This window comes from Buteo buteo, chromosome 4 (assembly GCF_964188355.1).
Source record: "Buteo buteo chromosome 4, bButBut1.hap1.1, whole genome shotgun sequence".
Classification (NCBI taxonomy): Eukaryota; Metazoa; Chordata; class Aves; order Accipitriformes; family Accipitridae; genus Buteo; species Buteo buteo.
In genome coordinates, this window is record NC_134174.1 from 8,418,445 (window position 1) to 8,529,505 (window position 111,061).

The following is a 111,061-nucleotide window of genomic DNA, read 5'->3' on the forward strand; positions in this document are numbered from 1 at the left end:
CAAAAGAATAAATTTTACCTGGAATGAGTCAGTGGCAGTGATGTGAGTGGAAAACATGTCCCTGGAGTGCTCGTTTTACCCACCAGACACGGCTCTCTTGCAGGGACTCGTCCTCGCCGTGCTGCTCTACATCTTCATAACCACTGGGCTGGCATGTGAGCTGAATCTCTTATTCAGAACGCGGGGTTTAAAATGAACCAGAGTGCCTCACAGACTTTTAATTCAAAATATTTTCTTTCAAGTGAGATTGTAGGGAAAGGGGGCATTGGGGAAGACTTTGGGGAAAATGCGTCTTTGGGTAAGGCAATAAGTTAAGCAGCAGTTTAAAGAGGGGGAAAAATCAGACACCAAGAAAAGTGGTAAAGAGGAAAGCCAATCCATGAGGGAACAATTAATAAAGCATCCAAATTACATTTACAAGTATTCTACTTAGCTTAGTGCCACTTGAGCGCTGGTATGTTAATGCAGTAGGCTATTTATAGTGCAATATATCACTTCACCCCTTAAATTGCAAATTTACATTTGTGTATTTTGAAGGCTGTGGTGTGTTACCAAATTTAAAGTTGCTGACAGAGCAATCGGTATTTTGTGGAGCAAATCAAACTGAGGCTTTGTGTCAAAACAACATCATCCTGAGGGAGCTGGAGAAGTAAACATGTGCAGCCAGAGGTATATTCCCCGTTCAAGTACTGCCGTATCCCCTGGGAGTGAAACAGCTTATGCTCCTAAAGATGCCATAATACTCTTTAATCTATAGGACTCAGAGCATCTGCTTAAGAGACAATTCACCCTGAAAACACATGTGGAGTAACCAAGGCTGACTCTGAGGCATCTCCTGAAGGTGGGGACAGGGCTGCTGTGGGACATACACGTCTGCTCCCTCCTCCTGTGGAAAACCACGCAAAGCCCAGCCATCCTCCAGCTCTGTGTGTCCTTTCTCCCAGACGAGTGGGAAGGGGTGAAAGCCCCCAAACTGGGGGGCTGCTCCTCTGCTGGGTTTGGCCCCAAACCTCTCCCTTTCCCTGAAGATCAATAGAGCGAGCTGGGTTTAATGAGCGAAAAAGTGTGGGAGTTTCAGGAGAGGAAAGCTGGAAACTCAGCAAGACAGGCAAAGAGTTTATGCAATCTTTATTTGTGAGCATTCAGGCATCTGCCTGCGGCACCTGGATGGCTGCAGAAATTGTGTTCAGAAATTAAACATAACCGAGCCCAATGCACTGGGTAAATACTCTGTGACTCATACAGAGCTGAACTACAGAAAACCCAAAGGGCGACTGTCGCAGTGTTAGGACAAAATAACTTCTGAAATACGTGATGCATGTGACAGTTAGCTGTGCTCATCTAATTGCAATAACCGACAGAGTGAAGAGGTTGTTACGAAGGTTTTGCATTAGCGCACACGTTTGATGGTATTTATTGCTTCCAGGACTGGTGATGATGGAGGCAAAAGCCTCCCAGATGCTGAGCGCGCTGCTAACAGCACTGTGCATTTTAAGCTTTCCCTGTCATAGCTGCAAAACCATCTAACACCACATGCTCTGCTTTAACTTAACGTAGATCCTTACCCCCAGGAGCACACTTTCCCAGCATTAGGAGTCAGGTGCAACGTGCGTGGCTACAGCCTCCTCACAGCTGAAGCCCCACAAATATAGATGGGACTTGTAGGTCAGCCTGTCAGGGTAGATCAGGCTGCTTGGTCACAGCATCACCTTGGAGTCACCTTGAAAAGACCTGTTTCAGCCACGTGCTCGCATAGTGTCAGCGCAATTTCACACCCATCCATGTCAGATCGGAGTCAGTCTTCTCACATGATAAATTACATCTCTGCCTTCTACTAAGAGGACTTTGTTACAATCTCTGACATTTAGTTGGGTGCTTTTTATTTGGAAAAACTGCGTTTTGAAAGTTTACAAAGGCTCTCCCAGGAGCAGAAAATCAATACTGTTGTTAATACTGAGTTACAGTCGTTTGCTGCCATTGCGTGTGTCAACACTATCAGCAGTGTCAGCTCAATTAATTTTGCTGCCAACCGTAGCAACAATGTGGTAATAAAATATGTCATATCTACAAAAGTTCCTGTTTATCAAACAGGTGGGACTTTCAAAGCATTTTAATGTTGGCTCAATATGCCTCCCACCAATTTCCCTGGGACAGCCTGGCATTGCTTTCTTTGAAGCTTTTGAAGAGCGAGGAGATGTTGTCATTGATTCAGGGGAAGCAGAAGGACCTTTGAGAAGACCCTTGAAAATGCAGCCTTTTAATCACAAAAGCCTTCATCAAGATTAAGCTGGTCAATAGCAAATTTGAGCCCCTTTTCCTTCCAGGGGACACTATCATAGAATCATAGAATGGTTTGGACTGGAAGGGACCTTTAAAGGTCGTCTAGTCCAGCTACATGAAAGCCTTGTGACATTTTGATTTTTATTTTTCTGGAGAAGCAAGATGCTTCTGGTGGGGTGGGTGGGAGAGGGAGTTCTCTCCACCACACCGTGGGATAGTGGCCTCTGACATTGTGGTGACGGTGCAAGGGACAAATGGTGGCTGGAGAAGTTGGGTGATGTAGGGACCCTTTGGGCAGCGACACAGCACTGCGCGGAGGCCGCTCTGCTTTCTGCTTTTTCCCAGAGCCAAGGATGAGCAGCTGTAGAGCCCTCGCTAACCTACAGTGAAGATGATCAGCCTCGATATGCCTGGCATCGCTATAGAAATGAATACAGGATTAGCCCAAATAACCTTTCTTTACTGCAGAAAGCTATTTATTCAGTGTCATTCATCCTAACTTAGTTCACACATCAAATCAACACAGCCAGCTTGTATAGATTTTAGCTTTCTAATAGTTTGCACTTAGTGCTCTGTAAATAGAGCTATGTTACTTTTTCAGATTGCTCACCCAACCCCCCCAGATGGCGTGTCCTCTTAGGACATAACCATGTCACGATGGGTCCCTGAGAATCATCTAACGAGGCTCAGTTTTGCACGCAAAGTCAAGAGTATCATCATTACTCAACACACTCTTCCTACCCGAGAGCAGATAAATAGGTCTGCTGGGAAAAGGCATCTGTGGATGAATGGCTAAGAAACTCTAATAGCAACAGTAAAAGGCTTCGGATGTTGATCCTGCTGTCTATCTCCAGTTATCTGGGAAATATTTACCACTACTATTCCTCCTTGCTCAAAACAAACATGCTAACTGATTTTGATGCAGTGATCACCACTTTTTATTCTATACGCACTGGTGGGAAAAGTCACCCGGTATATACATTTTAAAACTGAAGGTGAATATTTTCCCCTTAGTCTAGAAAGCAAAGAAGGAGCTGTCAAATCATGTGGCTATCTCAAAAGCAGAGAAATTCTCCTCTTATGGCTGAATTTCTTGTGATTCAAATTCAAGCGAGGCAGCTTACCTCTCTAACCTCGCTTCTCCGGGTCTGTAGATTAAAATGGTGCAGGAGTGCTTTTGGTCTTTTATGTCTAACCTTTGCACAGCCAATATTAAATTGTATGTATTCAAGGAGCTCTTCTAGTGCCAAGCCATGAGCAAGATTTACAGGAAAATTCAACTAAAGTCACAGTGAGAGAAAGGATGAACAAAGAGATCACAACTGGAAGGCTCCCAGAGGTTTAAAGGGGATCCAAAAGATGAAGTTTGCTAGAAAAGCAAAATACAGGCACTCTAAACATCTCCAGGGAGGAGAGGTGAAAATAACAGCATTCAGGAACAAAGGTATTAAGAAAGGAGGGAAGGGGATAAATGCTGAATGTTACATATAGGAGTGAGAATTATGAAAAGGCAGTACAATCTGATCCTGGCTTTTCTCCAGGCAGAAAGCCTTCTTTCCAGGGTTTTGCAGGTGTGGGTTTACATAGGGAGGCTACGGCTACATGATGAAGCCTGCACAGCCACATCACGTAGCCCAGCAACCACGGTCCCAGGTCCATTTCACCGTGCTGTACTCTGGATGCAAATGGAGCTGTAGAGTGTAGTGTATATGCCAGTCAGACATGTACCGCTTAATACACACCTAAAGCTGGAGGACATGAACCTTGTCTCAAAAGGACTCTAGGCAGCAGAAAATTATCTAGGGTGGGCTTCATTTGACCATGTGTATGTATCCATATCTGAGCTACCTCTGAGGTTAATGGAGAGAAAAGATACTCTGGTATCTGATGTGTTTATAAATTCTCTTTTAGGAGAGGGTGAATGGTACTCCCAAAGTACCCCAAGCTGTGGCTGACAAACTTAGGTGAGATGAATCCCAGCATCGGACTCTTCCGTGGGCTACAGGAGAACCTCAGAGAGATCCCACTGCAAATGTTACCCATTTTTTATAGTGACTGCTTAGCCTCTGTCCTGACACGTCAGCTTTCTCAGCATGGTTCTCCAGACCATCCTAGGATGGACTCACGATGGTCTTTGAATGACTTGAAAGTAAAAGTGATGTCTAAGTAGGTCAGAGCTGAACCAGAAGCACAGGTATAGAATATTCTTCTACTATTGCTATGTGTCTTGAATTTCCAAAGAGCTTGAAGAGTTTGGAAATCCAAAAGTAAGAACATGTGCATGAACAAGAGCTTATTAAGGCTATCTTGAACTGCACTTAGCAAAGCACCAGGATGACATGACGTCTTGAAAGAGTGTTAATTTTTATCTCAGATAAAGTATACCCTCATGGAGGGTGCACAGATGGCCAAGTTATATGGGAAAATATATGGTCCATAAGAAAAAGGAGATGTCTGAGCAAAACACACTGTAGTAGAGCCCACAGATAGATGTGTCAGCAAATTAAAAGAACACGTTACCTTCTGTGGGAAAACTAGTTGCCCTTGTAGAGGGGTCACGTCATTTAACCACATGGAGAGTCACCAATGCTGGAAAATGAGTTCCAATGAAGAAACTCCATGACATTGCTTTATATTGGTTACCTTTTCCAAAAGCTGCAGTGAAATGAGAGTGCAGGCAAGGTTTTAAGGAGTTTTCATCAGACGCAGGCACAGCAAAAAAGGGTTAATAGTTTCATTTACCCTATGATGTATTCCCACACAAGCCAATGTCAGCCTACAGGCCTGACTAATCCCAAGTGTAGTTACTAATTGCTGTCATCCAAACAGTAGCTGGCAGCCATTTAATTTTCCCTTTCACTTGGTGTCATTAACATTAGCGACATATGGCTGCTTCCCTGCCACGGCTAAATGGCTAGTGGAGAAACCTATGGCTTGAGAGCCGCAAACGTGAAAGTCCCTGATTAACTTTAAGCATCTCACTGATGTCAGGAAGAACCGTTTACAAACCTGTATCCTGAATGCTTGAAAGCTGTTGGGTTTTTCTGGGCACAGCTTACAACAACAGTACAAAGGTACACTTTTTAAGAGCATCTTTAACTTACACCAGACTAATGGAGAGGCACAATAAAACACACGCCGTTCCGGAGATGTAGCTTGAGACACATCTCACAGTTGTTACAGTATAAATGATTACTTACTACTTAGCTTTCTTCCTTTCTTTTTCTTTGGTACTTTAATTTAGTAGAGCAGGGCAATTGTTTTTAACTCAGATTGCATGATTCTTCTGAATTACTGTTGTATCCCCCCACTCGACTCAAAATATTAGATCAAGATTTCAGATACAGGTCTCAAAACTCCCAGTTTCACTGCCTGCTATCTGCTTTTACTAGATTTAAAGATCCTTTAGCTCTGCTGCCTTATATACTTTTTTTTTTTGGTGTTAAAGTTACATGATGCTTCTCGAATCCAGCACTGCTTTCCTCCACCTCATTTGTTCATGTCTGTCTAAGCTGATTAATTTTTTAAGTAGTATACTTTTTCTTCTGCTGGCGTCATGCTTACTATGCACTGCAGATTTTTTGCCATGCTGCCTTCAGGTAAGATTTGCAGGATTTAATATCACAGGCATTTCAGATCCTGTTCAAATAGCACAGCAACCGAAGTGACAACATTGCTTTTAAAGCTTGAGAAATTTCTGGACCTTCTGTCATTTGGAAACTAAAGCAAGACAAAAAAAAATCTCAGATCTTAGTGATTTTTCTTGCTAGGAAGACAGCAAGTCCCACAGAGGACAGTGTGTAATTTTTGGTAACATACAGCGAGCGCTGAAGATGAGTATCTAGCCCTTTTATTTGCAAATTGAGTTCTTCCCTTTCTGAGTTTTAAAATTAAATAATTTACTGAAACAAAAGAACAAACAGAGCAGCTGACAAAGACCACTCTGGTACTCCCATTTCTCACCCATCCCTACACCATATGGGAATTCTGCTCACTTGAACTGACTCCTGCTGTTGCTGTATTAGTGGCCCCATCGCCTTCTTGAGAGTCCCTGGGAATCAGTAGCACTTTGGGGGCAGTAACCCTCGTACTGCAGAAAACAATTCTTCAAACAGCCCTTGCCAGGTCTGCTTCCCACCCTGAATTTTTATTCAAGGCCAACAACCGCAGCAAGAAGTGCGCTTTTCTGGAAGCTGACCTTATACCCATTTTCCTTGTATGAAAGACATGATGAATCCAACTGACATTATTTTTTTCCATGTATTTACAGGGTGAGTCTGTTGCTGCAGGTCTAGGAGTGCCTGCAGCTTTGTGTATTTTATTTTAGCAAATGTAAAAAGAACCACTGCTCCAGCTGAAATCAGTGTTCCTCAAACATGGGCTTTTATCCCATAGTTAAGGTGAGCAATGAATCCTTGGGACTGACTTTGTGATCTACTCGGTCCAAGAGCACAAAAGATAAAGCACTGTTCCAGTTTCTATCCTGTTCTCCACTTTTTCTGGAAAGATAATTTGACTTCTTCGTGTAACAGTTTACACAAGCTGCTTCATTTGGCACCCTGGTGAGGGATGGGGACCGTCAGCAGAAGAACTGATAACCCATTTTCCTTCCTCCAGCTGGAGCTAAAAGCAGAACAAGGCTTAGTATGAGAACAAAGAGAAATTTCAAACTTGTCTCCGTTAGCAGAGCATCACGGAGCTCCTTCCAGACTGCTCAAGCGAGGTCCTCAAATGACACAGAATGAGCAAATTAAACCATTTTTGTGTTAGCGTACAGTCACAGCGATGACACCAGCCAGGGATGGCGAGAGGGGTTACGTGATGGAGGCGAAGATCTGACTCTACCCTCAGACGACTCATCTCTTTTCAAGAGATGAATAAAGGCTGAGTCAAACCTGGACCACGGTGAGCAGGAGTTGCGGTAAAATTGCCAAAAAAAAAAAAAGTGTCACTCAACAAATTAGAAGTAAAGAAAAACAACGGGCTGTGTATTGGAGTTTGAAAAGGTGGATCAATAGGAGCGGGAACATAGTGTGCTAACGATGAGGAGCGCTGTGTCTGTGCTGGGTTTTGCTGGTTAGATAAGAGGAGGCAGAAAGGAGGGAAGAGGCAGGAGGGAGGTGGAAATTGGGGAGGTTTGGCGGAGATGCTGGGGGGGGCAGAGGGCTGCCAGTGCCCCCAGGCAGCGAAACGCTCCGTTAGGAAGGAGCAGCTGGGGAAAGGGAGACAAAACCCGGGCTGAAAGGCGACCGCTGGGGGAGAAGCCTGCCTAATTCTGGGCATCACAAGAATTTGGGTCAGGCCACCCATTGGCCGCCCCCCCCCCGGAGCAGGGTGGCTGTGGTGCCCTGGCGAGGAGGCGCTGCCGGGATCCCACCTTAGGAGGAGAGAAGGGGGGGACGGACGGACACACGGACAGCCCTGCCACCGGCATCCCGCAGGGGGGATTTCACCCCCCCCCCAGGACCGTTCCTACCCCCGCAGCCTGTTTTGGGGGCCGGGGATTTCCAACCGGGGGGGGGGGGGGGATATGCTGGCGTTCTCCCGCTTAGCCACGGCAGGGCTGGACGAGCCTCGGCAGCATGCGCCTGCGCTACCAGCCTTCCTCCTCCTCCTCCTCCTCCTCCTTCTCCTCCTCCTCCTCCCGGCCCCTCCTCCCGGCTTTAGCGGTGCCGGCCGGCGGGGCCGCTGCCGTCCGTGCCCCCCCCCGGGGTTATGCCTCCCGGCCGGGACAGGGAGAAGGTCTCCGGTAGGAGCAGGGGGCGGTGAGACCCCCCCCTAAACCCCCCCTCTAAACCCCCCCCCCGAGCCCTCCCACCCCCGGGTGCGGCGTGGGGAAGGGGTGCGCGGCCGGGGCGGAGGATGAGGAGGAGGATGAGGATGATGCTGCTGAGGATGCGGCGGGCCGGAGCGGAGCGGGGGTACCCGGGGAGAGCCTGGCTGTACTGCTGGCTGCTGGGCTGGCAGGCGACCGCCCTGCAGCTGCCTCCCTGCGAAGAGGTGAGATTTTTTTTTTTTTCCTCCTCCTCCTCCTCTTCCTCCTCCTCCTCCTCCTCTGGGGTTTTCTCTACCCGTGGCAGGGGGTTGGGGATGCGCGGGTGGGAGGGTGGCAGCCCGGGAATGGGGGGTGTGTGTGTGTGTGTGTTGCTGGTCGTTGTTGCTTCCCCCAGCGCTGTCCGTGGGGTCGGACCCACGGAGAAGGACCCTCCGCCGAGCATCCCCCCCTGCATCACGCGTGGAGCGGGCCCCTTAACCGTCGGTCGCGAAGCCCCCCCTTGGGTTGTTGCTGCTCCCTTCGGTGCGTGGAAATAGCAGAGCCCCCCTCCGAACGAGGGGGGGCTCGCTGCTTTTCTAAATCCCGTGTTAAAGCCGTGTAAAAGGAGACTAAGGGGGGGTGTGGGGGGGTGTGGAGGTGTCCCGACCTCCCTGTGTCAGGCCGGGGTGTCCTAGGCTGAGCCGAGCGTGTGACATGGGGAGAGAAACTTTCTGCCTCTCTCCTGCTATAAAAAACCCGAAACAGGAGGGACTCGGTGGTTTCGGAGCAGGGAACGCTCTGCGGGGCTGTGCGGGATGCGGGAGCCGAGGGTGCCGGACAGGGATGCTCAGCCCTGGGTGGCCCAGGAGCCCCGATGGAGGGGACCGAGGCTGAGCCTCTGCTCCAGGGTTTCCATCCACACTCCTACATGCAGGGAAATCCTCTCTGCTGCTTTTAAAGAGCAAGTGGGTCTTCCCCGTGTTTTAAATCGAGGTGTAGGGGTGAGGAGGCTGGGTACCACCTTCCCAAACAGGTCTCGGTGGCTGGGGCACTGCTCTAGCAAAGCAGAAACCTGTAAGTGGGTTGGCAGCGGTCAGTCCCCTTTCTCCCACCCCTCCGAGGATGCTCTGGAAACAGAGCTTCCTCACCTCTCCTACTGCAGTTGCGCTGTTTAGCAAGAACTGATTTGTATTTGCTCAGACTGGGTTGGGGGTGGGTGACTGCAGCCAGGTCGGAGCACTCGGCTGGCGAAGGGTCCTGATCCATTTTTGGGGGGCTATTGCAGTGTGGGACCTCCTCGGCTGGGGGTGCAGAAGCCCATGTCTCCTCCCTGTGGTGAAAGCGGGCATCCCCGACCCGGGGAATATTCCCTCTTTGCCTATTGAATCGACTTTTTGTCTTCCAAGTAGCAAAGCCTCAGTGGGAGAGCTCAGTGCTCGTCTAGCATGGGAAATCTTGCAGTAGGGGGACATGTGAGATACTCAAATCGGTGGCTGTTTTGGGCATGTTTCTCCTAAACGTTGGTCAGCCTCAGAGAGGGAGATTTAGGTAGCCACCTGCTTTGAATTACCTATCTCCCTTTTCAGCTAGTGAAGGGAAACAGGCCCTTCTAGAGCTGATCTCATCCTAAACTGTTTGCTTAAGAAAATGAACCTCTGCAGATGGTGAGAGGTGGCAGCTGAATCTAAGCAGAGGTACCAAAGGCACAGAGCTGGTATTTTGAGCATTACATATCGGGCTTTACGTGTGCAAATTCTCTCCCGTGCCCCACTTCTGTGCCCCTTTGGATCTGGACCCGAGTTCTTTTGCTTTCTTTTCAGAAGGATGGACATTGTTGTTTTACTTTAGTTTCACTTAAATACTCTTTGAGACAGGGACATCCCTCACTCACATGGTTAAAAAGCTGTACGTTACTTGTGCTGGTGTGTATGTGCAGCCATGCAATCGTATGTCCCAGGGAATATAATTCTAAACGTGTCTGGATGGAGAGGGAAAAGAAAAAAAGCTTGCAAAGAACCAGGGTAGCAGATCAGCTGATTTACAAAAAGGAAGAACAAAAGTTAATAGTTCATGTAAAACACGGCTAATACCTGGCTATTATGCATCAGTCTCAAAACTTTGCCGTTTGCCCTAATTCAGCCTAATTCGAGTGAACTGGGTTTATTGCCATTAAAATCATGACAGCTCCCGTTGTGATGGACTCTGGTTTGGGCAGACTCAGGCAGGGATGAAGTCGCGCAATGAGAAAGCACAGCCTGTTAGAGGGTATTGCAGCCCTTTGAAGACTTAGTAAAGGTCTTACTGTGTTATACCCAAAAGGCTTGGGAAGCACAAGGCTTAATGCACTGGCAGGTGGTTAATTTTGAATCTATAGGGGATCTTTCCTTTAGCTGCACTTTCCCCCCTCCCTTCCCTGACAGCTTGTTTTTCTGTTTCCTCACTGTTATGAGAAATACGGCTATCTGCCAGTTTCTGAGATTTCTGCACTGGTACAGCATTTGGAGCAGTGGGATCTCTGGCTATGCCTGAGGCTCCATGGTGCTCTGATAACATAGATAGTAAAAATAATAATGTATAGCAATGTCACTTTCCAGAAACCTTTTTGTCATTGGTTTCTTTCATCAGGGACTGTCGTAGTTCAGCACTTTAGGAAAGGTATGTTTGTGCTGCAAACCAAGTGTACGAGCAGCTCAAATGAGTATTCCCGTGGGTTTTGGGATTAAATTGATATAGCCATAAGCTTCTGGCATAATAGCATTCAGTCCAGGCTGTGGTGTCCATTACCATCATGAGCTTTCCCTGAGCTCTCTGATGCCAGCAGCTAGTTTGAAGGTGATTTAGGTTCATCTTCAAGAGATGGAGGCTTGGATGGCCGCGGTACCTCTGGGGTGCAGAAGCTGGGGACACCCACTGCTGTATCCTGTGCTTCTGGTGACTTGGTAACTTAAATTAGGACAGTGGTAGAAGAATAACTGCTTGGTGAACTCGTTCTGCTTATGCCAATGATGAGCGGGATACTAATGCAAATGTTTCATGTGTTGCATAAATTATGACTTCAAGTGGAGTTGATGACACCCGTGTTTTTCACTGCCATTAAATACACATTCAGCTATTACGATGGAAATGATGAGATGTTCATGCCCACCCCCCTGCCACTGCAGAGAGCATCTTTGCTACATCTTGTTTTCCAGTGTTTTATGCTTTTTCTAAACTTTCCAACTGAATGAATCTTCTTTGGCTTCCCCTTAGAATTGCCCAAATCTGAAAAGATTTTGCTTTTAGGACATTTTAACTGATACTCAGCCTAAATGGATCTTCTCTTTATTTCATCATTCCTTTCTCTCTGTTGTTTTTGCAACCATAAAAAAAAAATCACTGAGTGACTCTTCTCTTACTTCCCATTCAGCCAAATTGTTTGCAAAGAGAGTTATGGAGTATCTGAGCTGCTGGCAAAAATGTTTTCTTTCATACTCCCTGTTTGAGTCTCAGTCACTATGCAGATTGAGAGCAAACACATATGGTTCTGGTACAGATAATAAACGTGATTCTGCTACATTGGATGGTTTACCTGCCATTTCAGTAGGCAGGTAACCCAAATATAGGATTATAAAGTGACTAAGTGAATGGAAAGGGTAATGTTAAATGCCTTCTATAAGGGAAAGTATTTTTGTACATCTGCTGGAATACTTCTGGAGAAGATAAAAATGATAGAATAAATTTATTTGGACAATGAGAAAATCTTTTTTATAAAATCACTTGCAAGACAAAGCCAAGGAAGTCTTAAGGAGGGAGGGGAAGCATGAACTTGAAACTGGGCCAAGTACAGCGGATTAAGTATGTTGAATTTTGTCAATTTTCATGATGAGAAAAGGTTAAAAAAATGGGGTGGGTCTAATTTAAGTGTGAAGTATTTTAAGGTTATTAGTATCTTAAAGCAAGGTACTAGGTACTAATCTAAGCAGCCTGGGAAGCGAGGTGAAGTTCTGTCTCTCCATGTAAAGGATGGAGAGGAGATACCTGTCAGTCTTGGAAGGATGTTATGTGACAAAGCTAGATAAAAGTCAGCATGCTTGCCACCTGATATACGTGGCAGGAATAACAGGGATGTCTGCCGGAAGGAATCCGAGTATCTTATACGCTCTGATATTGTAAGTGAACTGTACCTGCTTGGGAAGAGGGTTGGGGTCATTGTGGATGGCTCTGTAGAGACAGCCCGTGTGCTCATGGTGAAATAAGTTGGGCGGATGATTAAAAAAAAAAGAACAAAACATGTAAGAGTATTTTTGTGCCTTATTAGCACTCAGGAACCATGAACGTTGTGTTTGTTCTTTGACTGGTTAATAAGCATATAGTGATCACAGCAGAGGGTGGTGCTGTCTAAGTAAGGAGGGAGTAACTTGAGGGAGGAAGAGAAAGAAGAACATGCATTAATGCATGGGGTAGAGAAAATTAATGAGATGCAAATCTGTAGGACAAGGTAGAAATAAAAAGGCTTTCTGTGCACTTGAAAGGGTAAATGTTATTACTCTTAAAAGGTAATACTTTTTTCTTTTCATGTCACTGTAAACAACCTCTTGATCTCTGGGATTCATTTAGTCTCTGTTTCTAGAGGCCTTAAAACCTCCGAAGGGATTAGCTCATTGCTAAACATTTAGGAAGGAATTCTCCTAAGTCTGTTCCCTCGCTGTCTCTTATTGGTACCCTTATCCCTCTCTCTGAAGCATCTGCACTGGCTATTTTGGCAACAAAGCAGGAGCTATCTATACCAGCTGCTGGGGTGATCCAGTGTTGTATTCCCTCATTTCTAAACACCCTGAAACACCTTAGACTCTTAATTTATGAACAGTTCATAGTCAGCAGAGGCAGCTGTGGAAAGAGTCCTAGACAGATCATATTATTTTTATCACCTCTTGCTATGCAGACTTGTGTCTTTGAGGTGAAAAGAGAAATGTACAGCTTCCATTTGCCACTGTGATGGATGGTCATAAAGATGAGGAAAGAAGAGCAAAAAACCATGCGATAAAACTGCTGACAATAAAGGCGATGGAGTGGAAACAGGTGCACAAAAGGTGAGAAGACAGATGCTGAGACACAGGTACCGCAGCAGAAAGCAGTGCCACCGCAGCAGGTAGGCAGACCAAGGTGGGAGGTGGGGGGAAGCACAGGAGGAACCGGTGAGGTGTCAGGATTGAAACCTGAGAAGGAGGACAGATGCTGGTATAAAAAATGGAAAGTGAGCCGTGGTCATAATGACTCAAGAATAAGAAAATTAGGCGCAGTGGAAACTGCTATAACAGACCATAAATTTGAAAGAGTGGTAGACATTAAGCCAACACAAGATTGCATTTCTTCCACTATCAAACACCACTTGATTGTTCAGGATGAGTATTTATCATCTATAAAAAAGCCCATGATTTTATTTTCTCCCCTTTGTTCCTCATAACTTGTGTAGATTTAGGGAGGGCGAGCTTGGACAGGAGCTCTGCTGGGGTTCCTGACACATCCATGCATGGTGCTGGTGGGGACCATCACTGAGCTGGGTGCCAGGATGGGTGTCTGCAGTGATTTGGGTTGTCAGCTGCCTCCTCCGGGCCACTTTTTCCACCGGGTGTTGGTTGGGAAGGCTTTAGCAGGACTGGGCATGGCTTTATGCTGGCTGATGACCTGGGTCAGAAACGCTGGGATCACTTGAAGGGAAAGCCTTGCCTGGAAGTGGGACCCCATGCTCAGCAAAGCAAACAGGGTTTGGGAACAGGTCCCACATGTCTCCCAGATGTCTCCAAGGTTTTTCTAGGTGCTGCTACTGTGAAGGTCCCGTGCTGGTATCCAGCATGGCTGTGTCATTCCTAACTCTTACACCTGCTTGGAAAAGAGTGTTCTTCCCACTCTCCCTTGGTTATATTTTAGCTCTTATCCTGGACTTGAAAAATCTGTTTAGGTTTTGGCTGCTTGTAGTGGAAACATTTTGGTTTTCAGCCTTTTGAAAGAGAAAATCTCTGGTTTTGAAGAAGAGGAATAGTTAAAATCCCTCTTTTTGTCAACGTCCTTTTTTAAAACAAACAAACAAACAAAAAACTTTCAATTGCAAAACATTAGCCAAATCTAATAACGACCTTGCTTCACAAACATGGTGATGCTCACTTTTATAAATAGTGCCGGACAGTAATTGCTGTGCACCTGGGACACAGGCTCACAGCTGATTTAAGATGATCTAAGATTTCACGTGCAGCTGAGCTGCTGGCTGCCCTGTGTTTCTACTGACGATCCTGTCTCTGTGTGCTGAGTCAGAGCAAACGTTGATTCAGCTGAAAACTAACCTGCTAAAAAAAAAAAATTAAAAAAAAAAAGGAGAAAAAAAAAAAGAAAAAGGTTAGTGTTTAGCTGGGTGTATGGCAGAGATGATTCAGTGTTTAGTCTCTGAGGGGCTACAAGTAGTGCAGGAAGCTTTGGGACCCACCAGGCACAAGGCTGGTCCCCTGTTATTTCTAGAACATAGAATTTTGGTTGGATAGAGCTAGCCTGGATTTACACTGAGATAATGGCAAGGGGATTCTATTTCCTGATATAAGAAGATGAAAATGAGAGATTTGTGTGTTAAAGGTGTGAAAGAACTGGGTTGTTGCTCTCTGTTGTGGAGGTCGGTGCTCTGGCTTCAAGAGATGCAAGTGCCATCTCTGTAAGGAAAGGTGGCTGCCTGTAAGATATGTTTTCAATGAAAAAAAAATAATTTCAGATGACAGGCTATTCCCAGCTAGAAAATTCCTTTGACAGAGAATTTTTACTGCTACAAAGAGGGCAAATCACTCATCCCATTTTCCCTTGCTGATATGGTATTAACCTCTCTTACCTGTTAGTGTTTTATGGTCAAGAAATGTAACACATAACAGAGATGGTTTATGGTGGTACTTGAAGATTATTGGAAAGTACCTACAAAAATGATAGGAACTGTGTTATTTGGTGGTGAAAATGCTGGGAAGCTCAGTTTTCATTTGTTTAGATTTCGTTCCACCTTAGAGGTGCAAATATTTTCCAGGGATAATCCACAGAAAAGTGGCTCAGGGTGTTTAGGATTGGTTAAAAGGATATGCCCATCCTACCGAGTACAGGAGCATCAGGAGAAGAAACTCATGTAAACAAGGTGAGCTGTTCCACAACACTGGACCTCTTCCAGTTACCAGGGTAGACACAGCCAAAAGAGCTATTTTTTATATAATAATTACCAATGTGGGTTACTAATGCTAATCTTATAATCCAATTTGATGAAAACCCCCTGCTTTGGGGAAAGGGTGAACTTTCCCTCTGAGGTTGGAACTGACCTGAACATGCTTAGAGGTATTTTTGATGTAATGAATATGGTCAGAAAATTGAAATGCATCAGATAACCATGCTAGAGGAGGAAGCGATAGGGAGTGCAAAACCTGAAGATTCCATTAACATAATTGCTGCTGGCTTGATAAAGTACACTATACATTTAACAGTAGAGAAATCAGTGTCTAAATTGATTGTACTGTCCCAGAAAACTAAAATGCACTGAGGTGGCAACTTTTAGCAGCAAACTCAAGGGTAAAGGCGAGCTAGACCTCAGCTGTTGACTCTTAAAGTGTTAATTTCCCATAGTGTTTCTTGTGGCAGGTGAAATCCTTCTGGTTTTGTACTTACTCTCTGAAGTTTCTCAAAGGAAGATCTTCACACAGGGCGGCCGTGTTTTATACACACGTAGGGGTGGTGCTGTGTCTTTTGAGAGACGTACGTCAGAAATGGATGACTTCTGATTTTTCCCAGCCTTTTATATCCATGGCTCCCTCCTGCTGGCAGGTCAACAGTGCTGATCAAATGCTGCTTGTTTCTGGTTAGCTGCTTTTTATCTCCAGCTCTGTGGCTCCTTAAAGCAAATGAAGAAAAAGAAAGATTTCCCAAGAAAGTTCTTTTCTTCGCTCTTTTGTTTGGTCTTATTTCATCCGATTTTTAAAAAATTCAGACTTCTCTTGAAAGGAAAGAAACAGAGGCCCTAACCAGACTCCTTTACAGCAGGATTTATGCTTGCACGGAGGGAATATGAGCTGACGTGCATCTCAGAGATGCTGGGGGGATGCTGCTCTGTAGAATTGGAGAGGATAAATGATTCAGCTCTTCACACCGCACCTTTATTGGCAAGCACCTGCCCTGCAGACCTGCTGATGAGCAGCTTGTCTTGCCTTGTGATGAATATCAAGTGTCCTGGTTAGTAAAGTAATGGCTGTCTCCCCTAGAGCTGCTCAAGTAATAGCTGAACCCAGGCCAACCGTGTCCTCTTCCAGAAGACCAGACAGGGTGACTCTGTCGATTAATGCCTGTTTTTGATGCTGAATATAGGATTCACCAGGACTCTGAATTCTCTTTTTTTTTTGGCTGGAAGCCCACTGTGCTCTGTGTTAGCCTCTGCATGGTGAAAGGCAGGGGATCCAGAGGCATTGCTCAATCCTGCACCAAAACAACATGTCCTGTTAGTGTCAAGGCATCCTTTAAGGGATGCACAGACCAGGTATCACAAATAGTTCAGCACTGAGACTTGCAATTCTACTGAAATAGCTGTGATCGATGATCAGAATCACACTTGACCTAGCTAAGAGGAGCCATAATATAAAAAAGAATCAATTCCCATATCTTTTTGTTTTGCAGTATTTTTAACTGCACTTAAAGTCAACCCTACTTAAATGTTTGCTGGCTTCTCTGAAGAGTCAACGCTTTTTAGTTCCAGCTTTTAAATTAAAAAAAAAAAAAAAAAAGCTGATTTGCAGCATTGCCCATTGCAATACTGACCTGCTAATCTCTTGAACTGCTTTGCTAAACAAGGGAAAAGATTTCCTTAAAGCCTCATCATGTGGTTATGCAGGAATCGCAGCTTTCATTTAATAAGGGGGAAAGGAAAAGGTAAGTCAGCCCCTCAGTATTGCAGAGAAGAGTTGGAGAATGTGAACCTTGTGAAGCGAAAACCTGGAGAATTAAATGAACTGGAGCCAAGTTGCATGGTGTTTTAAGGTCCTGTGGCACTTAAATAAGTCATATGAATTTGATGGGGTGGAAGCAACGATGCCTGACTCGAGGTTCTGGGAGGCTTTATGTGACTGTTACTGAAAGTACAATCTGATTAACAAACTTTGCCATTATTCAACTTTAGCATTTACGCTGTAGATAGTCTGATGGGGAGATCCAGAGGCACCTCATTGGGCACTGCACATGCTGGGAATAAAAGTAAATTATTGGGGCAAAATCCTGCTTTCACAGGCAGTCTCTAGCCTGCTAAACGTGATGGGCCCGAAGAGCTCTGGTCCTTGAACTGTCAAGATTGCCCCAAAGTTTGTTAATGTGCTCCCTGACGTGGATTTGCCCATGAAAGCCGGCACAGGATGGGACTTTGCGGTAGAAGCTGTGATGAAGTCCCCCAGTAGTCCTCCAGTTAGACAATAAAGATGAGTGGAGGCAGTTTTGTCATGGAATGACTATAACTGGGTACAGTTCACTGAATACCTATCATGTTAGGAGGGCATGTAGCACCCTCGTAGTTCTTCAGGACAGCAGAAAATAAGCGTGAACAGAAAACTTGCTCCAGTGATCCATGCATAGTCCAAGCATGAGATCCTAGTGTTGTGGAAGTAGCTGAGCACTGGGCAGAACCAGCATTTCATACCATGGAAAGGACTTATCTTGCTTTTAACTGTACAGCTTAGGCATCTAGTCTGACCTAAATGTCTAGTTGTCAAGACAGAGGCAATCACACTTCAAGACTAATTTTTCCCATCCTGAAAGGGTGCTGTGATTTTTCTGCTGAATGTGCCCATTTTCTTCCACTGACTACAGAGGGACTCTGGCATATGTCAGGTAGATGCTCAACTTCTAGTTATCTAAAGTAAAATTAATCTGGACCCATCAGGGGAATTAATCTCCACTGTAATTTAATTACCTTAGCTGTTACAGAAGCTGCAAGGTTGCTTTGCAGTGCTCTGTAAGCTGCAGGGGTGAAGGTGTTTTGATAAGGCTGGGGCATCGCAGTGGTGGAGCTAGGTCTCCGCAATGACCTGATTACACTGGAGAAGGGACCTAAATCTTTGCCTCTGAACTGCTGAATTAAAATGGAAGCACAGCAGGAGCACAGCCTTGGTCCTTAGTTCTGGAGAGCTGTTTGTGAGCAGAGAGTTTTATTGGTTTGCCTTGTAGCGGCTTCCTGCAAAAGGCACGTTATCACACAGCAGAGTCCCTTCCTATCCAGGGAATAATTAACATCAAGCTCGTGCCAGTGTAAATTTCTGTCTATGATATATGCAGGTTTAAACCTAACATGTAAGCTTCCTTGTAATGATCAGCTTGTAATTTATTGCAACTGTTTGTCAAATGGGCTAGACCTTGTATTTGGATTTAATTTCCCAGTGCAAAAAGGCGGGTGTTCAATTTATGATTGCTTACAATGTGCATGATTACAGGCTGACTGCATTACCCGGGCAGGAAAACCAGCTATGAATGCATTTCTTTCTTCATGTTGTAGACTGGGTCATATCTCGTGGGCGCAATCAATAGCAAGGGACAGCTCATGAATGCGTCTGAGCAAAACTCTGATCTCTTCCTTGTCCTGCCTTTCCCCAAAATCCGTGGGCTGATGAGTCACTGCTGATTGATTTGAACGATACAGCCCTTGCAATAACGCATTGCCCTGTCCCTTGAAGAGGGATTAATGGTGCCGCAGCCAAAGTTCTGCCTACTGCTGTCAGCCCCTGGCTGATACCTCGACCCAGCCTTAGTCCTACACAAGAGGGAAGCTTGTAGCTCCAGGCACCATCTAGCTGCTAGAAATGCTAACAAATTTGGATTTGCAGCTGCCTAAAGAGCTGCCTTAGCCCTATGGGTAAATCTGGACTTCGGAAGAAGTGTGCGCTGAGCAGGGCTTGGCTAGACCCTGCTACTGGACATCATTTGACTGGGGTTAGCAGGGTGAGTACAGAGAAGAATCTAGGAGCTGAAGGCAGCCGATGGCCGAGTTAAATCTAAGATGCATTTTCTCCATCATTTGCTTAGCTCAGGCTGCCTTGGGCTGCTAGCTTGTCCTTGGTTTTATTTATTAGTTATTCTTGCAGTGGAAATGGACTCTGTGGGCTTGGAGGCAACCCAAGAGGGCAATATTGGATGAGGCTTCCTCATAAGAATATCCAGTTACATATTTTTCTTGTCAGGCTGTGATTTAAGATCTTGCTTTGTTCAATGAACAGGGTTATTATTTCAGACACATAATACAATTAAGCACTCACAAAGGGCATGGTCCTATCCTGAGACAAGCGGTTGCGAGTCAGGCAGAAGTTCCTGAGCTAAACCTCCCAAACGTGACCCCCCTCTGATGTTACAGGCATCATCAGTCTCTTTTTTGTCATGTTTCCCCCCCCCCCCCCAATTCATAAAAAAATGCATCATTCCCAAAGTTGAGTATCGATGAAGGTTCAGCTAAAAATTGTAAAAAATGTCTTATTTGCTGTGGGTTGCTTTTTTTTTTTCCTGTTTGAAAATATTCAGCCATCTGGTCAGCAAACAAATAAAATGCTGCATGATATTGGCAGCAAAGCATACACTGAAAAACAGCTAATAGGAGAAGAAAACAGTTCAGAGTCTTTCTGTAGTCTGGTGGGTTTTGCAATTTTTTCCCTACTCACAAGACTCCTGAGATAAATTTGTGTTTGTAAAAAGCAGAATCTGGTCATGATCTTCATATAAATGCAGCTTTGGCAAATGCTAAAGTCAATAAAAATATTTCTATTTTTACTTCCCCCCAAGGATTAATTAGGGTCAGTGAAAGAAACACACCTTTCTTCATTATCAGAATCCTTACTTTGTAATCCTATATGTAACAATTAAAGTCCTGACTCTAAACACATTTTCTGTCAATGTGACCACTTCGGTTAAAGTCCTGTGTTGAGGAAATTATGTGAGTTCAAGTTCTAGAGCAAACCAGTTGTATTGACACAGAAGTGACTAATACCTGTAGCTCTTATCCCTCTTCTTTTGGGGATTACACATATTGGTAGAGGAGACTTTGTATTGGGGTAATATTAGGGTAATTCCTCCCACAATGAACGTTTATTTCGCTTTATCTCTCCCCGGCTGTACCTAAAATTCAGCCTCTGAGGAAGTCCAAGTCTGAAAGGGAAAAGCTGAGCATCGAACCGAGCCAGACCCCGTCCCTATGGCTTGAGTGAGGAACACGCCAAGAGCACACCGACCTGGGTCAACGGTGACGAGGAGATGAGGGACGGGCTTTTCAGGCTGTACCCTGCTCCTGCCAGGTGCAAGCCAAGAGCTAGCAGATATTTTTCCATATAGTAACATCTCTCGGGATAGAAAAGGAAATGTGGAGCAAGTGCTTTTGGTAGGAAATTGTAGAGGAGGTGACAGGGCAGAAAAATGATACAAGATCAGATGAGCGAGCATCACCCAGACTTCCTTCTAATAACAGCGTTGTTCCTTTTCTGGTATTTTTCTGCTGCCTAGTGCCCTATGAAAAACTCGCACACCTAATGGAAACTGATAACCGACAGCAGAGGGGCAGGAGCAGAAGCTTTGCGTGTGGCTGGTTTGAAGCACATGAATAATTCCACTGAAGTTTGAAAACCAATGCCTTATTTAAGATGAAGTTCATGCTTAAATACCGTGCTCGATTAAGGTCAGGGAATTCTGTGAATTGCAGAAAGTCAATACCCTGACATAACTGAGATATATTACTGAATTTAAACCTTTTACTCCAGTAAACTGAAGATTTTTCTTTAGGTGCAGTGTTGAAAAAAATGCATTGACTGGTGTTCTTTAAAAGTATTGAAACGTTAAATCAGTTTGGTGCTCATTTCATGCTGTCTTTTGTGGGTTTTCATAAAAATACTTCCTTTGTTCTGTATACATTCAGCGGACTTTTTAAGACTAACTGATGATGTCCTTTTATATGCTTTTTAAAATTTAATTGCGTAGCAGATTGGACAGGATGCTGCTGTGGGACTCTGCTACTGGAGAGGAAATGCAATGAAATGGGCCACATTGATTCCTCAGATGATTAAATCTGGCCATAGTTGAGGTCTTCGCTGGATTAAAGTGGACAACTTGTAAAACTGTATTACCTTTATAGTGCTCCACATGAACCTGCTGGGAGCCCTGCAAGGATGAGTCAGGCGGTTTGGTGATAGGTTGTGAACTGAATCCTTGAAGATGTATTTTCCCTGTGGATACTGTAACTGCAGAAGTTAAACTTGGTTCAGAGCGGTGGCTCAGTGAGGTAGTGGCCATACGGAAGGAGATGCACAGGCTCTAGGATGCACTTGCACATGCCCCACAATGTTTATTTTGCGCTAAATGGCTCACTCCGATTGGAGGAGCCTCGTAGATAAATATGCTATAATGGTTACTTTAACATTTGCTACATCTCTCTCATTTTTCTCAAGTACATAGATATATTTTTCCCACTGAAATTACCAGCTCAGGTCCTCGTCTGAGGTAAATTATTTTACGCTACTCAGCTGTTTTATGTCTAATGTAGTTCTAGTTTGTTGAATCTACACATCTCAGGAGCACACAAAGTGAGGTTTTTGCTGTGTCCTTTATTTTGAGAATATAAAAAAGGACACAAATCTATAATCTTGTCTTCCATCTGATAAAGGCCGTGACAAGGCATGACAAGAAGTGGGTTCACTTGGCTGGTGCTTAAGGAACTGCTGAAATTGGGCACCGCATTGGTGTAGGGGTTCAGAAGGAGGGCAAGGGGCAGAAATAAAAAGGAAAAAGTTGTCTTGGAGAGCTGACTGCCCCAGGGAAGCCTGGGAAAAGCTTGTACATCTGTTGAGTGGAGGCTGCCTGGGGCCAAGATCTGCTCGTTCACCTTGAAGCAGTTGCCTCATCTGGTTGCGGTCCATCTCAGGTCTGGAACCTCCTGATGGCCTTGACTCCTTCACAGCCGAAAGCTCAGCAGTTTTCCCCCTGGCTCTAATACATCTGTTGGGATGCTGCAGGTACCCTCGGTAATTGCCTTCTTGGGATTTGCTTCTGGGCTGTTAAATAATTATACCCTGAACTCTTTTTTGTGCAGATTGCCTTCTGAATAGGCAACAGCCAGCAACATCTATACTCAAAAAAATAAAAGTTTCTCTTTTCATTTACGAGTCTTCAGCCTTGAATAGCTGGGAATAAAACATCAAGGTCGAAAAGGAGGAGGAATGAATAAAATCCAGCATATTAAAAGTTATAATTAGAACTGTGATCAACTTTGATACTGTCAGGCCTTCTCAACTGTAATAACTGTGTAGCTCTGAATAAAAAGCCTAACCATATTTGCAGTGAAACATGAATCCTGTTCTTGGAGAACGTTTTGGCTTATTACACAGTGCCAGCGTGTGTGAATTAGAGTATGCTGTACTGAGATCTTGTGGGTGGCTTTATCTAGTGTCCATATGCACACAATGTTTGCATAAGACATACCGTATAGTTGACGTTTGTGAATAATAGACGCTCAGATTTACTTTCCTGACAGCAAACGCTGGTTTGTGTGCACGGAAGGGACCTTGCGCAAAGAGTTCTCTGCCGACGTGTCTGGAGGCTGCTCTGTTAGTGTGGCAGAGAGGAGGCGAGGGGCACCCGGCCAGCTGGGGACCGTCCACCCTGATGGCACCACAGCACACGGGGGGTACCGGGGCACCTGGCCTCTCGGAGCACTTTGGGGAACGTCTTCCAACGCTACCCAAAGCTTTCCTTGCCGTAGGGAAGACAGACGAGTGTCATCGTGTGCGTGGTGTTGGAAGAGCCTTCAGCCGTCAGCGTGGACATCACCCGCAGCTCTTGGCTGAAGCGGGATGTGGAAGCTCCTCGCAAATGTGGCACGTGGAGTCAATGTGTCATTGTTCCCTCTGCAAGGCTGCTTATTTGCTTTGTGCTCTGACTGTTGAATAGCAAACAACGAAACGTGAGGATTTAGTGAGTTTTCTCCTTTATAGTTTCGTAGGTAGAAATTTATGACAGTGGGGAAGGGAAAATACTATCAAATCAAAAGTGTGAGGCACTACACCTCTTTTTACCTTTTTTTGTTGATATAAAAGGGTGGATAAGGGATAGATTCCCAGTAGTTAACAAAGCAAGTACTTAAGCTGTGGATAGGATGCTTAAATATTGATAGTTAAAAAGCTGTAGCCCATTAATTCTCCTTTTGATGGGCCTGCATGGGATCGTGAATATTGGCATTAAACCTGACATTTTTTACTTAAGCCTAACATCTCTGTTAATGCTTCATCTTTCAAGCTAGTTGGCTTTAATATCACAGGTGTAAGCCCTGAGAGCCTACTTCAGCAAGGCGTTTAAGGGATTGGTCTTTCTGGCTTGAGGTGAAGATGTGCCCAGTAGTACTGCGACCCAGTTTTCCGCCGCAAACTTGCACATGCAGTGACCTGAAACCTCTTGTCACAAACAAGAACAAGTGAAAAAAATGTTATTTTAAAATACTTTTATTGAGTATTGAAATAGGGCTTCCTGCTTTGGAAGAGATAACCTCAAGGAAAAGGCATTATCATTGAAAAGGCTGGAAACAGTGGTTCTCATAACTCCTGGAAAAGCTGATTCTTGCTGTGTGGAAGCAAACTGATATGAGGCAGTGCGATGAATACTTGTAGGGTAGTGTAAAATAATCACCAATGTCTTGCCACAGATAGTGAAAGTATCACTGAAGAAGTTTAGCCACATAGCAAGTTGTGTGTGTGTTTAGTAAACTTAAAATATTATTACATGTGTGTTTCAATGCTTGTAGTGAGTGAGAATCTTAGAAAAAGAAAAAACAAATCCACAAAAACCAACCCGTCATGAATAACCCTTAAACTGTAAGATTTTCTTGTCATGAATAGTAAAGAACAGTTGTCATGTATAGATTGATAGTAATAAAAGTAATTCTCAGTTTGACAAAGTACATATATTTGTCTGTAAATATAAGAGGAAAATAATCAAAACTGATAGAAAGCTCATGGCAGTTAATATTTGCTTCATGGAACTGGATTAAAACTGTCCAAATATTACTGCTGGGTGACTAAAAGACTGGATGATTCAGCAACATTAGGACAATGAAGATAAATATATTTATGAACATCCTTTACCACCATGTGCTTCACTTCAATTTTCTCTTTAATTTGACTGTTTTTTTCAGAAGATTTAGGAGCTCACTGAAAAAAATACGGTTTTCTGATCACCCTTGTCTACAATCTTTCTGAGAAACAGTAGAGATTTGCAGGTGAATTTGTTAGGTTTTGAGACTGAAGGGTTAAAAACCCCACAACCCAAACTCCAAATTTCTGGGTTCATCAGAAATGTCCTCCTGGTTGCTGGGAGAGCCTGGCAGTCTGGAGGGACTCCTGGGTCAAAGGGGGGTTCTCCACCTTTCTGCTGATACCTGCCTTGATTTAAATCTTAATTTCTGCGTTAGACCTTTAAGTCTCTGCTACAGGCTGTGTAGGAAACTTAGGTGTCATAGGAGGGAAACACTGAGGAGTGGGGAAGTTTTGGGTCCTCCTTCCAAGCTGTGGAGCCCAACTGGGTAGATGTGCCTCACCACAGCCCTTTCTTCTGTAGGCTGGACCCAGGCGTGAACATGGATGTAATGTCACATTCAAACTTGCCCATTTTCTGGGCTCTGTTGTAACTTGCTAGTGGGAACCGTGGAGCTTTATACAGAGTAGCTCTTCAGGACAGTCTTAAGTTTTATTATCTCATTCAACAGTCTCACATCCCTCCTGCTCTTGTGAGAAAGGGACATGATGGCTATGGTGAAGAAAGGGGAGTGATGTGGTAGCAGGAATCATTAGGATTTTTGCTTTGGTTGTGGAGTTAACTTCAGCCTGCGTAAATGACACCGAAGAACTCCCTGAGAAGAAAGACTGGTCAATTGACATGAAACCACAATGTTATAGGGTAATTAAGGTGTGAAGCAAGCTTTCAAAGCAGTGTTTGAAAGGGTCAGCCACTTCTGCCTGTTCAGAATGTAATGGTCAGGTCTTCTGCTAAAGAAAACCCCAATCTGAATTAAGATGTGCAAACAGCACTTTTTTTTTTTTAGAATCTGAGTTGTTGGGCTTCTTTCAGTGTGTGAAATGGAGTGGGATTAATCTCTCTGAGTGATGCTTCTCAAGTGGGCAGCAGTGCCATCTCCAACCTGCATCCCACCCTGTCCTGTACCAAGTCCACCCTCCGCATGGGCTTGTTGACCACACAGAAGTCCCACCATGTAGATGGCTGAAATTGCATGACATGGATCCATCCCTCTTCTGCTTGTGTTCGCCCAGTAGCGATGGTGGATAGTGGCAGAGCTGGAGAGCTGGGGAACCTGTATCTTGGAGGTGTATAAAGGGTGTGATGTGTGGACACGGTGTGAATGCGTTCAAGAGCATGCTTTGACTCCTGGAGAGCTGAAACTGAGACTTGGTGCGGTGTGAATGGACGTGAGGCTTGCCCTCTGGCTCTGTCCTCTCCCGGGGTGGCAGAGTTGCCGTCCCATGTTGAAGGCTGTAATATTTGCTTTCCAAGAGCCCTGGTGCCAGGGAGTTTCACTGACACGCTCCTGGGAAGAAAATGGAGACGTGAGAGGGACTTAGCCTCAGCGAATTCATTTTCATAGAGGTTAATTTTCAAGAGGGAAGTCTCTGAACTCTCCTTTGGGCTCTTCTAATATTTGTAGAGCTTTATGAAGACAAAAGGCTGTGTAAGTGCTCGGTGTTACAGTTCACAGAGACGGCAGATGACATGCCGCTACCCTACAGTAAGCCAATGTGCCGCTGACAAGTCTATTACGAGTAAGGTCTGGCTGTGGCTTATTGCATTCAGCATCTTTTTACAAAGGGTAAAGTGTTTTAAAGAATTCTGTGGGAGAGCTGTGACAAAACGGTCACACCAATTTCTTTGCTCTGCACCAAAGACAATGCTCATGTCAAAGCAGCTGACCTCCTCCGAAACAGTTGTTATTTAAGGCCAGGAATGGTAAAATCTGGTCTTAAAATGAAATCCAATGTGGTATTTAGACTTCAAAACCCTTTGAGAAAGGTCCTGTGGATCACGAAGAGCCAGACCCCGAGTGGTTTAAGCATTATAACTGGATGAGTGTGTATCAGAAATACTTAGGGTTGGTGCTGGGAATCCTGAAAGGCAAATTGACACATCTCAGGTTAGCAAAATATTAGATGTATTCCAGGGACCAGAAAGAAGAATAATTAAATGTGTGCTGAAACACTGACAGGTGAGAACTGGGTACATCATGTCCTAGCAGGAGCAGGGGCTGTAGAGGGGTAGGAGGTGGGGGTGGTAATGCAGCTCATTGCAGCATTTGAACTGCTCCCTTGTCCTGGAGACTGGCTGGCTGGAGGTTGGCTGGGCTGGTTTTTGCACCAAAAGTATTTAAATTTATATTAGAAACTAAATTATATTACATAATATAATATAATATTATATATTCTCCTAACTAGGCAGCTCCTTATGTTTTCCTGCTCATAAAGTTTCTCTGAATTAATCCAACAAATGCTGCTGGATTTCAAGGCACTAATTATCGTAGAAAGGGTTGTGACAAGCTTGAGGCTTGCTAGCTGCAGCTGTACTGGCTGGAAAGGGCATCTCCATTTCTCTGCCAGCCCCTCTCCAAGCTGAGTTTAAAAATGTGTGAGAGCTGTGTTGGCTCCCTTTGAGTGATGCAGGTGAAGGAGGGATTACATGAGCTGGTCATCCTGGGGGTGGGAGAGGGGAGGACGGGGAGTGAGCTGGGGCGAGTAGGTGTGGAGAGTATAACCCTGTTTATTTACCACAGTGGCATCCAAAACGCAGTGTGTGATCATACTGTGTTTAGGAGCAGAAAGTCTTTGTCATTTATGCAAAAGGAGGATCCACATTATTGCTGCTGACCAATATTCATTAACTTGCAATCAAAATTAATTAAAAAAAAATCAATGGATTTTGGTGCTATTGGAGAAAAACCTTAAATGATTGTAGACTATGTGGGAAACCAGTTCTTGACTGTCTGTGGTACATACGTGGGGACCCCATCCTGCAATACTCCAATGCCTCACAGTAAGCTATACCTATTCTCTTGCAGTGGCTCTGTAGCAGAGCCGATATCTTCTAACCTCATTTTACAGATGAAAAATAATGGCAGATGTGACTGGTTTATGTGTATCCACTTACAGTTCAGAGAAGATTGTTCCCATCTGGTTCTAAAAAAGGGTCATTTGATCCCTCTGCATAATGATATTCCCATGCTCCTGGGCTGAGCTGGTGATACGTGTTACTACAGGGTCCCTGCTGGCAGCTGAGATCCTTGCCCATGCGATGGAGAGCATCACGAGCCCGGGTCACTCTCCTACTCCAGCCTGCAAAGCTGCATCTTCCCAGCACGTTGTTGGAACAAGGTTCGGAGTTTCCTCAGGACCTTTTATTTGGCTTGATTATGGTGGATTTCTTAATGATGGAAAAAAAATGACATCTTGAGTCCTAGGGAGATGGAAGGGGAAAGGGTTTTACAAAGGATTTGATGTTGGTCTGGTTTAGTTTCCATCGAAATGGGTGGAATTTCTGCTACTGATGACATGAGAGTGGACTTAGACTGGTCTCTCAAAGTCTTACCCTTGTTTTTTCATTTGTTGTCATGGTGTGTCTTTGAGGTTTCTAAAACTGTAGCGTGAACGTCTGCACCCAGGTGAGAGCCTGGGTTGGAGCCATGAAACCAGGCTTTAGAGTTGGGGTTCTTGGTGGTGACGTGACTGAGCACTGCATTCTCCAACGTATTGGAGCTGCCTGCAGTCAATGCGTGGTTGTAAGCCAAGAGGTACAGGCAAAGATGGTCAATTTTTGGCCTGTGGTCTAAACCAAGCATCTTAGGTCAAGTTTGCAATTTCACAAGACACTTGATTCCTGTTAAAATATTACTATGTTAGTTTTCATTTGGACAAAAACCTGAGCTACTTCTATCCTGATCCTGACTGTTTTTAGGACAAATCCAGAATTCTTTCAGAGTTTATCTATTTTTAATTCAAATCGATTTTAATTTTCACCTTCAGAGTGAGGAAAATAAACCTGACTGGAATTCCTAGGGAAATCATGAACAACCGAAGCTTCTTCAAAGCTTTGATTTTGGTTACCTTTCCCCACATAGTTGATTTTTAGCTCCAGCCATGCAAATATCCCCATGATTAACATTAACCTCTGTGCTGAGCCCTGATGGTTGGCATCTCCTCACTGCTCTCCCCACCACCCTGGGTGCTGTGCCATGGTTTTTGCCTGTCCAGAGATGTGTCGTGCCCCAGGCACCACCATCCCCTCTGAGCCGTGGAGGAACAGTTTTGTGCCAGTCCCCCTTGGTCCCCGAGGTTTGGGCAGCCCCATCACCGCATGGGAATGGTTAAGCAAAGCACGTGAGGGTTCATGTGCCTGGGGGCTACCAAAACACATTGCTTGGCTGGGAAGATGTTTGGAATATCTACCATAAAATAATCCTAGTGTTCCCTGAGCCCTCCAGCTAAGGGGATAGGTAGTAGCTTTGTACCTTGCACGTCCTCATTAGGGGATTAATTAGCTGTGCTTTTACAGCTATTTTGACAGTCTTGAGGTCTTCATCTGTAATTATTATGACCTCGCTGTTTTATCTCAAATGTTTCACCTCTGGAATTGGGCAGCATTTTCCTGCCTTTAGGCAATTTCAGTGTCAAAGCTGTTATTTTCACTCAATGTTATGGCCTGATATAATTTCTTCCTCTAATGCTACAAAAGAAGAAAATTGACATCTCAGTTTCTCAGCCTCCTACACAGAGTAGCACAGTATTTGCCTTTTATTCCCAGAGTAGCAGAGTTAGTTAGCAGTGGTAAAATCTGGTCCTGTTCTCTGTAACTGGAGAAGTAATAAAAATAAAATGATAGGGGAAATTGTTTGCTCGTTTGTTGTTATTTTGCCTTTAGGATTAGGTAATGTGGTACTGAAACTGGAGACTTAACGATGGCTTAGTCTCTCTCTGTTATTGGATGTTGCCTTTTGAATCAATCTCTAGGTCTTTGAGCTAATTATTTTGAGGAGGTATGATGGTGCACAGCCCATGCATTCCCCATGCTGGCAAGGCCTATGAGGAGGGAAAGGACTTACACAAAGTCCGATATAAATGCTGACCCTGTCTGAGTAAGTTAAGAAGGAGCTGGAATTACTGATAGGAGTGATGGACTCCATAATCCAAACAAGAATGAACATTCAGATAAGAAGTATTACTTAGGTGAATCCATAGTGAAATTTTAATTATGCCCTTTTGTGACTAAGCCTAAATTGCTGCCTTAACAGCTTTCCAATCAGTAAGGCTAGATGAAATGGTCTTAAATAACATTAGTGTTTTAACACTAACATTTCTTAGGAGCAAGGCTCTGCGTTAATTTTCCAAGAGAAGCACACTGTGTCGTTTTCCGCTTTGCTCCGGCTCCCTCTGATGCCATCGGGAAGGTGTTCGCTCACTGGAGTGGGAGCTGACTGTGCCGTGGGCAGGTGGCTGCAGCCACATTAGGCACATGAGCTGTCGTCGTGATTTTGAGAGCAGCGGGGTCGACTCAGACCGTCGGAGGTCCAGGGGAACCCATGCTCCCAACGCAATTGGGAGAATTGGGGTCTGCATCTGAGTTTTCTTATTATAGGAGCGTGGTTTATGTTTTGCAGCTATTTGCCTTCTCTGACTGTATAGGGTAATGGATGGGGATGAAACCTGCATTACTGTCTGGAAGTTAAGCAGCCTATAAATAATTGTGCCTTGCTTCTGAGTTTTCCACGTTTCCAACAGTGAGGCATAGCACAATATGCTGCAGCCCTTAACCGTGGGCATATTAGGACATTAACAAACCTATGTGTGCACATATTCTTGTAATACTTGTGTCCTGTGAAAAAGGGCTTTTAAAGAGTATGCTTTTAAGGTATTAGAGATGCAGAGATTGAAGTGGGAGGCCCAGTGGTTCTCTCAAAGCCACACAACAGCTCAAGCTGGTGGCAGAAGGGGGATCAGGAGCTGTAAGCCCTATTCCCAGTGCTTGCTCTAAATACTAATGAACATGCCTTTTTCTAATGCAAAGCCAAAGCCTAAAGTCTGTGTTGTCAAATATCCAAGAGAGTGAAAGTCAGGATGTTTATAAGCCAGTTATCTTCAACCCTCCCAGACATTTAATAGAGAGCCACAGTCCTGACTCACTCTTGTATACCATTATGAGTAATCAAGCTGGTGAAATGACGGAAATATCTCTGATTACTTATAGCAGTTCCTCGTGTTCAGGGGAAAACATACAACTAATGTACAACTTAAGGTGACTACCAAAACTACCTACGGCCCAAAGAGCAACAGGATTCATTCTTAGATGTACCTTTTCATTGTACTTACTTACCCCAGGACTCCTCAGGAAGAAAAAGAAAACCATACAATTGATTAGATGGGATATTGGAGAAAAGTGGGTGGAAAATGAGTCAGTGACTAGTTGTTATGGTACCTAGATGTGCACTACAGGTCTAGTAGTTTCATTTGGATACATACTCATGAGTAATTCCCTATTCCCTTCTGCCATGCAGAAAAGAGCATCTGCACCCTCATTTATTATTTATCTATGAGCAATGTTTTTCATTTAATTAGAAATGTCAAGGTAAAATGATCTTTTCTGGGAATAGAAATGGCTCTTGTACGCAAAGGGTAATGTGTGCTTGGAAAACGTTAATACATTTTAATTAGTGAATGTCATGTTAAAACTAGTGTACTGCACAAAACTTTGTAGAAATAATGTTTTGGAGGAGATGATAAAATTTGATAAAAACCCAGGTTATTTTTGGTCAAACTAAGCAGACATTTATTGGTAAATAAAGTGCATTCTTTCTATGTGTTATAATATCATCCCTGTATGTTATAAAGTTCTTTGATTGTGGATGCACATGAAGTGTAATGTGTAGGAAGAGATGCGCCGCTATATCGTGCCTATGCTTTGCACTTACCCCTGTTTCACATTTGGTCACTTCTCAGTTTGCTGTGTTGACTGCTATCCATAAGTAAATGCTCAGCAGCAAATTCAATTTCTGAATGGATGGGGGGTTGAACATGTTCCTCGTGTGTCATCTTGGATGGTATTGCAGCGAAAAGCAAGGCAGCGTGCAAAAATGTCAAGTATCTCTAGTAGGAGGAGTCGAGGAGGGAAGCATGGAGGGGGTAAGGATTAGTCCTGCCAGTCCTACAGACCTTAAGAAAAACACTCCTGAATTCATGGAAAAGGCATCTCTCTTTTTGGGATATGATCTCCATTCCCTTTCTCCAGGCAGCACAGCTCTGGGAGGGTGGATGCTGCAGATGCCAAATCTTTGGTTCCATGACAGAAGTACTGGAGCAGGGCACTAACAAAAGGGATGCTATTTTTAGCGTTAAATGTCATCTGGAGACCGTATCACTGAAGGAAGGATCTGCTCATTCATATTAACCTGGGGATGCTCAGACCCATTTGTGCTATAGACAGACCTTACCACGTGGCTTCCCATTCTTTTACATGACCAAAGGGGAGCCCACAGCCTTTAGGTTGTCAATCTTTGCTAGCTAACCCAGTTTCACCGTCAGTAAATCTTTTAACAATTTTTAAAAAGGAGCAGCCGTAGTAAGATTAATATGTTTGAAAGCATCAGTTGATGAGAAATGGTGTTTTTTGGCAACTCTGCCTCACAGGGGTAATTTCTCTGAAGTCAATGGGATGACTTGCTTGAGTAGAGCCCATTAGTCATTGCGTCTGGCTCTGTACATCCTTAATGAAGCGCGTGTCGCTACAGGAGGGTTGCTGCTTCTAAGAGGAAGGCACAGGTTCAGGCTTACTGAGTAGATGGTGTTGTGGGCAATCATCGCTGCTCAGCGGTTTCATCATTTTAGGAAACATGACTCAAAAATTGTTTCCGTCAAAAGTTCCCATTATATTTTTATTTGGATTAGGTTAGATGCTATTGGGTCAGCGGGGTGAGAGTCTCCGTTAGCCTAGAAGCTATGTGTGTTCTTGCCATGAATATTAATCTTTGCTGTATTCATTTGTATGCCAGTGACCAAGTCTTTGATGGATTTGATATCCTAACTCCACTGATTTCAGTGGTCATAATTTCTTCAGCAGGTTAAAATAATGCAGACAGATTGGAATATAGTGAAACCATTACCTACAGGTCACTAAAAGGAAAGCCAGGGCTAAGCAAGCTGCTCAGTTCGAATAATATTAATGTTTCCAAATTTTCCCAGACTGCTGCACATGAATTTTCTTGCAGTTGCAATGCATTTTCCATGGTGAGGTATAGGGTGGGAATGGCTGGAAAAGTCTGCAGCCTGATCTGTGCCACTTTTATCATTTAATGTTTTTAATCTGGTGGTCTGATTCAGTGGACTTTTTGACATGGGATGTTGTAACATGCAGTTCATAGCACTGAAAGGATGCAGCAAGACTTAGAAATTCTTCTTAAAAAAAAAAAAAAAGTTTGACCAAAGTGAAACTGGACTGCAGAACCTGACCCACTGATGATCCTGGTCATGATTTTGGTGGTACCTGAGCACAGCCGGAGTCCACTCCTGGGCTGATAATAGTGCTCTGGGTGCAGCGGTTTCGAGGGCAGAGCATCGGGGGTATCTCTACAGCATGCCTGTGCTCTTATTGGGACTGGGACTACTGGGGAGTAGCTGAAAAAATCCAGTGGTCGTAAAGGACGTAAGGTTTTTCTTAACATATTATGGACCAGCTAACCAGAGCTCTTCAGAAAAAGAAATAAAATAAATGGTATTATCAAAACAGTGGGGATAAAAATATCTGCACTGAGAAAGGTAAACAACCAGATGAAGATATAAAGAGGCACCTCTGACTAATACGGGAAAAATAGCAAACAAACCTGAAGAATTATATATATTATATAAAATAGGTGATGTTGGCCAAAATATATCAAGGGAATGGAGAGAGCTTTTAGACTCCTAGAGAAGAGAGAATAAGGTTTACTTTACACTAACGCCATTACTGATAATCTCTTAAGCATTTTATTATGAAGGGATACTCACCTGTGAAATACCTTTATGGAAAATAATTAGAAAGTGGTGAAGAGCCTGTACAATAATTAGAAGCATAATTTGAATCTAGAAAACAAATATTCAGTTAATGTATATAAAGAGTTTGGTACAATAATGAGTAATGGAAAATTGTGAGAAATGGAAAAAAATAATGCTGTACTGTTTTTCAAAAAAAGGCAGTCTTGGCTATTACTGGCCCATAAACCTGACTAAAACAGTGTAGCAAATAATGGAGGAGAGAAAATCATTATCTAGCAAATAGCAAAATCATGGATTTCACTGGAACAAATGATGTCAGACAAATTTCATTGCTTTTTCTGATAGAGACAAATCGGTAGATGAGGGTGACTACAGCTCTTGTTATTTATGTCTGTCCTGTGATAAAGCACTTGCTATCGTATTGCATTGAAACCTGCTCATAAAGCAAATTCAGCCTGTGCTTTGAATCCTATTGCAGGGATTGATAAGTGGCCAAGGAGCTATAAAGCAAGCAATGACATGTCCAGACAGAGATTCATAGCAGGGTAAGTAGTTCACAGAGCAAAAAGCATTTCTATTTAACGTTTCCTTTGCTAAGGGTAAGTTTCAACTACTCTCAGAAACTGTGTAGACGGTATTAAACTGGTAGGTATAGGAAACACTGAGGAAAAAGAATAATTAATGGTATGGAGATATTTGATTGCTAAATGTGTAACTTAGTAACACAGCGACCGATAAATTATTTTTACATCCTTAGTGTTTGCTTTATTTTTTGTTTAGGATTTTAGGTGTACACAAAGAAAAATTATGTGAAACTCTTCCTCATTTCTGTGCAAGAGAAAGAGTTGGCCATATGCAGTGAATCAACTGCATGTGTCTTAACACCAGAATTGCATTGCTTTAGTCAGAAGGAGACTGAGCCAATGTTGGCCAAATTTGCAATGGAAATCCGATTCTTTCTTCCATCCCTTTCAAAGGCTGTTCATGGACATTTAGACAGCTTTTTGTCCACATGCATATTTGATAATTTTAATTTTAAAAGTTCCATCTCTCCTGTAAAGGATCCGATACAACATGTACCAGGGCATGCAACTGGTAAGAAAGTATACAGATCCCAGCCCCCAATCCATCAGCCCCCTGCAGATGCATGCTTAGTTCTGAGGTTGGGTTGGATACTGGAAGAATACTCTATATTTTGGGTTTAAATAGGGGATATGGAAATGTTGACACATGCTGGAGTGTTCTGCCACATAACTGCAAGGGACAATGCTCTCCCAAATGACTCGGTTCCTGCATGCTAGCTAATATCTACCAATAATAAAAAAATTACTTTCTAATGACTTCTTAGAGAAGGGAGGATTATATTAACCAGAAAAAATGATTTCCAGTGAATAATTCAAGTATCTGTAGTAAAAATAATCTAAAAGATGTGTTCAGTGGAAAGCAGAAACCTGGAAATAAGGAATGTCTAAAGAGATACGGGGATAGAGGGTGACAACAGAACAGACTAAATTTGTCAAGTAGCATAGTGAAAAAGATCAGTTTGGTGACAGAAAGTGCCAGTCTGTCTCCTGGTGGCTTTTCCTGAAGAAATTATAAAAAATACCAGTGATGAAGGGTGTAAATAAACAGCTTAGGGAAAAATTCAATTAAAATTCAAATTTAATTCAAACTCAATTCAAATTAAATTCAAAAACTCAATTCAAATTCAAATAGATTGTAAGTGGTTGTAACAGAGAGAGAAAATGTGACATCAGTTTTATTCTGCTGTTTATGGCCCGCTGAGTGCTGAGCTGAAGCTGAACTGCCTGAAATACGAACAGCACGAGATGAGGACATCTCACTTCTAAGAGGGTGACCGATTTGAGATGACCGAGGTGACCGGGACTGGTTCCTGGACTCCTGAGTCCATCTCTGCATCCTGTGGTGGCACCAATGGGGGCTTTCCAAGGCTCTTCTTTTCCCCTGGAGAGTAAAGGTGCGGCATAAAAATATTCTCCTGGGAAGCTGGGGTGGCTTTAGACTTTCTAAATCAAATACAAGTGTTCTGAGAGACACTGCCGGTGGAACTGCTGTGTTTTGAAAACCCTTGCAAATGCTGGTAAGACAATTACCGAAACAATCTTGACACAGCTTTTAACTCCGTTTGACGTTGCCTTATCAAAGCGCCTGTACGTGGTGTGGTGGCTCCAGGGAGCCGGCAGCCGGTCGTGGCCGGCATGAGGTGTGCGTCCATTTAGGTCCAGCTCTGATGGCACCCCACGTTGCTAAGGCTGCTTGAGGGCTGGAAGCTTCGTCCCCTCCTGACACGCAGCTCCCGCCGGTGTCTGAAGCCGGGAAGATTTTAATGAGTCTGCCTCTCACAATAGTGGAGACGAAGGGCCAATTATAGGCGGTGTTTCGGTTTCAGGATCATTAAATTAATCTGGAAAATGCATCCTAGTTCCTGTGAGGATGTTGTGTTTTGCAGCCGAAGAGACTGTTCTACCTGCTGCCTTTGTCCACTGCCCAGAAACAGCGAGAAAAGCTGAAAAAAAGAAAAAAATCCCGCTGGAGGAAAAACAGCTCAATGTAAAATTCGGTATTGTAAGATGAGGCCAACCATGAATGTGGTCTGTTCTGTTGACTTGGTATAACCATGCTGCAATATTATCTGCCTGTGCCTAGTTTGCTCTGTGAATGTATAACATGATAGCCAATATATTTCTTTCTAATGTATTCCTTACAGTTAAAACAACTCCCTGCCTACCTCCTCTTTGGCAGCGATGACCTTGCCTTCTGCCTCCATCTTAGTTCTTTTTTCTTCCTTCTCCCCACAATACTTCCATTTATCCCCTTTCTCTACCAGCCTTGTGCTTCCTCCCCTGCTATAGCACAGCCGGGTTTAGAAATGATTTTATGAACTGAAATTTACAGCGATAAAGTGCCAGGTCCTGCAAGTCATCTGTACATAAAAGACCATTTAACCTTGAGCATCAGTCCTGAAGGAAGCTGGGGAAGATTTCTGCTATTCATAAGTCTATGGAGTTTTTTTCTTCTATTTTCTTTGAAATGTGCCATTGGATCAAGCTGTAAGGAAACTCCATTGACTTCAGTGGTACAAATGAAATTGCATTTCGATACTGAGTTTGACTCAGTAGTTTCCTTTGAAGAATGCATGTTCTAGGAAAAAAGCACTGTGACAAGTTGTAGCTTCAGTAAAGACGTAGCAGGGTGACTTTGGACCAAAGAAATTTCTTTTCATCAAGAGAGTTGTAGAAATCTTTGTGATTTAACATTTTTCACTGCTTGCTCACTGGAGCAGAAATTTAGTTTTGTGAAGTTGGATGTAAATGCACCAGGGGTCATTTTACAGACTGTTACTGTAGATAGGAGCTATCAAAATAGAGCAAGTCATTTGTTTAAAGAACAAGAACACAGGCAACAAAGATAGAGAAAGACAAATATTGGCAACCAGATTCTGTTCTGTTGAAGGATAACTTGGTGATAATACCAAAGATCTAAATGAAAAGTAGTTTCTAGATGTGGGGTGAAACCTTTACATTTATACTCAAGCTATGAAATACATTGGAAGCTCTCATTGCTTTCTTAGAGCATTACATTTTTTTAATGTACAAATGTGCTATATATAGATACCGTTGATTTCAGTAAACAATTGACTCTTGTTTTAGAGAGCAGTTTCACCAGTCTAAATAAGATCTCAAGTCCTACATGCTGCAAGTTAGGAATTGTATTGAATTTATAATTTTGTCTCTCTTCAACTTTTACATAACTTTATTAAGGAACAGAATTATCATTTGCTTAGTGAATCATACTTTGGAGTTAAAAAAAAAAATCACATTAGGGAAATCCAAGGAAGGAAACTCTTACTACTAACAGGAAACTGATAAGAAACACCAAGTGAAGCCAAGTTGGACTAGAAGCCTGGAAATTCATAGATATTTGCAAATTGCAGTGTGGCAATCCTGAAAAGCATTGAAGTTGTCCTTGGAGTCGATAAGAAATGAGAAAGCTTCTCTCCTCAGTTGAACTCCAGGACAGTTTTGAGCTCTGAAGCAAATATTTTTAGGTTTTTATTTTTAAAAAAGTCTGAAATGCAAATCACCCTCAACTTAAACTGAAGGGGGATGGATTCAAAGTGTGCTGAAGGAAGGGAAGTTTTTCCACCGAATGCAGGGGTTTCTTGAACTCCTCCGTGTCCTCCTCTCCCTCCATCTCTGACTTACGACTGGTGCTCTCCTTTCTGTAGCTGTGTCATAGCTTCTTCACGATAAAAACACAGATCAGCTCTTTTTATAGCTGGCTTTGCAACAGTATCATAAGATGCTGCAAGACTATAATACATTAAAGTTATGAGGATGCGTGAGCAGTTCCAGGCTACAATAAACCTCGTCTTCGGTCTGTCCTTATATGTCTAGTCATGCTGTGTATTCCCAGCTGGACAAAGGACTAAGGGGGTGTGATAGACCTGAAGACTTCTATAATTTGGATAGCATAAAAATACCGTGAAATCCATGAAGATCATGTTGCTATTAAACCTTTTCATCAGGAAAGGTGAATGGCGATGGAGCTTTCTCTTGTCCTCTTCACCCCTCTTGCCCCAGCTGTGTGATTCCCCTTGGAGCTGGTTCCTGCCCCAGAGGGATTTCTTCTTGTGGGGTGACGTGGGGAGAAACGGATCCTACTGGTCCCTTTGCTCTTGCCCTCCAGGGGTGTGGGCACCCCTGTCCCAGACACCGCAATGACAATCTCTTGGGGCTCGTTTTCCTCATGTCCCTTACTAATGCCACATACAGACCGTCTTTGCTCCGTGTTTCAGTGGGAAGGAGGTCGCCGAAGACCGCGGGAAGGAAAGGAGGCTGCGGCATGGCAGGACTTTGGGTTTTTTGGTGGGTGCAGGGCACGCTCAGCATCGCAGAATTACCGGTGATCCATCCCTTTCCCTTTTGGATGCTAGTGCTGGGGGGTTGCTGTCAATGCTTGGGCAACATTTACCATACTCGTCACTTTACAGCTGATGATCGTTGCAGCTACATCTCGGTCCCCACGTGTTCACGTAAACTCCTGTGGACGTGAACAGCAATATATGCCAACCGAGGGGCTCATCAGGAATGACATCCTCGTGGCGTGGGAGTGGGCACAGTGGGTACGAGCCCCTCCAACGGTGGGATGCTGCAACCTTTGTCTCCGCTCCGGGTTGCTGGGATACAGAGCACCAAAGTGACAGATACAGGAGGCTATTTATTACCGATTTCCCTGTCAGCAGACAACTGCCACTTTTCAGGGCAATCAGCTCTGCTTTTCCTTGTGGCTCCAGCTCTGTTGAAAGCCCAGCTGAAATCTGGGCTGGGTGGTTTGTCCTCTTCAGGTCTACTTATAGAATATTTTTTCCGTGTGGAGAACTTTCCTTTTAAAAGACATTTTTACTTCTCTCATTTAATGTCTTTGTCCACGCTAGATTTATAGATTCACAGAGCGGGGCTGCTGCTGTCAGCTTTGCTCTGCTCACTTTGGCTTACTTAGGACTCCAGAAATGTGGCAAATGCAGTCAGACAGAAAATAGCAAAGCATGAGCTGCTTCTCCAGCAAAGCAGAGGACTCTTCCAGCCACTTGAGGAACCAATAGCACACATTTTAGCAAACACTGTTTTTCTGTTGCGAGATCAAATTACATTTTTTTTCTTACTAATTGATGGGAGTGTCAGATCCCCACTGGCAGGAGGACCTGTGGATCAAATCCCAGGTGCCCTTTTAGAGCTTCATCCTTTGAAGGGTTCAGCTTTCTTATGCCGTGGAAGTTGAGGGAGTTTGGTGTATTGTATGGTTTGGTCCTGAGTGAGAGTTTTTTTCTTTGGCCTGCTTGAAATTAGTTGGAAGATAGTTACTGACTTAGTGGATTTGGATGGTGGCCCTTTTCTGAGTCAGTTAAAAGCTGAACTTCTCTGGAACCAGCGATTTCCCTGCTCAGCAAAAGCACTGGAAGCTCAGAAGAAGAGCGCTCCAGTTCATTATGGAACTCAAGCTTCATTTTTAAACTAAAAAGTGAAAAAGAAATCTGGAAAAGACAAAATTAGATGTTAATAGTTTGTCTACTTGGAGGTTAAAGTATTCTGTACCACTGGAGTGAAAAAGTGGATAATCTATATATAAAATGAGTAACGAGGACATGTGGACAATACAGATTTTCTAAAATGGTTCAGTTTGAAAAGTTTACAAAAATGTGGTCACTTCCCACAAAATATCTCCGGGAACTGATGCTTTTCCAAAGAGCAATTTTTCAACCAGAAACTCCCAGCCAGTTCCTGTCCATATGTACTGACCTTTCTGAGCCAGAGCTTCTCGCCGTGCTGTAAGGCCAGATGAGGTCCTCCTGGATCAGAGACTTGCCCTGCTGTGGTCTGGAGCATCTCAGCAGCAGCAGCAGGAGCCCTGGGGGGTCCTGGGGCCCTGGGAGAGCATCTTCCCAAGCCCTGCCATCACTGTATTCCCTGCTCTGGTAGGAGGACAGGAGAGGGTCTGTGTATCCTGGATGTATTTATGGAGTAAGAAGATATTCTTTGATCATTGTCTCCGGTAAATACTAAGCACCTCTTCTCATAAGTTTAAAAATGTTTATTTTTCCTATAGTTCTCCCCTTGCTCCTATTCCCAGAACAATTTGTTTTCTGCCTTTTCATGTGTAGCCTCTTAGCATTAAGTTTACAAATGTGCTGTGTTTGTGCTGTATATAATCTGTTTAATAGAAAATGATTGCCCGAGGCTACAGATCTTAACCAAGCGTTAGGCAGACCTAATTCAGCCATGGTGCCTATTAGCCTGCAAAAGCCAGTTGTTGTTTTTTATTTCCCCTTTCCTGGCTGCATAAACCTTCAGAGGATCCTTAGTCATGTGTTAAAGCTTGTTTGGCCTGAGGAGTTAATCCTTTCTAAGATAAGTCTTTTCTCTCTCACATGCATGGGTATTCATGAAAGCACAGTCTAAATCCAGGGGAGTTTTCTTTAGAAACTCATGGCCTTCTGCTAAGGAAAGTACATTATTCACCTAAAGAAGAGACCACCAAGGCTGCTGTATTTAACATTTTCCTCATATATCATAATCTTAATTTAGACCCATTTCTGTCTTTGCTTTGAAAAATTAAATTGTTTAATTGTTGGAAATTTTATTCTCTCTCTAAAACAGGGAGCGCACACTCCCCTGCCTAATCTTCCTGCATCTACCCCCCCAGCCCAAGCTCCAGTGGTTAAGAACTATTATGCATTCCCTGACTTTTAGTAGGGTTTGATATGCCAATAAATCTGTGCCTCCCCCTCTTGCCTGCCTAAATTTCTGCTCATGAAAAATAATTTTTTAGCTGTTTGGGCTCACATTCATTGCCATGAATTCAGTCTGATTCATCAGGACATCGGGGGAGGCTGTGACTGAACGTGCTTATAAAAGAGGACTTTTTTCTTGGGATGAAAGGATTATGGTTATGTGAACTGCAATATTGAATAATGAGAGCATTTGTAACAGGAAGAATTATATGTGAGATCTTTCTAGGTAAAAGGACAAACTTTGCTTGCATGCAAGTACTAGATAACCTTTGTACTTTTATGATTACCCAATTAATCAGAAATTTTCCTCTCCGAGTCACCCAGTTAGGATTGTATTAAATCCATGAGCTCCAGACACAAATAATTACACGGCAAACACCCCAACTGCATGAGCAAATGTGTGAGCACCCTTCTCCTAGAGAGCCTGTATAGCCCTACAGTCCTCTTCGTGACCCCAAATACAGCTCTGTGGGCAACTTCTTCCCTTTCAGCTCTGTGTACAAGCTCTGTTACCACCCAGGACGCAGGTGGGTAAAGCACCTGTGAGTGGAAATATCCTAAATCAGCTGGGCGGTTGCCTTGCAGGCTGTGAGTTTCTCACCACTAACCCGAAGGTGGGACCTTGCTTGGCGATGAGTTTCCCATGGGCAAAGAAAGACACCAAAAAAATGCTTTCTGCTTCTGTCTACCATCATTTAACATGATATAGCTTGTGATTTGGATAGCATGTGATTGGAGAAGAAAAAAATAGTTAGAACTTGATTATGCACCCCGTAGAATCTTTCACACCATTTTTCCTTCCTTAAAAACCACGCTGAGTGCGTAAGTGCAATGGCCCTGTACAAAGAGCTGTTAGTCAGCTATATTATTACTATTTCAAAATATAGAGGCTTTTTCTTTGTGCAGAATGTGGGAATGGCATTTAATGGTCCAGTTACACCCACTTCTGTCTACAAAATTTAGGTCCTGGCTCTTCAGAGTGTTTCTCCCTTTGGGATCACTTACGGTGGGAGCCGGCATGCGGGTGTGTGGCTCCTGGCAGCCGAGGGGCCGCGGGCAGAGCCGAGCCACTGGTGCTTATAAATTGCTTGTGAGCAGGGGATTATGAGGATGGGAATTGGCTGTGTGTCGCTGACATGGTGGGTCTTGTTGCACAGCTGTGGCGAATGGGGGAGAAGAAGAAGGGTCAAGATGTGCACCGTGATCCTCCAGTGTGCATGTATCACCACCCTCAGGCAATGAGAAAAATGTCCTCTGTCCTTTCTGCGAGTGGGACGAGGACATCTCCCACTCTGTTGCAATGGAAGGGTTTGGTGAGGCAGCTCCCAGACCCATGAGAGGGGTGGTTTTAGTCGCACCTCCATGATGTGCACTGTCAGGACGTGCCTCTTCACCAGGTATCTTCTGCAAGGCACTTCCCTGCTTTAAACCCAAAGATAATCCTGGGATTACACCTTCCTCCTCCACTCTTCAGGGCATCCATCACCCACCATTGCTATCACATGGCCCCGTGGTCTCCAGGAGAAGGATATGGCCATAGCCATGGACAGGACCGGGCTCTTCCCAGGGGATGCTCATGCCTTACCGTGCGTGAACCCATCTGCATCCCTTGGTGACTCTGCCTCCTGGCCACGGCTTTCGCACCAAGCAAACAGCTGTGTTGCTCTGCCAGCACAGGGAAAACATCTTAACTCCTCCTCTACTCTCCGCCGTCCTGACTTCTGCATGCGCCGCTGCTTACTGATGGCCCTGCCATTCCTCATCTGTGTTTTTATCCCTAAGGGCAATTAAATCACTAATGCCATCATCTGTCTGCCCGGGATGACTCCCAAGCACCTAACATTTTTCTGCGTAATAACACAGAGGCACTTGTTTCTTTGAGGCTGTATCTGTGAATCACTGTAATGTATTTGCACAGTGAAAGGGATTTGGAATTAATGCGGCCCAAATCGTGGCTATTGATTTAGCCCTCTTTTCTGTTTGACACTGTTTATGTTTTTTAACGAAGACACGTCAGCCACGCAGTGCATACTGTGCTGAATCATCGTTCATAAATCACCAGGTCAGGCTGGTTTTTTATTTTAATTTCCCTGCCCAGCGGAGTGGGGATAGCAGTGCTTCGGGAGCAGCTCAGCCCCAAAGGGATTGGTCACTCCTGGGTTTAATTTTGTCATGATTTACTGTAGCATCACACAGTAAAAAAAAAAATGCAAAGCAAACCCCCAAGCTCGGGCAGATGGCCTGTGCTGGTAATCCTTCACTGTAATGGCTCCTGACAGAGCAGCTGTGGTTCACTGCTAGTCAGGGTTTTCCATCAGAGACAACAGTTTTCCTGGGATATGAAAATTGGCTGTAGCAGTTTGCTTCACTCGAGCATCTCTCATACAAGAGAACAACACAGAAGAGGGAATTACTCTTCTGGAAAAGGGAAGCAACTTCATTCACATTGAGATAATCTGACAGCATGTGACTTTTGCTCTCCACCTGTGCTTATGTATTTTTAAAAAAAATGTTTCAGCCTTTAAATTGTGGTGTCGGAAAACTCTTGTAGAGGCTGGAGGTGAAAGCCTGCAAAAGTAAAACAGCTTCAAATGGTCACAGATCTTCATAAGAGACCAGTGTGGAGGCAACAGTCAATTAGAGTCTGGGGTTGCTAATGGAGGATTTGATTTAGCACTTTATTCCTTCTCTTCGTGAATCCCATGGATGTAAAGCTCTTTTTTCTGCAGGACACCTCCAGGAGCTTCACTGACTTTGTCATCTCTTGTGTTGGATTACCCAGTCCTGCCTGAGGTGTCAGACGGGTAGAAAGGCTGTAACTGAGATTTGCTGCGTTCGGTTCTGTGCCCACGTGTATATGTGCGAAACACTTAGCGGTGGAGGATTCATAATTATTTCTCTATCTCTGTGCCTAGCAGTGCATAGTTGTATATTGATTTGCTGTAGTTGAGATGAGCAGACTAACTACAACATTTCATTACTAACACTGAATTATGGCATTAGGCAGGCAGTTGTTTGGTGTGTGAAAAATCGTGAATAAATAGGATAGGATATTGCACAGAGAAAGGCACGTGGAAGGTAGCAGGTTGGAATGGCATGGAGTGCTTTGGCTGACTTGGCAGGGCTGCAGGAGACCCTTAAGTCATGTTGATTGGGGTTATCTCTGCATTGGGTGTTACGGTGAATTAGTACTGATGGTGTCTCCATCTGACACAGTAAAGCTTTGGCTGAGTTGTGTCCAGCTCACATGGAAGTGGAACTGCCGTACAGGTTGTGCTGTGGTTCTATTCTGAGTCCTGACAATATTTTAAGTCTGCGGTATTTTAAATGAGTGAAATGAGAGAAAAATGTCCACTGGGTTGGTTTTGTGTTGGGTTTTTGTTTGTTTGTTTGTTTGTTTTTTTCTCTTAGAAGAAAATGTTTTGGTGGGTAGGATTTGAAGTCGTCCACATTAAAAGGAATGTTTTCTAATCCATTTTGACAAGCGTGCTTTTAGCTGGAAAGCAAGCCATCTTCTGGTGAATTGATATTTCAGAATGAAATATCCTTTGCTTTTCAACTGAGAAAACCCCACAACTCAAACAGTCCTCCCTCCTCCTCTCCCTTCTTCCAGCCTTCAGAGTGAATGACTTTGACATCCCGAGTGGTTTCATTTTAAAGACCCTCAAGTGGCAGAGACTTCTCCGAGATGATGTGTACCATCCTCTGGAGGCCCTACCTCTCTCCTTGGACAGTGAAGGGAGACATTTAGACTCATTTAAATGAGGACAGCTAACTTCCAGACTCCCAGCTCTGGGCAGATTTGATATTCTTGCAATAGGTACAGTTTGTGGAGAAAAATGGAAACGTAGTCATGCTATGCCTGTGCTTAATTCTGATTTTCAGAGCCAATTAAGAATGCATTTGGTGCCCACTGCAGGGTAGAAACATGTCAAGCCCATATGACGTCTCTTAATTTCCACTTGTCCCTCCATAAATGTTGAGTCTTGCTTAAAACTTCAATGCTTGCAAAGTGCACTGTGGTCAGTGGTGGGAAGATGCTGTGGAAACCCATGCCAACGTTAGCCTGAGAAATGCAGAGTTAACGGTATTTGGAAATCAGCTGCTTTATATGCACGTTGCCTTTCAGTATATTGTATTTATTATTTTTTTTTTAAAATCTAGACTACATTAACCTTGTGCTGGCTCCATCACACTGGCTGACATAAGATGGATGATGTTGGTGGCCTGGCATAACGTCCTGCATGCCCAGCGCCTTTGAACGGCATCTGCTGCCTTCAAAGGGGAAAACCTGTTTGCTCAATAAAAGCATGTTTAGCAGCACTATCTGCCTAATTGGCTGGAGAAGTCCATGCCCCTGATTTTATGTGATGAGCTTTCCTTGGCAAGAAAACAGATGGATTATCAGGAAAGCTTTGCAGAATGACAAAAATGGGGCCAAATATTTCTATTTTGCTGATTTTTGGCACTCTGCTGAGGTGCTGGTTGGGATTGCCATGGTGGAGGCTGCTGTAAGGAGATTTCCTCCCACGGTGAAAGCACCTCGCTTCGACCAGTCCCTCAGGCAGGATCAACAATGCAGATTTAGGATGCTCTTAAGGAGGAGATTGATCCGGTCTTTACACCCTCAGGAGATCTGCATTTGATTTTCTTGTGTGCCACCTTGTCATAGCACTTTGGGCATGACTCTAAGCTAGTCAGGAGCCCAGCTGCTCTAATAATAGGTGCCTGGGTAGGAGCAAGGCTCTTAAGTACCTTTTGCAAATATGGGCCTAAATACCCTGAGTCTGAGCTTAGAATTAAATTGGGATAACTACACTCGTCTTCCATAGAAAGGTGCTATGAGGATAAAGACAGCAGATTGCCCAAGATGTGCTTTGATTTTCTATGTCATAAGGAAGCAGATGTAAGCTGAACACTGAATTATAAGATTTTTCATAGGCTCTCATTTCAGATCTCAGATCTAGAAGCTGAGAAGAGCAGTACAGAGCAGGTATTGACATCAGCGCTGTTCTCAACCATTTCAGTGGGTGCCACCACTACCTCAGAATTTCACATTTTCCAGTTAGAGTGGAAATAGGAACCCCTGCAAACAGATTCTACTCTGGACATGAATTTGCAGCAGGCTAGGTGGATGTCAACGTGTGTGTCGTGAGCTGGTCAAGAACTCGTATGCTGAACTTCCAGCGTGCTCAGGAAACTTTTGCTTAACGGAGACTGACCCAAACATGTACTGCGGTCTTGGAACCGTGCCTCAGGTGATGCTCCAGTTTTGGGGAGAGGCGTAGGTTTGCTCTATTCTTATGATTTCAGACTTGCTTTGAATTTTGCCCTTGGTGCTTTTTTGGGGTTGATTCCTGTACATTTTAGTGTTAGGGTGTTAGCTGCAACTCCTTCCCCAGCTCCGTAGTGAAGACATGGAACCTGACTATCTGTCGCTGGTGACCATGGAGCAGCGCAGTGAGCCTGAGCCTTCGGTTCTATAAGCTCCTGTTTAATGAGGAGTTTCTTCTGCTTTTGGCTCGGAATTAAGAATGCTTATTTACTTCCTTACGCAGGGAAAACGCCTGATAAACTCAGAGGGAGTCATATGCAAATTCTGCAGTCCCAGGAACAAATATTACGCCTCTTTTAGCTCTGCGTGCAATCAAGTCTGTGCAACTCTTTCTGCGCTCTGTTGTGACAGTCGGCGTGGTCTTGTTTCTATTTTGAGCCTCGACTGATTGAACTTTTGTTTGCCGGGTTTTGGCTCCGTTGCTTCGTGCTACCTGGAGAGGAACTGAGGGAGTAAACAGCTTTCCTGAGCTATTGTTACTGCCTTGGGGCAGATCCGAGCAGCTTGGCCACCCCACGCAGACGTGAGCAGCGATCCTGAGGGGTGGCCAAGGGGACAGGGACAAGACGGCGAGTCTGACATCTGCTCTTTGCTGGAAGGATGAGGCTGGTCTGGCTTGGCAAAGACACAAGGCTAGGAAAATTCTCATCAGCACCTCCAATGTCAAGAGGGAGGGAAAAGGGCTGTCATCGCCCCAGGAAAAGGGTTGTAAATTGTTTTTTCTGCTCCGCTTGCTGAAGACTATCTCTGTCCAAATCTTCTGTGACCTTTTCCCGTGGGAGTTTTGCATAGAAATAGGAAATAGAAATAATGAAAGGGGGAAAAGCGGTTACGTGGAGCTTGTGGGGAAGTATTACTGCAGCTGTTTTAGCTGGAGCTTTAGATCACAGTCCTTAAAGGAAAAGGAAGAGCCTTTAGTTGCTCCTGGTTTAGCAGGTCTGAATGCCTTTTTGCTTTGTCTGGAGTTATATTTCTGCCCTCCTGTATTTCTGGGGCACCTGTATCCCTTTCAGCTCTCCAAAGACCTGCACTTGTCTCAGGCCAGGTTAAGGTGGTCTGCTGGCAACCGCCTGAATTCCGAGCAACATGTGCTTCACTTGAAGTGTGATTTTTATCTTACCAGAGCCACAGGTTCACCTCCACGTAGCTGAGGTGAAGCATACACTGAAGCGCTCAGGGTGCTATGAATGGGCAGTCGCATGGCCCCTGGGATGTGTTTCCCTCTCAAAGTCCATCAGGATATTTTCTATCCAGCTCTACAGACTTCAGGAGCTCAGATACTTGTTTTCTGGTTTTTTGGCAATCCCTCGTCAGGCTGATCTGAATCCCTGTGTAGAGGTAATTGGAGTCAAATTTGTGTATATGCATATTTGTTGGGGTGCCACAGAGACAGAGGCTGCAGGAGAAAGCACGAGGCTGGAGCGGCGCAGGGTGAGGAGAATAGATTTGTAATTGACAGAAAGGAACAGATGGCTTTGGTTGTAATGCCTATATTTATATTTAATGTTAATATTCCTCCTGGAGCACCAGCACTTCAGTGTTATGTAACACAACATAAAAGCATCTGGGGAGAGAGGGGATAAGGGAAATGGGTTTGTCGGATCCCGGGAGGAAATCCGGCCTTGGACTTTGCCACGGGGTTGCAGTGGGTGTTAGCAAGCAGAGGAGGCAGAAGTTAGCTACAGCCCTCCTTCGGGCATTGCCTCAGTAATGCCTATGCCATAGACCCTGAGGAACACGATGGGACCCTGGAAGGGAGCAGCGTTTGTGCCCAGTGAGATGTTGCATCATGAAAGCAGCACTTTCTCAGAGCATTTCTTTTTAATTCCAAGATAGGGAGAAACATCGAGCTCCTGCTCTGTCGTCCTTGCTGTCCACGTCCTGGTGAGGTCAACCCCATCCTATCTGGCCCCTTATAGATTCTCCTCACGCTGGTCCATGGTGGGATTTACTGGCGTGCTTGGAATTGCTTTCTGATTCATTCTGTGAATGCAATTAGTCACCACTGGCCCACAGGTGGAAGATGAAAGTTAATTCTGCGGCACCTAATTAGCTGTCATTGCTGGAAGGGTTTGAAAGCAGAGACAGAAAGTTGCAGTTCTGGCTGCACAATCGGGGCGGGGGGGTCTCATGGAGCAGCAGTGAGATACACCAAATTTCACCTGAGACTTATGTGTTACCTTTAACAACCTTTTGTCTTCGTTAGAAGATAAACAAGAAGCTTGAGTCTCTGCGGTGTAAATTAGTGTAGCTCTGCTGCAGACAGTGGAACTGTACCAAATTTTATCAGCCAAGGAGAAATGGAGCGTGTGGGTTAAATGATGACAGAATTACCGTTGTGTGAGTTTTTGTGTGTGCGTACGAAAATGCACATGCAGGTGCATACGTGCCCACACACTAGTTAAAGGTGACTGCTTTTTTTATTTGTTTGTATTTAGTGCACCTTGGAGGCCCTGCCTAGACAACAGTCGTAAATGAAATGTCATCAGATCGTTAACATGTCCCTGACTTGTTAACAAAATAATGGCATAATTTGTAGTTAAAAAAGCCAATTGAAAGACTTGCTGAGTAATACTCCTTCCAGTCCCCTGACATGTGCATATATTAGAAATCCATCTGATACAAAGCACAGAACAAAAATGATCGATAGCAGGTTACAGTGCTCTTTATTACAATAAATTAATTGATCACATCTAGCAGATTTTCCTCCCAGCGGAAGCTCTGGGTATTGAATGTGTCTCTCTCATTTCTCTTCTATCCTTGCTGATGGAAACATGCCAGACAGTTTCATACCATCATTTAAATTTATTTGTGACCTGAGAAAGTTGTGTCACCCTTGAGACAGTTAACTTCCAGCTAAAAAGTTTGGTGACATTGTAGGAGATACAGGGATGGATATTATAAAAGGTATTCTGATGAGAAGGTGGAACTCCTCAATCCAGTCCTGCATCAGCAGGTCCCACCTGAGAGCGGTGTTGAAAAGTTCTTCCTGGTCCTTGAACCACTCTTATTTGACTGGCATCCTATTCTAAAACCAACATGCACTGAAGGTATTAACCACCACTGTTTTTCATAGTCCTGGGCAGTGGAGCCCAAAAGCAAATGATCGCAGAGAGTATCCCTTCAGCCTGGAGAGGAGACTTCATGTGTCAGATGATGATAGAGATGTGTTGGTGGAGAAAATAGAGTGGGGAACTTATGCTGCTTTCTGTGCCATACTATTTGACAGCTTATGCCCTTTCTGGTAGGTGTTTGGCGGCTCTCACATGTGGAATGACCTGTCAGAGACACAGCAACAGATTATTAACCTGCTGTTTTTGCAAACTCTATCCTGACTGAAGTGTCCTCTTCCAGGCTCCTGTGACTGGCCTATTGCAGTGTCTTAAATGTAAAGAAAGTAAGCGCTCCAAGCCTTTCATTCTTCTGAAGCTATGCACACAGTGGGTGAAATGTTGTGAAATTACATTAGTTAATTTAGATCTGTTTTGTGGTTTTGTCCTTTGCCTGTAGAGTAAGTATTATCTGTTTAAGGACTCAGCTTCTGGATTCCACTCCTGATACTTGTCTCATAATTGGACATTTGGTAAGAAACTAAGAAATGGTCTGGCTCCCAAAATAATCTGCAGAGAAATGTATCACCTCCAGGTGTGCAAAATGAGATTATACTTGTCGGGCAGGTGAGTGAAGACTCCTTTGAGACTCCACAGCAAGCCAGCAGTTGCCCAAGGAGGAGGACTTATGCCTCTGGTCCATACTAACCTGCCTCTGCCTTATAAAAGAACCCTAATCCTCCTGTTTGCTAAAGGATGTGAGATCTCCTGCCATTTTTAGAAGGTGCCACTTAGGCCTTCCATCTCATGCGCTTTATCTGAGATGTGTCTACAGCCCTCACTCCCACATCTCCAAATTGCCCAAGTCAAGCTATGGGGGGGACAATGGAGCAGGGTGGGAGTGTTTAACTCCTACTTCCTCCTTTATGAAAAAAAATAAAAAAATAAAAAAAATTAGGGCTTAAGATACCATGCAAGCATGTATCATCATGTCTGAATTTCTTGCTGATGGCTTTCCTGTGAGTTGCTTTCTGTAAAGCAGAGAGGGGAAGTATTAAAACAGGAGTCAGCGTTTCACCAAAGGTGCAGTTAAAACACAAAGTTTCTTCTTTAACTCTATTTTTTATGGCCTGATTGGCATTAAAAAGTCTCTCTTTGATGAAGATTTGTAAGGCTTTGTTGCTATGAACCAGAATATGCATTTGGAAATTCAGTTGAGTGGCTGTGGAGATGTGTATCCCTAGAGACTGTTTTAATTTCCATATTCATTAAACTGTTCCGTCATGCCCGAGAAAGACCCAAACCCTTGAATAACACAGCGGTGAAAGCTGGGAGAGGAGGCATCAGGATCAAGGCACACGTTCACCATCAGTTTAACCCAGTCTAAGTCTGCATGGACATTAGGTCAGTCCTGTTCCCTGATTTTCTTCCCCTCTCCATCTTTCCACCTTGGCCGCCCATTGCCACTTTCTCCCCAGTGTCCACAGCAGCGCTCACACAGCATGCGATGAACCCGGTCAGGGAACTGTTCTGGCTGAAAACTAGTGAAAAAAAATGACTTTATGATGGATCAGGTTCTTCTAAGCTGTAGTGCTGACACAAGCGAAGAGGAAAAACATGGGTTGGGGCAGGCAAACTGCCCAATATCCCTTATTAACTTATTAAGCCATCACTGGAGATGCCTCCACACATTTAGTTTGTCTGGCTGAAAATAATCTTTTTGAGGGCCATTTTGCACCATCCTGTAGAATTCTGTATTTGTTATCTCCACCCATGAAATTCAATGGGATGATCTTAAAAGGTAGAAGGGTCTTTTCTCTCTCTAGTTTTTTACTTGCAAGGATGGCAATGCCCATTGCCTGTTATTTAATACTTAGGGTGATGAGTACATGAGCTGGTTGACTGTGGCTCATCCTGTTGTGCTTTGAAGTCAATGGATATCTTTTATTGACTTTGCTGGGCAACAAATGAGGCCCTGGATGAAAGAGCCACTGCTTTACTTGTCTCTGTAGGTTGCAAAAATAAATAATCCCAGACACTTTCAAAGATGGCTGGGGTAGGGCTGCACATAGCTTGTTTGTGAAGTTTTATTTAAAAGAAAAACAATTTTCTCACAGTCAAAGGGCTTCTGGCTGACCTGACCTTTTCAGACTGAAGATGGTCACTGAAAGGATGAATAAGATACTGATAATAAAAACTCTTCTGGTCATTACTGGACAGCTGCTGAAAGGGATTTGGCAAAGGCTGAAGAAATGTCAGAGTGAAGAAGCACACCGCCTCTGCTGAAAGATGATTGTGTCTGACCCTGTCCGGTGCCCAGTGAGGCTGGTGAAATCTCCACTGATTTCAGCCAAAGTGAGGATGGCTGAAGGCCAGGAGAAGACACTGCTCAGAGCACAGCCCTGAAGTTTCATGCAGGTGATGTTGTGTTACATGGGAATGCACTGTCCTTAACAAACCGTATACTAAATGTATAGTAAATGTAGAGAACAGTAAATGCAGTTTCTTGGAAGGACACAGCCAGCCTTTGCTGCCAGCCATGCTCTCTGAATCTGTTTAGATGTTGAAATCGTACCTTTTGGGCTGCGCTTTTCAACAAATAAACTCTTCACCCCCACATATTTCTCCTAGCTCTTTTGCTCATCTTCCTCGATGATGATAACTGCTTCATTAGCTGCCTGATGAATGGTCTCTGCACATTAGCATCATTTTATCTAGCCAATAACTATGAGCTTTACCTTGTAAAGCTGTGCAACATCCGTCACTGGGGGTTTTTGAAGAGGTTAGGCAAATTTCTGTCAGGAATGGTTTAAGTATGGGGCGCAAGAAGATGCGACTAAATGGCTTCTGAAGTGCCCTTCTAGCCCTGCTATCTCTTACTTTAAAACTCTGCCACAGTAATAACATATTATTTCTATGATAAGCATCTCTGGGAAGCTCAGCTAAGAGGTGGGTGCCTCTTGGACTAGGAGCTGCACCAATACATTCAAAATTGAAATGGCAGCCCAGCATGTCACAGCTGGGTGAAGGTACAAAGGGAAGGACTTGTCCCACCTGACCTCAGGCATTTCTGTGGAAATGTGTGCGTACAAACTAGGCTAGCTCGCTCCTGCAGCTCCGGGAGGAGAAACAAATACAGCTCACGTGCCCTGCTCTGAACATCTGAGACGTGCTGGAAGCACCTCCTCTCTCTGCTGAGCATCATCCCATGCTGCAGTACGTCGACCAGAGGCCAAGGAAGTCCTTTGACCTGGTTGGTATGAAAGCTCAGCACCTTTCTCATTTCCACCGGGGCACAATATTCTTCCAAAGACTCTTCTATCAGCTGTTTGTTTCTAAGCATTGGTAAGGGTGGTCTCTGTCCTCCTACTGCTGACGGAGCTGCTCACGGCTCTCTGATCTTACCCCATCGTTCTGCAGAGATCTGTCCACTGCAGGTCACTCCGCTCACTGGCCTGGAACTAGACATTTATTTTAACACATTTGGGTTAGAATCCTGGGAGTTATGTTTAAACAGGTTATATAAAACCATACCTAAAACATCATTTATTCTGATTCCTCGCAAATATTGATAATATATTTTTGCTGAATTTTGGCTTTCATTCAGTAAACCTCCTCAGTTCATCTTTAATTTGCAGATGGCTCTGGCAGTGTTTCAACCTCAGCTTCTGGTGGCTGAAACCTGGTGCTTGAATTAGGCTCAAGATGCAAATAGCCTGATTTTCAGAAAGTCTGAATATACGCAGCTGCCTTGTGGAGTTCTAAGTAATGCAATTAAGGCTGGGTTTCTCACTGCCAAAAAAGCCGCAAATGAATTGGAAAGTCCGGAAAGAGAAGTGTGACAGAACACACATAAATGTCTTTAGGAATTTGGGGTATATGGATGGAAATAATTGAAAGCCTGGCTCAAGTTTTCAGCTGAAAAGCACTAATGTAAGTTCTTCCAGAGGAGATTAAAGAGGAACGTGTTCACGTTCAGAAGTGTGGAGCTGGGCATTAGGTCTGAATGAGCGATGTGACAGAGCCCTGCTGACGGACAGGTCCGCTGCTCACTCGTGGGCCAGGGATGACAGGAGCACAGAGGGGAAGCAGGGATATTTATTGATGCCAGAGGATATAATTAGAAATAATAAGTGCAGTAAAAGAGGAGGATGGGCTAGAAGCCCCAAACAAATAAGAAATGGGAACTTGCATCTCTCACAGCCGGAATTAGGAGAAGTGACCGATAGGAAGCCCTTGAAAGCACTGGAGTAGTTGCAAAGTGTTGAAAGTGTAGTCTCTGAGTGTGCTAATGCTACAGAGGCCAGACATGGGGAAACAGCCACGCAGAGAGACTGCCGTGTTTCTACATCTGCTGTCGTCTGGGCTATCGCGTCTTGTACCAGAGAAGTGAAAACGTCTCCTTTTCAGCGTGATTAGTCTGGGGGCATCACAAGAGTGCTCAGTGGGGTTGGACTCCCTTATTAGCTCCTCCTGTATTCATTCTTTCCTTAAAGAGGCTTTTATTTTTGTGTGGGTCTTTTTTTTTTTTAAATAATTACACAGCTAATCCTTGTTGCACATGTAAATAGAGATAGCACATGGGTCTGTAAAGATTATGGATGCTCCTTTTGGCAAGCAATATCTTTTAATAGCATTGTGTGCAGTTAATCGGGTTAAGCAAAAGTATCAGTGGAACAAGCAGTGCAAGTTCAGGGAAGGAATAAGTGACAGACCTCTTGAGAGTTATCGTTTAGTAATATTGTGGCAGGTAGGGTAGAAGCTTTTTTTCTTTTTTTTTTGGCTCAGTGATGTCTGTGGTTGGAAAACAACATGAGCAGAGCAAGCTGTTAAAATGCAAGAGACTCTTGCTATTATATTTCATAATAGATATGGTAAATGTTTATTGCTCCTGGGCTTCGTCCATTGTTTTCTGCCCAGTTCAAGTGTTCAGTGCATTGGGAATTGGTTCGAAGGGCTTGTGCTCTCTCTGCCCTTCGGTTCTATTTAAGTGTGAGGGGCTACAGGGCATCTCCCAGGTAGGTGAAAGGAGGGAATGAAAAGATTGGTGCAGAAAAATAGGAAAGGCATTGAACTGGGTGTCGCTCTTTGTGATGGAGAAAGCTCAGTTCTACAGTGGGCCATCTGAGAGAAAGCTCTCCAGTCAATGGAGAGGAAACCAAGACTTCTAGAGTTTCAGAAATGCCCTGAAATAGGCATTTACTTTAAGACGAGAGGAGCTGTGCCCTGGAAATGCCTGTGTCTGTCAACTGTTGTAAAGGACCATGGGATGACTAGCTCAGCTGTAGAGCTCTGCACTGGAGACATCTAACGCTACATGCACTGGGTCTGGGGACCTGGGCGAGGAGGAGGAGCGCTCAGTGCCACTTAAAGTCAGGCCAAGGACTGTATGAGAAGAGGGCCAGAGGAGTTGGGGGACACACTGGGGGGGACATGCTTCGTTGAGGTGTTGCTCCTGGTGGGCTGGGAGCTGGAGGAGGGCTGAAGGGCAGGAGGTGCAGGTGCCCGCAGGGAGCCAGGAGACGTCTGCTGGAGTTTTGCACAGGATGCGTGTGAGGGTGGCAAGCCCACACCATCGATCCCGTATCGATGCTTTCTGAACATAGGACGCTGGACAAATTCTGTCATTTTTTTTCTCCCCCTGGCAGAGCTGTGACCAGCGCACCATCTCTTTGATGTCATGTGCATTCACAAGGGCATCTTCTTTGTACGTGGTGTCCTTCAAAGAGAGCCTACGTACGTCAGAGACTTTCTTGCAACAGCTTTACATGGTGGTGCAGATGTGGTTTCACTAATTCTCCAAGAACGATAAAGCAAAATTCAGCACAGGGTAAAACAAACGCACTTGCCTATTTTTGGCGGCATTTTTCGGGTTACTATTAACCTTTCATTTGAAATGTCATGCTGAGGACCACACATTGATTCTGAGCGGCTTCTTGGAACAGCATCAATTTTCCATTTAGAAAATTGCTTTTTTTTAAAGTTTAACCCTATATGGGATGTTGTTAATTTTTTCCTGAGAGACACTTTCCTATGGAAACCTACTCTGTGGGTATGAAATTCAAACTGGTTTTGCCAAAGTCTAGGAATTACGAGCAATAAAACAGGAAATGCTGTAGGAAATAACAGCTGAACTGGGGGAGGGACATGTTTAGAACATTAAGGCCAAACCCAGAAAAGTAATAAAACAGAGTCAGAATTACAGTTAAAATTAAAACAGGCCCATGGCCAAATTTAAAGATACTATATATCTGGATGACAGTGGGGAAAAAACATTGAAGGCAAAAACAGAGTAATAGCTGGCAACAGATAACCTCTGGCAATGGATTTGCCATGAAATTCATTTCAGAGAAGTGGTGGGTTAAGCAATTTCTCTGTCAGGGAGGAGAAGAAATCCCAACATCATGCAATGGCATTTTTCAGTGAGAAGCAAAAGTGTTGTGTCCCACGGTGCCGAGGAGCCTCCTCTGTCAGCCTTCTATATTTGGAAGTTCAAATTGCTGAGGCAGATTAGAAGCGCTGAGCCCAGTAAGCCAGTGTTAATGGGCGATTTCCAGTGCCTGCATACATCACATGTGCTCTGAAGGTGTCGGTGCTGCATTCCAGGTGTGCTTCCAGCTCGTAGGGATGGACCTGAGCTGCACTGGGCGCTGAGGACAGTGTCACCGTGGCTGCTGAACCAGCTTGAGATGCTGGGTCGTTTAGCTGAACCAGAGCTCCATGCAGTTGTATTCACCCACTATAAGTAATCAAGCTGGTTAATTTAAAGCTGGCCAGCGGTGCAGCCGAAGTTGTGAGCTGCTGACATGCCTGTGATGCAGTGCAGATATATTCTGGTTATAAAAGAGGGATACAGCTGGGCCCTCAGTGGTTGTTTCTAGGTAAAACCTCATCTGACTGGTTAAAGCTGGAGAGATTTCCATGGAGGGATGGAAAAGGAGAGATGGAGACATTATTCTTCTGCCTGAGCTTGGAAGGAGAGCAAAAATCCTTTTTTCTTTATAAATTAGTTACTGTCCTGAGTTTTGAATCTCCGGTGATAGCTGACAGCCAGACAGCCATTAGAGGGGATGTTTCTGTACTGTGTGGGGTGTCCCTCGCAGCTGCACCACTTCTGAGACCCCCTCTGGCTGCAGAGGGATTTCATGCTGACTAGACATCCCTGAAGTGCATTTTGAGAAGTTGGCTATGGGAGCAACCTGCGTTGTTGACACCAAACTGCTCCCTATAATTTTTTTGACCTCATATGAAATAGAGAAGACATCTGAACATGGGTCAGATTCAGAGTATTTCAATATCCTTTTCTTTGCTTCACTCCAGTCTTGCATATTTAATTTAATAGATCGTTTTTTTTCTTATGTGATATGAACTATGAGATGAATCTATTACAGATATGTTACTTATGTATTCCGGTTGCCTTATAGGCAGATTTCATACCAAGATGATTAAGGACTGGTTTTTTTCTGTTCCTTGAAGATTGTATAATGAGATGAAAGTGGGAAAGTGCAAATTTTAATTGAGTATATTTGTAGACTGGAGACTGTGGTATATTATATTTCATGTGTGGCTCTGGGTTTGACAGTATCTTTTTATGCCTTGATTTATTTTTGAGACAAATAGTTTTCCTTTCCACTGTGCTGTTAGTTAGGTTTCTAAACCATAGGTTGAGCCACAAAGACGTTTATTGAACCATGAAAACATTAATTCCAGAGAAATCAAAATATTATTTGCACTTGGATGCAAAATAGCAAAGGCTTTGATGATGTTTAGGTACAACTTTATTAATATCTGAATATCTCTGGAGAGCTATGGTAACAGTAGGAGAAGGGCATCCTCTGAAATCTATGAAGAAGGAAAGGCGCTTGCAGAGGGTGATTCATCTCATCTATCTTAGACATCCAACCTAACATGGGATGACTTGTGCTCTGGGTATGGCTTGCTCCATTGACCAAAGAGGAAGCTTGATTGACTGCTGTAGATCGGATACCATGACGGTGAGAAGTTTGGGAGCAATCCTGCTCTAAGAGACTGGGAAAAAAATTCTAGTGGAATCAGTGTCCCGTCTCTCAAGTGTTTTTACATATCCCACCCTCTGCCTTCGCTTTTGTGCTGCACAGCGTTCGATGTGCTTTGTTTGCGCTTGCTCTGTGATGATACATGGTGATCATCAAAGCAGTGAGAGTGCTGCACAGTATGTTCTACGCCAGGTACTTCCTTTCTGGTTTAATTATAACTGAGTTTGCTAATCCCAGTCTTGATTAATGAGCTTAATATGCAAATGTTATGATGAAACTGAAACTCTTTGTAATTGCTTGCAGACAGATTACCACTTCGAGTACACAGAGTGCGACAGCAGTGGCTCCAGATGGAGGGTGGCTGTCCCGAATCCGTCGGTGGAGTGCTCTGGACTACCTGACCCAGTGAAAGGGAAGGAATGCAGTATGTCAGCACTTTTCATTTTACAGACCGTTACTAGCTGTTTCTGCTATCTACCCTTGTATGGCTTCTTAGCTCTGTCACTGATGTCCTGAGTGTCCCTGAGTTAGTCCTTCCCCTCCAAACCGTCTTGTCTCTTGGAGCTATGGAGTAGGGATTGTCTTTACAGCGTAGTTGTACAGCTCAATGTGTGCTACAAGTACCCTTGTATGCTAATTCACGGACAAGACACATCTACTACTGTCTTGAAGAGGTGTGGTTGCTTGTCTTGAGCTGCCATACTCTTAAGTACTGCAGCTCTCCCATTTGTTTGTAGCTGTATTGGCCAAAAGGGTGGCCAGGAGTGGCCAAATTATATTTGCATAGTGTCTGCATTCTCATTACCTGCATTATTTAGCTAATTAATAAGCTGAATGCATAAGTAATGGTAAATGTCTTATTTGCCTGAGTTATTTTCATGATGAAGCTTTTGCATTTTATTTATTTATGTATTTATTTTTAACAACTTAGAGGGTTCTCATATCACTTGGTACTGCATTTTTTTTAATGCTAAAACACTTCTTTGCGTCTGGGGACGTAAGCAAACTGCTGCTCTGCAAACACATTTGAACTCTTCACTCGCTGTTTTGTAGTTTCCCAGGCTGAATGCTGTTTCTCATCACACTTCCTTGCTTTAGAAAGTCTCTTCACAAAAGATCCTAGCAGTGCTTTACTTTCTCCGTAATTTGTACCAGAGGGTATAAATTATTGTATCTGACAAACCAGATGAACAATGGCAACATCCTTTCAGTTCTACTGTAGGAGAGATGAGATTTACTCACTTCTGACTCTCCTCCTGTAAAGGTTTATTGTTCATTTCTTTACTACATATGTTCCAGTGTGAGGCACATAAATGTTTTCTGTAGCAGTGTTGACCACTGGAAGATTTCTTGTGGCTTGCAGGCATCATTTGATAAGTTGCCTGTGTCATTCTTGGTAGTTGGGTTTGGTTTCCGAGGTTTTAAATGTGGAATCTCTGTATATCCTTAGAATGTGTTTTTCAATTACAGAAATACAGAGCTGGGAAGCACCTCAGGTGATCCCATAATTCATCCCCCAGCCCAAATAGCTATAGTAGCAATGAATTTGTCATTCATGGCTATTGTTTGGCTGGACTGTTTTCAGGGACCTCTGGTGATGAAGAGCCCACAAGCTCTCCAGATATTTGCTCGTCTATTTTGTTCCTTTCATTTCCCCTCCTGTTACAGCTTTTTCTGCTGTTGAATCTCCCTTGTTATACTTCGAGCCTGTTACTTTTTGCTGTCTGCACTATAAAGGAGCAGATGGTGTTATCCCTCCTGCTGCACAGCCACTTTTGGTGTACTCTGGAGTACACAGGTATAACTAATTTTTTTCTGATATACACTATTTCTTCTTAAATCTTGTGACAAATGGTTCAAGGTCCAGCAACTTTACACTCTCCTCGACTTTCTGCTACAGATTTCAACAAATGGTGCACTTCCCTCTTCACCGCCTTTTATTTGTGTGTCTTTCTGGTCTTAAATCAGTTCCGGTGAAAATTCAACTGGTTTATAACAACAGATGAATCTCTGGCTTCTCCATATCTTGCCCCCCTGCTAAACAAGGGGAAAACTTTGCCTAGTGGATTGGCTGTGATATTATACACCAAAGTACAGGATTCTGTTAAATACACTGGAAAACTCATCTCAGTAGATGCCTCTCCTCCTTGTAGTGTTGCTGTTAAGTCCCATGGCAATTCAGCTGGTTTGAGAAGCAATTGGATATTTGACTTTTTTTACTGAACCTTTCAGATATCATCTCTCTGGGCTTTTGGGAGTGCAGCGGTGTTAATGTAGTTCTGTCTTTTTTGTGTGTCTGTAGTAGATTGTCTGGCTTCAGGAGATGTCTGGCTATATTCTGACGGTAAAAGTCATTTTAGGTTTCTCATCTCTTAGTCTTTCACCTTTTGCTTTAAGAACAACCAATCTTTCAGGCTGAAAACATGAATCTGTCAACAGCAGTCAATCACTTCAGGAATGTGTAGGGCACACCCTTCCCATTTGGCTTGGCTGATGTGGTGGTTTTTACTGCAAAATATTTGAACCAGCATAGAGTTTGGCTGACAGTCCATTCTTCAATGGGTGGGATATACTGGGAGAGGCAGCTTTTGGAAATTCTGTGCCCTCCAGCTCTTTAGAGTTTGCAGATGGGGGTCTGTTGTTGATGATGAGTTGTATTACCAAGGATGTGTTATACTAAAAGCACAAATTTCTGGAGCTGGAGGAAAATGAAAGGTTCTGTATTTGGGGCTGCTACAACTCACATTCTCAGTGGATCGTGTGCAGAGTGAGACTTGGCCAGGGGTTGTGCATGCATCTCACCAAGTAATTAATGGCTCCTTGAGATGCCTTCCTTTTCTCATAGGCCTAGTGTTATTTTATCGCGAGCCTACCAAGAAATACCATAACTATGCCATATCCTTTGAGATGAGCCTTTCTGGACATTCTACTAATTTATTCAGGTTCTCCTACATCTTGTAGATCCTACCCTATGCCAGAGCATACTGACACTGGGGCTCATCTTGACATTTGGTAGAGTCCTGAACTCCCTTAGGTATCTCTTTCAGTCCTTCAGCCTGCAGAACTGGGGACCACAGTTCAGTTACCCCAAGTGGGATGATTTCCAGCTTTGGAGATCTGTTATCTTCAGATATACAGCTGAGCCAACTATGTCTCTGCTCTTAAAAAAGAGTTGCAGTTGTATAGCAGCATGAGCTCTTCGGGCATTTTTGTCTCCTTGAGGTTGGCAGAGCCCTCAGTGGTCCTTGGTGGCAGTTAGGACACAATGGATATGAAGGAGTCTGGGTGAGAAAGTGTTTTTTTTGGGAACACATCTAGCACCGCAGCTGACTTCACGATGTACCATTTGCAGTTGTTTTCATCTATTCAGAAATGCCTGCCGCTTGAGAATATCGGCTGTTGATCTTTACTGCTCCCTGAAAACAGAAGTGACTAGCAGGCTGTCATTAATTTTGGATCCTGAGAATAATGCGCCAACTTCTCCCGCTTCCAAATGTTCAGCAGTCATTCTCTTTAAATTGTGCCTGAACTAGGAATTCGAAAGATGGTATAACAATATGTTAAATGTCTCCAATCATCTCTGTAAATACGTCTAGACTGTGGTCTCCAGTGGAGTGGAAAGACACTTGAGATTGCTAAAAATGTATTAGCTCAGGTGCTTCACATATCTGGAGCAATCTAACTGTGGCACCAGCGCTCGGTTGGCGTCTTGAGATGTGCTCATTTTCAGGATGTTGTGTTTTACTGCTTTTCATTTGAATGAACCCGTTTAAAATTAGGTTGGTGTCCTGGTTTTGGCTGGCATAGAGTTATTTTTCTTCCTAGTAACTCGCATAGTGCTGTGTTTTGGATTTAGGATGAGAATAATGTTGATAACACACTGATGTTTTAGTTGTTACTGGGCAGTGCTTGCACAGTCAAGGACTTTTCAGCTTCTCATACTGCCCAGCCAGCAGGGAGGCTGGGGGTGCACAAGAAGTTGGGAGGGGACACAGCCAGGGCAGCTGACCCAAACTGGCCAAAGGGGTATTCCATACCATGGGATGTCATGTCCCGTATATAAACTGGGGGGAGTTGGTCGGGGATGCATCGCTGCTCGGGAACTAACTGGGCATCGGTCAGCGAGTGGTGAGCAATTGCACTGTGCATCACTTGTTTTGTATATTCTTTTATCGTTATTATTATTTTCCCTTCCTTTTCTGTCCTATTAAACTGGCTTTATCTCAACCCACAAGTTTTACCTTTTTTCTGCTTCTCTCCCCCATCTCACTGCGGGGGAATAAGTGAACGGCTATGTGGTGTTTAGCTACCTGCCAGGTTAAACCACAACAGTTGGGTATCTCTGCGCTCTGCTGCATTTTGAAGTGCATGCCGACCTGCAAAGCACAGCTGACTGTGACCTGCTGAGAGTAACTGCCAGCATTCCCTGAAATGGCTGTCGTCTCCAAAACATGTCAGGATTCAGCCCTTTTTTTTGTGTCTTCAAAAAGTTAATCAGCAAAGTTTATCTGCAAAAAGACAGAGTCCTCTGAGAAATAGTCATGGGGATCAGAGTAGAAAGGATTGTAGTATTTTAACTGCTTTATGACCTGGTTATTAGAAGAAGGGTTTTTTGCCTTTATCTTGCCGTGAGCACGGAGCAGCGTGATGACCCAGCTTCCCCTCCCGCTGCCCTCCCCTCCACATCTCTCCCATCCAGGTGGGAGGTGGGAAGAAAGAAGGAACCCCACACGGCAGATGTTTGTGGTGCTGTAGGAGGTCCTGCTACGCAGTGACCCCGGGCACGGGAGGGGACGTACAGGAGCGGCTCTGCAGCACGGTAGCTCGCTTGCAATGCACTGGGACGTGCCTCTTTCTGTATTCCACTCCCCTATTTTTTTCTGGTCTCCCTGCCCTGTGGGGCTGCAGCTATTGCCACTTTCAGACCTCACATCAGGGTGTCAGCCTGCATTTTGCCATTCGGCGTGGTGTGGTACCTCAGTGCTCACCCTGTGGGGCCGGGCTGCCTCTGGACAGACCATGGCACGGCCACACCAGACTGTGCAGCCACCTCTCTCAGGCTGGTGTTTGTTCAGGGGTGAGTCATGTTTCTGATGCCACCACTTCACGGTTGCAAGGGATCCTGCAAAGACACACATTAAAAGCGCAGCAAAGGTCTTGGCTAGGAAAAAAGGCAATATTTATTATGCCTAAAGCTACTCTGTGTGGCTCTCCTCTGCTTCCCATTTAAGATGTCCCCTCCAGGCATCTTCCCAGTACCGTTTTGGAGGTAGGGTACATACATGGGGGCATGGAGCGTTGCGCTGGAGGGGCGGTGGACTGAGAGCCTCCCTCCGTGAAATCCAGACCTCTGAATCTCTCCATTACTTCTTGACAGTCGGGAATGTACTTAACTAATTTGGTCTCGTTCATTTTTAATTACCACAGATCTCACTCTGATCTCCTCATAAGTCTGATAGCAGGAAGGGAATTTAGCTGATAAGGATCACTGCCATCAGGGAAGTTGCTTGGCTTTTAAAATGAAAAATATTTATGGCAGTCAATGGGAGCTGGAGCGAAGCCCTTGCCTGCGTTCCATTATGGCTGGTACCTCTGAAAACCCTTTGCTTTGGTGGGGGGGCTGTATGCAGTGTCTAACGGGGACCTTTTGGGGCCTGGCAGTGGGAGCAGGACTTGGCATCGTGCTCCCGCTGACACGACGCTGCAGTCTGTTTTGGTGGCCACGGTCAGGCTTTTCTGCCAGCCTGACCATATGCTGCCTGTTTTATGCTCAAATTAAAAGTCTGAATTTGGAACCTTCCTTCCTCCCATGTCTCCTTTCCTTCCTCTCTTCTTCATCTCCCTTCACCCAAGTACAACCGAAATATCTGGTTGAGACTGTGCCCTTGCTGTGCCCAGGTGCATGTCTCAGCAGAGTTTAGGACCAAAAAGGGCTTAAAGGGTTCACATTTTGACCTCAAATTCTTTTTTAATATTAATTCTCTTCTTCCACAGAATATGAGTTATTTTTTGCTACTCTAAACAAGAACAGTTTGCACCTTATCTCATAAATATCTGTGCTAGGTGCATAATAAAGAAACTATGGTGAGAATAATAGAGCAACTTCAAAAGGAGTTGAATTTGCCATGTTCGAGGGGAAAAAGTGCTGGTAGGGTCACTGTTATAGTCAGCACCCAAATGTCAGTTATAATCAGTGGTGCCACTAAGGCGTGAGCAACTTCTTTGAACTCAGAAATGTGCTTCAGTTTTGAGGCGAGGCGTGTAAGTGTGTGCCAAATGGTAAGCATGTGAGAAGCTCCACTGACTTCAGAAAATAGACTATCCTTAATTACAGTGGGCTTTACTGGGGCCTGAGAGCAAAATTTGTCCTGATTTATTGCTACTGAACTGTGTTTGTTGAGTTTATTCTAACTCGTATAATCTGCTCCTAGGATACCACAGGAGGGGATATGGATCTTCCTGCTAATTGCAGGGCACTTTAGACACAATTAGGGCAAATGACCTTTTTAAGGCTTGTAGGTTTTACAACACTTTAAGGCAATTTAAGTGATCTGCAGGAGTTTTAACATTCTGTTTTTGTAACAGAAAACTGAAATAGAAGGGTTTGAGTTTGATGTTCTCTCAGCCTTTGGTAAGATTGGGTATCCCAGGCAGGTGAGAAGTGGGTCTGCTCCTAACTCCCTTGAAGTCAGTGGGCATCTGCAAATTTTATAACATACAGTGTATGCACATACATATCTGTGTAGATGGTTAATATCAAATGAATGTTATACATCTGGCAAAATCTGTGGGCTTGTGTTACAGCCTTCTGACATAAAGTTTACATCTGTTCATTGTCAACTAGATTTGTATTCAGGCAAATTCTGTGTAGTCTTTGTGCTAAAGAATTGGTTCTTCTGGAGAATCCTGCTTAGGATTTTGAAATTTGACTGGTGAAGACTTGAAAATAGCAATGATAAGTTTTAGTAGTTTCTTTAATGTTTACATTATTGCACATGTGGATGTGAATGTACATACAAAAACTCCCATAAGAATGGTGCTATTTATTACACAGTCACATTTATTTATGTTATCTCAAAATAGTTTGTTATGTAATAAAAAAATTTTATTATCACAACAGTGTCATTGTCTTCATATATGAATGCATTAAAGAACTGTTTTTCATAGGGCTTAAATAAGTCCAGAGTTATGGCCTCTTGAAGCAAATGTGAATCCTAACAAATCATCGGGGAGTTTTTTTCCTGTTTTATTTGACATTCACTGAGGATTATTTTCTGGTCTCATTAATGGGCTTTGAAATGATTTGGATTTCTTTGTTTCAGCTGAAGAGGGGGAATATGGTGAGGACTAGGCATGTATCCATTCTCATTTTTTCTCATGGGTTGAAAATGATCTTGTCTTCATCAACCTTGACATATGTATTGGGTTTGCACGGCAAGGCTTTGGTAGTGGGGGGAGCTACAGGGGTGGCTCCTGTGAGAAGCTCCTAGAAGGTTCCTCCATGTCCGACAGAGCCAACGCCAGCCGGCTCCAAGACGGACCCGCCACTGGCCAAGGCCGAGCCCATCAGTGACAGTGGTAGTGCCTCTGGGAGAACAGATTTAAGAAGGGCAGAAAAACTGCACAATCGCAAGTTTGGCCAGAGAGAAGAGTGAGAACATGTGAGAGAACCAACCCTGCAGACCCCCAGGTCAGTGCAGAAGGAGGAGGAGGTGCTCCAGGCACCGGAGCAGAGATTCCCCTGCAGCCCGTGGGGAAGACCATGGTGAGGCAGGCTGTCCCCCTGCAGCCCAGGGAGGTCCACGGGGGAGCAGATCTCCACCTGCAGCCTGGGAACAGAGGACCCCACACCGGAGCAGGGGGATGCCCGAAGGAGGCTGTGACCCCGTGGGAAGCCAATGCTGGAGCAGGATCCTGGCAGGACCAGTGGCCCCGTGGAGAGAGGAGCCCACGCTGGAGCAGGTTTGCTGGCAGGACTTGTGACCCTGCAGGGGACCCACGCTGGAGCAGTCTCTGCCTGAAGGACTGCAGCCTGGGGAAGGGACCCATGATGGAGCAGGGAAAGAGTGAGGAGTCCTGCCCCTGAGGAGGAAGGAGCAGCAGAGACAACGTGTGATGAACTGACCCCAAACACCATTCCCTGTCCCCCTGCGCTACTGGAGGGGAGGAGAGAGAGAATTTGGGAGTGAAGTTGAGCCCAGGAAGAAGGGAGGGGTTGGGGGAAGGTGTTTTGAGATTTGGTTTTATTTCTCATTATCCTACTCTGGTTTGATTGGTAATAAAATTTATTTTCCCCAGGTTGAGTCTGTTTTGCCCATGATGGTAATTGGTGAGTGATCTCTCCCTGTCCTTATGTCAACTCACGAGCCTTTCATTATGTTTTGTCTCCCCTGTTCAGCTGAGGAGGGGGAGCGATAGAGCAGCTTTGGTGGGCACCTGGTGTCCAGCCAGGGCCAACCCACCACAATGTACTAATTTTTTTTTCATTTTTGATGTCATTCAGACATTGCTTCTTTGGGTATTCACCTTGGAAGAAACAGTGAGGTCTAGCTATTAATGGCTGCTGATGTTTAATCATGTCATTTAGATCAGACATATGCACATAGATATACTGACATAAGGTAGCAGATGCTGTTGAGTATCCTGAGCTGTAGAAAAGTACTATTTTGAGACGATGTTCAAACAAGGTATTCATAAAATCTCCCCTTTCATTCCTCTGTCCTTGAGATTGCTCACTCAAATGGTATATGCTGATCTCATCCCTCATTTTGACTAACAATTTCCCTTCTCCCCTCTCTTTTGAACAGTCGGGTAGCTCCCATGAAGCTGCTTGTCAACATATAAGTCACATATGGAAGGTTGCTCTCTCTAACCTAAGTACCAAAAAAGTCGATTCTTAGTGGGATGAAATCCAGGTAATCTAAGAATTTCTTGATATGCTATAGATTTGGCCCTTGGCCTGTCATGTATTACCTAGCAATTAAGGATGTCTGATGGAGAAAAACATAATATAACTCTGTGTCTGGAGCCACCTCTGATGTGAACAGCAAGATGTGCAAGAAGTATATTTCAAAGTCATGAACTTTATAGGTGCACTTTTTTGTCTATGGCCTGCAGAACTCTCAACTCAATTTTTCCTGAGTCTCTTTTGTATCCCTAGGAAAGTTTTTATGTCTTTTCTGAAAAGAAAAGGAAAGGCTTTCCCACTAGACCACTCTGAGGAGGGGATGAGCACATAGCAGCAGAGGCTGCTCTGAGGAACACCGTGGAGCTGAGGAATTAATGCAAGGCTGTCAGGTAGCAAAGATGTTTAGCCAGCAGTGGTGTGCATGGCACAGTTTGAGAGTTGCTACTAAAAGGCTGTGATTTAGCAAAGCACTCAAGCAGATGTTTATTTCTGTTCATCTTAAGAGTATCCCTGCTAATGTACGTTCCTAACTCAAGTCGGGTAGGTAAGTCCTATTGATGGCATTAGGTTTCTCACCTGGACTGAGGCTCAAAGCTACATTTTGCCATGGCATTTCCATCTGGATGTTTTCTTAATGCATATTGTTACCCTGAGAGATAACCAAGTTTTACAAGTAATTTTTCTAGATTTTTTCCTCTATGCATGAGCAATGCACTGTCTTTGCAGAAAAAGCCCCATTGTTGGCTTTTTGAAGCACAGATTCTTTTAGGTAAATAGTTAAAAAAGCAGAAGAGTTTGCACTGAACCCGCAGAGTTTAATTCCTGGAGAGGAGTTACCAGGAACTGCATGCTGATGTGTGTATTGAGACTTCCAAAAGAAAGGTTGGCTTTAGTGTCTTTTGATGATTTCTTCACCCTATTTGTGTACACGATGTACTTAAAGAAGTTAAACACAGCTTCCTCTGAGTCACTGATTTCTCTTTCAATGGGAAAGCAGCTGGCAAGAACTTGAGATTTGCTATGGCTTGGCAGAGGGATGAGAGCACTCTGCGTGCGTGTGCGCGCGTGCGCGCACGTGTGCAGACGACATCTCAAATGACACTAGAAGCCATTTGCACCAACCTCTTTGGTTGGTGAGCAATCAAAACAGGCCTGATTGGAGTCAGTGGGGCCTGGAGAGCTACTCACTCACCTCGAGGTATGTTTCCTGCCATCTCCAGTGCTGAGCCACTAGGATGGTAGTTGTAACCCTGGCAGCAAATGTGCTTGCTAACCTCTTGGTGACAACTGCTTTCCTCCGCTCTATGCCACGCTTTCATGAATTTATTGAGTATTCCCATTCCAAAACCACACCTTTTAGTGTCCAAATGATGAAATAAAAGTGATAATAAAACTGTACTATGTGCTAGGTCAGCTGGGGAAAATGGTACTCTTCCTGTCAAAGAGGTGAACTGGAAAAAGCATTGCTCTATTTTGTAATTTCTTGGGTAAAAGGAAAAACTATTTACTCTTAAGAAAAGACAGGGTCTCTTCCACAGAAGGTACTCTTCCCCAAGTTACATCAGCCTTCAGTGTGATCACATTTCAAGCCTAAACAGCCTTGACAGACTTTTTTTCTTAAATTAAGATTCAGTCTGGATCCTGGTAACACATTGGGATATAATGACTGAAGAAAACGAACATCAATTATTCACAGTCTATTGGAGAAGCCTCATATAAATTATTCACGGAGGACATTCTGAAGCTGGCTGAGACTATAGGAAACATTAATAATGAAGCAATGATTTCCTCTTGTCCTTTGGCTTTCTTTTTTTCTCCCCATCTCTTATTTTGGTTGGTCCTTGGTTCCATGTTGTGTGGACCCCGATGTCCCAGGGTATTGCTGAACAGATGTTTCTGTGTACTTGTCCTTGGCCACATCTTCCCCTCCAGGTTTGTGGCATGTGTCTGCTGAACCCAGCAGCTGTTCAGAGGGACAACTGCGTGATGCTGCCAACCTCATATTTTCTTTCTGAGCTACAGTTTTCACCTCTGCCCATGGGAGGCTGAGATAATTCAGCCCAGACTCTGCCTGCAGGAGATAGCAGCATCTCACGTGAACGCCAGGCAGTTGGGCTTTGGATGAACAACATAGGAATGGAGGGGGGAGAGATGGAAAGCCAGTGTTTGAGATATCTGTTCTGTGTATTTTCACTGGTTTAGGTAGAATTGCCCCATTGCTACCCCCTTCTAATGTTGTTACAATCTGGCAAAATCCAGTCCTGTGTCTTTTTTTAAATTGTAATGTGTTGAGAGCCAAGGGGACACAGAAAGACACACATGAACATGCACATACTCAATGCCAACAGGATAAACAGAAGAGCTGAACTACTTTTAGGTATCATAAGTAAGAAATATCTGGAGAAAAATGTCTGCTGAGAAGAGTGACCGAGGTAGAAGTGGCGGGTCTAAGTGGTGTGGGACGGGAAGCTGGCTGAGGGAAGGTATAAGACTGAGTGGCCAGGGCTGCATAAAGGAGGAAAGCAGTTGAATATAATATAAGTTTGCTGTTGGAGGATGCAGGGCATTGAGGCAGCTTTGATTAATCTCCTGGTGAAATCACAAATATTCTGATCCCTGTCACAGCATGGCAATATCTTGGAGATACTGGACATGAGAAAACACTCCAGAGGAAGGTTTCAGACCTGAGAAGAAGTTGAGTAATCATATACATGTGAGGATCAACTCTGTTAGTCCAGGTGTGTTCATTCTAAGTCTGTCCTGACCCCCAGCATCAGAAAGTTAAGCAACGTGAGATTGTTAGGGTCAATTAATAGAAGAGAAAAGTGCCAGCTAACACTGATCCTAGTCCACCAAATTCACTGGGAAGGCCACAGCTGTACTAAAAGGCAGAATGTGACCCTGGAGCCTTGCAGTCAAAGGGCAAATGAGGCAAGCTTGTTTATGGTCTGTTTTGCACTCTGAGGAGCCGTTTCCGTGCCTGCGAAGTGATTGTAAAGTGCTATCAGATGTGCAAAGTAATCTATTGCAAGCACTCCTTGGAAGTGGTTGCAGAGTGGGCAGGGTTCCTGCTTCAGGATGCCCCACGTCCATGGTATGTCCCAGGAGGGAGGTAAGATACCATCGCTCTCCACGCACACAGTTTAGCAGGAGGGTGATTAATTAGATTCCTGTTGTGGTTTAAGCCCAGCTGGTAACAAAGCACCAGGCAGCCGCTCGCTCACTCCTCTTTCCTGGCCCCGGTGGGATGAGAAGGAGAAAATATAAAGAAACGCGTGTGGGTCGAGACAAGGACAGGGAGGGATAACTCACCAACTGCGGTCATGGGCAAAAGACAGACTCAACTTGGGGGAGAAACAAAATAAATTTAATTTACTACAAATCAAATAAAAACAAAGATACTGAGAAATAAAACCAAATCTCAAAACACCTTCCCCCCACACCTCCCTTCTTCCCGGTCAGAATTTCACTCCCAAATTCTCTACCTACCCCCCTCCAGCAGCGCAGGGGGACGGGGAATGGGGGCTGGGGCTGGTTCCTCACACGTTGTCTCTGCTGCTCCTTCCTCCTCAGGGCGAGGACGCCTCACTCATTCCCTGCTCCACCATGGGGTCCCTCCCGCGGGAGACAGTCCTTCACGAACTTCTCCAACGTGAGTCCCTCCCACGGGCTGCAGTTCCTCACAAACTTCCCCGGCGTGGGTCCCTCCCGCGGGCCGACCTTCAGTCCCAGCCTGCCCCAGCGCGGGCTTCCCCAGGGAGCGGCGGCCATCTTGGGGGCCTCCGCTGCCCTCCGTGGGCTGGGGGGACAGAGCCTGCCGCCTGGTCTCCCCACGGGCTGCGGGGGCAGCCCCTCCTGCCCTCCTTCCTCCCTGCCCTCGGTATCCGCAGAGGGGTTCCTCTCCCATCCCAATCCCCTCCTGGCTGCAGGTTCCCCCTCTGAAATCCGCTCTCCCAGAGGCGATACCGCCGGCGCTGACGGGCTCGGCCTGGGCCAGAGGCTGGTCTGACTGGGAGCTGGGGAAGCTTGGAGCAGCTTCTCACAAAAGCCACCTTTGTAGCCCCCTCCCCCTCTACCAAAGCCCTGCCACACAAACCCAAAACAATTCACTAGTTTGACCTCACAGGCCATTAAAATGCATCCAGTTAGGCTGATGCTGAGGCTGATAATTTGTATTTGGCGTGAGCTTTTCTTCCATATGGTGTCCAGTTATGGTACGAAGCACTTGAGAGACAAAGGGTCCATCACATGCCATGCAGATTGTTCCAGCAATCAGTCATTCTTCCTATTAAAAATGAGTGCATTATTTCCAATTTGAATTTGTCTGGGTTCAGCTTCCAGGAGGTAAGTCTTCTTATGCAGTTCTCTGCTTGATTAAAGAGTCAAGTGGGATCCTGTGTTTTCTGCCCCTGGAAATGCTTATGCATTAATCAAGTTGACTCTCAATCTTCTTTTGACAAACTAAACAGACTAAGCACTTGAGATCTCTCACTGCAAGACGTTACCCCTAATTTTAAAATCATTTAAAGTCCTTTTGTTTTGCATTGACCTCTTAAAAATGCCAGATAGCAACTATATTCAGTATTAGAACAATCTTCTTGCCTGTAATACACACGTTTCATCCTACCCTACACATGTCTACCTCCACCTCTAAATATATCCGCAGATCTCAGTAGCACCTTTTTTGAATGTTTTGACAGTGGAAGCTCTTGATGAACGGTGAGTCCACTGCAACCCTCAGGCTTGCTGCTCTCCAGGATACATTTCAGCCTTCTGCAGGCAGGGCCAGCACTCCTTGCCTTCAGTGGCTTGTCTTTACCTTTGACTCTGTTAAAACACTGACTTCGAGTGGGCGCAGGCTTTACAACAGTCTCTCACCCGCCAATTTTAATCGTGTTCCTTTTCTGTTTGCCTGCAGATCATTGATAAAAATGTGGAGAGCCATCAGATGCAGTCCTGGGGAAGCAGAACTGCCCCCTCCCTCCCTGCCCAGTGATGGTTTCCCACTGACAGCCCTGTCTGAGATCTGTTACTCAGGCAGTTCTTAATCCATTTAAGATGTGCCTTACTGGTATTGTGTGGTACTACCTTCTTCATCAGAATGACATGCAAAACTAAGTTAACTGTATTAGAAACCCTAAGTCTATTACATCCACTCAGTCACCTTTATCAAGTGACTTGTAATCCTTTTAAAGAATGAAATGAGGTCTGTTTGACAAGACTTATACAATGGTTTTGGTGGGTATTAGTACTATAGCTCTTGTTAATTTTTTATGAAGTGAATCTGGTGTCAGCTTTATTGCATGCATGTATGAATGTGTGTGCCTGCCTGTGGCAGTGTCTGTCTAACAGTACTTTACAGCATCTTTTGTGACTAAGACTGGTCGCTTGTACAAACCACAACTTTTTTTTTCTTCTGTATTTATTTTAAGAAAGCTACAGCTGCAAATCACCAATAATTGCATCGGCTTCACTGGAGTTACTGAAGGCATTAGTGTGTTAAGCGCCACAGTATGTCGTGCTGTTCCTAACTGCCTCTGACAACATTCTCGCAGTTTTAAAAATGCCCATGATGGGGCAAGTCATGAAACATTTTAGTGCATTTCACAGTTTTTTTCACAGACAGAAGATCAAATTCAGTCTTCACAATGTGCGTTGCTCTCTGTAAGTTGGTGTGTAGCACCCAAACTGGTATTTGAAAGGTATAACAGGAAAGTTTGCAGTTGAAAGGGAGAGGAACAGTGATGTCCAAACAGGATCAATAGTGTTGATTCTGGAAAAGATTTTCAGAACTGCCTACCTGATTTAGCAGCCTTAGTTCTGTTTTCTGAAACAGGGTAGACATGTAAGGAGTTATTCAACAGAGACATTTTCTCAACAAATTAAGTATTAAATGCTTAAATAAATGGGCTCTGGGGTCAGAGGGAGAAGGCGTTCACAAAGGCTACCTCTGAGCCAGGTGCTGCAGTCATGTCAACCATTTCCGTGAACAAGCGGCCGCTGGTCGGTGCTGGATCTGTGCTCAGCCACGTCTCAGTGCGAAGGAGCAGCCAGAAGCAAGGCGAAGCGCCAGTGCCCTGGGATGGATCATCTGTGCCTGTCCCCCCGCAAGTGCCTCCCAGCCCATTGCAGGGGACATCTGCTCTCCGGGGTCCCTCCGGGCACGGCCACAACCTGCCCGTCTCCAGCTGGGACAGACTCCTGAATTAATGCTGCTTAGATGAAAGAGGGTTTGGCCTGGCTTTTGGTCTTCCCCTCGCTGGAAGAGCAAGTTGTGTGACGCTAGGAGAGGAGACCGTCTTTGTGCTCGTCACACGCCGTGATTCCTCCCCATCCCCCTCCAGCCGCTCCCAACCACCTGGAACGAGACCAGACGATGCATCTGTTCCAATGTTGAGAGTGGTTCCTGTTGCCATTAGCCACGTTCAGCCCCAAATTGAACGAGGCAAGCAGCTGGCATGCTCAGAGCTAGTTTGCTTGCAGACGTATGTGTTTTGACGGGAAATGCGGCTGCCTTTGAAATACGATTCTTAGAAAAGGGTAAAGAAGGTAATTCCCCACCTAAATAAGGAAAAAGGTCATCTCTCTCTTGGAAGGTGAGTGATGGATGGTGGTGTCCTGCGCGGCAGCCTGCCTGATCTCGTATACCCTTTTTTTCTTCTAAAATGATCAGGCTCCAGGGAGTTAAAAGATATTAGTTGGGTTAAAGCAATAATCTCTGCTCAACCTCACTGCAATTGAAGAGGAGGCTCTGCTGCCTTCTGTGTCTTCATTATGGCAGTGAATCGCCCGCAGTTGCTGACTCCTTATTCGAAATTCACAAATCTGGAACATGGTTAAGCAGCACTCTCCATTTCTTGCTATTTAACGTTCTTAAAAAAAATTATGTTGAAACTGTTAAAGGATTCGAATATATTATGAGAGCTTGCTTTTTTACTTCCCTTCCTGACGGCTTCTCTCTGCAACCTTCAAAAGAAAAAAATAAAGCTGGATTTATTAATAATGCTAAAGCAGTGAGTCAGAACACCTTTACACATGTTCAAGCTGTGGTCTCAGTTCAGACACATAGGGAAGTGCTTGCTACTCTTCTCCGGGTCTCTGAAGAAAGCTGTGTTTCCAACCCCAGCTGCAGGTACATCCTATGGCTTGGGCTGAAGTTGCAGAATTAGTCAGATGGGATGTTAGCTGTACTGCTGTATCATGTGCTACTGCCTACAGAAAACCACTTGCTCCCACTGAGAGTGGATTTTTTTGCCTGTCTGTCAGTCTTTCTCAGAAATCCGTTGCAGCAGAATTTCCTTCTACATACCCACCCCAGCACTCATCCCTGCTAGGCTCCTGCCCACTTTCCTTTTTGGTCCACCACCAGTGAGTGACGGGGTTAGAAAAACAGTTTTGTTGATTTGAAGTCCACTGGTTCAAATTCAGAGTATGCTGATATGACCAAGAGGGAAAAATGACACTTTGGCAGATCTTTCCATTGAAATGGACATTTTATCTGCATCCCAGTGCTGCCCATCAAGGGACAATTACATAGAGAAATGCTGCAGGATCTGGCACAGAAATTGAAGTCAGAACTGCAGTTGGAGTCTTTATCAAAGAACTCACAGTCAAACAAGTTTTTCTGCAGTTAGATAAACATTGCACAACTATAAAAGTGCATATGCTGGGACTTCAACAGGCATAAGTTGTTTTGGGCCAGTTTCACCACTTTGGCTAGCAGTCTGGTCTTGTCCTACAGTTTCTCAGACTAGTGAATTTATGTCTCTCAAAGTGAGTGTATGAAATATCTGTCACTGCACAACGTGGCACGTGTGAAACAGTAAAAAATCCCACCATTTCTTGGGGTGCGAGTTGTGTTCATTGCTCTGAATCCTGCTTTGGCTAGACTGGCACAGTTAATTTTAAAAATCTGCAAGCAACATAGGAAATACTATGTTCTGCAGCAAGCACTCATCTTTTTTCCATCCAGGGTGTTCAGTCTCAGAGAGGACATGGTACAGCATGGGGCTGGGGAAAACGGGATGGTCTGCTGTTGAAATGAGCATTCAGGCAGGAGTTATGATTCCCAGCACAGACACGGGGCTCTGTGGCCATACAGGGCTTCAGCTGCTGTCCAGGTTTCCTCTATATAATGTGAATATTCTTCCCTTAGCAGATAGAGATGTGATCAGACTGGAACAAGGGACATATAGTTACTTGGAGTGAGTAATTTTAGAGACATCAGTAAAAAAAGCACTTTGTGAACATTCCTTCTAAATTATACTTCCCCTAGTTACATACGTTTAAGTACTGTCTTTTGTGTGCTGGCAACCAGTGTTTATTTTCTCGGCATGCTAATATCACCCCTGTCAAAGATCCTCATTTACAAGACCCAGACCCCCTTTTCCAAGACCACGTGGTTTATCAGGCAAGATGTTCAAGGCTTTGAGGCAGCCTGTGTGAGGAGAAATGTGGAGAAACCCTTGGATTAGGTCTGCAACTCTCGGCCAAGGTTTGTAGTGTTATATTACCATCAGCGTGCTGCTGTACACTCTTTTTAGCTACCGTACAGGTAGGTGAGTCAAGTCTGCTCTGGCTCTCAGGTGCTGGGGATTTTAATTGAGAGTGTTACAGATGGGTGAGGAGAACTGTATTACAAGTCCTTATTTTCACAAATTGCTTTTGGACACAAGTCTATGGGTAGAGATTTTGTTTCTAAAAATCTTGTTTTGCCAACGGAGACAAGCTGCAAAGCAGGAGCCGTCATTTGAGATTTGGTTTCAGTACTGCCACATCAGTGAAAAAATAGGCACTGGTGAACATTTCAGTTTCGCAGCCAATGTTGGTAGTTCAGCTGATGTGTTCCTGGGACTGGGGCATTCCTGTTTGGTTCCCTTTAGCAGGAGTTCATTCTTAATTAATTGGGCACCAAAAAACTAATGGAAATTATTTGGGATTAATTTCTCCATTAATACATTGGAAACGATTGTCTCCCCAGCTTTCTCCTGTGCCTCTGGTGAGTACCTGGAGATGAAGAACCAGGTGTGCAGCAAATGTGCGGAGGGGACCTACTCGCTGGGCAGTGGGATTAAGTTTGACGAGTGGGATGAGCTGCCAGCGGGATTCTCCAACGTGGCAACTTTCATGGACACGGCGGTTGGTTCAACTGAGAATAAAGCTGACAGCTGCAACAAGTAAGAAGTTCTGTCTGCATCTGGGTTACGCAGCCATTGGTAAACCTGAGACAGCTCAGCAGCACAAAGGCAGCTTAATGACTTATCTAAGCTCTCCAGAGGGTAACAAGCCCTACTAATGGCAAACAAGAATGGCTGGGAAGTGAAATTTTGTAGCCATCTCTTTGCTGTTGTCAGGGTCTCCTTGGGCTCATCAGCAGCTAGTGAGTCTAAGACTAGTCTGGACCTGCTCTTATTTGTAACTGAAAAGCTCCAGGGTCATGGTGTAGTAAATGTGGCTAAAAGGTACTTCCACAGCCTATTTAGAGAGCCATGGTGGTTGCAAAAGGCTGTTGCTGAGTATAGTTGAAAGTATATTGAACCTATGGATAATAAACCTTTCCCGTGTAGGCTGGGTCCTAAATTTCTAATGCCATATCCTTTCCCATGCATGATTATACTGAAAAGTATTACATTTACACGGAAAATAAATGGGAATCTAGTAATAAAGTTAGAAATTCACTGCAGTTAGCTATTGTGGGATTCTAGGTCCTTTATTAAGCAATGTGTTTTTGTATAGTAGTGTAAGAAAAGTCTCCTCAGTGTCTGTGATTTCAGCTGAGGCTTGTTTTGTTTATGTTCATCAGCTCTTCGTGGACACCTCGAGGGAATTACATAGAGTCGAACAGGGATGATTGTACAGTTTCTCTCATCTATGCTGTGCACCTGAAGAAATCTGGTTCTGTCTTCTTCGAATACCAGTATATTGACAACAACATCTTCTTTGAATTTTTTGTAAGGCCTTTTTTATGGTGAATCCAACCTTATATTGTAAGAATTCAATGCAGATAAAGAGCATCAGAAACAGCTTTTTCCTCCCTTTACACTCCCCATATGTCCATAGTTTGTTATTGCTGAACAAGATAAAAAAAAATCTTCTTCTCTTTCTGTCACTTGTGCTGCCTTTTGGCATTTATTTCAGCTTCAAAACTCAGGCTAAACTGATCCTATCTATCATGCACTGGGATTTTTTCATGGGTCATGACTACCCCTGTTAGTCCAGCCTTTTACGAGACAGTTGTTGGTGGTAGATGCTTCAGTTTGGGGGAGTTTGACTTGAGATGCCTTTGAAGGGACTTGATGTTTAAAAAGACTTCTTCCAAGGTAGGCATCCAGAACCTGATGTGCTCCAGGATATTAGTATGTGGAAACCTTAGCTTTAGTTTTAGGTCAATTGGGGTCATAGCAATTAAGATGAAAAGAAAAGCAGGAGAAGAGACAAAAGGGTGACCCTTAAAAAAACCAAACCAAACAAACAAAAACAAAAGAAAAAGGCAGAAACAACAGTTCTCCAAAGAGATTTAGGAGTAAAAATTCAGATGACTTTCAATAGGAATTAGGCTCTGAGGATGCATCCGCATTGTGAAATGGAGGGGCTGGTGGTCATTAGCTCTGAAATGGGAGCAGCCTGGCTGGGCTTGCACCACACTGTACCCAAATTAATAAAACAATCTGATCAGCAGTGACCAGAATGGGAAAGGCAATCCTGCTCTGCCCGTGAGGATGGACTGGTTGGTGTCCAGGGAGCTGGAGGGTTCCCAGCACCAAGCTCCACTATGTGGTATAGATGCCTCACATCACTGAGATGCTTTGTAAGGTTCCACCAACACCTGCATTGCTTTCCTTGGCACGTTGTACCTGCCATTTGGGACAGAAAAAACCATAATGAGAGGGTAACTCAGAGCAGGAGATGACTGGAAATTTTCAGTCTCCTCTGTTACTGCCTCTGTATCTGTCTGGTGAGCTCTGGTTTTCATCCAAAAAAACACAGCTCATGGTATCTCACAGGAGTGAGAAGTCTTAGCTGGTGTTGGTTAAAGTTTCTTGAAGCTTGGAGAAAAGTATCCTTATCCTTAGTAGAGATGGGAAAGGAAGACAAAAATACCCTCTTGGAGGCACCTGCTTACTGCTACATCAGTGCAATAGATTGCTGTTGCGCTTTGATAACAGACAGTGCAGGCAATATTATTTAGCCAGTTCAGTTTTATATTAGACTATCCTGCCTTCTTCATAGGGAGAAAGCAGCAAATATGTTTTCTGCTGTCAGATGAATGTACCAGGATTATGAATCCTAGCTCCAGTCTCTTGACTGACTGACTGATCTGCTGCAATGGAACAAATATATTGTTTCTCTGAGCACTGGCTTTGAAAATGGCTTTTTGATTATTACTTTTATCCATATCACACTCATTCACCTCCTTAAATTTATCTGTCCCTGTTCAAGAAGCAGTGAGTCGTGCAGTCCTTTATAGAAATGCCCATGTAAATAATTCCTAGTCAGCCTCAGTATTTCAGGGAAACCATATTTAACACTCCTCTAAAAGTCTATTCTTTTTCTCCAGCATGTCTTTGTGCTTAAATATATTTAACAATGACACTTTAGCTCTCGACAGTGGCATTTCAGTGGCAGTGGTTTGCAGATTGCTGGGAAATGGTGACATTTTTGGGCTCTCCAGTTGCAGGTAGCTGTACTGCCTGTCTGAGGGTAAGCAAGGAGATGTCCTCAAACACGGGAAGCAAGAGTGGATGCTTCTTGTTAGATACCCAATGCTTCTGCAACCTGCCCTTCCCAGACTCCTTTTATATATTGAAGCCCTTTATACCTTGTGAGAAGAGAGTATATGTTCTCTCCTTGTTGCAGTTGGGAACTACGGCATGAAGATGCTGTAGGTCAGTTTGCAGAAGATAATTAGGGATCTATTTACCTTCTAGTTAGGTGCTTCTTCTCACCTCTTTTCCTCAGTGCTATTGATCTAGGTGGGAATTAAGTGCACAGATGCTTTAGAGGATGTGGGTTTATGTAATTTATTTCAGACTTGATGTGGAGCAACTTTGAGGAGGGTGCTTGACACCAGGTCTTCTGAAAGTGTTGAACCAGCTTTTCTCCCTGCTGGAATAAGAGCTGATAATTGAACTCGTGCCTCAGAGGGATTTAATACTTCTTCAGAGAAGATAGTTATGAGAAGAAAGAAGTGGACCACTGTGAAGCCATGCACCAAAGCTGAGCTGCGCTAGATCTGGGAGAGGGACAATCAACTTCACACTTCTGCCAGGGCAGACTCTCCATGGCATGTTGCCTCTCCCTCGATAATGTTACTCTCATCCTAGTGAGGTCAGGTGGCAGGGAGCCAAAGACATGGCAGATATTGGCTGCAGAGAAAGCAGTTTGTCTTCTAGCTTTGGCCCATGCACTCCTACCTCCCTTCTGACTTAGAAGCCCATGGATTTGAGAGAACTGGGTCTTGGTGGGCTCAGGAGAAGGAGGAGGCAGCCAAGACAGGATGCTCAGCATCCAAGTCTGACCAGATAGTGACAGGACAAGGCTGAGATCTTCTCCTGCTCTTTTTTTCCCATTGCATCAGAGGTGGTCATTGGAGGCACTGTTAAGCTGCTAGCAGGTTTTGAGAGTTGTTTTTTTTTTTTTTGCCACAAGTAAGGCAGCTGCTGTCCTCAATGTGTAGACAAGAGGAACAAAGCTGAATCTTATCATTCCCAGCCAGCGGTCATTATGCTGACAGAGAGGTGCATCTGATTGTGGTCACTGATCTTATGTTTTTATTCACAGATACAAAATGACCAGTGTAAAGAGATGGAGTCCACAGCAGACAAGTGGGTGAAGCTGACAGACAACGGGGAATGGGGGTCTCATTCTGTAAGTGTGCAAAAAATTCCTTCATGAAACTTTTTTCCATTTATAAATGTCTCTGATTTCCTCTGAGCAGACAGCAAACAAGGGCCAGATCCTGTGTATGCATTTGAAGAAGCACAGTTTTCTTACTACTGAGAGCAAAGCCACTGAGATCTCTAAGAGGCTGATCCCAAAGCAAATGATATAGATGCAAGACTTTGTATTGATTTCCCTGGGCTTTGAATCAAGTGCTTTATGAGGTTAAATAGATTTATGCAAATCTGGATGCCACAGTCACTCTGCATGATTGTAATTGAAATCTTCTACAACAGTTGTTTGCTCATGAGAACACGAGATTATTCCCTGTTGCTCAGCAGAGCGGCAGGAGCGGTGTGTGTTTGTGGAGGCAGGTAGGATGGGCATTTTATTCTCAAGTGTGTGCAGAAGAGCTGGACTGCGCCCAGCTCGTGCTCTGTGGTGACTTACCCGCTTGAAAAGAAATCTCGCAGCACCAAGGTGGCTCCTGCAGCACTGGTGTAAGCATGTCCACGTTGGGAGCAGCAGTCCTTTGGCTGGCCCGTGACCCAGCTGGCTGAGTTTGCCCCGTGCACATACCACGTGTAGCCCAACTCATTAGCTCACGGTGACGCCTGGCTTCCACTATACCATCATACCCTAATTCCCAGAGCCATAACAGCAAAGGCCCAGCATAGGTGACATTATGCCAGAAATAGAAGGCTTTTTATAGGCATAGACAGCAGTCTGGTCTCTGTTTTCCATAGTCTGCTTATCCTCCTGGAGGAGAAACCGTATTCCCGAGCCAGCTCTTGTTGGCAGTGCCTGTTAGCTCAGGAGCGAGCCCCGCGCGAGTCACGTTGGAAGGCAGGAGAAGCTGGGTGAGGAGGGGTGAGTGGCACGGGATGAGGGGTAGGTCCAAGGCCAGGGCATCGACCTGGGTGAGCTGAGAGATGCAGACAGTGTCTGCAAGGGAGACGGTGCCATCTGAGCTCATCATCTGGGATGTGCAAGCATCTCCACTATGAAGGTTGCTTGGATGCCTGGCTGAAATGTAGACACACGAGCTAGGTGAGATGACTATTCTGGCTCTCCTCGAGGCTTTTGTCTGCACTGCAAATCCTGTCGTAGTGGCTTCTCTGAGCCCAGTTTTCCAGTTGGTGCAGCCTCTGCTTTAGCATGCTAGTCCTGCTGTCCCAGAGCTGATGTTGGCTATCTCTACACCACACAACATGATGTTTGGTTCAATAGGGTCCCAGTTCTCCTGTTACCTGCAGTAACCCAGCTCTCCTCTGCCCTCCTGATTAGTAGCTGTTTGGGGAGTGGGGAATACAATACGCTGAATTTCTACTTTGCTGATTTTTTGGACTCTTTTATCCTGGGTGAACAAAAACTGTGGTCCTGCCAGGCCTGTACAGCACTGCTATAAATCTCATCAGCCTGGACGGTTATGCACGTAGAGTTTATCCCTCTTCTTGTGTGAAAATATAGCACCTTCAGACCAGTATCACTGTGTTGGCAGTAGGCATCTTGTACCGGGCTAGTAGATACGGTACAGCTTTGCAGGCCAGGCAGAGTCTTGGTAAACCTGCTGCTTTTAGTGAGTAGAGTGATGCTGTAGTTATGCAGGTGAGTTGAAGGCAGCAAGCACCAACACTGCTGCTGAAAGAAGTGGTCCTGCCTTTCTCCTGCCCCTTATCCCAGCCATGGTGCCACCAACCCACCACCCCTCCTGTGCCAGCACAGGGGTTGTGCAGCTGCTTGCTGAACCATGCCATGAAGACGAGTAGGTCAAGGCAGTTGGAAACCAGTTTTTTTTCTGCATCTCATCTGCTGTTCAGGGTCAGAAATGAGCAGGAGGGATGGGACTGCTGCTGGGGACATTCATGGTTTGCTCCTGGCTTGCTGATCATGATGCTGTAGTGTTAGATGCAGGCAGAGCTTGATTTTTAAAGCCTATACACAAAACTCACTTGTGAGCTTGGATTTTTGAACTCTAGGGCATGTTGGGTTTCTTTATAAAAGTGTATCTCAGCGCTTTAAAAACAAACTGAATGACTGTATTGATATTGACTATATCTGATAGAGATAAAAGCTCCTGAGTGCCAGGGCTAGCTGGATAAAGGCAGGAACAGCTTTTTCCCAGTTCTGCTTACAACAAGGTCATAAAGAGCTCTTGGTGTTTTACCATAAAACTGGAGTGTTGAGAAGCTTTTTTATAAAGCACTCTTTGGCATGCCTTAGAGATGTCTCTACAGCATCTGCCTAGCTGTCTCCCCATTACTTCTTGACTCACTAAGCAGCTTAGGAAAAGCCAGGATTGCTGCTAGGATGCAAGAAATCTGAGTAACGGAAGAAATAAAACAATTTCTTGGTGAGGAGATGTCTGCTGACTGTCACGTGTGTTGTTGCAGGTAACTCTGAAATCAGGTAGCAACATATTATACTGGAGAACAACAGGGATTCTCATGGGGTCCAAGGTAGTAAAACCAGTTCTGGTGAAAAACATCACAATTGAAGGTAAGTGGTATTTACCTTTTAGGCCTTATCTCACTCTTTTGTCACAGTGTTTGCCAACTGCCATTTATACTGGTGTGCCTACAGCACCGAAGTGGCTTTTTTAGCCCCTTTGTCCCCGTCTCCTTCTCTAAAGTGTGGAAAGAGAACAGCAAAACTTCACACTGTCAGGGAAAGGCCGAAAAATTAATTTAGCTGGTAAATGATGCCATCTACTGGAGAACACTGGCTTAGCAAATAGAGGAAAAGGAATAAACAGGTTTTCTTTAATGTAGTAGAGAAAGACCATGCTTATTGGTAAGCTTCTCAACAGTGATAAATGGATATATAGAGCATAACAGTGACAGTTAAATTACTACTTAAATTATTGAATTAATCTGGGATTGCTCTTTTGGTTCTGTTCTAAGTGTAATCAAACTTGGAGTGTCATGTAAGGTTCTTACAAGGGTCAACCTTGCACTGAGGAGCAGAGATTAAAGACCCAAATTATGAATCAGCAAAGCCGGTGTCCAAAGTGAGTGGTGAAAGTCTGTGATTTTTAAGCTGTGTTATGCAGCTGGCTTGCTTTTCCCCATAAGCAGGTAGGCAGTAGTGATGGAGCATACCTCTCTGTACTCCAATACTTTACCTGTAATTTATCTTACAGGAGTTGCATATACATCTGAATGCTTCGCATGCAAGCCTGGTACTTTCAGTGACAAACCAGGTTCATCTGGCTGCCAGGTGTGTCCAAGAAATACTTATTCTGAGAAAGGAGCTAAAGAGTGCACCAAGTGTAAAGAAGAAATGTATTATGCAGGTACATCAATCAAACGGGTTAAGCAAAACCAGGGGAGTCTGAGTACGTAAGGTCATAAGCTGTTTCTGTGTGCAAATGTGAGAATGGTTTTATCCAACAATGAAGTTTAGTCTCCAGTTGATATGCGAAGGGAAAATGAAGATGGGTCTTCCCAAAAGCTGCAAAGGGCACATATATACGTAGTGGGCCACAGTCAATCTTGGCTAAGGTCATCTATGCTAACATGAAGGGATGGACATCTTTATGACCTCAAAGGGTACAGGTCTTCTGAAGGATAATAATAGTCGTGCTGTGCCCTCTCGTGGTAATTTTTGTTATCAGTTGGCAATGACCTGAATTGGCTTCATCACTGCCTTCAGACTTATGTTTTGAGGAATCTACTTTGCAGATCCTCTCCCAGCCTGTCCCTGCCTCCTGGGTGGTTGGAAGATGTGGTGATCTAGTTGCAAACCCTAGTCCCCAAAGTGCTCTGCATTGCCAGCTGTGGTTAGCTGGTGATCATCAAATAACACAGGCACAATCCATTCTTCATGGTTGAAATGTCTTCGGTTTTCTTTGTTGTAGTTGTTTTAGAAGAAAGTTTTTGAAGAATCAGTTACCGACCATAGCACCTGCTATCACAGATTATGGCAAATGCTTGGGAACTTGTGCCTGTGCTCATGATGGGAATGGAAATTTTGAAAAAATATCTGGGGAGAGGAAAAATTGGGCCAGTGTTGTAAGGAAGTTTCTAATGGGTTAGGGTGTTTTTGTTCCTTATCAAGTGAGAATGTATTTCCATGCTTGGCAAACTACACAAATTACTGCTTGAAGGTGAAGGGGTGGGGTGAGTGTTTGGGTGACTCCAAACTTTGGTTATACTGAATCAATGAATTTCAGTGTGACAGTGCAAGCATAGCTGGTAATTCACCTGTGCCCCTGTTTCATTTCAAGAGAAGGTTTATGTAGACTCCATTATGAGTTTGATTTTTCATTCTCATTTAGTATTTTTCTGCTGACTCACTTTAATCTCCAGATTTTAAGCTCCTTATGGTTGTTTCAAGGGACCGTTTGACAGTTTAACATCCTGTTCCTCGTCCTTTCTTTTTAGATGAGGGATCCAGTGCGTGTATAGAGCGTCCTCCATGCACAAACAAAGACTTCTTCCAGATCCATACCCCATGTGATAAGGAAGGAAAAGTAAGTAGAAGGCATGATATTATTTTTAAGCTCATTGAGCTTACTGTGATCTCTTGATTTGAAAACAAGATAGGGTTTCTAGGCATCTCTTTCCCAATTGCTTTCCCAATTTTGTTTCCAGCTTTGAATATCTCTGAGGCTTTGGCCTTGTCCTTTAGCTGCCTTCTCTCCAGCATTTATCCATTTGTAAGAATCTGCCTGTCATGGGTCCGCTTAAGGGATCTGTCACTGTGAAATGCCAAGCTCCTTGCACTTGTGATTAGTATGACTGGGTCCCTGGTGCTACCCCCATGCTCATAAAAAAACAGAGTTGGAGCACAGGGCGAAGTACTGTCCCAGAATAAACCCTACTGTTTAGTTGTTAGCAATCTTTCCTGGCATACTTTTGGCTTGTGACAACTTGCCCTGTCCCACCAATGCCCAGGCATGATTCAGGTGCTACCATGGCACAGGAGCATTGGACACGACCATACCTTCAGGTGGAAGAGTGTTTGGCTACACACGTATGATGTGTGTATCATATCCCTTAGTTTTAGCATTAAAGAAGAGCCCGTGATCTGTTGAAATAATGGTATATACATAGCCTGGGAGTATTCATATGCAGCAGCAGAGCTTAGCTGCTAATAATGTGCTTGCCTCATGGGATGCCTCGAACCACTTGGACTCTCGGTAGATTGTTTCACCCAGATCTTAGATGCACTGGCTCTCTCATAGAGGGACCTGCTGGTGGAGCAGCCTGGCTTTGGAGCTCTCCTGCCCTTTGTCCTAGCAGTCAAGAGGGGACTTTGGTGGGATCTGGAGAAGAAACTCCTATTTACTGCCATATGGAGCCCACAGAGGTGTGGACACATGGTCAGGCCTGTTTTGTCTCTTTTCTTCCCTTTCCCAGCTCTCTTAGATACGGATGGGATGGCAAGTAGTCAAAATCCACAGCACCTGTAGGTTGCTGGCCTAATATTTGCTGGCACAATGGAGTATTTCGGAGTCTCCTGGTCAGCCAGTTCCAAAATGCAGCTGAGGGCTCCTGTGCTTTAATACGAAGCATCAGTGAGTTTAGCCCCAGAGCTGGCAGGCTCTACAACCTGGTCTTGACTCACTGATTCTTGCTCCGTGAACTGCCTGCAATGACTCCAGAAATTAGTGGCAGTGTTCACTGCTACACCCCCAGGTACTGCTTTAATTGCAGCCTCCTGCAGATTACCCTGTCACTGCTCTGTGCAATTCAAGGCTCCCTGGCATTGAATAAGTTCCTACTGTTGATCTTCTTCCTGCCTCCTCAATGGCCTTTCCTTTCACTGATGGCTATCATCAGAATACAAAGTGGGGCTTTCTGCAGACACCCTTCATCTTCCAGTTGCAACAACGACATGTGTCATAGATGCACAGCTGCTGGCTGGGTTTTCAGGACTGCTTTCACCATTTAGTGCTCTGCATCTGTGGAAATGGGTCCAGGTTTGCTATACTCCCCAGCCATCTCTCCACGTGATGCAGCTCAATGAGAGGGCCTGACTCTGCAGCCCACCTTCAGGTGAACAGTGGCTGTAAAGCACCAGCCTAAAGGCCTATTGATCTGTGGCTTACTACAATCAGCCAGGCTTTTCCACTGGACATTAGATTGTCGTCTCCCTCCTGCCGTCCCCACTCGATGTGTAGAAGGGGCCTCAGGAGATTTAGGCAGTTGACTCCTATTGACTTTTCACCTCCCTACTGCTTTAAAAATCCCAGGCTGATCGCTTCAGCCCCAGCCTCACCTGCATGGCTATGGGCACTCTCTGACCCTTTTCTCTCTGCTCACACGCAGTAGGATTGCTGTAGCATGTACAATGTATCTGGGCTCTGGGCAACCACACAGGTACTTTGCCAGCTCCTGAGTCTCTTTATTTTAAATGCTGTGTACCCTGATGCTGCTGAAGCATTGCTGGAGCAATACTCCAGAATATCCTCTAAGTGTTCAGGAGCAGCAAGGACAGGCTGATCCGTAAGGGACAGATGCCACTCTGACAGCAGGGGCAGTCCCAGAGTACCTGAGCAAAGCAGACCCAGCGTCAGCAGCCAGATTCAGCCGAGGTTGCCGGACAAGTCCATAGCGATGAGGCACGACCAATGTCAAGCTGGGATATCGAATCCATGGGTCAGTCAGGATGTGGGTCAACCAGGGTACAGGACCTGGAACAGGCATGGCTGCAACACAGCACAGGCAGGGAGAAAGGGCAAGAGCCTCAGCTTCATTGCAGCTCTCAGGAGCCGGGGCCTGAGCCTGCTTCCAGCTTTTTTCCAAACCGTTTCAAAGATGATCAATACTTCTTGAAGAGCTCTGTGTCATCAGAGGGCTAACCTTGAGCGCAAGCGGCTCAGCGCCCAGGATGGCAGGGGCATGTGCTCAGGGCCCTGGGTCAAATTCATAAGGTGAAATCTCCCCTGCCAAGCTCTGGCTTCAAGGTTCCCTGATTGCACTGCTGGGAATAAAGGGTGGAAGTACCCAGAACTGGAGCTGTGGCTATGTTAAAGTCTTGCCAGTTGGGTTTCTCAGCTCTGGAACTCAACTAATTTTCATCTTGAGATCTTAAACTCTTTCAGGGATAGACCCCAAGTCAGATGAAATCTGAAGCCCAAGTTCATGGGGGTTGCATCTCACCTAAGCCTTTTTCCTTATGACAGAAAACTTGCCTCCACAAAGAGAGGTGATGATGGAGAGGCGATACCATTGTATATGGTAATGCCAAGGACTGACTCATGTTAGTTTTCATAAACTGCTCCTTATGTAATGTGGAGGGACTGGAGAGGGTTTGGGAGAGCTCCTGTGTGGTTTTGGCATTTGCTCAGTAAGTGAAAATGGCCGGAGAGAAACTGAGGACTTTTCAAAGAACAGGCCAGTATGGAGAAAAATTGCAAAATTTGTAGTGTTCTCTGCTAACAGATGCCTTCCCAATAAAGGGACTTTATAACACAGAAGTTATATTTTGGGTTACTATGGTCAAAATGCACAGATTGCTTATGCAGTTGTTAGAATTATTTGTCTGATGTTCCTCAGAAACATTTTCATGGGAAAATTCACTAGATAAATAAGGAAGAACAGTACTAATTGTTTTAAGTTTCACATTTTTGCTTTGCTCTTAAGGTCTGATATCTTGGAATTGCCTGTGAACCCAATCACTTCTGTTTCCCTTCTCTGCCCTTCCCTTTATTGTCCTGGATGTGCAAGGTCTGGTTTTGGCTTAAAACATTGGGACTACCCTAATTTCATTTAGAAGGGGGATCTTGATTGGTGCATCTAGTCCTAAAGCTTCGTAACACACCATGTGAACTCAGTGTCTTCTCCTTCCAGACTCAGATCATGTACAAATGGATTGAACCCAAGATCTGCAGAGAGGATGTCCCCGATGCACTGACCCTACCTCCTTCTGGAGAGAGGAAGGATTGTCCACCTTGCAATCCTGGCTTTTACAACAATGCCTCATCTTCCTGTACTCCTTGCCCACCAGGCACATTTTCGGATGGGACACAGGGTAGGAGTCCACAAAAAAATTGCTTGTGTCCCCAAAAGCAGTTGTCTGCTTGCATGTGACTTAGTTTAGTGACACATCATCATAAGCCAGAGTTCATTTTGCATAAAATACTTATTAAATAACTTTGGAGAGAGGGAGTTGGGTGTCTGTTTTCTCTCTGAAGTCCTTTCTTATCAGGGATTGCTGCTCTAAGTTCACCCACTGTGTTCTGGATGCATTTCTCAACTGATATAAACATCCTGAGGGTTATTTTAAGGATTTTAAGGATTCTGAGAAGGCAATCAGAACTTTTGCAGTCAGTAATTCCCTCTCACCCATTCTCCTGTCCATGCCAAGTTCTTCCCTGTGAAAATCTCATTTTAAGCACTGTCAGATGAGTACCCTGCCAACATTGTCTACCCTAAGCTCTGGCTTGTTGATTCTGAAATGTATTGGCCCAGTGGTCACCTACAGCATTTTATGGGAACTCAGGTTTACCGGTGCGATCAAACCTTCAGCTGAAACCATTAAAAACGAAGTGTGGCTTGGGGGATCAGTGGCGGATTACTTACCACGAGGTTATGATCAGCAGTTTATAAAATGCTGGTCTCGTTTCCACTCTTTGGTCCTGATAAGTCTTTGACTATTTAATTATAAAGAAAGAAATTAATTTCTTTGCTCATTACTTGCACCAGAGAATAAAAAAGTAATACTTATGTTTGAAAATGTGCTTTGGCCATGTGATTTCCTTTTCCTGCCCTCTTGCCCTGTAGAGTGCAAAGCCTGCCCTGCTGGGACTGAACCAGCTCTTGGGTTTGAGTACAAGTGGTGGAACATCCTGCCAGGCAACATGAAGACGTCTTGCTTTAATGTTGGCAACTCAAAATGCGATGGGATGAATGGTGAGCCAACCCCCCTGTGTTGTTATGTGCCGGTCTTTCTCCTGCACTGATCACTGTTGTAATGGAGTACCCATCGAAATGAGTATGCTCTTTGCCGCCTGAGTCACAACACAGTTTCCCCTCTTTTCTTTAATTGCACCAGGCTTGAAATTTCCTGTAGGAAATAATGTCACAATATCATAAAGAAGAAATAAAAAATCTCTTGTATACTGGAAGAGGGCAGGAGCTGAAGCCTATGTGAAGTCCCCTCAATCAAGGACCTATCCCACCATAGACTTTGATGCATCTGAATATCCCCATTGAAAAAAACCACAACTGCTTGACTTCTTTTTAGTTTATCTCCTTTCATGTTTTGTGATAACTATGCCCGTGGAGGTCACACATAATTCCTTTGGAAAACTTAATTAAAGTCTGTGGTTTTGTTCGTTTAGCACTGACAGCTTTGTCTGCACATGTGCTAACATTGCAGCAGAGAGCAGTCACAGCTCACTGGAGAAAATGATCCTGTTTGGGACTTCTCCCACCTCCAGCCTTCTCTGAAAGATTTTCCTCAGCCTGATCCGCCCTGTCAGGCTGGTGTAACTCAAGCTTTGAATTATGTGTGTTGAGCAGAGGGACACTGAAGTATATGCTTAATGTTTAACACATAGATTCATTGATTCATCTGTTTTAAGGCTGGAAGAGATCAGACGGATCATCCCCCTTGAGCTGCACGGCACAGTTCAGGGAATTTCAATTGGTTTGCTGATTTCAAGGTGACATTTGCCTATAAAATCAGCAGTTCATAAAATTACTAAAATTTTTCATTCAAAAGCATTATTTAACTGCTCTATAGTTTATACCAGGTATCTTTACAATGTACTAAAGTACTGAATTGCTTAAACAAGTATGGTAACATAGAAATTTTTTTGCCATATGACCCAGAAACCATCCTTTTTTTTTTTCTTTTTTTGTCCTGTGAAGGTTGGGAGGTGGCTGGTGATCACATCCAGAGTGGGGCAGGAGGCTCTGACAATGACTATCTTATCTTGAACCTGCACATCCCGGGATTTAAGTAAGGAACAGGATTTTTTTTTTCATCTATTTCTCATTTATCTCTGTCTCTTACACCTATTTCACATTACCCCTGGAATGAACCGAGTTTTCCTGTCTGAAGTGCAATGATGTCATGAATGAGAGACAAGAGGAAACTTTGGTTTTATTCCTGTCCCCCCAGTCACCCCATTGCAGCAGACGATTCTCTAAGACCTTGGTTTTTAGCAGTGTTTGCTTCAGTCCGAGATGCCAGCCGGTTGGCTGCCTGGAAGCTGAGAAAAGTTATTCCTATCCCTCTGTTTCTAAATTATCCCAAAGTAACCAGCTAAGCTTGCCATGGAGAGGATACTGGTGCCTGCCCTGAAGGTATTTTACAGAAACCCCCATTACTTTGTGCTGTGGCTCCAGGCAGCCGGCACAGTCTGTGCTTCCCCTGGAGCCAGTGGAGAGATGCAGGCACCGCAGGAGAACAGGACATCTCACCTCTCCTGGACCCTTAGACAGGATGAAAGAGCTGTTTGAGGTGCTTGTGTCTCTTCGTCAGAAGAGTGAGCTTAGACTCCTAGCTCGGACCAGGTGCCAAATATTAAGACAGGTAAGGGTTGGCAAAATGAACCTCACCCTCCCTTTGCTGTATCTCAGCTGAGGGGTTTGTGACTTCTTACACCCAATGAGCAAGCCCTGATTTTTATTTTACAGTATGGGCAAACAGAATTAAAATAAAGGAGAAGCAAGAAACATATCCGTGGAAAAGCTTGGCGTGTCCCAGTTTACCGTTTAGTACTTTGCAGAAGAGCACCCTGAATACTTCTGGTTTACATGAAACTCCTGAAAGCATCTCCCACCAGTGCAGGGTAGATGCAATTAAATTGGTGTAAATCACTTAAAGCATATAAGGCATTGAAGTGCCTACCAGTATGGTCAAATCTGGGTGTTGATTATAAGGAGGGAACTGTATCACAAAGAAGTTAGACACTTAAAAAATAACCCTGCTGTGCCCAATACCCAGCGCAGAGCTGCTGTGCAAACCTGGCCTCTGCAGTTCTGCAAGGGCAGGTTTTATGTGACAGGACTTTGATGGTTTCCTCACTGTACGAAAAGCAATTTGAAGGATTGACTGCTGCCTGTCTGGAGAGCACCTTGTAAATGTTTTGTTCCTTCTCTGTTAAACAGACCTCCGACATCAGTGACAGGAGCAACTGGGTCAGAACTAGGACGGATTACTTTTATTTTTGAGACCATCTGTTCGGCAGATTGTGTGCTGTACTTTATGGCGGTAAGTGAGACCTCTCTCTCCATGACTGAGGACTGAGCCTGGTATTCCACATGTCACTTTAATACCTCTACATAGGTGTGATTAGTTGCACTTGATTTATTATGACTAAGATTAAGTATGACATTAGTTTAATATCTGCGGTGCCCTTGCAGAAAGGATTTAATGAATGACCTAGCAAAATTCCTCCACCATGTGAGTTGTGAACCATTCCTGGTTATCTGTTTGTTTTAAAAGAAATTATTGGACACCAAAGAGCCAAATTTTCCCCTGTTAATCCATATGGTAAAATCCTCAGTGTCTCTCGTGCAGTCGAGTTAGCCTCCAGAAGTTTAATAGAGTCACAAGTCAAGATGTGGCACAGAGGGATGGGAAAAGGAAAATTTGGAAATTTAGTCTTGATCCTGTGAATGACCTGGGGGATCAGTAGGGCAGCAGGCAAACATTTGTTTGTGAAAGCAAAGAGCTGTGGACTTTTTACTTTTGTCATCTGCTTATTGAAAGGCCATCAGCTGAGGAAGGTAACTGGGTCTGCGATGGCTCCCTCATGCCTTCCGTTGCAAAGGGAAGCTGGTGCTTTTTTGTATTTAGTGGTACTTTAAAGGAATCTGCCTTTAGTGATAATTTAAAGGCATCTGTTTTAAAGGAAAAGCATCTTACACTGGAACTTTTACAACTGATGGAGAATAAGAAACATGAACCTAGACTGAACAGGTTTTTCTCATGTAAATTTTGACACTGCATTGTTGGCCTCAGTTCTGTTTCACTAGAGACACCAGCAAAGTGGGTATCTGAAGATGATAGAAACTACAATTTTTCTTTGAATTTTGGCTTTCCCCTGTTTGTGCTCTGGTACCCACATCTTTTACACATAAACAGAATTTCAAATCTGAAAGAACCACTGTATTGAATCTGTCTTCTTAACATTTATAACCTGCTACAGGACTTTGAACTTAACTGCTGTGTGAACTAGAGCATCTTTTGGAATAGACACCCATTCTCAATTAAAAAATTGCCAGTGGTGGAAAACAGAATAAATATGTTTGCTCTCCTTTATTAAACTTTAAATGCAATTGTAAAGTCCTTTATATATATTAATCTCTGTATTATAAAACACTGGTGTTTAGTGTATTATGACCACACTTACAGTTTCTTTAAAAAATGTTTATGTCCATTTTATAGGATGTTAATCGAAAAAATACCAATGTGGTAGAATCGTGGGAAAGAAGTAAAGAGAAACAATCCTACACTCACATCATTTCCAAAAATGCTTCCTTCACGTTCACCTGGGCCTTTCAGAGAATAAACGAGGGCCAAGATGTAAGTACTTCTTTAGGTATAGGGCTTTACAACACAGCTTTCCTTGGACACTCACCGCCAGAGCTCTTGCCTTCCATTGAAGCTCACAGGCTTCTTGTAAGGGGTGAGTGGCTGTCCCCATATAGCAGCCCGTGGGAGGCAACTGTGGCTAAACCATCCATGTTGAAAGGCAGACACATGCATAAGTTGATCTCTGAAATGGTGCACAGAGTTGTGGTTAGTGTCAAAATGCCATGGCGTGATGACACCAGGGTGGTTTCCTTGGCTCTTGTTCCAGAGCAGACAGTTCATCAATGACATGGCCAAGATCTACTCCATCATGGTGACCAACGCAGTGGATGGAGTCGCCTCTTCTTGCCGGGCCTGTGCGCTGGGCTCGGAGCAGTCTGGCTCATCCTGCGTGCCCTGCCCGGCGGGACACTACATCGAGAAGGAGACCAGCCAGTGCAAGGAGTGTCCGGCCAACACCTTCCTGTCCATCCACCAGGTCTACGGCAGGGAGGCCTGCATCCCATGCGGGCCTGGCAGCAAGAGCACCAAGGTACAGAAACCAAGTGTCTCTGAACGATGGGCAGACAGGGTTTAGTGGGATATAAGCACTCAAAGGGCCAGTTTTAGTGCCTTCCTACAGGTATGTGCCTTGTGAGCATTGGAGTATAATTATAACCAGTGATCCCACTCTTTCAAATATGTCCCTAGTCTAATTTCTGTTTGTAAGTATGCAATGAGAAGATAAAATTGACCACACCGGCTCAGAAAAAGGTTCATTCCAGGAAGCTGTACTGGGGACAGTGTAAGAACAGCGCAAACATATATTTTACTTCCACCTAAAACTGTCCACGACACCTGCTGTTTTAAACTCAGGTGCTTCCTCATCTGGATGATGTTTCTGTGCCTTTAGAAACCTGTAACAAGTTCCTCTTATGTGAAATTGCCCTTAAGCCTAGATAAACATTTATCATATGCAACATCCTTTGGCAAGGAGCAGCACAGGGACTTGAAGAACTGCTCAATTTGTTCGTATTCTGCCTATCTTCAGCTGGGTTCATATCCTGTCCCTGTTTCTTGAGCTGTTTCTTGTGTTTCCTTTGCAAGATGCGGGTGTAACTGAGGCCACATTCTGGTCTATCTACAGGGCTTTAAGCTGGGACATTAGGATCCTAAAAGCACCCACAACAAAAAAGAGCAAGAAACTCTGCATTTTCTTGGCTAATGCAGCGGACAGCAGAAAGGCCAGGCTTAGGGAATGTTAAAGTCCTGATATGTGAATACGAGGGACTGAAAAAGGAATGGGAATTCTCCCAAGGGAAAGGTGAATTAAAGGAATAGGACAAAGTTCCCCTCCATCCTTAACAAGGAAAGCAGTCCTGTGTGTACCTGCTTGCTTTAACTCCCAGGTGAATGGTTTGCTGCTGGTCTATAACTGCTCTTTAATGGATGTCTCTCCTTTTCTGAAGGACCACTCTGCCTGCTTCAGTGACTGCCTGGTGTCGTACATCAAGGATAATCAGAGCCTGAATTACGATTTTAGCAACCTCAGCCAGGTGGGCTCGTTGATGAGCGGACCCAGCTTCACCTCCCGAGGGACCAAGTTCTTCCACTTCTTTAACATCAGCCTCTGTGGGAATGAGGTGAGCTCAGCTGGTGTTGAGGGTTGCGGGGATTAACCAATTTGCTGCCCATGTTGATGCTCTGTGGGATCACGCTGGGACAGGACGAGGACTCCCCTACAGCTGAGCTGTCACCGACACTGTGCAAACACTTCCCTCTGGATCTTGCTCAGCAGGGCAAGTGGACTTTTGAGCAGCCAAGTGATTTTCCAGAGCAAAGATGACAGTGTTTTAGGCATAAGTAAGGCCCAGAAGAAAAACCCTGTCACTTCCCTACCTTTTCTTAGTTCTTGTGCCTTCAAGTCACTTGGGTCACAACCCTGACCTTTTTGTGCTGCCACCTGTCGTGGTTTAACCCCAGCCAGCAACTAAGCACCACGCAGCCGCTCACTCACTCCCCCCCCACCCAGTGGGATGGGGGAGAAAATCAGGAAAAGAAGTAAAACTCCTGGGTTGAGATAAGAACGGTTTAATAGAACAGAAAAGAGGAAACTAATAATGATAATGATAACACTAACAAAATGACAGCAGTAGTAATAAAAGGATTGAAATGTACAAATGATGCGCAGGGCAATTGCTCACCACCCGCCGACCGACACCCAGCCCGTCCCCGAGCGGCCAAAAAACCCTGCCCCCCCCCCCCCTCCTAGTTCCTAAACTAGATGGGACGTCACATGGTATGGAATACACTGTTGGCCAGTTTGGGTCAGGTGCCCTGGCTGGGCATGAGAAGCTGAAAAATCCTTGACTATAGTCTAAACACTACTGAGCAACAACTGAAAACATCAGTGTTATCAGCATTCTTCACATACTGAACTCAAAACATAGCACTGTACCAGCTACTAGGAAGACAGTTAATTCTATCCCAGCTGAAACCAGGACACCACCAAGGAACTCAAGTGGAGAGTCTGAGTCTTTCAGTTGCCAACTTCTTTCCATATGTTACCCTCGTGACTTGGCTGGAGATGTTGCTGTCAGCAGAGCCCCTGGTCACCCTGCTCTCTGCCAGTGGCTGAGATGCCCGTTGTTGACTTTGATTGCAGCCTTTTAAAGTGGTGGAAATATGTGTTTAATCCATGAGTGCAAACAATCTCTGCCCCAGAGTCAAGATTTTTCTGTCTGGGGCTTGGACTATACCAGAGCATGGTGTCACATACATAAATTGAAGTTTTGGAGCAGTACCAGTGATGTGTATTGTCCCATGAAAGCCAATGCATGTAGTTTACATTAATGTTCAGCCCTGTAAAGTTCTGAAGTTTCTTTCTATGTACCAAGAGGTCTGCATGAAGTGAGGCAAATGATTAGTCACTTTTCTTTACAGTGTTTTGCATACTTTTAGGCTTAAATGTGTGTTTAAGTACCACCTGGATTAGAGCTGCTGACAACTAGATCCTCAAAGGTACAGATACGCTCACTCCCCTGTGAGTCTGGTCTTCATTTTCCCAAACTACTACGATGGTATGACAGTACTACCAACCATATGATTAGGTCATAAGTGCTTGACATTTTGTCAGGACAACTGAGTCTGGTGATTTGTCTTTCATTGCTCTTGCTCTGAGATTCTAGCATTGGTCTTGACAGGTGACATTAATGCAGCCTTGAAGGCTAAATATCTGTTTAGGGTTTTCATGTATTTATGCTTTGAAAATATTTTATCTGGATTAAATCTCAAATAAAGAGGTATTCTACAGTATATTATTTAAAGGCAAGGGAAATATGGTTTTCCTTTGCAAGCCATTTCATTATGCTCCGCTAGTAAACACTGTGCTGTCAAGATAAACAAAGAAGAGTGCTTCGTAGCACGGGTTTCTGATAAGACACGTACCAGAGGTGACATCGTGTTTCTGAGTCTGTACAAGGCTTTAATCGCAACTTTCATGATGGCACAGTTTGTTGTTGCAATTTGTCCTTCTCATGATAGAAACGTCAAGTTGTTTCTAAGGTGCGGTAATGAAACTCATCCAGTTTGCAATCTCTCCTTTCCCAAACTTTTTCATGTCTTATCAACAATGAACTGCTTCCTCATTTTTTCCTGATTGTCCACAGGGGAAGAAGATGGCTATTTGCACTGACAATATCACCGATGTTACTCTGAAGGACATGGTTGCAGAGTCAGAAGATTTTTCCAATTTTGTGGGAGCTTTTGTCTGTCAGTCCACCATCATCCCGTCAGACAGCAAGGGTTTCCGAACAGCCCTGGCTCTGCAGTCCAACAGCCTTGCTGACAGGTTCTTAGGTACACGGTTTGTCTTTTTGCTTGTAGTTATCTTGCATGTACTCTCATGTATTTAGGGCTGCAGAGTAAATCCTTCTCAGCTCAGCAGGGCTGCACTGGGGGAAGAGTGAAGGGGCAGCCCAAGATTCAGTCCCACTTTGTTCCTGAGCTGTGAAGCAGATCTGGGCAGATGCCATTGCCTTTTGCTGCTCTTTCAGTTCAGCTGATGGCTGAAGGAGAAGAGTAAGGGCTGCTCCCATTCTTTGTTTTCCATGCCAGTATTACTCACTCTTCCCTGTGTTTGGTCTGGTGGGTCCCATGGTGCATAGAATTTCAGCACAAAAATCTGGAGAATGTAATTAAAAAGCACTGGTTTTCTTTCATGTTTCCTACCCACCTCACGCAAGGCAAGACCAATCACTCTAGCAGTCACATTAGTCCAAGTGTTTCTGCCCATGCTAAGTGCCCACTCGGGCAATTCCAGAAGAATCTGGTGCTGGGACATAATTAGGCGAGAAAGGAGGAGGCTTAGGGCAGCATGGGGCCATGCATATCATTAAGTCTTGCATTGCTCTGGCTCACAAGTTCCCAGAGTCTGAGGCCAGATTAGACAATGAAGTCATTTAGTCTGTTCACCTATCCATTACAGGCACCGAGTGTTTGTACTTTCTCCCTGGCATTGAGCCCAGAAACTCATGTTTGACAAAAGCACATCTTTGGAAGAGCATTCAACCTGGACTTTTAAGACAGCCAGAAATAAAAGCTTTGCCACAGTCATTGGTATTTTTTTCCACTGGTCAAACACCACCTCTGTATTTTGTTTTAAAGCAGACTTGTTTCCTGTTTGAATTTGCCTGGCTTCAGTTTTCAGCTCTTGCTTCTTGTTATTCTTTCTCCATTTCACACCCACATTTTCCTCCTTGGAGAAATATTTTGTGTAAGGAATCACCACGCCCTCCCCAGTCTGCTCTTCTGATAATCTAAGTAGACTGAGTTCTTCTAAGTCTCTTGCTATCATGTATATCTCTCAAGCATCTGAATAATTTTTGAGGCTATTTCTGCAGCCTCTGTAACTTGTTATTATATTTTCTTAAAGCATGGGCATCAGAATGGAATAGTATTCCACTATTCAATTCACTGCAATGGCAATAAAATTCTCTTTCTTAGGACTGACCTTCATCCCTTGCTGCACTTGTCTGCACTAGAATATGTTTATTTTGATTGGGACCATCTTACCAAGTGAACCAAGTTGCTCTATCTTTTATTCCTGTTCCTCTTAATCTTTGTCTCATCTACACACTTTGTCAACAGTGATTATATAGTTACTTGCAGATCCCTGATGATAATCTTGCATTTTGGGTCTCCAATATCAATGCCTAGTGAAGCCTGGAGACATACCACATTTGATGACAATTTCCCATGGCCAGATAATTTTATAATTAGCTAGTTAAATAATTTTTAATCCAGAGTGTGCACTTAATTGATATTACACTGCTAACTTTTTAATTAGAATCTCATGTGGTAATTAGTGAAATAGTTGATAAATTTACATAATTTTCTTTAGCAGCCAAATTCATCAGCACTCAAGGAATGAAATCAGATTTGTTCAACAAGAGCTGTTCTCCATAAATTCATGTTGACTGTCAGTCATTATGTATCTAATCATTAACTGAAATCCATCTTCCAATTACCTGTTGTTTTGCCTCATCGTGTTAGCCACATTGTTATTTGACTCACCATATCCCCTCTCCATCAGTCTTTTGACATTTTGCTATTATTAAAAGCTCTTTAAAGGTCACTCTTAGGCATGGGTTTGCTAGTTTGTAAGCACGCATGCCAACTAGATGCCAATATCCTCTCCAGCTGCTGAAGGAATGAGGTGTTCAGTCATTGTCTTGGAAAGCAAGGAGATAGTCCTGATTTTTTCCTAATACAGAGAAAAGATACCAAGCTCTTCTGCTACCTTTTATTTATCACAATTGTTACATTTTAAAATGGTTGAAGTTTGCCTTTCCTATCCATAAGATGTACGTTTATTTCTAGTTTTTCTAAAAAAGCTCCAAACTTGTACTTTTTCCAGTGCTGCCAAACACAGGCTTTTCCCTGAAGTCTTTAGCATCCATTATCATTTTTCCTGTAACTCATAACTTTTGATTTTATTTGATTCTCTATTCTCCCTCCATTAAGCTTGTTTTTATTTGACATTGACAAATTTGGCATTTATTCAACATATTGGCAAATAAAAACATTAAGCAATGTTTTTATTTTAACTGCTTTTTTACCACTGTTCTGATCCAAAGTGGACTCTTAGTCAAAGCTATTGTCATTCTTGCAAGAGTCATTGTGGCTTTTTAGCCATATAATTAATATCCTCTGAAGAATGACATTTCCCCCCCACCACTTCATTTTGCTTCTAGTGTTCTTATATTTGAGAAACTGCACTTTGAGATACCATGTCTACTGTACTGCATATTGGATGGGAATATTCTTTCATCACCTCTGTTGAATATAATAAGGTCCCTAGGAGCTATCATCTTCCAGTCTAGTGAGTAACTAATCTCTGTCCATTGTGTTGCAATCCAAATTTAAGTTTTACCCTGTGTTCGATGCAATGTCTTCGATCAGAGGAATTCATCATCTTTGCTGATGTCAGCATATGTTCTTAGAATGGAGGCCCCTCCAAAATAACCTGACATCTTTCTGCACATGCTCCTGATGGTTGCTGCAGCACAGCTCATTTTGTTCTCTCCGTTGACGTGATGCTCTGTAGTTATCCCTCACCTGCAAGCCCTCCTGAGCAATGTTACTGAGAACAGTGATCCATGTGCTTTCACAGTCTCTGGCTCTGACTTGTCCTGCACCAGGTAGTATTGTCTAGTGCAAACTGTCAGCTTCATTATCTACTATATTTACCTAAAAGGTTTATAACCAGACATGGATTTTCCAGCTGTGTGAATCGTCCTCCCAAATGTAATGCCAGTCAAGCCAAAGTCAAGTCAAAGTCCTAAGAATTCAGTTAGGCTGTCTGAACTGTTGCAAGAACAAGTGGAAAACTTCTTTTCTTCAGTCTTACCCATCTTCCCACCAGTTGCTGGCTGCTACCACTTTTTCTTGTTCTAGCAATTTTTCACGTCACTGGAAGCATGCAGCCTGTCCCATTTGTACAGCTCCTTCTTCTTCTGAAATGTTGCAGTGCAGCACCAATATTTTCTGTCTTCTTTGGTTCATGGGGTTGGAAGGATCTCTAAGAACTTTGGTTACTTGAATTTTCCTCTTTTTCAGCTCTTCTCCAAAATCCATGCAGACCTGTGTAACCTATGTTGTTCCACATACCAGCCTGTCATTTGTTCCAAAATGTGCCATCAAGGCTTGCCTAAGACTCCATAACCCTTCTGAATCTTGCATCTTTCAGTTTTTCTCCCACAGTACTGCAGATTGCTCAGGGCTTTACATGGTTATGATGTATGAGGGTTATACATTCAAGGCATATGCTTTGAGCAGTTATTTGGATCAGGTAACTTCAGCAGTCCTTTCCCAACCTAAATTATTTTATCATTCTGTAATATCCCATGGTTGCTTTAAATTCATACAAAAGAGTAAAACTTATTTACACTGGTGTTGTTTTATTAATTTTTTGTTTTGTTATGTCTATGTATGGAAATCAGAATGTATGAGGAACATACGAATCTGCAGAGTTTAGTTCAAATAGAAGAAAATGTATAATGTATAGTAACGTCATTAAATGCTACTAAGTGAGATCCATACCTTTCAGACTGAGAAAATGTTATATGTGAATGCCTCAGAAATTGAAATTGATTCTTAGCTTGCTTGTGGATTTTGTTGTTCCCCCCATTTTGTTTGTAGGAGCTACTGTTGAAACAATGCTGGAAAATATCAGCATCAAGGCAGATGTGTTTCCTCCCTCTCCAAGCAAAATACCCGATGTGCATTTCTTTTACAAGTAGGTAAAAAATTCTGTTTATTGGTATATCAAATTTCTTCATTTGTTTAAAGGAAACTAAAACTTTGAGGGGAGATCGTTAATCTTTATCACTTTAATCAGTATCTGGCTGATATTGATTGGCATGTTGAAGAACATCTTATGAAATCAGCAAACACTGTTTACTCAAATCTAAATTACACTTGATCTATAGAGAGCGATACCAGAGCTTTGATTCATCCAGGTGCCACTTCCAGTGTCATGTTCCTTTCCATAATTTCTCATATATGGCTTTGATATGTCCACTTCCCATTGCATATTTTCTTTCACATTCATTTGTATTTACTTTGATGTTACAAACCCAGACTAACTGAGGTTAAAAATAATTGTTCTAACCTGCACGGTTACTAGTGTGCCTTTCCTATTCTTCAGTTTCCCCCATAAAAAGAATGCCTCAGCTTGGGTAAGAATTAGCTCAAAGATCACCTCAATTAAGATGTCTCCATGCTGGTGTCTTCATGTGAACTGGATTTCTAAGCTTGGACTGTGGAGCCCGTAGGGCTATTCAGCTTATCTTAAGGCACATACCTATATTTATTCTACTGATTGGCTCTCTAGATTGTGTTGGCTTTAGTGATAGATCTTAATTGGCTGTAGCACTTTGAATATCAACATTTTATGCATATGTGAATGCCTAAATTACATGTCTGATTCTGCAGACTGAACCCCACACAAGTGACCCTACTTTGAGTATATTATGAACTTGGATTACAATGTCTATCATGTTGGAATAAGGTCCTTTTTTTTAATCCCCTTTGCCTTGTGCTATTTCAGGACAGTGTGGTTCTCTCATTACTAGGCAAGGAGAGAGCCATCATAAACTCTCCCACAGAGTAGCACACCAACCACAGCACCTGCAATTCTCTTTTTAAATTGTTCTATTCCGTTTTGTGGGCAGGTTTATTCCTTGACTCAGCAGAATTCAAACTAGTTAGAAAAACAGAGCAGTTCCCTGAGTGGCATCTCACAGCACTTCAAGAATTAAATGAAATGGTGAAACCTACCCTGCTTCTGTTGCTACTTTTTTTCCTTCCAGCTGAAAAAGGCAAAAGCATTGTGGTAAAGGGTATTTCTTTAGTATTCCAGTTGCATGAATGGATGGAGACCTATTAAAGGGCAACATGTATTTACTGTAGTGGAAAGGTGTTACATTTCTCTTCTTGTTTGATTTAGGTCTTCAACAGTGACAACCTCCTGTGAAAATGGCCGTGCAACTGTTGTGACGATGAGGTGCAATCCCAACAAACCAGACCAAGGAGAGCTTTCTGTGCCCAGGTATTTAAGTATTTGTATCCTAGTAGTGCCAAAAAGACATTTCTCCTCAGGTAATCTTTACAAAACTCATTAGTAATTTTATACGTAACAGCAATAAGGAGTGCTGTCTCCCTCATCAGCCACCCAGGAGGTCTCACTCGTTTCTCCTAGGTGAATGCCATTTGTGTCTATCACCTCCCAGCAGACCAACTGCTCTGTATTTAGGCTGTGTGGTGAGAGAAGTTAGAGCTCAGGCAGGTTGTTTCGAGCTTAAAGCCAAAAGAAAATATAGTGATGTTTTCTTGTCACCACTTCTCCCTTATTTCAGTTCCTTAATTTGATCTTTGGCCTCCTGATTAGAGCTGCCTAGTCGGGGCTTTGAGAGGTAGTTTTTCTTCCTTGATCTACAGCAGTTGCTGTGGACAAAGTGATTTTTTTGAAAAACAGCAGCCTGTCCTAGGAACTATGAAATCTGCTATTGCAATACTTCCATGAGCCCTGATTCTGTCTAGTTCAAGTTCTATATATACTTATTTATGTGTCTCATCACTCCAGTTTGTATCATGCAACCCTTGTACTAATTGTGTTTAATTTGCCTGACCTTTTTTTTTCCCTTCACGCTGATTCAAGTGAATCCAAAAGGCCTCTTTTTTCCAAAGTCCTGTTTATGCCTGCACCTGAAAAGTTGCAGAGAAAAAACAGTAAAAGAGTTAATTCTATTACTCTTTAGCAACACCCTGTGATTATTCAGAAGTTCTCCTCAACTCTGATAACCCTCCTCTTTGGCTGTCAAGGCCCAACTTAGTCTATAAATACCTGTAGTAACTATAAAAGTTACTATAAATCTGCTGATAGCCCTTTCACTCATCCTCCTTCCCAAAAGTTAAGTCCTCTTCCAAAAAGCTAACAGTGTGAGAAGTGTGGGATCCTCCTTCGATCCCTGTCCCTCTTGGGACAGGTGAGCCATGCTCACCTGAATGAAGGCAAAGAGGCATCTACTTCACAGGTGATGGATGAGTGATTGATGTTTGAACACCTTTGGAGATGCTTACCCCAGTTTGTTAGGGACCTGACACTACAAATCATGCTGGGCAACAAGCCACTGTCTACCATCTGCCATATGAAAATCCTCTAGGAGTTTTTCTAGTGTTGTAGGTCAAACACGATGTGAGCTGTGAAAACTCACTAGTAGTGAGGGAGGAGCAACCTACCTTGCTTTTAAAAGTGTGAGCATGGGCAGAAATGGCACACAGCTGACATGATGTACCTTATCTCAGTTCTTGTTGACTTCTCCCTTCCTAGTCCCCTTTGATCAGCTCAGCAGTCCAACAGGTATTTTTAAACAGTGAGGTATCTGATACATGTCAAATAATACTGCATGTAACTCCTTTATCCTCCAGACATGGTGTTTAGTATCAAATGAAGTTACAGTATAAGATGAAAGAGGTTGAGGAGAAAGGTCCGTCGATGCTCTTGCCATGTACATTGAAAAAATGTTGCATAATCCAGAGACGACAGTCGTCAGTTACTCAAATCAGGATAAGCCAGAATGGGCTTTTAGGGCTGTGCATTTTTCAATCCTTCAGATGATCTAGGAAAAATAAATAATCCATTTTGCTGTATGGATATATTTCACATTTACATGATCTAGCTTCTTGCATGGACTTTTGGCCACTGCTGCTGTTAGACCTGACGTAATTGTCAATAATGAAAGCTGCGTGAATGTCCTGCCATTGCCAGTACAACTTTCTTCTGCAGGCTGAATACAAAATAAGGTAATTAGTCTTTCTTAGACTAAGAGAGGCTGTTATCTCTTCATTAACTGGTGAACATCCTTCTAGTAATTAACCATGACAGGACAAGTCCATTCCATATGGACGAAATCACCCAGACATCATTAGAACAACAGCAGGAACCAGATAGCAGCATTCATGTGGAACAGTCACCCAGTGCAGGAGAACAGCGATAGAGGTGCATGCTGGACTAGCCCATGCTGGTGAAATGCTGGAGTAGTTCTGCTGATCTCCAAGACTTGCTTCTTTCTTTTCTTTTCACCGTAGGTGCGTGAGTAGTACTCACTGCCAGGAACTGAACTGTTATTTTAGACCTTTGACAGCCCAACATCTGTTTTCACTCAAGAAATCATTTTGCAAACTGGGAAAAATTCTTTCCCCAGATTTTTCCATCTGCTGACTTGATGGATGTTTACCCATTTGTTGTACTTACCATTACCGATCTTCAGCAGCAGAATGTGGAGTGAGGATGCAAACCCCAGAGTGTTTCATAAGTGATAACTAAGCTTTGCTCTCCTCCTAGCTTATGCCCTGCGGGCACCTGCGATGGATGCACTTTCTACTTTGTATGGGAAAGTGCAGAAGCTTGCCCCCTCTGCACGGAGCAAGACTACCATGAGATTGAGGGAGCCTGCAAAAAAGGATTTCAGGTAAAGGACACATGTCTCTGAGTCAGATGGGTTCATTTGGGTATAACTTGGACTCTGTTGAAATTCGGTGTGCAAATCGATATGTAAGTGCAGGTAAAGTTGGGAAATCTGAGTCCAGGCTCTGAGCTGGCTGGGTGCGAGTCTTATTAGTGAGGTGCTGTGTTGAGACTCAGGGATATTTGTGCCAATGGCAGCGTGGTTCCTGGAGGAGAGCTGGCTTGTGCTGAGCAGCTAGGTGGGTAGGGACGTGAACTCTGTATGCATTCACACATGCAGGCAAGTTATTTGTGAAGGATGGAGTGCCCAAAGGACTTCAATCTTTTAACAGCCACAGTCAGGGCCAGGCTAGGAAAGAATGCAGAATTTCAGTTCAGAAATTCATCCTTCCTTGCTTGCAATTTTTTCGCTGCTGCCTTCTCTAGTCAAACAGTAGGAAGTCCTTTCACAGGTTCAGAACTGTCCTGTTGATCAAAGCTGCAATGCAGGCACAGCACATTCACAATCACTGTCCAACCCATACTGTGCCAGGTGAAGAGCAATACGGAAGAGGAAATCCTTTTGCCAGGTCTGAACCTGCAGGCACAATCAAGGGGACAGTTGAGTAGACAATATCACTCCACCTAGAGTCTGAAAACCTGAAGTACATGGTTTGGTTTCCTTTCATTGAAAAGATGTCTAACCTTTCTACCTCAAAATGGCTTGTTTTCTTCAACTCTGAGTAGTTCTTCTCTTTTTCTACAAGTAGTTGACTTTTTGGTATTTTCCGTTTAAAAGGAAACCTTATATGTATGGAATGAACCAAAGCATTGCATTAAAGGGGTTCCCTTGCCAGAAAAAAGGACCAGCACTTGTGAAACAGTGGATTTTTGGCTAAAAGTTGGAGCTGGTGTTGGTGCTTTCACAGCTGTTCTACTCATAGCCTTGACCTGCTATTTTTGGAAAAAGAACCAGAAGTAAGTACTGCAACTTGTGTTCCATATAAAAGAAAGCTAAAAGTTTGAGGTAGTGAACAGAAAGACATTTGATGGATCTGACCTTATGACAATGTTGGTGAGAAATACCATGTTGGATCAGTCCGTTAATCCACCACGTTGAGGTTTCTTCTGCCAACAGTGGCTATCGAAAATGCTAGTGAGGAAAGTATAGAAAATCCACAGTAATTTGTCATGGCATAATTTCCCAACAGGAACTGTCTTTTTAACCCCTGAGAGTTTGAAGTTGACCTTAGGTCCTGAAGCAACAGGGCTTTCTCAAGGTCTGAAAACCAAAAGGATACCTCTTCAGTCTAATTAGTCCCTTTCAGCTGGATTAAAATAAGGTTCTTGACTCTATATTGCTTAGGTCTACTTTGGTGGGACATGTCAGGTAAACACCCAGAAGATCCCTGCTTCTTAGACTGAACATATTGGCTGTTCCCCATACCGATAGTCCTCTGCTTCCCACATCTCATGCTGTAAACTTTCAAAACGTGATTCCATCTCCATGGGATTTCATTGCCCCATAGCACATCCAGCTTCACCAAGCCTAGACTCCAGTATCACGGTCCCTACCTCTTGCTGCCTCCTACCACACACTGTTACACATCTCTCCTCTCCCCCGTAGCCTCCTTGGACAGGAGTGTGATGCAGATTCTGATAACAGCCTGAAGTCAGACCTGCTATTGCCCCAACCAGCACACAGGTCGCACTTCTTCATGCAGGAAATCTTCTTGACCTACTTGTGGTCTTTTGGGAAAACACGGATCTTTTATAAGGATAGAGGCCTAATCTAAGAGAGCAGGAGCTCAATGTATTGTTAATACTATTTTGGTTACATGTTTTTAATGATTGATTGAAAAGTATCTAATTTCCAGTAAAAACCTCAGAAGTAACTATGTGGAAGGACTGCAGATAATCTAAATTACAAAAACCTTGAATATGGGAGATTTGTAAAAAAATTTGTGCCTGTCTGTCTTTATATCTTCAGACTGGAGTATAAATATTCCAAATTAGTGATGACAACGAACTCAAAAGAGTGTGAGCTGCCAGCTGCTGACAGCTGTGCTATAATGGAAGGAGAAGATAATGAAGAAGAAATAGTATATTCAAATAAGCAGTCACTGCTGGGGAAGCTCAAGTCCTTGGCAACGAAGGTGAGTAGTAATTACTACTATTAATACTAAAAATAATTATTATCTTTATTTATTACTGGACGTGATGAGGCTCTGATGCTAATTTGCACAGTGCTTTGTGCAGCCTCCCACGCACGCTTCACCCAGCCCATAGTCAATCTGCTGAAATCCACAATGTGGATAATGGTAAGAAATATCAGGATATTTCAGGATATCGAGTAAATGCTTCCTTTTCTGCAAAGAGATTTCAGTAGCATTCTGTATTGTACGGGTGATACCTAAAAAGAGCATTTAATGGTGGGAGGAACCTCTCTGCCTGGATTCCTATCAGACACCTCCATTGCTGAGGCAAACACAGCTATTATAGATATAGAAAATTAACATTGGGAATATAGCCACCAGCCAGCTGCTTGCAGCTCACCTGGGCTGGCTTCATGGCTAACTTGAGAACCATAATTTTGAGCACTACAAGATTCAGTCGAAGAGGAGGCATCAGCCACAGCCTGTTACTCAACACAGCAACCTCCTCCATTTCAGTGGGAAGCAACAGCAAAAAGCATTTTTTTTCTGCAGCACATGTGATATGGGTTGTTGCATGTCTCAATTCATAGCATGAAGGTCTTTGGTGTCCTCTGAACGTTTCTGAGAGGAGCAACAGAAGACGATCATGGTAGATCCTGCAAGCACTTTGGTCTTTTTCCAAATGCCTTGAAGCCTATGGGAACTGTAGTGTTGTCTTTAAGGGAGTCCAGCTGGGGCATCTATTATGATCAGGATAAAGGTGGATGACATTTTCCCTTTCAAATAGTTTTGCTGAAGTAGGTTGTTTCAAAATAGGAAGGTTTCTTAGAAGATCACAATACAAATTTATTTTAAAATGTCATTCTCTTGTTTCTTGTCCAAATAATATTTCAGAACGTTGAATTTTGAGTTTTTTTTTCTTGTATTCATTTTTTTTCCTTTCTGTGATTGAGTGCAATATAATTAAAACCTGTGTACCTCCTTTCTTTTCCCTTATTTTTCTCCTCTCTTTGTTCTTTTACATTTTTTTATCGGACTGCTGTCCTCTTTCCACGCTACCTGCTCCCTAGATCTCCCTCCTAGGAGAAGTTACCATTACACAGCTAATATGCGGAACTTCCCCTTGACCCCAGCCTGACCATTTGTCTTGCAAAATCAATATTGTTCCTTGTGGAAAGGGGCAGAAATTCAATATTAATTCTTAATTCAATATTAAGAACATTGAAAATGTAAATAAAATCAAATCACATCAAATTTTGTAGTGGTGTTGCGAAAAAGGAGGTTGATTCCATTTTTGAATCCTGTGGGGACTGACTTTGAAATACTGATGATGGTTTTTTGTCCGCGAAATGGCTTGGCTGGCTGTGGCTGAGCGTAATGACCAGTGCTGCTGGTGAGGGTTATGTTTTGCTGTACGCCTGATAAGTGTAAAAGCTTTGCTGACTCCATTTGCAGCATCAACCACTGGCTCCTTCCTGATTAGAAGTATAGAGACGAGAGCATGGGAGAGGTGTTGTTTTTTTTTTTCTCTTTAAAGTAAGCTTTAGTACTTTAGTATTCAGACCACTTGAATGCCTATTTGGACTCAAAAAGAGTTTTTTAAAGTTCCTATATCCATTGTAGGAGGCTCCCTGAGTATTCTCTCCTTTTTAAACAAGCCTGTCAGATATTTCTAAGCTGGTTCCTTTTTTCCTGCTAGATAATCATAGCTGGCAAACTGAGCTTCCAGTACCTCATTAGCTTACTGAAATCTGTGTCCTGTATCCCTGCAGATAACCGGAATTTAATATATATTTCTCCAAGACAAATGTTATAGACATCAGTTTTCATTTATGCAAAAGAAGAGGAAATTCATCTCCTGCTGCATATGCCTGTAAAATATGGAAAAAATATATGGAGGAAAACAGGGGAGAAAAAGAGGAGAAATGTAAACTGAGAGATAAAAAAAGCCTGAGGTATCCTAACTATATGTTCAAGCTTCAGGCAATGGCATTTCTATGAAGCAAAACATCTCATGAAGCTATTAGTGCTTTTGAGTACCCAAGGAATTCAGGGCTAGGCCTGTAATACAGAAAGAAATGACTGTTATTTTTAATGAGAATGTAGAAGTTAAAGAATTATGAAACTGCTTCAGACTGGAGGCTGTTCTAGTTCCATCTGTTGTCTCCAGCATAACAATACCGGGTCCATCAGAACAAGAAATATATACTCTGCAGTAGGTTAGCGTAGGACAGTTTTCTCCCTTGCTCTCTCTCACATCTGCACTAGGCTGTCCTGATCTGAGTGAGATGGCTTTAAGGAGCAGATCATGAGGTTAGTTTAACATAGTTTCCAAACTGTTTGTGTACATCAGCAAGTGTAAAAGTTAGGTACATGAAGCAAGAATCAGCACTTTCTAGTGAGTAGTTTTATTTATTTAGTAGTTTTATATATCCTTCATTCATTGCTTCTGCACGGACCGTTGGGTTGTTCATACACACAGAGTAACACGTACATCCACACTTCTCACCCTGATGCCTGCCAGCCAGATGGCCTAGTCTGTCACCCAGCAAATAAAAACAGAAAGAAAACTCAACCCTTCAGCCCTGATTTTTAAGATGGCAGAGGATTTGTAGACTTTTTTGTCCTGTGGGTCTCCCAGAGGAGGAGCTGGGATGGGAATCCAGGACTGAGGCAGTGGTGTTCATATTCAGAGACTTTGGTCCCAACATTTTATTTGTTGTAGAAACACGTTAATAAGTAATAATAACCATAGATATGATTACTTTGCAATTCCTCAGCTCTGACTACCTATCCTATACTATGACTATGAAATGCAAACTTGCCCTGTACCCTCTAAAGTAAGTACCATGAACAATATATATGGCATAATTTTATTGATTTTTCAAATTTTTACAGAATTAATAGTTTTATTAAATAATAAAGGGTCAAAATGTGCACTTAATGACTGTGGTAGAAATAAAGGGAAGTCTTTGGCAAAGGCTGCTCTGGAGATATTAACAGAAGAAGTGACTGTAGTAACTGTTGGAGTGAATTTGAGGAATCCCAGTTGATGGGAACCTGTCTGTTCCATTGCAGGAGAAGGAAGATCATTTTGAATCTGTTCAGCTGAAATCTTCAAGAGCCCAGAATATATGAAGAATTAATGCTGCCTTCAAAGAAACAAACCTAATTTCTATTTTTACAGGACCATATTTTAAACATATTCTGGCACACATTGTAGTGGTGATCTTGGTGAGAAATACTTGGCCATTTAGGAGGAAAGACGACAGGGAGCAAACCAGAAAATTGGATTGCCTTACCATGTGATTGAGTACCTTGCCAAAAAAGAAAGCAGATGCTTGGATTCCATACTGGGAATGAAATTCAACTCAGGAAGAGATATACATACTGCAAATAACATGAATTTTTTGGATTCACCTGGGCATCGCTCAGGCATGCCATATGATTTATAGGTACCTTTCATTTCCTATCACTCCTTCTACGCTTATTCATAAGAAATGATTTTCAGAGAGGCCTGAAACCTCCTGCAAAAGTTGTGTGTTGTCCTTTAGTAGCATAACTGAGTCTCTCTTAAAATCAGAATTGTGAATGGTACTCGAAATGAGCCTCAGGTGAGTTTTGATCTTTGGAAAATACTTTTGATTTTAGTGCTTTGAAGGGCTGGATGGTCTGTGTTGGCTTCTAACACAAGAGGCATGGTGTTGCACCTACAAGTTGAACCCATTCTGATGCCTAAATCATGGCCATCAGGGCTGGGGTAAAAGCTGGTGCTATTCAGTTTAAATGTGTTAACTGCTGTTGTATGAATCGTAGGTCTGGGCCCATGAGTTTATAGGCAGCAGCAGGCTCAAACTCTATAAAGAGAAGGAAAGTGATACCTACAGTGCAAGTTGCACTTGTCCCTCTCTGTGGAAGCTTGTCCTTTCAAGAGAGGTCGTTGGCAGTTTCAACCCCCTCCCTTGGGCTGCCAATACGTCACCTTTCCCTGGGTTGCAAACCAACAGAACCAGAACTCTGGAGGCAGAGCAAGAATCGCTACCTCTGGAAATCAGGGGCTGGCTTTGTCAGTTGGGAGGCTTATTAGAAATACTCAGCCATCTCTATTCCTGGACCCATGCAAAGAACAAGGATGGATGCCCAGCAGAGCTGAGCATGGGTTACGTACTTGCACAGCTCAGCATCTAAATGCTTTCTGCTGTCAGTGCAAGTACCTGCTTTGGAAGAAGGGCACAAAATGGTGCCTTGAAAACTGGTGGTTAGATGGACTTTTTCATAAAATCAGCCACATTATAAGCATGTGATCTTCATAATACCCACTGTAAAAATTTCCTGAAATTCCCATTGAGGTCAAACTCAAAGGAATCTGAAACTTAGGCAAAAAATATTTGAGTAAAATTATGCAAGACTTGTATAGAGACAGGAGAAAATGAGGAATGATTCTTGTATTGACCTCTGGTCAGACTCATATTTCCATTATAGAAAATTATGTGAATTGTGGAATGCATCAAAAGCAGAAAAGACACATGGGCAGAAATGGTCTTTTTACTATAAGGAATATAGATTTTTGATTTTATATGACTGAGCTAGATCTATCAATAAAAGAGGGCCCGCTTTTAAGTAATATTTAAATTAAACTGAATTTTCTGCACTCTAAATATTTTATTATACTATAGGTGTGGACAAAAATTTTATGAAGTTTAGATGATTTTTTTTCTTTAGGGAAAATTCAGCTCAGTTATTTTATATCTCCAGTCAAAGAACACAGGCTTTACTCTTTTGATGGGAGATACTTCAGACATCTTAACTGAAGTGATGTACATTTTTTGTTGTTCTTGAAAAGGCACTTCACTTTCCCAACAAAGATTTTTATGGGATATTGTTGAATGTATATTAAATACACATTCCTTTTTGTATATTTTGTACCATTGCACACTTATTATTGTACATTGTATTTGTTGTCATGATGTCATTTATATATGGTTGTCAAAGATGATATGCTCACGGAGTAAATGGTTACGGCTTTGGGATTTCACTTCTTGGATCTTTTATGAAGAGGGTTTTTATGTTGTTGATTTTTATTCAACTAGTGTGCTGTAGCATCAAAGATATATATCTGATGGGCATTCATAAAATAAAGTGGAAATATATTTGAAACTTTGGACTTGAGATGTTTGGTGGAACTGCAGCCTTTCCTGAACATTGCAGGTCTGCGGTGGTGGCTAGAGGTTTTCACTGCCATCAAACTGCATCTGTCTACATCTCCTTTAATTTTTTCCCTTCTGTGTCCTTATGTTTTCCAAGCCATAATTACAGTTCATTCTCCAGAACATAATTTCTTCTTTCATCACTGGACCCATACCTCTGAAATGTCAAAATGCCTTAATTTTTATGAACTATATTTAATTTGACTTAATACCACAGAGGGTTTGTTTGGTTCCCTTCTCTTTCCCTGTTATTTCCAAATGAAGTAGAGAGTGGAAATTTTTTGTCAGCTCTGACAGACTTTGCTGTATGACCCTTCTCAGCTCTGCTTCCAAATGGTTTGTCATGATATTGTTGAAAATTCTTCCAGGCAATCTAATAGCAAATCTGGTGCAGTGCTAACATAGTGGGATTCAAACCAATACTGTAGACTTTATTTACCTCAAAATAAGAAAATCACATTTTCCAACAATTAAGCAAGTTAAACCTGGTATATTTTAGCTGACTTCTGCTATTCTTTTCTTTCTGTTAAAGATATAGTAGAGAGGGGAAGTTTCCATTTTCCCCAAAGAGGCAAATTTTGGAAGCCTTTAACACTTCATTAAGAAATCAGCTGTCTGTGACCTCTTGTACTACTCTGCCAAAATATAGTTACAGCAACCTTCCCCTTTTCTCCCACATGGAATCACATCAGAAGCTGTTATTTGACGCCGTAAAACAATGTGAATCAGTCTGTTATGTGTTCACTTGATTAAACGGAATGCATTTTATTGCTGCATTTGCATGCTTTTCTTTGAAATCAGGAGTCAAGCAACCGAATCTCTTTGAGGATTAAGCACATTTTAGTGGTGTCTCTGTATAAATTATTGGCAAATTAGCAGAATGTTATTGTCTCAGCTTTGACAGTGCTTGCTAGCGGGGAAATGTGCAAAGAATGTTTTCTATCTTGGCTCTGATTATGTTGGTTGATTTATGTAATATATAATATGATTGATTAAGAGTCTAGTTTGAGGAAAATTAAGTGTCTTAGAGCCACAATGGGCAGTTACTGAGTAGCTTGAAGGAGCTGTCATCTTTGTTCAAAGAAAGGATTTGACTATTTGTTCTTGAAAAAGAGAT

General features: G+C 43.7%; 1 protein-coding gene across 1 annotated transcript; it reads left to right on the top strand.

Moving 5' to 3' along the window:
- Positions 1–7,992: 7,992 nt before the first annotated feature.
- Positions 7,993–109,875, top strand: ELAPOR2 (endosome-lysosome associated apoptosis and autophagy regulator family member 2). The gene is made up of 22 exons (XM_075026779.1): positions 7,993–8,280; positions 57,112–57,232; positions 74,697–74,892; positions 75,519–75,666; positions 78,497–78,583; positions 80,989–81,094; positions 81,738–81,890; positions 82,981–83,069; positions 86,395–86,575; positions 87,328–87,456; positions 88,420–88,510; positions 89,665–89,767; positions 90,947–91,084; positions 91,362–91,625; positions 92,542–92,715; positions 94,741–94,930; positions 98,774–98,870; positions 100,083–100,184; positions 102,480–102,606; positions 103,381–103,559; positions 104,572–104,737; positions 107,816–109,875. The coding sequence occupies exons 1-22, from the start codon at positions 8,143–8,145 to the stop codon at positions 107,873–107,875; spliced, it is 3,039 nt and encodes a 1,012-aa protein (XP_074882880.1). The 5' UTR covers positions 7,993–8,142; the 3' UTR covers positions 107,876–109,875.
- The last annotated feature ends 1,186 nt before the right edge of the window (positions 109,876–111,061 follow it).

Coding starts and splice junctions, on each gene's coding strand:
- ELAPOR2 (XM_075026779.1), top strand. CDS start 8,143: ATGAGGAGGAGGATGAGGATGATGCTGCTGAGGATGCGGCGGGCCGGA. Junction 81,095..81,737: donor GAAAAACATCACAATTGAAG/GTAAGTGGTATT, acceptor TTTATCTTACAG/GAGTTGCATATACATCTGAA. Junction 89,768..90,946: donor GTGTGCTGTACTTTATGGCG/GTAAGTGAGACC, acceptor TCCATTTTATAG/GATGTTAATCGAAAAAATAC.